Source organism: Mesoplodon densirostris, chromosome 16 (assembly GCF_025265405.1).
Source record: "Mesoplodon densirostris isolate mMesDen1 chromosome 16, mMesDen1 primary haplotype, whole genome shotgun sequence".
NCBI lineage: Eukaryota > Metazoa > Chordata > Mammalia > Artiodactyla > Ziphiidae > Mesoplodon > Mesoplodon densirostris.
In genome coordinates, this window is record NC_082676.1 from 66,167,131 (window position 1) to 66,305,639 (window position 138,509).

The window sequence follows — 138,509 nt, forward strand, 5'->3', positions numbered from 1 at the left end:
GAATCCTGAGGGGGACAGGACGGTGGGCAGTGGGTATGGAGGGGGGATGAGACAGCAATGAGCGGTGGAGGCAAATGGATGAGAACTCAGGCTGTGAGCAACGTGAAGCGTGACCACGGTGGCCTTGGGGATGAAGCTGGAGGGCACAAACGGCCCTAAGCATGTATAAAAATAAGCGGATGTGAGAATGGGGCTCTGCTAGGTGGCCTCTGCCTTTCTCCTTTTGGTGTTCTCTGGTCCTTGTCCCTTGGACATAGCTCTCGTTACGGGACTGCTGACCAGGCCACTGGCACGGTCTGGGACCATGGCAGTAAACTCGGAAATCCCAAACTTGAACTGAGACTTCGGGCTGTGGGCTCCCCCTGCTCCACTTCGCCCACAATAGCATCTGCCTCCTTCTCCCTGGGCTGACATCCTTCTGGCACCTTTGCCCTCAGTGGGGCCGGACCCAGGGTCCACGTGTAGCCCCGCCTGGGCCACCACCCTGCCGGGTGCACCCCAACCCCAGTGCCAAAGCCTGTGGGCACTGCACCCCGAGCTACACAGACTTGTCCACACTGTCACCCAAGACTGGGGTGGACCCTTTCTTCGGTGGGCTCTCAGGGACTGTGAGGTGCAGCCCCCGCCCCTCTTCTGGGGGGTCTCCCGAGGCCACTGGAGGCTCCGTCTGCTGGGGTTCGGGAGGTGCCGTGATGCCTGAGGAAGAAGGTCTGGGTTCTGGGGCGACACCATGGCCACCATCCAAGAACAGGTCCCCCCTGGGGCCCCCCACGTCCAGTGGCTCAAACGCAAAGTTCGGGATGGTCAGGTGTTCCGTGCGGCAGGGGACCTGGACCCGCCGCTCCCCCTTGGCAGCAGTGTCCAACCCTGCATTGTCTGTGGGCTCCAGGGGGTCCCTGTGGGGCACAGCCTCGCAGGATGGGGTTCTCCGCCGCAGGGTGGTGCTACTGCCCTCCGCTGCAGGGGCCCGGGCCGCACCCTCGTCCTCCGCGGGGGGCTCTATGGAGATGCAGGGGGGGCTCATCTTCTTCTTCCTGCGTGCCCCCAGGGCCAGCTCGGGCTCTATGGCCCGGGTCTTCACCTCCCCGGCCTCTGGGCCGCTGTCCCCACAGCCCTGCTCCACGGAGGGCCGCCTCTGCTCGTCCGCCCGGCCCGGCTGGTCCAGGAAGCCCTGGGCATTGACACTGTAGAGCCTGTGCAGGTCTGGCTCACCGCCCACCACCCCGCGGGCAGCAGGTGAGGCCGAGGGGCTGTGGGCAGAGCTGGTGATGTGGCTGACCTCCTCGTCAGCCGGGTCTGGGGCCTCAGCCTCCTCTGCGCCCAGGGTCGGTGGCCGGCTGGAGATGTAGTTCTGTCCAAAAGTGTGCTTGCGGATGCGGATGCTGGTGGGCCGTGGGGAACGGGGCGGGGACCGCAAGGAGGGCCCCAGGGGCGCCTTCCTCAGAGGGGTATTCCCACCAGGCTCTCCCCAGCCTGGGCTGCTGTCCACGGGACCATCGACCTGCCCTTCTAGGGACTCTGTGCAGACTACCTCCTGCAAAGACATGGAGTCATATGGGACCAGCCAGAGCCCAGGCAACAGGGACCCCTCCCCCAACCCCAGGCCAGGATGACCTCGTGACCCCCAAGGCTATGGGCCAGGGTGAGATGGGGCTGCGAGACACTGGTGTGGAAGCACTGTCCCCCAGCCCTAGTGTAGGGGCCCCCACCAACGCTGGTCATGCTGGGGAGGGGCCGTGAGGAGCAAAGGGCTGGAGCCCAAGCTTCCACGGGCAGAATCTGCCATGGGCCTCTGGAGACCCGAAGGGGCACAGAGCCAGGCTGCAGCCACTGCCTGACTCTGGCACCACCAGCTCAGCTTGACACCTCAAGGAGGGAGGAAGGGAGAGGGGCCGAAGTCTCAGGTGAGAGTGGTCTGTGGGCACATCCAGGCCCACAGGAAAGGTTGCTGGGGGGGCCTGAGGGAGAGCGAGGCTGCCGCCTGAGGGGACACGGGTCCCCATGGCCAGGTGCCATCATCACAGGCTCAGGGGACACAGCGCGTACTTCCCCAATGTCCCTGTCGCTCATCCTTCAAATGGGGAGGGAACCCCCAAGGAGCCCCCAGGCCTCAGCTGAGGACCAGAAGTCTCCTCCTACCTGTGTGCAGAGCAGCCGGCTGAGACTAGGGGAGCGGGCTGCACCCAGAGGGGTCAGGGCACGGTGGGTGTCGCCGCCCCTGGCCGGGGAGGACGTGGCCGAAGGGACCTGGAGGGATGGGCAGGACTCCACAGGCAGCAAGTGGGCGGTGACCGGGCCTGGGGCAAGAAGGTGCCTGAAATGTGCATCTGCCGCTGGCCCCACCCCTGCCCCTGCCGGCCCTGGCCGGCCCCGCCCGCCCAGATCCTGGCTGTCTCCGCATGGGGCTGTACCCGAGGTGCCCGAGGCGCCCACGTAGGTCTCCATCTCCACCTCCTGCAGAGGGTGGGGATGAGCGGCCGCAGCGGGCGCCACGGGCCGGAACATGTAGCTGTCGTTGGGCAGTGAAAGCATCCTGGACACAGACACCTTGCGCACGACCAGAAGGTTGGGGGCGTCCGGTGAGGCGCCCGGGCTCGGCGGGGCCGTGGGCCTGGGGCGGGCGGGGGGCCCCTGCGCCATCTCCAGCTCGACCTCCGCGTCCAACTCGGCGTCCTCGCGGGCCTCCTTGTTGCTCTCCTCCAGGTGCTTCATGAGCACGGCCACCACCACGTTGACCAGCACGAACTGGGCCACCAGCACGAAGGTGACGAAGTAGATGGGCGAGATGGCAGGCAGGTAGCTGAGGCAGTGCTTGTCCTCACGGGCACACTCCCGCAGCGTGTCCTGCGGGTGGAGGGCGGCAGGCAGGCTCCCACCTCCGTCTGCAGGGCCTCTCGTGGACTCCCACCACCCCGCCCACCGCGTGGGCTGGTACCTTCATGATCCCATTCCAGTTGTCCCCCGTGGACACGCGGAACAGTGTGAGGAAAGCCATGCCGAAGTTGGAGAAGGTGGCGTGTCTACTCAGGCCCTCGCAGGGGTTGTCCTCACTGCACTCTGCCGGGAGGGACCTGGTCAGCCCGCCTGTCGGGGCCAGTCCGCACACAGGCCCTGCCCTCCCACAGGGAAAGGCATGCTCCTCTGGGATGCAGGGTGGTGGCACAGCTCAGGGGCCCTGGCAGGTGGATGCCTTCAGCACAGGCCCAGCTCTGCATCAGCATGTCCCCCTTCTATTCTGAGGAGTAACAGGGCTGCTCTGGGCATGAGGCGGCCCAGATCCAGGTTGTGGGGCACTAGCTGCTGGGTCTGAGGAGTCCCCTCTGGGCAGACCATGGAACCCACTGAGCCTTCAGTGACACCCAAAGGGGAGGGGGCTCCCACAGGGTCTGGGCTGCCATGAAAGGTCCCCACGGACCCCTGCCGGGACTAGCCAGAGCCTCACGCCTGGGGGTCTGAGGAAATCCTTGGTGACAATTAAGGACTTGCTGCAGCATGTCCCCTGGGGACCAGGTGGAGTTCAGGTCACACCTGTGTGTGGGCATGTACACTCACACTCATGTGCAGCTCTATTCTCCTGGCCTGGGTATGAACACATGTGCGTGTCTGTGTGCACGTCATGTGTCTGCCACAGCACTTTTGCATGTGCCAAGTCACCTCACGGTGAAGGGCTGACAGGAGCAGGGGCCAGGGCCTCAGCTTGGCCAGCACCCGGAGCCATCCGCGGGCTGTGTGCTCATGCGTGATGCTGCGCCTTCTGGGACCCCGTGTCTGGAGTGTGGGCCACGGCGCAGCTGCACTCACCGAGCCTCCCAAACAGCTCCACTCCCAGGGCAGCATAGATAAAAAACAGGAGCATGAAAAGCAGGCCGAGGTTCCCTACCTACATAGGAGAGAAGCAGAATGAGGTCAGTGGGGCGTCAGTCCCACCCCACCCCCTTTACCCAAGACCCGCCCAGCAGGGCATCAAGCTCCTGGGGACTGCCTTGAGCCCTGTTCTTAATCCATCCCGCTTGGCCTCGGAGCTCCTGTGGCCCCCAAGGCCCCTCTGCTGGCCTCCGCCCCTGCTTGGCTCCTCCCGCCCGCCCGGCACCCAGGGCGCTGCCTCCAGCTCCTCTGCTCCCCAGAACCTGGGAGGCCTCCCGAGGGCTCTGGTGGACCCTGTGCAGGGCCTGCCTCCAGCCTCAGGGTCCCCACCGCAAGGTGAAGGCTGAAGCTCTGCAGACAGTGAGGTCTGGCCTGACCCCTGCCCGAGGCTCTTCTGTGAACTTGCCTCCCACCCTCCCAGCGCCTGCTCACGCTCACTCTGGGCTATGGGGGGTGGGGGCGGCGCAGGGGCACCCTCACACGCCTCCCTGACCCTGATGTGGCTGCTCCCCCTCTTCTCCAGCACCTGCTCCGGCCCCCAGAGGCATGGCACTGGGGCGTGGCCAGGCCCGGGTTTCCCATCCTCCACCCCCAACCCCTTCCCGTCACTCCCACAGACACTGGGCAGGCTCCAAGGAGCGCTGAGTATAACTCAGGTCTGAGGAATGCTGCTAAGGGGACCAGTGGGGGCCGGCTGAAGGTGGAGGGCGTGGAGGGCTGGGGGTTTAGTGGGCAGCTGGGGAGGCAGCTGGGTGGATAGAAACATGCTGGGCTGGTGGACAGACAGCTGGCCAGGAGGGCTGGATGCTGGACAGCTGGACACCTGGTAGATGGGTGGACAGACAGCTGTCTGAATGGACAGACAGATGTGTGGGTGTCTGGGTAGCTGGAAGGCTAGTTGAGAGGGCTAGATCCACGGCCAGATGGACATGTGGATGGATGGCTGGTCAGGTGGACTGGCAGAGGGACTGAGTACTGCACAGATGGGGCAATAAGACTTTCAGCTCAAGAGACCACAAAGGATCAGTGTGGTGGCTGTTGGGCACAGGACGCGAGGACGCAGGGCCTGAACTGGCTCCAGAGGAGAGAGGCCTTTGGCCAACACCTGAGCCCTGGGTGTGGTCCTCCAAACTCGACAAGCACACCTTCGCCACAAACTCTGCCCTCTGCCCAAATCCCACTGCGTCCAGAATTGCACTGGGGGATATGGGCATTGGTCATTGGTCTTCCCCAGAAAGACTAGACTGAGGCCCGGAAGGCAGGCAGCACGCCCCTCTCACAGCACAGCCCAGCAGCTCAGTTACTCCTTGCACCCGGCAGGGAGGGGGGTTGGTAACTGCAGTTGCCGCGAGACGGGGCGACCACGTGAACGAGTGCTGACTGACAGTGGGTGAGGCCCTCCCTGCAGCCTTGTCCTCTTGGGGGCGTCTGTGATGCCCACCCTGGGAGCAGGGAAGCCAGACCCAGGCCCAGCCCCCGAGCTGCCGACCTACCTGGGGCAGCGCCTGAACCACTGTGTCCAGCAGGGCCCGCATACCCGTGGCCATCTTGAGCAGCTTCAGCACTAGGGCCGGGAGCCAAGCATTAGCAGGGAGGGTGTGGGGCTGGTCTGGCCCTCCCCTGGCTGGCCAGACCCGGACCACCCGTCCCCCCACTTCCCGTCACCAGCATAACCCACCAGGGTGGGGTGAGGAACGACACGGGGTAGGTGGACACCTGAGCCCTGTCTACCGGCCCTCCTGATAGCCCGGAGACCCTGGTGGGACAGGCGGGTGGCCTACCGCGGGCGATGCGGAGCACACGCATGATGCGGATGATGGTGGGGTTGATGGGCAGCGCCGCGTTCATCTCTATCTCCTCCAGTGTGATGCCCATGATGGACAGCAGGACGATGGCCAGGTCCAGCTGGTTCCACCTGGGTCGGGCGGGCAGGCATGATTCAGTGCTGGCCACTGACTCTTCCCCAGCACTCCCAGCCCTTCAGAGCACCAGGAGTCCCCTCCCTGTCCCCTGGGAATGTCCTGGTGTCACCACAGGGCATCTTGCACCTCTACTCAGCACCGTCACCTCTGCAGGCCTCAGGCCACGGCTCTTTCCTGCCCCTGCTCCACACACCTGTCCTTGAAAAACCTCCGGAACCCAAACGCCACCAGCTTCAGCACGGCCTCAAAGACGAAGACGATGGTGAACACATAATTGCAGTACTTGAGGGCCTCGTCCAGAGACTGGGGACGGAGTGTCAGGCTCCTGAGTGTCAGGCTCCCTGCCCGGCTGCTCCTTCCCACCCATCCTCCTGCCCCCTTGCGGCACTGGACGCCCCCCACCCCACGCCGCCCCCGCACCCGTGCCCTGTCCACCCTGCTCCATCTCTCTCCTCTGCTGACCTGGGCACCTCCTCAGATACGGGACGGGTCTCAGCTATTACTGGATGCAGGTCTGTGCTGGGCTGGGGAGGGCTGCCTGAATTTACCCTCGCAGCATTCTGGGGACAACTCTCAGGTGGGGGAACCTGCCCCTCAGAGCCCAGAGTTCTGGCCCTGCCTGGACCAGAGCCACCCACAGCCCAGGGCAGGGGCCAGCCCACCGGATGGGCTCAGCTTCAGCCAAAGAGTCAGAGGCTCTCTGCTGTTCTAGGAGGAGGGGGCGTCCCCGTCTTTAATGAAATGGTGGCGATGCGATCGGAGGACATCTCCCTCTCTCAGTCTGGCCTTTCCTGGACTGTGAAATCCACAGTCTGGGAAGCTGGACTCGGGGACACTCCCTTAGCCAGCATTTTGGATGGAACTTCTCATGGGGCTGGGGAGGCCCTTGGGGCAGGTGTGCCCTGGGAGTTTCCACTGGTTTTAAAGGAAGGAGGACCCTTTGTTCCAGCCACACATCCATGTACCCCATAAACCCCAGTGAGGGCTCAGGCACTGCTGCAGACCTGGGGCCCCCAGTTCTTAGGGTAGTACCACCTCGCTGAGCAATGGACCCCACTCGCGGCCCTCCCCACTGCAGGCCTGAAGGCAGGGTGGGTGGGGTATCCAGGCAGCGAACCCCACCTTGGGCTGGTTGTAGTGCTCCATGGACATGGTGATGACGTTGACACCGATGATGAAGGTGATGAAGAGGTCCAGATAGTGGCTGGTGCACAGAGAGTGGATGGAGCGACGCGTGGGTGAGTAGTCCGCATAGTAGGGCCGGCGCTGGGCCTCTGTGGGAAAAGGGCGATGGTGAGGGGTTGGGTGGGGTGGGGTGGGAGGGCTGCCTCCCAAGGGCTGGAGGGTAGAGGTGCTGGGGGAGGGCCCAGGCTCAGACGTGGGCCTCAGGGGCAGGTCACCCACCGACCTACTCCACCAAGAGGGCCCCAGCCCCAGGGCAGACCCCAGGAGCGGGCCTGGAAGCTGAGACCCCACCTGTGCCCTGCCGTGGGGCCCTGCCCAAACCCCGCCCTGCCGGGAGCTCCCAAACCGGGACCTGTGTGATCTACTCTCCTGAGCTGGCATCAGGGTTCAGAGACACCTCAGTGATGAAGGGTGGGCAGATGGGAGCTTTCCTGGGGGGCAGGGCAGGGAGGCCTACCACACCCCATCTTCCAGGCTGGGCATGTGCTGCCTTCTGACCCCCAGGCCCAGAGTCCCTCTACTCCCTGTGCTCCAGGAGGCCAGTGGGCAACTGCCTGCTGTCTGGAGTCTGCCTGCTCTCCGGTCCATCTGAGGTTGATGGCCATGACCTGGGTGGCGGGGGGAGGTTGTGTATCTCCCAGCAGTTCTGTCTGCACTAAATGCTCCACCTGCTGTAACTCTTTAGGGCAGATCAGTGCCCACCGAGCTCCCACTGGGTGAGGGTATAGCTGCCACCACTGCATAGGGGACCCACCTCGGCCACAGAACCCCGCGGGCAGGGACCGGGGAGAGCGGGGGCCGACGCGAACCGACCCCTCCCTGGGGCTCGCATGCTCCTTGGTCTGGCATGCGGTCACTAGAAAGCTCGGCTCAGCTCTTGCAGCCAAAGGGGCCAGTGACCAGTTGGGCCAGGCCAGCACTGAGGACATGGAGTAGCCACCAGCCGGTAGGCTTCCCAGAGCGCAGCAGAGAAGCAGTCAGGCATGCAGGCCGGGCGGAGGAACACACACGAGCTTGAAGGCAGCAGCGTGGACACCAGGCAGGCGATCCAGCAACCCTTCCTCCCACTGGCTCCCGGCGCCCACCCCAGCCGTCCTGTGCCCACCCTGCGGTGGACCCCAGTGGGCTTGGCACCCGCCTGCGATGTCCACCCTTCCCTGTGGCAGTGGCAGAGGGATGGAGGTCAGGCCAGTCCACAGCCCTGTGCAGTGGCCGGCAGAAGTGGGGGTTAAGGCATGCAGGGCGGGGGCAGGTACCTGGGTTGGGGAAAGTGCCTGGAAAGACAAGGAGATGGTCTGAGCTGGCCGCGGTGGGCGGGGCCAGGAGACTCCACGGGGTGGGCGGGCAGCTCAGCAGCCCCACCTGGAAGAGGCCCTCTTTGCTCCCCGGCTGGGTGGGGTTTTCTAAGACCCTCTCTCTGTCTTGGATGGCTCTGCTTGCTCCCCACACCGTGGCGTGAAAACTCATGGGGTGAACCTGCCCCTGCGGTAGTCGGGGGTGGGGACTGGGACCTCATCCATCCCCTGTGCCTCCTGGGAAGGGACCCCGCCTCCTGCTGCAGCCATCCTTCTCTGAGGGCAAGCATGCAGAGCCACTCGGTGAGGCCGGAGTTGCGGGTGGGGCAAGGGGACTGGGGCCAGGTAGGGGGCTCCGGGGCCAGGCTGCTGAGCTGCTGCCTGGGTGCTGCCTGCACAGCCCTGCGCCGAGCACGAGGGAGACCCGGGCTTAGGCCAGCAGCAGCCGGGTCTCAGAACCGCCCCTTGGCTGGTCCCCCGGCCCCCAGCCACCCTCCCACAGGCGAAAGGTGGGGGCTCAGGCAGGTGGAAAAGGCTGGGGTGACGCGCAGGTACCGACCCGCCCCCGCCCCCGGGAGCGCCTTACTCCTGCGTTTCCTCTCCAGGCGCCGCTGCCGCTTCTCTTCCCGCCGCCGCGCCTCCTCAGCCTCCTGGTGCTGCCGGCACTTGTGGAAGTTCTCCACCACGACGCCCACGAACATGTTGAGCACAAAGAAGCTGACGATGAGCAGGAAGGAGATGAAGTAGAGCAGCATCCAGGGGTTGTGGTTGGGCACCGGCTGCGGCACAGGAGTGGCACGTGGGTGTCTGCCCACGAGGGCGCCCCTCCCGGGCACGGCCCCTGCCTGCAGGGTAGCTCTGGCCCCCGACGCGGAACTCTCCAGAAGTTCTCAGAGGCCAAAGGCGGCCTCTCGGGGGACATTCCCTGAGATGACCAAAGGACACGGGAAGAAAGGTCTGCTTGGAGGAGCAGGGCTGCCCACCGCCCACCGCACCTGCTGGTCTATGCCCACGGCGTCCAGCCCGTCGTACATGATGTTCACCCAGCCGTCCTTGGACGAGAGCACGAACAGGGACATCAGCGCCTGCAAGGCCAGAGCAACGTGGTTACTTCTGGACGTGGCCTTCTGCCGGGGAGACACCCCAAAGGATCACACCCCCACCACAGCCCCACGCACAGCAGACCCACCCACGACTCGCAGACCCGCCACGCCACTCCCACCTTACAGATAAGGATGAGGTTAGGTGAGGTCACCGCCACCAGGCTCGCCCCCCATCCCGACCACCACCCCACCCCCCAGCCCTGCCCACCTGGCCCAGGTTGTCGAAGTTGTACTTGCGTCGCACCCAGCGGTAGTGCGCAGCCCAGCACTCGGCTTTAGTGGAGATGTTCCTGGTGTCGGTGCCCTCGCAGTAGTAAAACTTCCCCTTGAAGAGCTGACCAGGGCGGGGCAGTCACCCAGAGGGCCAGGGCTTGCACCCCCATGCTCCAGACCCACCCCCACGGGGCCTCCCAGAGCAGCCGGATAGAGAGCAACGTCTCTCTCGCTGCTTGCCTGGGAGTTGGCCCTCCTGGGGCAGCTATGCTGCTGACCACAGACCACCGTCCCACAGACAAGCAGGGCCACGCACCTGCACCCCTAGGATGCCGAAGATGATGAAGAAGGCACAGCAGATGAGGACAATGTTTCCGATGGGCCTGAGTGACGATATCAGAGTCTCCACCACCAGTTTGAGGCCTGGGGCACGGCTGATGACCCTGGACGAGGAGCAGAAGAAACGTGCTGTTGAGCCCACCCAAGGGAGCTGCCACCAGACAGAAGGCCCAGCGCTGCAAAGACCCCACCCCCTGCTGGCCCCAGGCCCTTTCCCTCCCGAGCTCTGCCCCACCCTCTGGCCCCGCCCCATCCAGCCACAGCCCCGCCCATTCGTACCCTTCCCTTCCCCAAACTCCACTCCATCCTTCCCCAGCCCTGCCCCGATCCCTGATTCAGGCCCTGCCCCACGGCCCAGTCTACCTCAGGGGCCGCAGTGTCCGCAGCAGGCGCAGCACACGCAGGATGCCCAGGATCTTGGCACCACCGGCCGACGCCATGGCCACGATGATGTCAACCAGGGACACCAGGACCAGCAGCCCATCCAGTATGTTCCAGCTGCTCTGCAGGTAGGCATGCTCACCAGAGACCAGGCCCAGGGCCACCACCTAGTGGGTGCAGAGGAGGGGCTAGTGGACATATGCGCTGCACATGGGGCCAGGGTGGGGCCACTGTGCAGGGCTGCGAGGCCAGATGGACAGACGCCTGGGCTCCCCTGGACACCCTGTACCTTCACCATCATCTCGGCCACGAAGATCGCCGTGAAGATGTAGTTGGAGACGCTGAGGAAGACGCGCTCCTGCAGGGGACAGGACGATGGGAGGGGCCAGCCGCAACGGTGGTACCCCACCCCTCCCAGGCAAGGAGGGCGCCTCACGGTGCTGCCGGGGTCAATGTCGGGCCTCTCCAGGGCGATCGTGATGCAGTTGAGGAAGATGAAGACCAGGACGACGTGATCGAACATCTTGTGAGCGATGATCTTCTGGCAGGAGATGCGGAACCTGGGGGCCAGGGGTGGGGGTTCAGGGACAGCCCCGGCCAAGCCCTTGCTTCCCGTCCCCAAGGTCCCAGAGGCGGAGCACAGCGCTCACCACGTGGTAGGGACGCAGGGGCCCAGAGGGAGGGGTCAGCTTTCCCAGGTTTCTCCCAGGTGTGCCCCATACCTGTTCTGTGGGGAGAAGAGGTACAGGGCCCAGGGCTCGTGGCTCCGACAGCACTCGGGCTTGTAGGGCTCCAGCACTTTCTGCAGCCGGGAGCAGCAGCTCTGGGGAGGGGGGGGGTCCTCAGGGCCCCTCCCAGCCTGGCCAGCCCCCAGCCTCTCCTGCCTTCAGGCCCAGCCCTGTCCACCCACCCGGACACTGGGTGAGGGATCTATGCTGGGAGTCCAGGGGGTGCCGGTAAGTGGCCATCCTCAGATCCCTGCCCAGGTGGGCCTCCCAGCAGAACTGTCCAGGGCAGCAGAAGTGCCTAGCTGAGAAGGTGGTTCTGCTCTCTCCCCCTCTCCTCCCATGGGGCTCTCATTGGCTGACCGACTCCAGCTCAGAACAAGCCCTCAGCTGGAGGTGGGGCTGACCCTGGGGCGAATCCCACTCCAGAGCTCCCTGTGGATCAGCTGAGGCCACACCAGCCAGATCAGCTCCTGCCCAGCTTGTCCTGCTTCCCTCCCCCGTCCCAAGAGCCTCCCATCAACGCTGCTCCCGAGTCCCCACCTGGGAAACCAGCCCACGACAGGGGGAGGCGAAGGGCTGATGTGATGCCCACCCCCACTCACATCCTCCACGTCATCGTCAAACTCGGCCGGGTCCTCCTTGTGGCTCTCGATGCGCAGGAAGAACTCGCTGGGCAGGGCCAGCCCGTTGCAGTCGTGGAGCTTGGTGGGCAGCAGGGCGGCCGGCCGCAGGGGCCGCAGGTCGAGCGTGCTGCGGTGGTCCAGGGACTCGGTGCGCCGCAGCAGTGTGGCACGTGTGTCTGGCGAGGCTCCCACACCAGGCCTGCTGTCCTCGGCCTCCTCGTCTGTGCTGCCGCTGCCCTTGCCCTCGCCGGACAGCAGCGACTCACGCTCCCCGCACTGGCTCCGGCGCTTGAGGCTAGGTGCGCGGCCCAGGCTGTTCCAGCTGGAGCGCCGGCTGCTCCAGGTGCTGTTGGGGCCCCAGTGGGTGCAGGGCGAGCTGCGGAGGCTGGACTGCGGGGAGGGGACAGGAGTGAGCAGGTCGGACCTCCCCCCACAAGTTACCCCCAAACATCCTGGCCTCAGGAGCACCTGGCACAGGGACCTTTCGCATCCAGTGGCATCACCATTGACACCCATGGGTGACATCTGTACATGGATCATCCCCTTTAACGAGCGGACAGCCCTGCTAAGGAGAGACACTAGCGGCCCCGAACCTTCTGTGGGGCACCTGGGGCACACAGTGGGTCGACAGCTAGCTGGAGAGACAGCCAGCAAGCGTCAAGAGCACCGAGTGGGCCTCCCGGGCCTGCTCGAGGACCAGAGGGTGGGCGAAGCTTATCAGCGGGCCTGGGCCCAGCCACGGACCAGGCATCCTCAGATGCCACTGAGCAGCTGAACTGGATCTCTGGGGAGGGGCCCCACATCAGTTTCTAGTTGGCAGACTCTGGACTTGCAAAGAGAAGCTGGGCGCTGCTTATCCAGGAGATAAACTGGACTGTGGTCCGGGGACTTCACCTTTGCTGCGCCTACCCTCTTTGCCCTTCATCGTTTTCACCTCAGGGGTCCAGCAGGAGCTGAGCTGGAATCCTTGCTCAACAGCCCCTGTCCTCCTCCCAGGGACTCCTAGCAGCTTGGCTGTGATGCATCTTGTTGCTAGATCACTCGGCCCACCCAAGGCTCAGCCCCGCACCTTTTCTGTTACCAACACACGATCGTCCTGCCTTGATGGTTTGCCTGGACTTTCCTCCAGGTTCATATCCCTGTGCTTTCTCTCCACTGTTAGCTTGTCCTGCTCTGCCCACCCGTCCCGGGCCCTTCTGAGAAGCCCAGAAGCCGGCTTTGGCTGTGTCTGCTGGGGGTGGTGTTTTCTGGGTTTGTCTGGAAAGACCCTGTGGGCTCCAGCTCTGCAGGGTGCTGTTGGTCGTGATGCACGGAACCCTCTGCCCGGCTTCCGTCACCTGCTTCACATCCTCAGGTTTCTTTGAATTTTTGTTTTTTTTTTTATTTTTGGCTGGGTTGGGTCTTCATTGCTGCATGCAGTCTTTCTCTAGTTGCGGCGAGCGGGGACTACTCTTCCTTGCGGTGCGCGGGCTTCTCATTGCAGTGGCTTCTCTTGTTGCAGAGTACAGGCTCAGTAGTTGTGGCTCGCAGGCTCTAGAGCGCAGGCTCAGTAGTTGGGGCACACAGGCTTAGTTGCTCTGTGGCTGTGGGATCTTCCTGGACCAAGGCTTGAACCTGTGTCCCCTACATTGGCAGGAGGATTCTTAACCACTGCGCCACCAGGGAAGTCCCACATACTCAGTTTTTTACACCTTTTTTGCCATCCTTCTCTGTTTTCCCCATCTTGTACGCTGTGCGCTTTGCCAGCTTTTATCTATGATTGCAAATTGGAAGATAAACTTCCGGCCTGACAGTCTACTCGTCTGTTCATTCTCCTCCCATAAAAACAGCAGCTTCTGGCTCCAACTTACAGAAAACAAAGCACTCAGGGCCAAGGAATTCCTGGGGTATGACTGGGGCGGGGTGTGCGGGACCCTCACTCATCTCTGGGGAAGGCCTAAGGAACTGGGTGAGTGGAGCCTGAAGGTGCCCTGAGGCCAGGGTGGGGGACCATCCCTACCAGAGACTTCTGGTCCCCCAGCTGGGGGTCCACGGAGCTGCTGCTGCCACGTCGTGAGTCCAGGAGGCCAGGGGCTGCATCCAGGTGTGGGGAGCTCTTGGGGGTGGGCATGGGTGTGGCTGCCGTGCGCATGATGAGGGGAGGGGGCAGGCTGGCCTGGCCCTCCAGGTGCCCGTTGGGGGTCACCGCCAGCGAGTACATCTTCATCTCTGGGTGGGGGGAGGAGGCCGCTTGAGCCTGCAGGGCTCCCAGGAAGGATAATCTGCCCGCCCAGGACCCACCCACAGGAGTCCCAGCTGTGTCCGGACAGACAGGCAGCGCCCCCTCCATCCTGTCCCTGCCCCGCCCCCTCACCCGCATGCGCACCTGTGGCCCTGAGGTCTCTGAACTTGTCCAAGTCCTCCTCCAAGTGGGTGGAGGTCTTGTCTTCATCTGTGTTGGACCTGGTGGCATCGCCCTGTGCCCGAGGAGCACACAGTACACGTGAGGCTCCCCTCAGGTGGAACCCCCCTACAGGAAGGCCAGGCCAGCACGGGGGCGGGTGTGGACAGAAGGGCCCACAGCGGGTGGAGGACGGAGTTCTCTCCATGTTGGTCTGCCCAATGTGCCTGGCTCCCACTGCCTCCCCTGGAAGCCCCTCTCACCTCCGCCTGGAAGCCCTCCACGAGGATGGCCACCAGCAGGTTGAAGAGCACGTAGTTGCCAAAGGTCATGAGGGCCACGAAGTAGAGGGCAGCCCAGGAGGAGGTGGAGGCCATGCCGTTGTAGAGGACAACGTTCCAGTCCTCCTGGGTGAGGATCTGGGGGAAAGGGGTGGCGGGGCAGAGTGGGACCAACATGGGGGCCGAGGGGGTGCCAGGACGGTGGGCCTGGCTGTAGAAATGCTGACAGGCCCTTAGGACAAGAAGGAGCTCTGGACAAGTGAGACCAGGTCCACCACCCCAGGGGCCAGGATCAATGTCCCTGCTGCTGTTCACAGCTCGTCACTCACTGTGGCCTTGGACAGGCCTCAGCCAGCTCTGGGGCTGTTCTGAGCAGGGCTGTGGCTCTCCAGGGACTACCACGTACATGAGGGGACGGCCCCGCCTGGCTTTACCTGGAACACGGTGACGATGGCCCACAGCAGGGAGTCAAAGTTCTTCCTGTCAGGGACTGTGTCTCCAGTGTCTGTTTTCAGGCTGAATTTGCAGCCAAAGAGGTGCATTCCAAGGATGCTAAGGGCGGCAGACAGGGATGTGGTGAGTGCGGGGGAGGGGGCACAGGTTGGGGGATATGGGGGGTGCTGCCCGGTCACCTCCACACCCAGCAGCTGTTCCTCTACACCTCTCCCCGGACCCCCAGCTTTCTGATTTGCAGGGGCCTCCCAAGCGCCCACAGCCGAGCTGTTTCCATTGTATAGGTGGGAAGACCAAGGCCAGGAATAGGAGGGACAACCAGAGGCCACTCTGGCTTCAGGCAGCAGCCAGGACCTGAGGCGCCTGTCTCACCCAGCCTACCTGGGGCTGCCCTCTGCCCTAGCCCCCTCCCCAAGGCCTGAGGCCCCGGGCCAAGCTGACCCACAGCAAGGGCTCAGCAAACAGCAGCTGAAGCAAGAAACTCCAGCCTGGCTGCCCCGCCCCTTCTCTGCCTCCCTCATTCTTGGCTTTTTGCGGGGGGCACAACCCCGATCCATCCATGGGGGACGGTCCCATCACCCCACTCAGCTATGAGCCGTGGGAGCAGAGCCCAGTATGCCGGTGCCTGGCACAGAAGGTGCCCAGTCAGTCCTGTCAAAAGGAACCAGTGACTGAGTTTCTGCTGCCGCTTTGAGGCTCCTGGCACCCCGGGCCCCAAAGCCAGAGCACGGGGCCAGCGTGGTGGGAGGGACCTCTCCTCTGGGGCAGGCATGTGCTCAGTGCCCCAGGCCTTTCCCTCGCAGCCACAGGGGGCAGGATGACCCCCACCGGCCGTGCCCACCTGAAGATGAAGATGAAGAGCATGAGCAGCATGCAGAAAGTGGCCACGTTATCCATGGTCTTCATGAGCACCACCAGCTGGCGCCGCAGTGCGGGCATGAAGCGCACCAGCTTGAGCACCCGCAGCAGCCGGAAGGTCCGCAATACCGACAGCCCGCCGTCTGCCTGTCCGATGATCTCCCACACGCTGTGGGCAGGCCGAGGCTCAGGAGGGCCTTCTCTGGCCGCGCATCCCTGTGCCCACCCTGACCTTGGGATACCCTCTTCCCAGAAGCAGGAACACCAGCCCGGGAGCCACCGTGGCCTCCGCTCAACCCCATTCTGGGAGCAGGTTCAGCGGCATCAAGGCATCGACAGGGCTGAGGGATGGTGGTGACTTCTCTGAGCCTCCTAATCAGCTGCTGTCCTGCTGGCTGCCCGACCCCCAGAAGCTGCCCAATCAGAAGCTTCTCAGTTGAGGGCCTTTCCTGGTCCTACGCCTTTCAAGCTGTGCCTGGCTTGTCTATTCTTGTTAGGGTGGGGGATCCCTTGACCCCTGAGGGCCCTGCTTCCTCCTGGGGAAGGGAATTCCCCCAGATTCTCCAATTCACTTCTGTGTTGATTTTGCTGCAACAGACGCCCCTCAGGCAAGCTGGCCTTCCTCGAAGGTTCTGAGCCCTAAGTGGAGTCCAGCTGCGAGGCCGAAGGGCCACTGAGTGCCCACTCTCTTCCTGCAGGGAACAGCTCCACTAGATTCTATAAACTTTCACCTGAGATGTAGCTGACCTACCTGTGTGTACCCGACAGTGCTTGTGGGGAGGGGCGGGGATCCTGTCCCAAGACATCCCATCCCATGAAATGCTATGCTGCTGGCAGGGCCTCTCCTGCTGGCTGGGGCTCTGCTATGTGTGGGGGGCTGTCGCCTGACACTGGAGCCTCCCCGGCCCCTGTGGGCTCCCAGGAGGTGGGGACCCACCTGATGACCACGATGATGCCATCGAAGATGTTGTAGGGATTCCTGATGTAGCCCAGCGGACCAAAGGCCAGCAGCTTCAGCAGCATCTCCAGGGCAAACATGCTCGTGAACACGATGTTGCTGATCTCCAGGGCGTTGGTCAGCTCATCAGGCTGTGGGCAGCGAAGACATCATCAGGGCCCACCCACGGCTCCCAGTGCCCCTCAGCAGGGGTGGGGGACCACTCCACTGAACTAGGAGCAGGTAAGTCTGCATCAAGGGGCCAAGGGGCTGTGGCAGCATCTCAGAAGGAGCCCAACTGGCTGCTGTCTGGAGGAGAAAACAAGGACCTCAGCGATGTCCCTTCCAGCTGGACCCCAACCTGCCTGGCCCTCCTATCCTGACTGTCCCTGGCCCTCCCCAGGCCCTGCCTGACCTTCCCACCAGCATGTCTGAGAAACAGGGCTCCAGAGACTTCCCCAGACCCCACAAGCACAGGCCATGGGAAAAGGGGCTGGAGCATCTGCCTCAGGGTTCCAGGGTGGGCATGTGGGTGCACGGGGTGCAGGGCACACAGTTGGTGCCTCCCAAGAGCTGCCCTGATCCCTGGTGGCCTTGCACACCCTCCCCTGTCAGCAGAAGGCCCCAGGGGTCCCTCTCTTACTGGGGATGTGTTGGCCGGCCTGTGTGTGTGCACACCTGCCCCAGTGTAAATGCTGGTATGTGTGTGTGCCAGTGTGTGGCCTGTTTGTGTGCACATGTGAGTTTGCATGTACCTGCATGTGCCGTGCATGTGCACAGGGCTTCCCACACGTGCACGTCTGTACACGTGTCCACATCTGCACAGGTAAACCTTGCGTATGTGCGTGTGCACGTGCGTGTGTATATACACGTGTGTGTGCAGAGGCTCTTCCTTGCCGGGGATTCCCTCCAGCCTACTGCTGTCCCTGCCTAAGTCTCACCCTCACAAAGAGAACCTCCCTGCCGGGGCTGCTGGAGGCTAACACTGCTGGCATTTTCCCCGAATTGCTCCAGGATGAAAAAACATAGCTTAAATGACTTGAAAAGCCCAGAGAATGGAAAACGAGGAAGGCAACCTGGTCATTAAAAGTGAACTGGCCTCGGGGCTTCCCTTATGGTGCAGTGGTTAAGAATCCGCCTGCCAATGCAGGGGACATGGGTTCAAGCCCTGGCCCGGGAAGATCCCACACGACGCGGAGCAACTAAGCCCGAGCACAACTACTGGGTCTGCGCTCTAGAGCCCGCGAGCCACAACTACTGGAGCCCGTGTCCCTAGAGCCCATGCTCCACAACAAGAGAAGCCACAACAATGACAATGAGAAGACCGTGCACCACAAGGAAGAGTAGCCCCTGCTCGCCGCAACCAGAGAAAAAAGCCCACATGAAGCAATGAAGACCCAATGCAGCCAAAAAAAAAAAAAAAAAAGTGAACTGGCCTCGGTCCCCAGAGTGGACACCCTCCCCCTGCCGGATCCAGCCGCTGGTCCTCCCTGGCGAGGCCCCAGTCCCGGGCAGGGGCTACTGGGGGGCCAGGCATCACCCATACAATTCCTCCTCTGGGGGCCATTCCATACCACTGGCCTCTCCTGGGCACAGCCAGAAGGTCTGGCTCATGTAAGCGGGGGGCCTCTCTCTGTGAGAGCTGGGCTGTGGGAGTCCCATCCTGAGAAGAACACTGGGTGGCCTGGTGAGCGCCCTCGGCCCCCTGCTGCCTCTGGGATTGTGATTTCAAACCCCCACCCCAGACAGGAGGACCTCCAGGCGGGAGCCACGTTTTCTCCTTTCACCACTCAGCAGAGGCCCAGCCAACGAGAAGCATGAGTGTTTGCCGAGTGGCTAATAAAAACTGCCACAACAGCTGACGTTCAGCTCTAACACCATCCCTGTTCTCCAACCCCCAGAAACCCCTCTGTGGGGCCCTGTAAGAGACTGAAGTCTCGAGGAGACACACGAGGAACGTGCTCCCCGGGAGTCACTCCGAGGGCTGTCCATTCAGGCCCACTTCACCTCTGGAGGGTGCACCGGGCCGCCTACCTGCTCATGGTACTCGATGCCCATGCTCAGCGTGTTGGTGAGGATGGCTACCATGATGCCGCGGTTGAAGTACTTGCTGTCCACGATGCGGCACAGCTTGCCGCTAAAGGAGGCCCAGACGCGGCCCAGCCCTCCCTGCTCGCCTGCCACCGCCCGCCGCTGTGCCCTCCGCCGCGTTCCTCCTGAGCCTGGCGTGTCCGCCGCTGGCGGTGGCTGCATGGGGTCACGGCAGTCCCCGTGCCGCACATCCCGCGTGAATTCGTAGACCCCGTTGCTGTCGGAGTCTCCGCTGTCTGAGTCACTGAACTCCAGCTCGGGGTCCTCCAGGGCGCTGGTGCAGTACGGGCAGCTACTCAGCTCACAGGTCAGCGTGCCCGCCTGGGGGCTGGGCAGGGGGCAGGGCACGCTCAGGCCTGACAGACGGCTGGGGGCCTGGCCCAGTCCTGCAGGGAGAAGGATGTGGGCAGCCTCAGGCCGCTCAGCTGCAGCACCAGGCGCCCGGGACCCACGTGCACAAGCAGGCTGCCATGGGGTGAACGGTGTCTGTGTAGACATGCACATCGTACACATGCACACGCCTGGGCACTCACACCTGGGTATATGTGCACATGTGGGAACATTCATACACACCTAGGCACACACCTGAGCACATGCACAGACACACATGCCCACGCCTGGGCACTCACACCTGAGCACATGCACGCCCTGCACAGGTACTCTCTGTTCACTCAAGGATAAAAAGAGGCAGAGAGGCTCATCCGCCAGGGGGCCACGCCATCCACAGAAATATGACGTGAGCCCCTTTCCAGCAGTCACGTTAAACGGATGACGTGACTGTGAACTTTCCAGGTCACAATGCGCAGCACCATCGTCGCTCGGTGCTGCCTGCCTGGCTGAGTCTCTGGGGCCCAGGTGACTGCACTGGCGGCGGCTTAGACTCCCCACAGCCAGGAGCCCTGCGGGGCCAACCTACCCCAGTGGGCAGTGCAGGACTACAGGCATGTGCATTTTGACACACCCCGGTCGCTGTGTGAGGACACACACACCTCTACCCACTCCAGGCACCCCGAGGGCTACTGCCCGCGCATGCCACCTGGGAGGGCCTCAGTCTGCATGGGACCCCAGTGTCTGGGGTCGCATTGTCCTGCCCGTCCCAGGTGGGTGAGGCCGGCAGCTCAGGTGGGAGGACCGAGTATACTGGGGGGCACCCCGGCCCCTCTCTCCTCGGGCTTTGGGAGCTCTGTGACCTCGGCTTTCCCTTCCCTCTGTCCCAGCCTCAGTCTCCCCACCTAGAAAGGGGGCCGGCCACTCCTCCTGAGAAATGACCAGGCCACGGACAGGTGGTCCCTCTCAGGGCCAGGCGTGGGCAATGGGGCACAGCCCCAGGTTTTTTTTTTGCTAGCTTCAGAATTCTCACTTCCACGTGGCAAACGCTCAGGGCTACAGCGTGGACGGAGGTTGGGGGGGCACCTTCTCCCATCTGAGGTGCCCAGGACCTCCCCCCACTTCTTCCCTTCATCCAGGGCTCCAAGGGAGGAAGACTGAGCTCACGAGGGTTCGCACACAGGCGGGGATGTCCCAGGAGCCCATCCCCCACTCCCCACTGCTCCCCACAGGGTGAGGTCCTTACCGTGCTCCCCGACCAGATGCTGGATCTTCTCGCAGGGGTCGGGGCTGCTCAGGCTCAGTGGGCTGTGCACCCCGGCTCCCAGGGGTCCACCAGGACGCTTCCCCTTGGGCCCGGGGCCACCTTTGCCACTGCCTGCGGCCGAGGGCAGGATGGTGGGGTAGTTCATGGCGCCCAGCCCAGTGGCCAGCTTGAGGCCGGCGGCGGCAGTGGCCACAGCATGTGCCGCCCGGGCCCTCTCCTGTGGCCCCTCCACGTGGCAGTCTGCATGGTACACGCTGTGCACTGACTCAGCGTCGGGGGGCCCACGCCCGGGCGAGGGAGGTGCTCCGGCCCGCACCAGCCTGGTGTCACCACCGCCTGGCTCGGGGCCTGGCCGGCGTGGGCTGCCATGGCTGAAGTGGTAGTGGTGGTGGTGGTGGTGGTGGTGGTGGTACACGAGATGGTGGATGGAGGTGGCGCGCCCTCCCGCCCGCCGTGGCCGCCACCCAGCGCCCTGGCCGTGCGGCACGCCGCTGGGGTCCACCTTCTTGTGCCAGCGGCTCTGCCAACGGGCACAGAGGCGGAGGCCACGGCGCTTCAGCTTGCGGCACACGTGGCCCACGTACCGGAGGAGCTCCTCATAGCAGCTGCCAGGCTCTGAGAAGCTGGCCAGCGTGCTGTCATTGGACAGGTAGCGGGCCCGCTGCTCCCGCATCAGCTGGTTCTCCCGCTGCTTCGTCTCTGAGAACTGCGTGGCGATCACCACTAGGCACAGGTTGATCATGAAGAAGGAACCCACCTGTGGTGGGCGGGAGGCAGTGAGCTCACCGGACGAGTGCCCCAGGGAGGCAGGGAAGCGGGGACACTGGGACCCACTGCCCTGGGCATCAGGATTGGGCAGGGCAGGAGACCAGGACAGCAGCTGTGGTTTCTACACAACAATCAAGCCCCTGATGAGAAAAATACTGAGCCCCACTGTGTGCTGCCCGTTCTAAGGGCCCGGGATATGGCCCCAGGGTAGCCGGCGGCGGCGGGGCACCCTGTGATGGGCATGTCCTTGCTGATCGATGTTGAGCCCCAGCATTTGGGATTGGTGGTGCAGGGTAGGTGCTTCTTGCCTATTTGTGGACAGCTGCAGGACATGTGGGGACACCCGCCTTCCCGTCATCTGTGTGGTTTGTCCCCTCGTCCTTCAGCTCTGTCCCCAGCCACACCCTCCCGCCCGGGTCAGGCCTTCCTCAGCCCCCACAGCTTCACTGTCCTCTGTGGCAGGGTCACTGGGTGACACTCTGCTCTGTTTGTGTTTATGGTCTGAGATAAGTGGGACAGGTGCCTGGTTTAATTCACCGCTGGTCTTTTCAAACCCTGCCCCAGGCACCAGGGGCCACTGAGAGAATCAAGTGAGGGCCACCCCGGGGGCCACAACCCCTGTGGAGGGCCGTGCCTGGGGGAAACACCTATACTGTGGAGAACTGTGTTGAGGGCCCATGTACACTGTGGGGGGACTGTGACCCCAACAGGTGATCCTGACTCTCCTGCAGCCTCCTGATAGGACCTGGCCATGGGAGGGCCTGAGGGGCTGTCTGAGGTCTCTCTCCCCTCCCACCCCCCACAGGCTTCTCTGTCCTCCCAACCCTGCCCACCTCCTCCTGGGGCTGGACAGAGTCTCCCCCCGACTCCACCAAGGGCCCCCACCCACCTGCCCTGGACATGACGGCCCTGGGTCTCTGCTGCCCCCGCCCTGCCCTATAGCTCAGTCAAGTGCAGGGACCCAAGAGGGCCAGCAAAGGCCAAGATGGCGCTGCACCAGGGGCACAAGCAGGATCTCGCTGGACCCCGGGGACAGGACGACGGCTGCTAACAGAGGAGGAGCTTGGGATCTGAGATAGGGCCGTCGCAAAGCGGGGGCCCCCCCACACCCCTTGCCCCATGCGTCCCACTCCACCCCTGCACTTACAATGATGAGCAGGATGAAGTAGATGAAGTTGTAGAAGGAGTGGGCATCCATGACGTAGTACATGATGTCCACCCAGCCCTCCAGCGTGATCACCTGGGGGGGCAGGCGGCTGGACACACGGACGGCCCTGAGAGGGCGGCGGGCCCTCCTCGCCTGCCTGGCACCAGCCCCCAGGCCCCGCATGCTGGGCGCCCAGTGCAGGGGAGACCCAGAGCCCACCTGGAAGATGGCGATCCAGGCATAGCCAATGTTGTCGAAGCTGATGGCCCCGTTGTGTGGGTTGGAGTCGCCTGAGCGGCACACATTGTAGTACTGGTTCCAGTTGATGCAGGTGTGGTGGCCTGTGCCACCTGCGCCCTCGGCCTGAGGCTGCCCATAGGCCTCCCAGCCCAGCGTGCACTCCACGCGCAGCTCGCGGCGGCTGGGGATGTGCGAGCACTTCTGCATGCCGTTGTCCCGGCGAGAGGAGCAGATGAAGGGGTTTTCCTCACCCTCCTCCGGCTGGTAGTATGGCCGCAGGAAGCTGAGGTTGCTGTTCCTGAAGGCACAGAGATGGAGAGACAGAGAGAAACAGACAGACAGACACAGTCAGACAGAGATAGAAACAGACATAAAAACCAAAAGTGACAGAGACAGACCCAGGCCCACCAGTGCTACTGCTGCTCCAGGAAGGGTGTGTCCCTGGGAACAGGGCCTGGAGGGGAGGAGCCTGGAGAGGGAGGAGCCTGTTGGGGGAAGAGCCCATTAGGGGAGGAGCCTCTGGGTGGGGAGGGGAGGGGACTGGAGGGGGATGAGCCTGCTAGAGGAGGAGCCTCTGGGGGCAGGCCCTGGGAAGAGCAGATTAGAGGCATGTCCTGCAGGGTGGGCAGGGCCCCTGCACCTGGCGAAGGTGCTGTCCAGGAAGCAGCGGTTGCGCAGCAGGCCAGCCCAAAGCTGGACACCCACGATGCCGAAGATGAAGAAGACAAAGAAGCAGAGCAGGAGGACGTTCCCGAGCATGGGCAACGTGTCCAGCAGCAGCGTGACCAGGATCCTCATGCCTGCAGGTGGCAGGGCAGCCGGTCAGTGCAGCAGAGCCCTCCTGGGAGCCCTGAGCCCTCTGCCATTCACAGATGGACATCAGCACCTCCGTGGGGGACATGAGCTGGGCCCCCAAAGTCCAGCATGCCCCAAAGGACAAACATCTGCGGTAAGACACCACAGAGGGAAGCAAGGCCGTGGCCTGGAGGGGCTCAGGGCAGGAGGTCCCTGATCCTTGCGAATGCCATATGGGAACACACTGCATCCAGGCAGGCCCCCAGGGTGACCAGACCAGGAGTCCCGTGGCCCCAGGCTCCTGCATGCGAGCAGCAGCCTGGGGGTCTTGCAGCAGATACTGGGTTTGGGAAAAAGCGTTTCTTTCCATTCTCTGTGAGAATCACGTTGAGCAGAGCCCTGCACTGGAGGGGAAGCAGGGGCTATGTGGACCCCAGGGAAGGAAGCGGCTTTTGAGAGGCAGTTTTGAAGCTCTTGTTCCTGGGTACGATGGGCTGCGTGTATGCCGATTATTCGAGGGAGTGGGTCAGCCAAGCCCCATGCACCCCTTGGTCCCGGGCCGGCCCCCCCATCCCAGACCTCAGCGAAGATAAGACTTGTTTCCGGAAACAAGCAAGAGCTGACCTAAGGGTGCAGGCAGAGCCCTGGGCCAGGGGGCTGAGCCAGGGGGCCTCGTGGAGAGCACCCTGGAGCTGCTGGATGGCAGAGGTGGGACCCCTGGAGTCACAGGGGGGAATCACAGCTGGGAGAAGCACTGAAGTTTCAGAAATGGCCGGGAGGAAGATTCATCAGGGACAAAGTAAGCAACACCCTGGCCAGACAGCAACTGGCTCAAAAGGCCACATATGATCCAGGGTCAGAGTGGACCCCAGGCAGCCAGAGTGAGACACAGCCCTGAACATGACCACTGGGGGCTCACTGCGAGGGACACATGGTCCTGTCTGGGGAGGCACCCTGTTTGGGACCAGGGCATGTCCCCAGAGCGAGGCCAAGCTGCTGGCAGCAATTCTGGCCACTTCAGGCATTTGGTCTGAAAAGTGAAGATCTGTGTTGTGAAAGGGGCTGTATTATCACTTCACACACTGAAAGGGGGTCTAGGTGAGTGGACTGAGTGCCTGATGGTGCTGGGCACAGAGCCAAAAACCACGTGTGACACCTCACCTCAACCCACAGCCATCCTCACATTCACAGTCGGGTAAACCGAGGCTCAGAGAGGTACAGTACTTGCCCAGGATCACATAGCATCTGAGCCCTGTCTGATCCCTGAGGGTATAGCCAGGTGGCAAGTAGAAGGAAGGCCCACAGGTCCCACAGCATAAACCTCACCCACCTGCCCTTTGGTGGAGCTGACAGCCCCAGGGGGAGGGAGTGACCCACCCTAGGGGGGCGGTGACTTCTTGGAGGGGCCGCAGGACACACCCTGACCACCCGGACTTCGGTGCTGAGGCCACCAGGACCCAGGCCAGGCAGCCAGAAAGGCTGTGCGCACCTACACGGCACACACAGACCCACATGCACATGTGTGTATACTCACTTTACAGTCACATGGGTACCACCCACACACAGCCCCAGGAAAATTAACGGCTGAATTCGATCACATCCCTGAAGACTTTGAAGACACAGAAACTCCCAAACAGCCCCATGTGGGCAGATGACCTGGGTCCGGACAGACCACATTCCAAATGAGCAGCCACATGACCCCCTGGAAGCTTCTCCACCCTTCCCTGAGCACCAGACCCTTTGGCAGAACTCAGACCTGAGAACCAGGGTGGGCCAGACAAGAGAGCAACCAAGTCCTGCACAGCTCCCGGGCACGACCCCAAATGCTGTGCATGCTGTGCAGATGAGGAGTCTGAGGTTCAGAATGGCCCTTGTCACTCAGCAGCACTGTGGGGAGTCGGGACCCCACACAGCCTGACTGCCCATCACACCCCCACTCAGTCCAGGGTTGCTCTGTCCTCCCCAGAAAAGCAGTGGCAAATCCTTAGGTTCCTATGGCGAGTGGCAGGAGGCCAGCCTCTCCTACCCCGGCACTGGGGTCTGGGCTGGGGCCAGAGCATCCAGATGCCATACAGGCAGTGTGGCCTCCTGGTCTTGTGCCCCAGTGGGTCCTCAAAAGCTCTCATCAGGGCTGGCAGGACACGCCTGTCCCAGGCCCGGGTGTGAGGGTCACTTACTGGGCACACGGTTGATGGCACGAAGGGGCCGCAGCACGCGCACTGTCCGGATGGCCGAGAGGCTCACGTTGTGTCCGTCCAGAGAGTACTCCATCATGCTAGGAGTGGGGCAGAGGGAACGGGGGCTCAGGCGGCCGACAGGTGCTCTAGGGTCAGAGCCAGGCCAGCAAGCACACAGTTCTCTCCAGGGTACCCTGCCAGCTGAGGCCAGGAGGCCCAGGGCAGGTGAGCACATGCCAGAGGCCTGGTCCCCACACCATGCACCCAACCTGGCTGGGCTCCAGGGCAGGGGAAGCATAACCTTAGGTTACCACTAGGGGCTCCTCACCGCTCACAGGCCACTCCGTGCACCCTGTGTCTGTCCTGCTGTCCCTGGTGCTGGCACAGGGAGCCCTGGACAAGTGTCCTGCCCCCGGCACCCCAGACCCAGCTACCCCCAAGACCCAGCACCGCCTGAGTACACCTCCCCATCCCTCTTCCTGGGGGGCCCAGGGGCTGCCGTGGGGTCTGAGGGGGGCAGGGCTCCCAGCCAGGCCTGGCCAGGTGCAGGGGCCGCCCTGGTCTGGTCTGCGGTGGGGCAGGGCCGTACCCCGCCATGACGATGAAGAAGTCCAGCCTGTTCCACGTGTCGCCCAGGTAGCACTTCTGCCCGAATAGCCCGAGGGCGATCATCTTGATGACCATCTCCACCGCGAAGAAGGCGAAGATGAAGTCGTCAAACGCCTGCAGGAGAGGGGCCTGAGAGCTGGGCCTGCGCCCCTCACACCCAGCCCAGGTCACCTGTGGCCAGTCCTGCCCTGCCGGCCCCACCCACCTCCAGGATGCTGCAGCGCTCCGAGCGGCACTCGACGTCTTCGCAGGGCCGGAACATGCCCAGGGTCACGCAGTTGAGCATGATGACCAGCATGCTGACGTGCTCGAACCACGTGGGGCAGGTGCCGAGTTAAGGGTCCATGTGGTAGGTGGGGGAGCCCCAGAACCCACCCCCAGCACCCCCTACAGCTGCCACAGGGTCAGTCCCTCAAAACCCGTGCCCCCGTGCCCAGGCTATCAGCTGGGCAGTGAGGGACAGACCCCCAACACCGGCCTCTGGACACTGTTGCCAACCCCTCATGTACATCAAGACCCTGGATGGAGGTGGGAGGCCAGCCACTGCCCTTCTGCCAGGCTCCCCCAACTCTGATGCCCTAAACTGAGGTCAGCCTCTTGAATTAGCAGTCTCACCAGCACTGTCCAGCTGGGACCCCAAGTACTGCAGACACCTCATGAGGGCAGCCCTGAAGACCCCTCCCCCTGGCCCTACATGAAGCCCTCCGTGACCCCAGCAGACGGAGAATGCCCTGACCACAGTGATGGGCGATGAGAAATGTGGACTTGAGCCCAGCTCAGTGCCTGGGCCCGGAGAACCCGCAGCCCTACTGTGTGCCCAGATGAAGGGGGCCGGGACATGGACGAAGGACAGGTGAGTGAGGACACCCCCCGCCCCAAGTTAGTCCTGGGAGTGGAAGCCGCCTGCCGTGAAGGGTCCTGTCCAGGAGAGTCTTCCCTTTGGCAGGAGAGTATCCAGCCAGGATCTTAGGGCGCCGGGCCAGCAGCCAGTACTGCATCCCCTTGTGCTGTGTGAACCTGGCCACCCTGTGGGGTCGCTGGCCCTCAGGACGAAAAGCCACCCAGGATCCCAGAACGCTCAGCCATTCTGGGAGTGGCCACCAGGTGGCACCATGGCTCCACAGAGGCCATGGCATTACTCTGGCTGTGACCCCCTCAGTGGCCGTCTCCAGGCAGGGGTGCACCCCCATGTTCGCTTCCGTTGGCTCATCAGGAGATCGGGGAGCCCTGTGGTGGGCCGGCCGTGTCATGTATGAGGAAGGGGCCCACACCCCGGGCAGGTGACCCAGGGGCTGCCCGATGGGGGATAGGCTTCGTGGGGGGGGGGGATTCCCGGCTGGGGGACTGGGGCTTCACCCAAACTCCTGGGTGCAGGTAAGTACCCGTCAGATGGGAGGGCCCCGGGGGCATTTCTTGTACTTCACACACCACCCCCACGTCAAGAACCCCCTCCCACCGGGACCCACCCCCACCCCCCAGGGTGGGCTTTCTGTGGGTCTGCCTGCCTGTCCTGCCCTGGGCTGGAGAGAGCAAGGGCGCGAGCAGGAGGCCCCCAGAGGTCTTCCCCGGGCTGGTGCGGGGTGGATGGGGGACTTTCCTTTAAAGAGAGAGAAGTCGGCACTTGGAAAACACCGCATGTCAGCAGACAGCCTGAGAAACCTGGTGTTGAGACCCTGCACCTACCCACTTGGGGCCCACCCCGTCCTGCAGTCCCCACCCTGCCCTGCAGCCCCCACCCCACCTGGCGCTGAGGGGACTGAGGCAGGATGACAGGGACAGGGCATCCACCCTCAGATTCCTCGGCTGCAGCACATACTGGCTGTGTGACCTGGAGCGTTGGTGCCCCTCTGTTTCCCCTGTGTTCCTCCAGCTGGGCAGGGGGATGCGTATCTCATGGATCAACGAGGTGACAAAAGCAGCAGGGCCCTGCTCCCCAAAATGAAGGTCAGCCCCAGGGCCCTGAGTGCCCACTCCATGCTCCACCACATGTGGGCACTGGGCCAGGGGTCCATGCGGCCCCACCCGTGAGGGGCTCTGATGCCAAGGGCACCTGACAAACTGGCAGAGGCTGTGCTGTGACTGGAATCAGGGAAGGACAAGGCCTGGGGAGGTTCAGGGCCTGCATGCTTATTCAGGTGTACAGGCCCCGGGATCAGGGCAGGAAAGCCAGGCCATGTGTGTCCTTCCTTCGCAGGGCCGGCAGCCTGCCCCGCCCAGACCCCTCTCCCCCTGCCTCCCTGCAGGGGCAGGGCCAACAGTTGCCGCTCTGAAGCCCCTGGCCCTTGGCACACTGCACAGTGTGGCACTGGGCCACCAACATAATTACCCGTTCCCACCGAGAGCACCATAATTACACTTAATGGGTTCAGCAGTAACAAGTGCCTTTGCTGTGATTTGGCTGCAGAAAAACAGAAATCAGCGTCCTGCTAAGACAGTGCTGAGGGTTCAACCCCCCAGGCCTGTCTGTGACAGGCGGGCCAGAGACGCGCTCAACGGGAGCTGGCCGAGAGGGGCTGGCAGGGTGGCTCGGCACACAGTCAGGGCCTGTGGGTGCTGCAAAGTCCCCGTGGGTGGGGTGGGGGGAAGAGAGAGCTGCAGCTGAAAGCTGCACCAAACACCCGTAGTGCACCTACTGTGCGCCAGCCCACGGGGCAGCCACAGTCCAGCCCCCCCTGCACAGACTGGGAGCTCTGGTGGCTCGCCCGAGGGGACCAGGCGTGGGTCCCAGGCTGTGTCACGGGATGCTGAGGCCACACGCAGAAGCCAGTCCTAGAGCACCGCAGCTCTCCCGGTGTCCTGACCCGCCGGCTGCAGCCCCTGGGAGCTGCGCACGGCTCCTCTGTCCTTCACTGCTGCAAACAGCACCTCTGGAGGAGGGGCTGCAAGGGTGTCATTGTGTGTCTCCCAAGAGTAGGGGTGTGTTCTCAACACTAGAGCTGTGGATGACATGCCTGAAGGACAAGCACCCCCAGGCCCACCAGCGAGGACGCTGACACAGCAGGGAGCAGGCAGCTCTGGGTCTGGGCGCACGATGGTCAGATGCTCCCCAGACCTGGCTGGGCCCTTGGTCTTGCAGGCACGTGGCCCCCCACCCCCACCCCTGCAGGAAGACAGCACAGAGCAGCCTGGGCCCTCAGTTTGCCCATCCAGGCAGTGGGGGTGTGGGGACTGTCTGCTCCTGGGTCCTGGGACCCTCCTTCCTTGCCCCACTTCTCCGAGCTCTCCCCTGACCCCGAGTGCTTACGCTGGGCCAGCTCCCACCTCCCACATGGCGATCATCCTGCTCCATCCAGGAGCAGCAGGGTCTCCAGCCCAGCCCAGCCCAGCCTGTCTCTGAGCCCTCAGCTCTTCCCATCTTCCACCAGCATAATGCCCCTCATCTCAGACTGATGTCGCAAGCCTGCTGCCCGATTTCTCCCTGGCCCCTGCCCATGCTCACTCTGAGATCACCCTAGACCCCGGAGCTGGAGTTGAACAGAGCTTAGGACCTTGGTTCTCAACGGTGCAGTGCATGTCTGGAGCCCTGAGCTGGTCTGGGCCAGGACCCATGAGACGTTACTTGATAAGGGGCTAGGGGGGCCCAGTCTCCAGCAAGAGCCACAAACTAGGCCCCCCAAAACTTGCAAAGGTAGCCCAGCTTGAGGTCCTGGGCCGGGGTCCTACCTCAATACCTTCCCAAACCACTGACAAGCAAAAACCACCCACCAACCTCGGCTTTCTCCTGACCCCGCTGGCCCCATGGCCCCACCTGCCTCCCCTGCCCTGGAGGCAAGCCCTAGGGGCTCAGAACAACCTCCACAGCCATAGTGACCCCACGCGGCAGGATGGGCACAGGCTCGTGAGGTGGGACACTGTCCATGTGGCTGGGGTGAGAAACCTGGTCAGCACGGCCCAGAAAGTTCCCTATCCATCCTCATGAGCACGCCCCCTTTGGGGTTACTATTCTATGATACACCCCAGCCCCCCTCCCCCACCACCCCAAACACCCTGGGAGGGACGAGCTTCTGGGGTCCTGCTCATCTTTCTGTGCAAAGTGCACACAGGAGAAGCACTTAGAGCCACCCTGCCCAGGGAGGGGCTCCCCACGCACAGGGTCCCACTAGCCCTGCCCAGAGAGCGGATCCACCAGCGGTGGGGGGAGGGCTCCATCAGCCCCACACGTCACAGCCGTTCCCTGGTCACGCCTTTGTGGGCAGCTGAGGACAGGCGGTGCCAACCGGACTCTCATCACAAGGCCACTGACTTCTGGAGGCTTAATTACACAGATGGATTTTCTGGGTTTTAATTCAAAATCCTTTAGGTTCTGAACCAAATTCTACAAATTAGAGTCAATTTCCACTGCGGGTCCAAAGAAGCCAGGCTGATGTGTGGCTGGGAAGAGGCGGCCACGCCAGCACGGCCGGGGGGCTGTGGTGCTGCCTGAGGCCTGGCCATACACAGAGAGGCTGGGGGCATGGGTCTCTCCATGGGACCCCATAGCCAGGAAAGCTCTGCCCGGGTCCAGAGGCTGAAAGAAGGGCAGAGAGCCCACTGACCCAGGTTCCTAGACCACCTTAGGCCTTGACCCATCAGGACCCAGGGATGTCCCCTGGCCTAACAGGCCCCTGGTGTCCAGCCTGGGCAGGGTGGGGTGCGGAGTGACTCTCCCTGGGGCAGCCTGTCCCACACCCAGGCTGGGGACTTGTGAGAAAGTGGTCCCCAGACAGGCGTGGAAATGAGCCCAGAGCCAGGGCTAGAGACCCGATCAGCGGTGGGAGCAGAGGACCGGTCCGTCCAGGGACCCCTCAAATGCCGTGGTCCCACACTCCACCCACAAAGCCCTCCCAGCATTCGGCCGACCTGTCCCAGCATCAGCCTCCTTCCCGTCTCCTCCCTCCCTTCTCCTTTCTGAGGCCTCGGTGGGGCTCAGCAAGGACTGGCCCACCTTCCCACCCCAGCAGCCATGCCCGTGGGCCAGCCTCCCCCAGTCAGTGCAGAGCAGGTGCTGGCTGCGTGGTCTCCCAGACCATGACAGCAACGCACCCCAAACAAATCCGATGCCAGGCCCCGAGGGCCAGGAGGCCAAGAGGGATGGTGGCTGCTGTCCGTGGTGCTGAAGTGGCCACGTCCCAGCAAGCTCAGGGCTGGGAAGAGGCACTCGCCCAGCAGCCAGGGGGCCTGCTCACCCAGGGCCTAGGTTTTGCTGCACACCACTCCAGAGATTCTAGTTCCACGTTCTTTCGTATTCCTGGACTTCCAGATGGTTAAAAGCACACCAAGGGCTGCTTGGAAGATGGCGCTGGCCCGCTTGGAAGACAGCTCGGAAGTGGGGCCACCCCAGAGGGCAGCAGGGCAGACATGGTCATCTCTGCACTATGATGCCGCAAGGTGGGGAGCTGGCGTGCGGGGAGTGTACGTGGAGGCCAGAAGGGGCTCGAGGCCAATCAGCACACATCAGGGGCTGCCAGCACCCCACTGGCAGCCATGCCACCGTCTCTCACCAATGACGGTGGCCTCCAGGGTCCTGGAACAGGGTGGGAGTCCCCAAGGCCTGTGTAGTTTAAGGTGGTGTGACCCAAAGGGTGGGCCTGGATCCCCCAAACCAAATTCTCATTATTACACAGCTGCCCCCAGCCCACCCAGACCTGCTGGCTCAGGGTCTCTGGGGCCCACAGATGGGCCATCTTTCACTCCATGAGTCCGGGGATGAGAACCCGACCCCCAATTATACCACCAGCCACCCCCTCACCCTTTCTTAGCCTGTTTCCCTACCTGTAGAACGGGGGTGACAACAGTTACTTTTCAGATGCTGAGGTTCACCCAGACCCCCTTCTATAAAGTATCCCTCATCCCGTCCCTCATCCTGATGAATGCCACCTCGGCCCCTCCCCCTGCTGGCCCCAGACACGCGGAGGGAGGGGACGTTATGTTTTCCCCATGCTATGGATGCTGAGGATGCAAGCAGGCTCTGTGGGACGAGGGTCAGGACGCTGTCACCAGGATACAGACAGCGGAGCTGGGCGTCCCTCACCAGGAGACACGGCTCCAGGACCCAGAGCCACAAACCAATGGGGAATACGATGGCTCGAGGGCCGCGGGGAGGGGTCTCCAGATGTGGATGAAGTCAGGCCCCCCACGGTCACAGTGGCCCCCAAACAGGGCTGTGTAGGGACGAGGCCTTGACCCCACAGGCCATGCTCCCCCCATGGCCATCGTGAGATCACGCAGAGAAGCAAAGCTCTCAGGAGGATGAGGCGGCCTGAACTGGCTGCTCCCCATAGCAATCTGCTGGGCCAGCTCAGCTCCCTTAGGCCCACCCAACCTGCGACAGTCCACGTGAGCGTCCACGTGCCCAGGCCAGTGAGGCAGCGGAGGAATCCCGGCAGCAGGAAAATGGGAGCCCAGGGAAGGGCGGCCCAGAGCCCCCGACTCCAGACGTCTGGGTCAGCACCTGTGCCCTCCTCACCATGGCCACCCAGGCAGGCCACAGTGGCTTGAGCTGGGACCACCGTGGCAACCCCCTCTCTCCCTGCTGTCTGCCCTATTCCCACAGCAGCCGCCCAAGCTCCGTCCTCCCCCCACTGCCAGGGCCCAGGACACACATACAAAAGAGGTGGCTCTAGGTGATTTCGACCCCTAGCGGACAGGCAGGACCAAGCTGGACACACCACATGGGAGGCCCTCGGGGCTGCTGTGCAGGGGTGGGGAGCCGGAGATGGCTGGGTTTCCAAACCCACCCCGACATCCAGCATCGTGACCTCCTGTGTGGTGTGGATGAGCTGCCCCAATGGACAGGCAGATGTGAGGACCAGTTTGAAGGGTGGACACCAGGCTGGTCCCGGGGCTCCCGACCGGACCTACACCAGACCCGCCTCTAGACACACAGCCCGGGGGGGCAGGCCCTGGTGGGCAAAACCTTCCCTGCCCTGGGGGAGGGGGCCCTGGGGCCGCCCCTTCCCTGCTTCTCTGCGCCCGGGCCTGCGGCACCCTCAGCTGGCATGCCCACGTGGCCCCAGGCTTCATCTCTGGAAGCACTCAACCTTGCGCTTCCAATCTGCTGGAGGAAAAAAGCACATGTTTATTCATGGGGGAGGAAGCGCTGTCTTCCTGCGTCTTGCGGAAGAACCACCTGGACCACTGAGGAGGGGGCATGAGTGCGCCCCACGCCCTAAGACCTTGGCTGAGGCAGAACAACAGCCCCGGGGCCCCGATACCCCACGGGGCCCAAGCCAGCCGCGACAGGGGCTCAGTGGGAGGCAGGGGAGACCCCAGGACCGGCCCCCTCTCGGCACAGCACGGCCCCCACAACTGACCCCTCTGTCCACACGTTCACCAAGAACCGGGCAATTCCCCGGCCCACCGAGGCTGTGGGCCCAGATACCCTGAGGTCCACAGCCCAGGTGCAGGGGGCCCACCACACGCCAGGCAGCAGCGTATGCGATCTCAAGACCAACACGTCGAATGTCTCAATGTGAGGAAGGCGGCAGTGCTGTCCTATCGGCACAAACACGTCCTGCGACGGAGCAGGAAAAGCCTGCAGTGGGGAACAGGGGACCCCAGTTATGGAGAATGCGCCACACAGGAGGCTGCTTTGCAACGTGCACGTCAAGCTCTGCAAAGGTCCAGAAGACTCACTCCAGAGAACGTGGCCCGCTGTGGGTGAGGCAAGATGGGGCCAGGGCAGGGGAGAGGAAGGGGGACGCTGTAGTCGTGCATTGCTGGTGCAGTGACAAAGGTGAGGTGTCAGGAAGTCCAGGCGCTGTGGTCCGTGTGGGCTGTTGGCAGACCACAGCTTCCTGGCTTTGGGGCTGCCCACCCACCCAGAGCAGACACACTTAGCCCCATGCTCACCAGGGCAGCGGGAGACCATGGGCCTCCTGCTCTGCCCCTCAGGCGGTGACCCACATCTCCCAAGGTTGCCACGGAAGGAGACTCACAACAGCCTTCCCTTGCCAGTATCTGAACAGGGAGCTGCGTTTTGTTTTTTTTTTTAATCCGATACACACACCACTAACGAGAAGGGATCCCCTAATCAGCCTCACACTGGCAGGAACCCCACTGAAGGACCGGGGGCACACACCCCAGACCCACGACCGTGGCCCTGTGATGGCCTCCACCCAGGCTGTTCTGAGCACCCCCTAGAGGAGCAGGCAGGATGGTGACGGCTGAGCTGGCCAGCAGGGCCCTCTGTGGACCACCAGCTCATATGGACCTCAGAAGGCTCCTGGCAGGACCTACGGCCACCGTCCAAGTGCAGCTCCCACTCTGGACACCCGGGAGGCTGGGAGATGAGGAGTCACCGTCTGGAAGTTCCTCAGACGGCTAAACCCTAAGTCCCCACACAGTCCAAGTTCACACCCAACAGACCTGAAAACCAGTGATTAACACACATACACACGCATTCACAGCAGCCAAAAGGTGGGGACAACCCCAAGGTCCAAGAGGCAAATGGACAGAGTGTGGTCCATCTGCGCACTGGAGCGTTACTCAGCCACGAAGAGGAGTGAAGTACCGACACCCGTGAAAACACAGATGAGCCTTAAAAACGTGAGCGAGAGACCAGACACAAAGGCCACGTTTTGTATGATTCCGTGTGTATGAAACACCCAGAACTGGCAAATCCCGAGGCAGTGAATCAGTGGGTGCCAGGGGCTGGCAGAAGGTGGGCGGGGGTCCCTTTGAGGTGAGAAAATATTCCAGAATTAGGGAGACGTGATCGGCCATATTGTGAATGTACTAAATGCCCCTGAACCGTTCACTTTATAATGGCTAATTTTATGATATGTGAACTTCATCTTGGGTGATGCTGTTTGAAACGTGCCTCCCATGGGCAGGCCCAAGGGCAGTGCAGCCTGTGGGCTCAGGCAGGGGCTGAGCCTGACCAAGTGAGAGCAGGGATCCTTGGACGTGGGGGGCCCTCTGCCGCCTTCAAAGGCAGGGCAGCAGCTGCACACGTGGTGCCGAGGCCATGACGTTCGGCATCCACCCTGGCTGTCAGCATGGGTATCCCCAGGGCTGGGCCTGGCCCCTCGTGCACCCCCAGGTCCCAGCAGGGCCCAGGGCTCCAGCTCCAGGCCTGCACTCCAGGGCCTCAGCAGATCCCCACCTCTGGGGGTCTCCACCCCTCCCTCTGCAAGTGATGCCCAAACCTCCAGGGATTCAGGCTGGACCCTCAGGCAGGGATCTGCTCCCTGGTCTCAGGGCCCTGGCAGATACCCTGCCTGTGTGGCAGCCTGGGGGCTTCCTGGGAGCCTGGGACTGACCCCCCTCAGCACTGAGAGGGCAGAGGGTGTGGATGGAGGCCTGTGTATACCTGCCTTCCCCCGCCCCGGGGTGGGCTTCGGCCCATTTCCCCACTGCCAGCCTCCACGTGCAGCCAGAGGGTCTAGGCAGAGAGAGACCCCTGAAACCTGAACATTTCTGCCCTGGCCTGGGGGTCTGGTCTCACTTGTGGCACCAGTGCAGCACCCCAGGGCACATGCACCTTCCCCAGAGGCTGGAGACGGTTCTTCCACAAGCACTCTTGGCTAATTAGTTAGCGAAGTAATTCATTAATTAATGTTCCTACTACAGGGATGGGGCCCTGCCAGGGGCAGGATGTTCTCCTGCAGATTTGGGGGTCTCCAGACAGTGGGACAGAACAGGCATCTGGGTACCTGGCACACGTGTGTACACACGTGCACATGTTCACGCACACTGGACGGCAGACAGGGGAGACAGGCCAGCATGGCCAAGACCGGCAGGTTGAAACAAGGGGATCTGGGTGGCAAAGGGGCCCCAACACAGCTGTGCTGCGTCCACCAGGAGCCCCCCAAGTGGACACAGACATCTCTGCAGCTACATGCCTCAGCTGCAGCTTGGTGGGTGAGCCAGGCCAGCTGCCTTCATTCCCTGGAGGATGCCCAGGCCACTACCTGCAGGGACATAGGAGCAGGGCCCCTGCCCCTGAGGGTGTGCTGATCCTCCTGACGTGGAGGGGTCCTGACTCCAGGGCCTGGGGGGGAGCAGGTGTCTGCCCCCAAGGGCTCAGGACAAAGCCAGATGCCAGGGACTCAAGCCCACTGTGCCATCTAGGACCTGTCTCAAGAGTGAGGTGACAAACCCAACAGGGTGTGGGAGTGACTGGTACCCGAGGGACTTCCAGAGCAGGGCCTGAGCATGGCCATCCCAAGGCCAGGAAAGAGCAAGGTGGGTCTCCCAAGGGGCCTCTGAGGGGGAGAGGGAGGGGGCAGCCCAGGACCATGATAGAAGGAAGTTTCCATTTCCCCTGACGCCGTTGCCAAGACAAGCTGTTAACAGCTGAGGGGGACGTGGGCCAGCTTAGGGCTGGCGGGGGCTCCCACAGCCCAGGGACCCCCTCAGTTCAGCTCTCAGTCTCCCCCACCTGCCCACAGGAAGCCACCACAGGGTTTTAATTGGGGGAGGGGGTGGGGTCCAGAGGATCCTGTTAGTGTCTAAGAAGGGGGGAGGGCAGGAGGGGGACCCAAGGGACCAGTGAGGAGCAGGGTGTGTGGCCTCATGGCAGTTGCAGGCAGGGTAATTTGAAGTTAGAAATAAAAGGGGGCCGTCGGCCCCCTCCCTGCCCACAGCAGCTCTGCACATGGAAGGGCCCCAGTCTTCCATGGGCAGCTCCAAGTTGCCCCCTCATCCACACCTGTGGGGACAGATGACTGCCAGTCCCCACAGGCCACTCGTGCCCCTTGGAACCACAGGTCTGCCTGCCTGCCCTAGAACTCCCTGGACGCAGCTCACCCAGCATCGCAACAACAGGATCCGTCCAGGCCACTGTGGGGCACAGTACCCCACTCTCCTCCTACTCCGTCCTGGGGGGCCAGGGGCCTGCCGTGGTCACGCGGGGCAGGGGTCTGGGTCAGGAGCAGACCGTGAGGACCAAGGCGGGCGAGGGTCCCACCTGCAGGCTCTCCTGGCCCCTGTGCCCAGGCAGCATCCGCTGGCCTCCCCCGACTGTCCCTCTGTTCTGACCCCTGCTGCAGGGATCCGGCCTCCCCCCCACCCTGGTCCCCCCACCATGGTCTGGGCCCGCGTGACTCACTAGTTCTACTCAGCCGGGTGGGGAGCGAGGAGAGCCGGCCAAACATGGAGCTGTTTGTTCTCAGCTGAAGCTCGAGGTCACGCGGCGGGGGTGGGGGACTCGGGGCTGGACTGTCCCTGGGAGGGCAACCTCCCCTGGGAAGCTGGGGGGCTGCAAGCCCACTCCCCACAGGAGCCTGCCGCCCACCCCAGTGATGGGAGCTCACCACCCCACGAGTGGCTGGCCGAGGCTGCTGGAACGTTCTTTCTCCTCCTGGACCCAAGTGTGTTCCTGAGAGCTTCTCCCTGTGCCAGCGGCCCTGAGAGGCTTCCGGAGCTGTGCCCAGAGGCTCCTCCGGAAGCCAGCTCTGACCCAGGTCTGCATGGAAACCCTCCCCCAGCCCCCTGGGCACTCAGGCCTGCAGGACGTGACCCAGGTCTCCAGCACCGGGACACTGGGTCTAAATTGCCACGTCATCCTGAGCAGCTTGGGTGCAGAGCCCCCACCCCAACCCCCTGTGAGATTTCTGAGCTAATCCGGGCAAAGCACTGTTCTCACCCTGGTGGTCCGCACCCATGTGCAACGGGAGGGGGAAGGAGGGCGAAGGGACGGTGGACAACCCCTCAACTCCAGTCAGGTAGGGCCAGGGGGCGGGTGCAGCCCACAAAAGCCAGGCCCCAGCAAGAGTGAGCCTGTGCCCCTGGCATGCATGTGCTGGGTGTGTGCATGTCTGTGCTCTGCCTGTTCCTGCGAGCCATACACGGTCCAGGCGTGCATCCGAGCAGGACTGTGCACGTACACACTCACACATCTGTACACCAAACACATAATCACGCACACACACCATCACAAGCATATACACATGCTCTTGCACACACACACACGTGCGCATCTTCCAGGTGGTGGCCCCAAAGGCCTAGCGGTTTTTTTCTCAGGGAGGAAGATCCCCACCCCCAGGACTACAGGACACCTCAGAGCCGAGCACATGCCCACAGCTCCCTAATTGCACCCGATTCTAAAGACCATGCTAATTAGGAAGAGTGCTAACGTCTCTATTCAGCTCTTAATAAAGAGCTGGATTTGGGATTTTTTCAAGGCATAATTAAGTGGAAAAGTGCCCTGTCTCCACCTCCAATCACCATGCCGGCAAGAAGCCCCCGTGTAGGCCATGGAACCTTGTGAAGACCCCGTCAACCACTTGGTGGCAGCATGCACAAGTGCCCTGGGGGCCCAGAGCCCCCCACCCCAGGAATGTTCCTGCCTGAAAGTGAAGCCAACCCCCAGCCCCTATTCTCTCCCTCATTTCCAGCTTTCTTGACGGAGCTCCAGGTCATGGCTCTGGCGTGGTTCCTGCTGGGAGCAGCTGAAGGATCGGGGAACTGTCCCCCCAAGGCTGCCTTTGTCCTGGGATCGAAGGCTGGTGAGGCCTCCTTCCAGCCACACCTCTGCCCATCTTGGTCTCTCTATGGGGGGCTCTGCGCAGCCCATGGACCTTGGAAGGGAAAGGCGTGGGCAGGGGGCACAGAGCCAGGAGGGGCCAGGAGGGGCCCCTCGGGAAGATGACCGCCCGGCTGTAGGGACAGGCTCGTGGGGCCTGCTCTGGGCAGGAATTCTCCAGGCCAGAAATAACTGCCTCAGCGCCACTGCACAGCTGCCCGCGGCCTGAATTAGCGACCCCGGGGGACTGCTCGCTCCTTCCATGGGAACGTGGTCTGGAGTGCCCTGCCCGCCCAGCCGGCAGGCCATCCCCAGAGAGGGGGCCCAGGGTCTGCAGAAAGCTGGCTACAGGAGGCTCCTTCCCACGGGGGAACTGGGGTGAGCGCACCTGGGGCCCCCCTGCTGGGCCCCCACAGCCATCCTCATCCTGGCCTCCCCCTGCTCTGCCCCCCAAGAGCGGGACCCCCGGCAGCTGAGTCCCTCATGCTTCTGCACACTTGGACGGTGACGCCAGTCTGACCCTTTGTGTTAAGACCCAGCTCACACCTGGGGAGCCTGGTGACCGTGTGGACATATATCTCTGCACACGCGGTAGCTGGTCACCCCAACAGCAGGCACCCGGGCAGCTCTGCAGGAGTCGCCAACCCTGTGCCCACACCCCACGCTGGTGGCTCTCTGCAAACCATGAGTGTTGCCCAGCAACCGGGCACTTATTAAGGAGAAGGAAGGCCAGGCCTGGCCTGCCAGGGGCCTGCCTGCTCTCCCACAGCACCTGGTACATGCCGGGTTCACCCAGGCTCCCTGCGCCGAGGGCTGGGTCAGCCAGGGCCTGTTCTGGGGTGGGGGTGGGGTGTGGAACAGGAGAACGGCCCCTCAAGGCTGAGGTCAGGTACCCTGGAGTCCCCCCCGCCCCACCACAGATGGGACCAGACACCTTCGCCACCAGCCCCCGGGCACCTTTCCAAACTTTCTGGTGGTCAAGATCCCCCCAGGATCTTGGGTAAAAATGGATAGAGCTGGGATGCCAGGTGTCCAGCCTCGGCCCTGCCTCTGTTATTAACAGCAGTGACATTTTAAAAAGAGGACCCAAACCCTCAGTAAGTCAATTTCAAAATGAAAGTAACTGGACCTGGGCTCAGTGTCCCAGTACTGCGGTCTCCCCGCATCTCCCAAGGCCGCTGCCCGTCCAGGGCCACCGGGTGCCCCGCTGCTCCCCCTCCGCCCAGCACCTGACCGTGACATTTACACACTACCGCCACCACTGGCATCCTTGGAGATCCTGCCCAAAGTTCAGGGCCGGTGGTCCCCTGCTGTGCAGGGCTGCGGAGTGGGGGTTGGACGGAACAGAGCACAGTCCTGACCATGGGTCAGAGTCACGTTTACCTCAAGTGTGAGGGTCACGTTCTGGCCCAGGTCGCGGTCACCTTCTCCGCCTGGATACCCCCATGGGCCGTTCCCTCTCACTCGAGACCCCTCCTGGCCCCGGCCCCCAGCCCTCCCTGGTGTGAGCTGAATTGTGTCCCCTCCTAATTTATACACTACCCCCAGGACCTCAGAATGTGACTGTTATTTGTAGATGAATCTGTAAAGAAGTGATGAAGGTAAAATGAGATCATTAGGGTGGGTTCTAATGCCATCTGACTATACCTTATAGAAAGAGGAGATTGGGACACAGATACCTACAGAAGGAAGGCCACGTGAGGACACAGGAGACGGCCCTTTACTAGCCTAGAGAGAGGCGCCTCGGGAGAAACCAGCCCTGATCTTGGACGTCCAGCCTCCAAGACTGGAAGGAAATAAACATCTGTTGTTTGAGCTGCCCTGTCTGTGGTGCTTTGTCACAGTCACCCCGTGCAGACAAATACACGAAGTGCCACCACATACTTGGGAGACCCTTCCTGTCCCCTGGTTGGTCCTGCCTCAACCCCTGGCTGGGAGCTCCTGGGCGGGGGGGGCATGGCCATGATGCCCTGTCCCATGAGCTCCATTAGTTGGGTGAAGAGACTTGGCGTAGTGGCTTGGTAGGGGAGGGGGTTTCTGGTTGCCCAGATAGACAGCTGGACCTTGGGGACTACCCTGCTGTGGGGGGCCCTCCCATGTCCCCTCCCAACACCGAAGTTTTCCCAGTGGATAAACCAAGGCTCAGGGCACGTCACCTACCAGGTCACAGAGAACCCAGGCCTGGCCCAGCCCCAGGTCCCAGTGGATACTCAACCCTGTGTCCCTCGTCCCAAGCTCTTGTGTCTTGAATCATCCCCAGACACACAGACTTGGTCCCTGCTTCCCGCTGCCTATGACTGGGGGCCACCTGCCCCACTGAAGACCCCACCCTTGGCCTCCCAGAGCAGCTGGGCCAGCAGTCTCTGGTGTGGCCCCCACCCATCTCCTCCCCACCCCACCCTCAGTGCCAAGGCTGCCTTCCCCTCATCCCACAGGAAGTCCCAGCAGCTTGGGTCACACACACAGAGAGGGCTCCCTGTGCTGCCAGAGGCAGAGGTGGCCAACCGCCGACTCTGCAGGTACAGGCCCCCAGACCCAACAGAGACCCAACCCAGGCAGGCCACGCACAGCTGGGCCCTCAGAGCTTCCAGAAAAGCCACTAGCATGGGCAGGTGGGGTCTGGGGCCGTGGCGTTTCCAAAACATCAGCATGTGCTCAGCCTGGGACCCCCAGGACCCCCACACCCCAAGACAAGGGAGGGAGACATTCGGATGGGGGACGGGATGGCACTGCAAGCTCCATCAGACGCTAATTAGAGCTGTGTGTGTGTGTGTGTGTGTGTGTGTGGCGCGCGCTCAACACCATCAGAGGGGCGGGCCCCAGCACAAACATTTCAAATGCCACAGTATTTGCATTTAATGGGCTGAAATTCTTTAAGCTGAGAACCCAACTGAGCCATTATGTTGGCCAATTTGCAGGGAAGTGGAAAGCACCAAATGGGAGCCCACGAATGGGGCATGCCACTTGACCAGAGGGGCAGCGGCCCAGCCACAGGGGCACCATCCCCTGGACAGCCAACAGGATGTCCCTGAAGCATGGTAGCCCCAGGCCAGGTGTAGACAGAGGACCCAGGGGCACAGCCCAGGCTGTGTGGGGCGGGGATGATGGGGCAATAGAGAGGACCCAGACCCTTTGTGACACAGGCAGTGGGACACACCTGCGTGATGTGACCTCCTGGGTCCAGTCCCAGTAAGTCTGTTGCCTGCAATGCCCATCTACCTTCCTGCCTTGGGAAGACTCCTATCCACCCCTCAAAACCCATGCCGAGGACTCTTCCTCCAGGAAGTTTCCTGAACTAGCCCAAGAGCTCCTCTGCCTCACTCAATCTTCTACTGAGCACCTACTGTGTGTAGGGACTACTCCAGGTCCTTGGACCAAATGAACAGACAGGGGCAGCCTGCCTGGAGCCAGGCAGAGGACAGTGAACAGGTGATGCATTGAGCAGCTACATGTGCCAGCGAGGCGATCCATCTGGGGGCACTCCAGCCCCAGCCCAGGCCTGTGGTGGGAGTGGGTGGGGGATGACAGAGCAGCAGGGACAGGAGTGCCCGGGCAGGCAGAATGGGGGCCAATGGCACCAAGTCACTGAGGCAACCCCTCCTGACCACACTCCTCACCCGCCCCCCACAGCATCGGACAATGAAGAGCAAGGATCCTGTGGGACACCCCCTCCCCACCCCACAACTGGGGCTTCATGGGGTGCGCACACACCTGCTGGGGGATGAGGGGCCCTCCTGGGCCTCCTCAGAGCACACCCTGCTCAGCGCCCCCCAGTTAAGGGCGGCCCCTCAGGAGACCCCTGCACACAGCAGACTTCAAGTGGTAGGTACACCTGTGCACACGGCAGGGGTAGGGCCTTACTCCCAATGGGATCACACACTCAGCAGGACCTCAAATTATAATAACGCGGGGCTTGGATTTAGGTCTGTGCGCACAGTAGGAATTCACGCTCAGTGGATTATGCACACAGTAGGGCCTCACATCAGGTGGGGCTGTGGACAGAAGCTATGCAGACAGTAGGGCCCTTGTTCTCTGAGTCACGAACACAGGGGAGCTTTATCAGGACATGCATGTGTGCAGACATACATGCATGGACCACACGCACAGGAGGCCCTGGTCCCATGCCCTACCTCCCACCACAAGCTGGTGGCTGGGCTGGTGGGGGTGACCACCTTCCACCAACTCCCACCTGCCCAGCAGCCCCCTGAGCGCAGACCTGGGCCCGGGGAGCTCACAGCCGTGCAGCACGCTGATTCGCCCATCCTGGCTCCCCTCCAGCCACCCACATCTGCATCGATCCCTTAATGACTCTATCCATTATGTTGGGAGCAGAATTCTTGGAAACTGGCAGGAAAATGAAACCAACAATGGGGTGCCTCTCCCCTCCCCCGCACAGCAGGGCTATCCACTCTCACGGCTGCCACTGCCACCACACGTCCAGGAAGGGGCTGGTGCCCCTGCTGCGGGAGGCGGCCACAGGTGTGGGTGGGGAGGGGCCATGGGTGCAGTGGGGCGGGGGCCGTGGATGTGGTGGGGGAGGGGCCTGACGTTGCCTCATCTGCAACGCGGGGACCCCAATGGCACCCCCACCAAGAAGAGGACCTTCAGAAGGAGCCTGGAGAATCCTCCCTCAGGTGAGCACTGCTGCCCCGGGCTAGCTGCCCCTGGTGGGGCAGGGGCCCACCCCTCCATCGCTGGTGCCCCCAGGCACGCAGAGCAGAGGATCGGCTGTCCCTGGTTCTTCCATCAGGCCTGGCGGTCAAGAGACCTGCAAAACCCTAAAAACGGCCCTTTTCCGGATGAATTTTTACATTTCAGATACAGACATTTTTCATAAAAGAAAATGCTATGTTATTAACTAATGAGTTTATTATTGTTTTAAATGAATGACTAAACAGCAATTTCTAAATCTCTTCAACTCTAAATTCCAAGAAGATAAACAGCAAGACAGAGCCCCAACGCAGAAACTCCCTGGGGACCTCAATTAATCACAAGGCCCTGGAGTTCGGGGTTTCAAGGTCTGAAGAACAGGGCAGCTGGCACACCCCAGGGTCTGGGTGCCCCACCATGCCAGTGGCTCCCACCCTCTGAAGTATGTCCCCTCCCCACCCCTGCCACCTGTGAGGCCCCCTCAGCCCCCCCCAATAGGGGGCTTCCTTCTGGGCCCACTGGGCCCGCCACCCCCAGGTCCTGAACCCGCTGCCTCTCATGAATTCCCTGTGGTGCCCTGTCCCTCCACAGGCCACCCCTGGGTTCTGACCCGCCCCAGGAACAAACACGCCCCAACACCCACAGGGGACAGAAGCATTTCCGGCCACACAAAGGCCCATTCCCACACCCAGTGTGGGTCAGTGGCCCCACCCCGTGTGCCCCGAGGTCCCCCCTTCCTGCATCTGCCCAAGGCCTGAGCAGGTCACCACAGGGCTGGCTGGGGCCCAGAGTATCCCAGATGTACCCCCACCCGGCCACCCAGGGCTCAGCAGGCCTCTCTTCGGGGAACAAAGCCCACCCTTCCCACAGGTGGACCCTCCCGCAGCAGGGACCCCCACAGCCCACCCTGCCCCCACAAGGCTACATCTGTCTCCGTGGCTACAGGAAGCCCCAGCGAAGGACGCCGGGCGCTTTCATAATAAATCCTTTAATTAGGAAATCCCCGAGCTCCCAGCACGCAGGTCACCTGCTGCTCCCATGTCTCGGGTTCCTGCCATGAGCCGGCGCCACGTGCTGCCTGGGGGAGGTGGACCAGGCCCCACTGCAGGGACAGGGGCTTGGAGGGTGGCCTGGGGGCCCTGGCAGAGCCTGGGGTTGCAGAAGAAGCCCCAGGGGGTGTCCTCCGCACTCCAACACTGAAGGTACGTTTCGGAGCCCCTCCCCCATTTCTGGAAGCTTCCATGAGGCCAAGGATCAGGGGTGTGAGGGTTTGGAATTTGGCAGCTGGCTCTGGATGGGGTGGACCTGGGGCCTGCAGCCAGCAGGTGGGCTGAGGGGGGGCTCGCTGCCTGAAGGGGCAGCTGTGGGGTCTGCAAAGCCTCCAGCAGGCCAGGACTGGCTCCCCCAGCCCAGATGGCCTTTCCAAGAAAAGCTGTCACCAGCCCCCCAGTTTGGACCTCACCCTCATACCCCTCTATGACCTCGTGGACACCTGATGCCCCACACTGGCCCACGCAGCCCCTCAGGCCCCCAGACCCCAGGGTGACCACATGCTGCCTTCTGCAGCATGAGGGGTATGCTCGGCCCAGCGCCCTCCCAGCCGTAAGTTCCCACGAGTAGCAAGCATGTCACAGGCACCCCAAGGCAAGGGGACACCACGGCGACAAAGACGAAATACACAGGCTCACACAGGAGACAAGAGCAGGTGCTTACTGGGGTCCCCCGCCAGCAGAGGGGTCCTGGCCCGGAGCCTGCCAACCCCCTGCCCAGCCCCCTCCACAGAGGATGTGCGGGAGGGACATCAGAAGGGGTCCAAACCCGGTCGGCATGGCAACCAGGAAGCCAGCCTGGCCTTAACCAGATTGTCAAGGCTAGTGAAAGAAATGTATTTTCTAATTAAGTGGGAGAGACGACATTGATCCTGGGGCGGTCGTTAACAAGGTGGGGGGACCTGGAAGGGGGGTGATGCAGGCTTGCTTTCCCCAACCAGGTTCCCCTCCTGTGCCTCCCCCGGTTTCTCCAGTCCCTCTTTTACTCTTTTACGGTAAAACTCAGACAAGGCCACAGCTGAGTCTGCCTGGCCTCAGATTCCTCACTACTCCTAGAGAAAGGCCCAGAAGGCGTGGGGAGGGGGCCGCCCCTCGTGGAGGGCGGGTGGTGCCCAGCTGACGGTGCAGAGATGGCCATCCAGAAAGCCACCAGGGGACTGGCGGGGGGGGGCGGGTCCAGAAGCCAGCCCCCAACCCGTGCCCACCAGGCAGCTGGAGCACATTGGAGGTGGGAGGCGCCTGGGAGGGGTGAGGGGGGGCACTGTCTCTTCGGCCCGGCCTCCAGAGCTCTGCAGATAAACAGTCTAAATTAGGAATTAAAACACTGCTTGCTCCCACCAGCGGGCAGGCCGGCCGTATTTCAAACGTGCAGGAAACACCCCGGCCTCCTCCTGGAGCCCCGAACTTCCCAAAGTGGTTCTGCAGGATTGGGCCACGCAGAGGGGAGCAGGTCAAACACCGCACAACCTGCTCACCCCAGGCCAGGGCCAGGTTGAACAGGCAGGCACAGAGCGGGGGCTGGGACCCCAGCCCACAGCAGAGTCATGCCACCCTGTCCAGGCCTCCTGCGAGCCCCTGAGAAGGAAGCTGGGCACACGGCAGCCATGGGGGACCCCTGCAGCTGTCGATGGGGGGGGTGCGGCTCTGGGAACGTTGAACACCCTCCCCACCGCCCCGACCCTGGCCCCGGGAGAGGCCTTGGCGTGTGCTAGGCATGGAGGTCCACCCTCAAGCACTGCCTGGGGCCCCGTAGAGGGCAGGGCTGCACCCCCCTGCCCCAAGCTCCAGGGCTTGCCTCCCCCAGCTTCCTGCCCACCCGCTCCCAGGGGGACTGCGAGGGGTGGGCCTGCCTGGAACTGGGTGCAGCCCTGGGACAGAGTGCGCTCCGCGGTGGAATTCCAGGCATCAGACATTCAACAGAACTTAGGGGCTCATTCCTGAATTCCAGCCGCCAGGCGTGGGGCCAGACGCTGCCCGCTCCACTGTGGGTCAGCCTGTGGGCCAAGAGGCTGGTCCAGAGGACGCCACCTTCCTGCGGGGGTCCGGAGAGATGACATAGGACCAAGGCCCAGGTGGGAGGAGGTGGCATGTCGGGAGCTGGGAGGGCCAAATAGCAATGAAGCGTGGGGGGTCCCCCGAGAGCCCCTCCCCCTGCACAGTGCCCCCTGCACAGCCACCATCTGGGTCTGCCCGAGGCCGAGAAGATGCTTCCCTGGGGTGTCTGCTGCCACGGGGTCTGCTCCAATCCCTGAACCGACACCCCCACACGGGCCACATGTCTGGGGAACAGTGGCTGAGAGATCTGCCTACTCTAGCAGCATGCAGAGGAAGTCACGGGCCAGTCATGGGGGCACCTCGGGCCCGTGGCCCCCCCCTCCACCCAGCCATAAAGGGCCAGCAGACATGAGCTCGGCCACACCTCAGGCCACAGCTACTGTGAGAGTGACAGAGGGCCTGGGGGGGCTGACCCGCAGAACCCAGATGGCCAGAGTGGACACTGGGCATCTGACCCCAAACACCATCCAGCCTGCCTCTGCCCTGTCCCGCCTTGGGCTGGGAGGGCCCGCAGAGCCCCCTGGAGACCCCCTCCACAGGCTGTTCACCCAATGTCTCTGCTTGGACGCCCCGGCCATGAGGGAGGCACGGCCGCCCAGCCCTCTTGCCTCTGGTCAGCACCTCCACCAACAGGTGAGATGACATTCCTTCCAGAAGGAAACCTGACATTGCCGGAGCAGTTGAACTAAGACCTTGGCGGCCACACAGAGGAATGGGGGCCCCGCACACCCTGGGCACTGCTGGGTAACGAATGGTGTGTGAATGGCTCCGTGCGGGGCCTCGGTCACTCCAGGCATTAACCTGTCTGGCTCGGGGACTCCCGAGGGCAGAGCAGGAGCACGTGATCAGGAGGGGGCTGCTGTGTGACCAGCCCAGGGTGGCTACAAACTCCAGGGGACAACCCTCCAATCCAACAGCTGACCCTCGGCCTGTGGTGTCAGCTCAGGGAGGGGACAGGCTGTGTGTGAGATGACCTGGCAGTGAGCACAAGACACCACTCAAGCTTCGGGGTCTCACCCTCCGCCTGTCCATCCGTCCACCTGCCGCCGCTCACCGGAGGAATTGGAATAATTTCCAGACCCCACCCCACCACCCAGGACCCCATGAGGCTGTAGCCCTGTTCTCAGGGAGGGACCCCAGCCTCCTCTCCTCTCAGAACAAATGTCCCGTGGCCCCTGCCTCCCCTCCACCAGGGCCCCATGGGGCTGTGGCACAGGACAAGCATAGCTCCGTGGGCCTTGTTTCAGGTCTGTGGTTCAGACCCTCACCGGCCAGGTGCTTCAGAGTGGGGTGCTGCCAGGGGCCCCAAGGCTAGCAGCAGAGGGCTAACCAAGAGGTTGTGGCTGGAGGCACCCACGTGGGTCGGGAACCACTTGTCGGGAGGGTGTGGGGGAAGCTCCCCTCTGAAAGAGCTCTGCTCATGCCCCAGGAGGGCTGCCTGGGTTTCAGAAAGACCAGAGAACCCCAGAGATGAAGGCAGGGCCCAGCCAGTGCCTGGGGGCCTCTGGGGAGGTGCTATGGGCAGAGTGGCCTCCCCTGAAAATTCCTATGTTGAAGCCTAGCCCGTAGAACCTCAGAATGTGGCTGTATTTGGAGCTGGGGTCTTTAGAGAGATAAAGTAAAACGAGGTCACTGGGGACTTCCCTGGTGGCGCAGTGGTTAAGAATCCGCCTGCCAATGCAGGTGACACAGGTTCAAGCCCTGGTCCGGGAAGATCCCACATGCCGCAGAGCAACTAAGCCTATGCACCACAACTACTCAGTCTGCACTCTAGAGCCCGCGAGCCACAGCTACTAAGCCTGCGTGCCACAGCTACTGAAGCCCATGTGCTTAGAGCCCATGCTCCACAATGAGAGAAGCCACCGCAATGAGAAGCCCGCTCGCCACAACTAGAGAAAGCCCATGCGCAGCAACGAAGACCCAATGCAGCCAAAATTAAAATAAATTTCTTAAAAAAAAAAGAAAAAAAAAAAAAGACGTCACTGGGCTGGACCCTAATCCAGACCATGTCCTTGTAAGAAAAGATCAGGACCAACACGCATACAAGGTCACCATGTGAGGACACAGGGAGAAGACAGCTACAGGCCAAGGAAACAGGCTTCAGGAGGAACCAGCCCTGCCCACGCCCTGCTCTCGACATCCAGAAACACGTTTGTGTGGTTTAAGCCACCCCGTCTGTGATGCTTTGTCATGGCCACCTGAGCAGGCTAATTCAGAAGGCACGGCTCAGGGTGTCCCAAACGCCCTGGAACAAGGCAGCTCCAGACTAAGGGGGTGAGGGAGGGTGTGCTCAGCAGTTCAAGGGGTTTGGTGCCCCCAGCAGACCCCTGAGCTGGCGTCGGAGGGGCTCTCAGGGTAATCGGGGTCCACAGACATGCTGGGCATCACCCTGACAGGGACCCTGTTCTCACCCCACTGCTATCAGGGCTCTGTGGAGACCACCTCCGCCGGGAAGCCCTCCCCACCTGCAGCTATGGGGGGCGACCAGGGGAAGGGCCACCTGCCTCCTAGCCAGCACCCACTTGGGCAGTTGCAAGGTGCCCAACAGCCATGGGAGAGAGACCCCAAACCCCAAGTCCAATAGCCTCCCCACCCAGGTCGGGGGGGGGGGGGTGGTCCACAGTGCATCCCAGCATGGCTGACCCTGTCCTAGATCCGGGTGCCCAGGGAGACAGAAGGACCACTGAGAGTGGGATCCATGCACTTCCCATCCCCGCGCCAGCACCTGCCACACAGTGGTGCCTCAAATACTTGAGCAGGACGAACAAAACAGGAGGGTCTTTGATGCCCACTGCAGACGCCCACCGCGTGCAGCCCTGGGAATCAGGCTGGCATCCGAGCAGACCAGACCATGTGGACTCCTGGGAGTGGGCTGAGGGTGTGGACAGTCACCGAGGGATCCTTCCCATCACATGACAGGGTGGACTCCACCTTCACCTCCCACCGCACACCCCGGGCTTCTGGTCCATCGCTCGGGTACGGGAGCCCATGCTCCTGCTAGAACGTCCTCCCTTCACCAGGCCTGGGGCAGACAGAGGCATGGGTACTGGCCCTGGGGCCCCAGGCTCCCTGGGAATGAGGCAGCTCCCAGCCACGAGCACTCCACCCGCTGGTCTCCCTGGCATTCAATGAGCACCTACTGGTGCCAGCCCCCCGGGCACCGTACACACGCTGGACCAAGCAAACATCCGACCCTCCATGGCTTCTAACAAAACGCCAAACGCCACGGGCTCTGGCGCCTCCATTAGAATTCTGAGTCTGGGGAACCCTAGGGATGGCCCTTGTTAGGAGGTAGGACGGCGGGCAGCAGGGACACCCTGCAGACAGGCGTCCGAGGCGCTGGGTGGGGGAGCCAAGGGGTCTCTAATCCTGGAGCAGCCCTCAACGTGCTAAATCGCTTTATGTAACTCAGGCCAAGCCGGTAAACCAGGAGCCCAGCTGGGGATTAGTGACAGGCGTTGCCACGGCAACCTGATTAGTCGGAAACATGTCGTCTTTGGGAGCACGGCTTGGGGCTCGCTGCTCTGCAGAGGTAAAAGGAAACCCCAGAGATTCATTAGCAACAGGTTCCCATGGCAACCGCACCAAGCTCATTAATAATTTTTTTTTATTCCTGGTGTGGGTGTTGAAATTCTCCAGAGGGCTGATGGAGGCACGGATGCCGGGCAAACACACACCAGCTACTCCCACCCACAGCCTGGCACCACCCGGCCCAGGGCTCGGCACCACCCCACCCGTGTGCCCGCCTGTGCGCCAGGATGCGCAGTGACTGGCAGGCCACGTGGTTCCGACGGCCCTGCCTGGAAGGTCCATCGAAGGGAGATCCAAATCAGAAGGGCTGCTCAACCCAGGAGGCCACCAAGACCCCTCTTCTGCCCGCCTCCCAGGGGGACACCCCAGGAGCATCTTCGGGAGGTCAGGCGGGCGAGTCCTGCTACTTGGTGGTCTCAGACATGGGCTGGGCGTGGTGTCCGGTGCCGAAAGGCTGCCTTCTTGGGGACTACCGCGAAGGCTGCTGCAGACCCACTGGCTCAGAGACCCAAGTCCAGGGTGCAGAGGGGTAGGAAGTAGGCAATGTTTCGGAAAACGCTTTGGCATCTCAAGCAATCTGATGCGGTTCTACATAACCAGGCAATTCCACTCCTGGGTACATGCCCAACAGAACTTGGACACGACCGCTCACAGCAGCCCCACTCACAGTAGCTGAAAGGTGCAAACAACCACGTCCACCGACGGGTGAACAAGGAGCACAACTTACCACGGCATCAGCCCTAAAAGAAGTGACGCACCATCGCACTACAGCCTGGATGAGTCCTGAGGACACACACTCAGTGAAGGATGCCAGACACACAAGGTCACTTATGTGAGACTCCATTTCTGTGAAACATCCAGAGCAGGCACATCCAGAGACAGAAGGCAGGCCAGTGGGTGCCAGGGGCTGGGGGAGGGGGTTGACTGCTGATGGGGACGGGGTCTCCTTTTGGGGTGATGAAAAAGTTCTAAAATTGACGGTAGTGATAGTTGCACAACTCTGACTAGAACAAAGACCACTGAATGGTGCACTTTATGTGTGTACATCTCAACAAAACTAAAAGAAAGCGGGCGCCTGGGTCAGCCTGCCTTGAGCTCCGAATCCTGGGGGCCATGCAGGAATCCACTCTGACCCTTAGTTTCCTCATCCGTAGACAGAACTCGGTGCTGAAGTCCCCCACCCAGGGCTGAGACAGAGTGAAGGGCTCCCCACGGCAAATGCGGTGGAGCCTCTTCACCACTGTTCCTCTGCCCCAAGGTCAGAGGTGAGCAGGTGCCTGACCTAAAGGCCCCTTCCATTTGCTGCGTGCAGAAACATGACCCAGAGCCCAGCGTGGCCTTCCAGGGTGAGGGACATCCTGGGAAGGACCTGGACACCCCATCCTGGCCACACTGAGTGGCCTGCCCGCCCCGAGTCCTGGTGACACCTGAGTGAGAAAACACACAAACGCGGGGAATCCCTATCACTCAGTCCAGGTTGCTCGGTTTGAATCGGGGGATGGGACACATGGCCTGGTGGCATCTGTGCGACGGCCGAGGAGTGGTTGCAGCATAGGAAGGTGACAATGGGTGACAAGGGGCCCCAAGGCCTGTTCTGAGCCCCTCACGCCCCATGAGGGTGAGGGAAGCAAAAACGTGGCCAGTCACCCACTTGGGAGCCACACCGAGGAAGGGGCAGGTCAAGCCCTGAACCTCAGGAAGGAAGAGAAACCCCAGGAGGCAGGGTGCGGTGCAGACGTCCCCGGGCCCTGGAGCCAGGTTGGGGGTGGCGAGAATACTCTCAGGAGGAGCCCGGCTATCCCAGACACACCCCTTCTCTCTGCCCCGGTGCTCAGGCGCCCCCCTCCCCAACACTGATGCCCAGGAGTCTGCTGGACTGTGAGAAGCGCTGAACAGAGCAGGGGAGGGGAGGTTAAGGCCAGACCCCCTTCCCCGAGGGCACCTGCTTCTGCCCACAGGTCCCTGAGCTGGTTCTGCCCTCCCGTCCTGTTCCAGCGACCCAGATTTCGATGGTAGGTTTTTTAATGGCTCTGGAACAGCAAGGAAAGAATGCCAGGAAGCCCAGCTTCTAAAACGTAAACCCGCGGCCCAGGGATGTGCTTTGTGAAGCTTTGCCCAGGTCCACTGGATGGCCGATCCTGACACTGCTTCTAGCTTCTAGAATATTCCTCAAGACGATGGTGCCCACCCCCTGCCCCTGCCTCCAAGCACTGCGAATGCGGGGCTAGGCAGGGTCCTTCCCAGGAACATGGTGTCTCCACATTTGGCCAGCCTCCTTCTCCCTTAGTCCCACCCCAGATGGCCCGCCCACCTGCTGCAAGCTCTCATGTCTCCCGCTCCCCCCGGGGGCCCACCCTGCACCCCCTGCCCCCTCCACGGTCTGCACCCCTGTGTGGGGCAGCCTTCACGTCCTGGAACCCCCACCGAACCACATGATCCTGAGACCAGCGCCTGGAGGGCACGCCCACAGACCCGGAGCACCGGGCCCGCCATGCCCGAGGCACAGAGCATGCTGGCCAACGCGGCCGGTCACGGGGACGCAGCAGGCCCGTTCCGCGGCCAGAGCCGGGCGGCTGCCCTGCCAGCAGGACCCGGGACATGTCCTCCTCCATCTCGATGAGGCGCTAATGCAGGCTGACTCATCAGACTGCGGCCGCCTGGCGGCTGCTTGAAAGACAAAGGGACGCACGGGGTGAGCTACATGGCACGCACCTGGCTGGGAGAGGCCATCGCCACCCTTGCACCGTCCCACAGGCCCCCAGGCTTGCTCCCAGCCCTGTGGCAGGCGGGGCCACGGCTTCAGAAAGCAGTGGGCACAGGTCAGAGGCTCCGTGGACCCTCCCGGCTTCCCCCTTCTCAGGAGAGCATCTGAGGCACTCCTAGGCCCCGAGACTCTGTCCACATCAGCTGCCCCCCCAACCTGTCTCCTTGCCTCTACGCCACATCCCTGACCCCCACCACCCTTCAGACAGGCACCCCGGGGCCCACCCCCACTGCTCACACCCACCCGCCTCGGCCTGCATGCCCCAGTCCTGGCAGACCATCCCCCAGGCCCGGCCGTAGTCGGCCTCAGCCCTAGCAAGGTCTGGGTCTCATCTGTCTGCGTGTCCACTGCCTCCCCCCACCTGCCACCTCTGCAGCCAAGCACAGCCCCAGAGCCCTGAACATGCCAGAGCGGGTCCCCGGCTGGGAATCTGGCCCATCGCCCTCTGGCCATCCCTGCTGCACCCTGCAGGACGCCCTGGGCCCAGCCAAGGGTCTCGGATCAGAGCCAGGTGAGGCTGGACACGAGGGACTCCCTCTATAGCCGCTGCACTCGAACTACCCCAGGAGCAGCAGGAAAGCCCCCAAAAGCCCCCGACAGCATAGAGTTATTGGCTGAGTGAGGGTCACAGACTCCCGCAGGGACAGGACATCAGCCTCCACCCAGCAGAAAAGCGCCTGAAGGCCCATATCGTGAATGGACACCTCCTCAGGGAAATCCCCCAGCAGGGCAACCCCTCAGGAACCCCAGAGACACAACCGGTTGCTGGAGGTCTGACCAAATGACCAATTTCACGGTTGGTTTTCCCTCCCCCCAGGAGGCCCTTTTCCTCGTGGAGAGGCGGACCCGGGGTGGCTGACGTGGTTTATCCCACCAGCCTGTCCCCACCTCCTGCCTCTCCCTCTGGGGGGACAGCAGGGGGCAAGCCCGGGTGTGCAGCCCAGGTGTGTGAGCTAGGGAGGTGCCCCCGAAACAAAGCACCACAGACCAGGGGGCCTTACACTACAGGAATTCTTCCTGTCACGGTACAGAGGCCAGGAGTCTGAGATGAGCGTATCAGCAGGCTGATCCTTCTGGGGGCTGAGGGGGGGATCCATCCAGGCCTCTCCCGGCCTCTGGTGGCTTCAGGAGCCCTGGGCTTCCTGGGCGTGTGGCTACCTCACCCAGCGTCCACCTCTACCTTCACGCGGCTTCTCCTTGCGTCCGTGTCAGCTCCTCTTAGGAGGAAACCGTCATCAGCTTGAGAGCCCACAGCAGCCCAATCTGACCTCATCCTAACTTGACTGCAGCTGCAAAGACCCCACTTCCACGTGAGGTCACATTCTGAGGTTTGGGTGGACATGAATTGGGCACACTCCAGCCAGTGCACTAGCCTACATGTGCCAGTTTGTGAGGACGATGGGCACACCCACAGCCACACCCTGGACGCTGCACCCCCATCCCTGACACTCTGCCCACCCTAAGTGCCCACCCTGCCTGCTCCGGCTACTCCTGGCCCCCCAACCCCACTGGCCTGGCTGCTCTGCCAGGGCCTGCAATGATGCCCCCAGCATAGGGCAGGGGGCCCCAATGCTGCCGCCCTCACGTCTGTCTTTCTCTGTCCCCTTCAGGGGCTCCCCACGGCCAGAAAGGACCTGACCCCATCCCACCCCCGGGCCAGCACCGAGGGCAGAGCCCGGGGTGTGCATACAGCTCCAGAGGCCTGGCCCGCTCCATGCGGGGCTCAGGGGACGTGGGTGTCCTGACCCACTGACAGGCACCTCCTTATAGTCACAGGAACCACCCAGATCAAGGCCAAGACAGGCAGCGTCTGGCCCCAGACCTCCAGGGGTGCCCAGGTGCGGCTCAGAGGTCACCCTACAGGCGCCAAGTGGGAGACCCGGGCCTGGCACCTGAGAACCTGAGGGGGAAGCTCTGTACATAGGCACTGCCCAAAAGCCGTCGGTGGCCGGAGGAGGCCCAGAGGAGTCCACGAAAGCCCCTCCCCCAAGGAGCCCAGGCCCACCAGCCCAGCTCCTTGGGCAACCTCCTCCCACAGGAGACAGAGGCGCTCAGGCCACGGTCCAGCAGATGGTCCCCAGCTGCCTGACCTCCCCCTGGGCAGGTGTGGATGGGAGTGCCCAGCTGGCACTGACTGCCCACAAACAACCACAATTAGAGGTGTCGAGGGGCACAGGCCTGCCCCTCAAATCAGAAAACCGAGGTCCAGGAGGCAACCCCGTCCACCAAGGCTCCTCGGCTTTGGGGTGGTGGCCCTAGTGGCCCCAGCACTTAGGTACAATGGGGCCCCAGCCTCTAACACCCTGACAGGGCCCAGAGCCCACCGCTGCTTTGCTGCATCAGGCTTCAGGGACACAAATTCAGTCCACCTCAGAAGCTCTACCACCTTCTGGAAAATCCCCCAGCCTCTCCCTCACTCCATTAACGCATCCGACTCTGCACACCCTCTGTGTGGGCTGGGGCTTGGGGACCCCGGGCCACTCTCAGACCTGGGGAGGGGGCTGTGTCCCTGTCAGGCCTCCGGAGCCTCTGCTGCGAGACCCTCTCACCAGCCCGGCTAAACTGGACTAGGCCCTTCACCCCTCAAACCAGGGTGCCCAGCGAACCCTGCTCTGTCAGTGATGAAAAGGAAGAGGTGACATGAGGGAGAAACCAAGGCACATGAGGGGCCACAACCCAGGCTGAGGGAGGGCCACGAGACCCTCTTCCTGTGACCAGGAGACCCCAGAAATCCCAGAGGTCCCAGCCTAACCTCCTGGCGGGGGGAGGGTGGTCACGGACGTCAGGGGCCTTGCCCCCTGAAGAGGCGTCAGGGTGCCCCACCACCACAGTCCTCAGGCCAGCGAGGGCCCGAAACATGACCACCCCCAGCTGGGGGCTCCACCGGGAGCAGGTGGGGAGCAGAGAGAGGCCACTGCGGCCCAGCAAAGGGGCACTGTCCCCGCTGCACCAGTGCCCTGACCTCACCTGGAGGCCAGCTGCGCAGGGGCACTGGCAGAGCCCAGAACAGGGAGAGGACAGTGTGACCAAGCAGGCCGGCCGCTGCCTGCCATGTCTCTTGGCACCGGTGCCAGGTCGGGCTTTGCCCAGTTCCAGGCAGTGGACGCAGCCCATGTCCACCCAAGAAGACTGGCCTGTCTCCCAGGTTCAAGCAGGTCAGGGGGCTGCTGGCCTCCTCCCTGCACTGCCAGCCTGCACGCCAGCCCTGAGCATCACCGCCTGCCCGGCCCACCTCGCCCAGCCGCGAGCATCTCACTAACATCAGCTCCCTACATGCCTGAGAGGTTCAGGCAACCGTGCTGGACGCCGAGGCTGAGGCCTGGCCGGGGCCCCATGCAGGAGGGAGAGCTGACCCCAGACACGGCTGGGGGCACACCTGCACCGGTCGAGACATAGCAGGGGCAGGGGGCCAGTCTCACCCAGGCAGCCCCTGTGGAGGGGGTTCTGGGTCCTCTCTCTGCCAGATCTGCACCCAACTTTGGCAAAGAGAGAAGCTGTGAGTGAGATTGAGGTGGGGGCTGCTCTGGGACATGGCCTTGGTCCTTGTCAGCATCCCACTTAGGAAGAGGGGTACTCCCGAAACCCCTGAAGTCTGCACGCATCCAAGAGCTGCTCAGGGTCATGGAGAGGCAGGATGCTGACACCACGATGCCCCCTGATGGCAACGTCCACAGAGATGGCAATGTCCCCACCGCATGCTCTAACTGAGCACATTCATCAACTGTCCCCACTAATCAGAGCTCAGGGCTCTGCCAGCACCGCCGACACCCTGCTCCTCCCAGCAGCAGAGGAGCAAGCATCCCAGAAGCCGGGGACACTGGGGTCCTCCCACCTGTCTGCTGGGCCACACGGAGCAGCACAGCCTTGCCTCCCCTGGAGGAGTATGTGTGTGTGTGTGCGTGCGCGCGCACACACGCATGTATGTGTGTGTGTGTGTGTCTGTTGGGTGTTCCGTGGGGCCCTCCTTAACAAAATGACAACGAGCCGCTACTCACTATGTGAAGACAACGCAGCCAAGCAGCCCCCATCTGTCATCTGCGGCGGGCGCAAAACTCTGGCTCTGGGGACGGTGCCTGAACTCGCTGCCAACTCGCAAGGGCTGGGCTGCTTCTCTCCAAGACCCGTCCTCCCCAGGCACTCCCCCATCTCCCCCCGGGGAGCTGGGCCCTAAATCACTCCTGTGGCTGCCAGGATGGGTGCCTGAGGCCCACGTGACTCAGAGGTGTTCCCAGTTCTGTCAAAGCTAACCGTTGAGGGGAGGAGAGAGCAACTGGTCTTTTGTGTCACTGAGTTAAATACCCACTTGCAAGAAGAAGAGAAAAGAAAATATTCCTAACTCAGCCGCAACAGCTGCCACCCCTTCCCAGGCGGTCTCTGTGCGGGTGGAGGCGGGGACGCATGTGCAACACTCATAAAAAAGAAGGTAACGTGTTTCCCGCCCGACCTTGACTGCTGGGGCCAACGTCTAGACTCTGGAGCCAGAGACGGGCTGCTTGGACTCATCCGTCGAACGTTTGACAGGCTGGCCCATCCCCCGCGTTCCTTCACATCCTGACTCTGGAACCTCAAGGGAGCCACTGCCTCTGCCTCATCTGCCGCCCCTGGGAAGGCGCGGGGAGCACCCAGACCACCTCTGAGCGCTCCACTGTGCCAGGGAGGGCGCCTGCAGCCTCCTGCAGTCAGGACAGTTTGGGTGGTCAGAATGTGACACCCACTGCATCCACGAGCTTCCTTTGAAGGGGCGCCACTGGCCATGTCCTCACCTCAGGCCGCTGCCCCTGAGATGCCCTCCACCTGCCCTCTCCTGACTTCTCCCCAAACCTGGTCCCAACACAGCCCCTCCCTCACGAGCCCCAACCCCAGGTGGAGGCAGACCCACTCCCTGAGCCTCCAGGCCAGCCCATCACCTGCCCACCATGCTCACAGGCCATTCCTGGTCTCTCTCCCCACGACCCACCCTACCCCTCCTCCCCCTCACCTCACACACCCCCCCCACCTGCTCCAGCTGTAGGGACACATTCTACCCGCCTCAGGGCCTTTGCATGTGCCATTCCTCTGCCTGGGACACCCCTGCTCCACGTCCACCCGCCTCCAGCTCTCCTCCCTCCGCAGATCCCTGTGTCCATCAAGCAGAGTCTCCCTGACTCCCAGCCCCCAACAGCCTCCATCTGGCCCACCCAACCCACCCACCCAAGTACCCCCACCACAATCAGGATAGCCTTGCCGGGCACACGGTAGAAGCTGGCTGAGTCCCAGAGTGGGCCTGCTGGGAGAACCTGGTGGGCCCAGCACAGATCTCAGGACAGGAGAGGCTTGTATAGTGAGGCCACCCCACAGCGAGTGTTTGCAGGAGCCCCCACCTTGCTCTGCACCGCTCTCCCCGCCCCCACAACATTCCCAGGGTCCAGCTGGGCAGGAGATGTGGGGGTGGGGGCCACACTCGGCCTCACCATGCCACACACACAGGGCACTTAATCAGCACTTACTGGCCTCTGCCTACTAATCAGGCCACCAGTAAGCTGGAGGGACACCAACTATCTGCCCAGATCAGGGCTCTGTGGGTGCCTGGTGGGGAATGGCTAGAAGTCCAGGCCGCTGGGGAGGAGGTGCAGGGGGCTCAGCCAGGATGCTTCCTGGGCAGTCTAATGACACTGAACATGACACGGACACAGCCAGGGCCCTCCAGGGCAGACAATTCCCAGCTCACACGAATTCCCCCTTCTACACCCCCCTGCCCCAAGACCTTCCTGTTCCTTCGCATATCCACCCAAACAGCCCAACCCAGCCTCACCTCCTCAGGAAGCCCTCCTGAACACATAAGCCAAGAGGATGACACATCACAGCCCTGCTCTAAACTCAGGGTCCAATGGGAGCTCAGGCCCGTTTCCAGGGACCACAGAAGCAGCCACCCCAGGGACGGGGCTCCTCCCACCCCACCTCCTGCAGGTGCTCAGAGATCCGCCACTCCACTGTTGCCCTCCCCAGTTGTCAGGAAAATGTCCCTCCCCAGGAAGCTCCCCTACTATGGACTCCTCCTATCTCCACTGCTGGGGGTGTCTTTACTTCCACTCTCCTCCCCACCCCAGGGCACAACATAAGCCCTCGGAGCGTGGGGCAGGGGGCAGATCCAGAGACACATGGACACACAGACACACGTACTGCAACTCCTTTCCTTTCCAGTCAGAAGAAGTCGGGGCGGCCTCATCCGCCCCAGAGCCCCGGGGAGCCCAGAGCCCCTTCAGACACATGAGCCTGGCCGGCCTAGGGCCACGAGGCTCCCAGTCTGGGCATCGCGGCCTGGGAACTCCAGGTCCAGAGAAACAAACACACACTAGCGTTAAGGTGGGGCCCAGGAACAGGTACTGGGGGGAGGGGAAGGCTCAGAGGAGGGAGTGCCCCCGGGCCTGTGCCCACACAGTGCTCAGGGGTCATGGCCAGAGGGTCAGGAGGCTGAGAAGGACACAAGACCGTCTGCTCATGTCCAGTCTGTGGGGCCAGAAGGGGCTGTGGGGGGGCAGGTGAGGGCAGATGGTGGCCCACCCTTTTCCACATCAATGCCCTGTGTGTCCTCGCTGAGGCGCCCATGCCCGCCAAGAGCCCAGGTGCAGGCAGCAACCACAGAGCGAGCGGCATGACAGTCTGGGGCATTGATTTTTACAAAATGCCTTCAAGGACCTGGATGCATCAGCCTCACCTCCCTGCCGGGCAGGGCCCAGCCAGACACTCGAACTCCAGCGTCGGGCCAGGCTCACCCAGCTCTGTCCTCCAGCAGCCGTGTGACCTTGTCATGTCCTTTGTCTTCTCTGAAACCTATGCTCAGGGCATTCGGTGCCCATTCCCTGGGACACACCTCCTGGAGGCGTCCACCACCTCCAAGCTCCAAAGTGCCTCCTCGGCCACCTCTTAGTCCCTACACACCCTAACGGGGCCACAGCCAGCCTCTGTGGCTCACGTGGCAACGGCGGCAGGGCCCCCTTCCCAGCCGGCACCCCTGGGAGGCCCCTCCTGGCCTGGGTGCTGGGACGTGGCAGCTGCATCACAGGCAGCGCCAAGTCAGGAACCCCAGGGGAGCCCGGGCAGAACACAACCCAGCCTCTCGGGCTACAACACATAGATCCCACCCACCTTCCTCTATAAATAAACCTGTGTAGGAGAAACAGCACTCGCCCCAAAAGTTCTAACACAATTATGTTTTCAAAAAGCAAACTAAATCATTACTGATAGGTGCTATCCTTGGAAGCTTCTTTGCTGTGGATCGGGTATCCCTTAAGGCAACGACAGAACACATGTGTTCATTTGTGTGGGGGGCCGTCCACGCGGGGGTTCCGGAAAGTCCGAGACTTAAGTAAGGCCTCTTCCTGTGTTCCAACTACCTATCTCATCCCTGTTCAGGGCTGGGCTCGGCGGACCAGCTGGGACTCTGCCAGCGTCCAGGGAGCGAGGAGTTACTTTACGGAGTGTGGGTTCCCAGAGCAAACCCAATTATCCTATTTCCCTCTCCGAGTTTACCCTCCACAGCAGGAAAGGCTCCAGGGAAGGATGGTGGGCGCCGCTAACACGACATCCACCTGCAGGGTGGGAGACCAAGGCCAAGGTGCACACCCTCGGCCCCAGGACAGACAACAGGCAGTCCCTAGAAAACCACAGGCCGCCCTCCAAGCTCCTGCCTCTCTCAAGGCCGCCACTCCCGACTCCCAGGAATCTGAAGCGCTCTGGAAAGCCTTGCTGAGGCCCACGGGCTTCCCCGAGGGGGCCAGTCCCCACCTGTCCAGGCGGGCTGGCTTATTTTAGGCTCTCCCTGCGGCCGAGGCACCCCACTCAACAGATGCAGCATTTCCACAGCCAGGCCAGGGTAAAATGATCCTGGGACCTGAGCTCCTCCACACCCCTGCCAGTCAGAAGGGATGCTCTTCCCTGGCTGAGAGCTCTCCTCCTCCTGCTCTAAGCATCTTCTGCTCCTGGAGTCATGAGAAGCCCAGGGACAGGGACACTGGCAGGTGGCCCAGCCAGTCCCATCCCCCACCCCCCTGGGCCTCACCCCACATGCGTGTGGCATCCCCCACCTCCCCTGCACTAAGTAACACAAACAACCTTGTTAGACGTCCTGAAGGACGTAGCCCGCCAGGAACATCCAGAACACAGGGTCAGGCTGGAAGACTCCCTGGGCCGAGAGGGGACGGAGCAGCCAGACCAGGCAGGGGCTGTCAGGAAAGAGAAAGTGCAGGCCCGCTGGGATCCTTCCCTATCTGGTCTCTGCGTATGCTTGGAAAAGACAGACACGCAGGGAGGGCAGCCTCCGGTCCCAGGGCCTTAGGTCACCCACCCCATCCTCTACCACCTCACCCAGCCAGGCCACCTTCCCGCCAAAATGAGGTGGCCTGGAAATGGCCAGGGTTCTAGAGGGAAGACTAGCCTACAGTCACCCTGAAAGCTCAGCCTGGCAGCTGCTCTGGGGGAGGGGGGGCTGCCAAGCCCACCGAGGGGCTGCGGGACAAAGGCAGGCAGTGGAGCCTGCTGCCACACTGTGGCGGCCCCCGGGCCATCACCCTCTACCCAGGCCACAACGACCCCCTTCACAACCAGGGGGCTAACCTGACTCAGCCCACGTTTGAATTTCAGAAAAGTAAAAAAGATGCGGTTTATTACTTTCCTGATACAAATTCCTCTTCGTGTGTGATGTTTGTACAGTTAGACACACACGATAGGAAAAATATATACATGCATCGCTCATTCTGCCTGTCTCCTCCACACCAGACAAGGGAAGTTCACGTGCAAGGTCTCGCCCTTGTCAGCCTCCTCTCCTCAGCACACCCACCGTGCTGTCACCCAATCCCTCCAGGCCGGGGGGAGGGAATGCCTGGCACCCACAGCCCAGCCACCTGGCAACGAGCTCCACAGGCCAGTGGGAGAACCAGCTGGGACACAGGGCCTGCTGACAGTCCCCAAAGGCCACCTGCTGGGGGCCACCAGACTGCTACCTGCGTCCCAGAAATGCCCCCTACCCGACCCACCTCTGATCTGGAACCTTCTTTAAAAGTCTGTGTCCATCACACTAAGAGTAAAAAGGGGGAGCCCCTTCCTCTCCGGCTAGGGAAGCACCGAGAAAAGCGTCACCAGTGTGCCCGAGTGTGGTGCCAACTGCCTCCCTGCCCCCCACCCCCCAGCTGCGCATGACTTAAATCAACCCCAACACCGAGTTCAGCCTGAAAAGGCGAGTTCACAACCAACGTCACTGCCTCTCTCCACGGAAAAGGACCAGCGAGAGCGCACCGCTTCCCGGCCCCCTAGGGTCTCCTAGGCTCTTCGAAGCGCAAGGAACAGGGTGAAAACTTTGCTCTCTTATTGAGGTCCCGCCGGCCTCCTCCTCCTCGCTAAGATCCTGCCTCAGGCTAGACGCTGTGTAAACCCAGACGAGAGAATTCCCTTCCTGACGAGCACCCATGGGGGCGCACTGAGTTCCGCCCACCCCTCCCTGCCGACCCCTCTCCACTCCAAGCCCGCGGTGGCCTCGCCTCTTCTCTTCCACCCTCTCCGTCCCGAGCTGGCTGTGAAGCGGGAACACCCCATTCGTATCAAGAGTCACCCCCGCCGCCCAGCAAAGCGCGGCCCGGGGCCGCCTCTCTCGGAGGAGCGCTGCTCTCGCGCCCCTGCCCTGCGTCCCCCGCGCACCCAGCCCGCGCTGAGGCCAAAGAGCCCGAGCGTGGGAGGCACACGCGGAGAAGGTCCCGCGCCCCGGACCCCCATGCCCCGGATCCCCGCAACCCCGGCGGCCCGGGAAGGATATGGGTTACAGACCAGCCGGAGACACCAGCTGCGCGGCCGCGTGGTCTGCCCGAGGCAGAAAAAGACGGTGGCCGCCAGTGCCGGGTACGGGACGGGCTGCTCCTCGTCGGCGCTCAGCTCCGCGCCGCGCTCGGCCGCCGGGCTCTGGGGGGGCGACGCACCGGGCCTCGACCCCCGCTCCGCCTCTGGCCCCGGGGCCCCAGAGCTCGCCGGGGGCGCCCCCGCCGCAGGGCCCGGGGCTGGCGCGCCCAGGGGCACTCGGACCTCGTCGGCCGCCTGCACGCTCTCTGTCATGGTAGCGGCGGGTAGCACCTGCGGGGGACAGCCGGTAACCGGGTCCCGAGAACAACACCCTCGCCCGCCTCGGGTGGAGCAGGTCCGCGGAAGCAGCCACGGCCGCCAGAATGTCTTTGTCTTTTCTCATTAGAGACAAATGCGCCCCCCGCCCCCGCCCGCCCCCTCCCTCCGGCGAGGGCTGGGCGGCCCCTCCCCCACCGCCGGGGCGGGGGCAGGCGCCCCAGGGGCTCCCTCGCCGGTTGCCTCAAGTTGAAGAGGGTCCCGGCGCGCAGTGGGGCGCGCGTCCTCGCCGCGTCTCACCTCGCTCCGGCGGCCGGCGGCGTCCCCGCGGGCATCGCCCGGGCGGCGCGGTCACCGCGGACCCGGCACGGCACTCGGCCCCGGCTGGAGCGCCGCAGCCCCCGGCCCGCGCCCCCGGCCCGCGCCCCCGGCCCGCCGGATCCCGCTCCTGCTCCCGCTCCGGCTGGCCCGGCAGCGACGGCGGCGGCGGCCCGGCGCAGAGGGGTCCGCGGGGCGGACGGGCGCGGGGCGCTGGGGGCGCGAACCGGGCGGCGGGGCGGTGAACAAGCCCGGAGCCTGTCCGCACTCGGCGCAGGAAACTTCAGAGTGAGCTGGGGGCTGGGCGGGGGCGGGGCGGGGCCGGGACGGCGCGGGGGGGCGGGGCCGGGCGGGGGGCTCGGGGAGGGGCCGCTCCGCCCAGAGGCGCGCGCGCGCGCGAGCCGCCCCTCCCCCGTCGCGGAGGGCGCCCCGCCCCCCACCCGGGAGGGCGGAGCTGGGCCCGCCCGAGCCCCCCACCGCGCCCCCAACCTCCCACTCCTAGCCCGCGGGGCGCCAGGGGGCGCTGGTGGAGAAGCTTGGCGGGGGCGGGGGAGTGGCGCCGGCGTCTTCCCCGCCCCCAACTGCGGGGGCGGCCGGAGCCGCGGAGGCCGGCCCTCCCCCTCCCCGCCGCAGGGCTCACCCCCTACCCCTCCGCGTCGCGGGCGGGGGTCGGCGAAGGGGCTAGGCTGGCGGGCTTGGGCGGCGCCCTGAGGCCTTGACCGCGGGCGGCGTGCCCCTCCCCCTCCGCATGGGTGTCCTGGGTGTGACCGCGCGTGTGATGTGCTGCTGTATCCGTGGGTGGGATTCTGGGTGCTCGTGCATCCGCATCCCCCCAACAACACGCGCGCGCGCACACAAGCGCACCTACGGCAGCTTCTTTGAACTTGTCCCTCGCCTAACCCCCTCCTGGACCGACAGAGACCTGTGGGACCCTGGGGAAGGGGCCAGACCCTCCCGCAGCCCCCCACTCTCACACTGAGACGAGGGACAGAGCACCTCCGCCTGTGCTCTGGGGTCCCTCCCGGCCCCTTGGCTCCTGAGGATCTGCCGGGCTTTCCACTTGCCCACGACCACAAGTCTGCTGGCTTCGGGTGTGACCTCACTCCTTCCAAGCCTACTCTCAGCGCTGGATAAAGAGCGGGGCGGCTGGTCCACACAGGCCGGATCCTGGGGCCTCAGGCCTCACCAGTTGCTCGGGTGGATGGGTGGGTGGGAGGGCCCACGTGGGGACCCCCAGACCTGGAGAGGCTCTGGCAAGGTCACTGCCAGCCCGGGCTTCACCACCTGCGCGGTGGTACTGCAAAGAGCGCATCCAGAATGGGGTGGACATGCTGTTCGGCGAGAAGGGAAGGCCCCAGGAGGCCCTGTGCCCTCCTCCACCGCTGGGCCCTGGGGTGAGGAAGACAGGAAGGCAGGACCATGGCAGCTCTCATGCAAGACCCAGGCGGTGTCCTGCGCTGGCCCATCACTGCTCAGCAGCACCTCCTCTTGTATATGTGAACTTTTCAAGAAAAGGAAAACATTTACTCTATCTTAATGCTACTACTTAGCGACGGAGGGCCATGATCAGTAATTAAGGCCCTCAAAGAGCAATTAGTGCTCCAGCCACCTAAGAGAGGGACTGGGAGAGCCCTCGGCCTAGGATGGAGCCCTGCAGGGAAGCTTGCAAGAGTGGGATAGACATGAAATCCTCAGCAGGATACTGGGCAGGGATCACCTGGACCTCCTGATCCTTTTCACAATGCCCATCTCATTAAACGTTAGGGTGAAGCTCAAGATTGGTTCTAGCTGGGGAACTGTTAGTGATTTGCTGGACAAAAATTAGTGGGAGGTCGACAGTGTGCCAGGCCCTGCGTGGAATTGGGGAGGCAGTGGCGGTGGCCAGTACAGGCTCTGTCCTTGTCCCTTGGAGCTTCATTCCAGCTGGGAGGCAGCCACAAACAAATTTGTGGCTAGAGGAAGAAAATAGTTAAAAGCTGTGTTAAGTGCCATTCAGAGCTGAGATAGGAGGCAGAGGATCTGTTTGAGGACACGAAAGCAGCTGGAAGAGAAGCAGGGGGTTCTTCCCAGCAGCAAGAGCAGACTCTGCAAAGGCCCTGTGGCAGGCAAGAGAGAGCTGAGGAGCAGGAAGAACCAGAGATAGCCTGAGGTGCCCTGCAGGGGCCCCGCCATGAAGCAGGGTGGTGAGGGCGGGGAGGGCAGGGCAGGGGTTCCCACGGGGCCCCATGGTGCAGGGAATTCCTAAATGTGACAGACTGTCACCCTGCTCTGCGCACTCTGTCCTTTGGACATCTGCGGAAGGGACAGGGCATGGATTTTTTAAATAGGTGTTATTTGTTAAAGACAGCATCTCTAAGCTGACAAAGACTGTAGCCTTCAGGTGTCCCATGGCCCATTTATAGACCGGTGAGGCTGCACAGACACTGGAACGGCATATTATCCACCTGAAGGTCTTGGAAGGAGACCACCTCCCACCACCTCCGGCTCCATCCAGCACATCTGAGAACCTTGTTCTTGAAGGCGTTGAGTCCCCTGGGCTGATACTCACTGACTCTGTGTGGCGTCTGATGGCACCCAGCCCACGTGGCAGGCTCAGCCACGAGGCTGAGGGCGATGCGTCTCAGGCCTGAGTTCTTCAGCCAGAGGGAGACTGCACCGCGCGGGGGACAGCTCACCCTGCAGACGGGAAATGAGGAACAGATCATGGATTGGTATGAGACGGGAAAATAGCATTAGAAACAATGAAGCAGTAATACATTCACATCGCTAGAAAGGAATGTTGGAGAGATGAAGCACAGGACAATTTGGAAATTGGCATTAAAAGTATTTAATTAAACAGAACAGAGTGTTCAGATTTTTTTTTTTAATCCTCCTGGCCTCTGGAAAATTTGGTTCTGCTTTTTGCTATTTCCTTTTTTTTTTTTTTTTTTTAAGGGCAAAGCTTTTTCTTGACAAAGATGGGGGCGGAGGGCAAATGGCCCATTGGTTCAGTCAGCGGCAAGTAGAAACTAGACACCTCCCCAGGAGAGGACTTGTACCCTGGGGGCACATGGCTGCAATGGGGGGGGGTGTTCAGGCTACCTTGGGGGCCCTCCCCCTTGGCAAGCTGGGCCGTGGGGCAGTGGGCAGCACGGTCACCTCCATCAGGACATGTGGGTGCCTGCCCAAGCTCACCACCCCCACCCAGACACTCTGCTCTGTGCCCAGGCACCCCATCCACCCTCAGGCTGGCTGGAGCCCACAAGACCCCTCACATCACATCGGCCCCTTCTCCTGCCTTTCAGGTGGCTTCCTCCTTCTCTCTCCAACTGTCCCCCTCCCCTCCACACATCCCTTTCCATCCAGAAGCCCCCACTGGGTCAAGCCTCCTCAAGATGGCATGACCCACTTCCATCCCACTTCCAGCCTGTCCTGCCCCACTGTGCCTTTGGACCACAGACCCACCAGCCAAAGTCCCCTCCAGGCCCCAGCCCTGGCCCTGCAGTGCCCACTGCTAGGATGCTCCTGCATGGCCCATGCTTAGCCAGTGCCCTCCTGCCAGCAGTGCCCGCTCCAGGGCCTCTCCAACCCCACATAACTCCCCCACAGCACTCACCTCGCGGTGTTCAGGCCAGACTGGGGCTCCCGAGGGCGGCCACGGTGTCATGTTTAATGTGCCTGAGATGCCTGGCAAGTGCCCGTCCCGGAGGTTGGGGGGTGGCCAGGAAACACTGAGCGGGTGCATGAGTGGCAGGAGTGATGACCTGAGCGAAGGCTGACAGAGGTGAGGTGCCTGCTACCCAGCAGGTGAGCATGTCCAGAGGAGTGGAGGCTGAGCCCGGATCCCTCCCAGCCACTGCTGGGGGTTCACACCTCAAAGGCGGGGGCCTGGGGCTTCTGCAGGTGGCCGATCCACCTCAGTCACCCCCCCACCCCGGCCCTTCTGAGCCCACCTTACACCTCTTGGACCTGCCACCATCACCAAGGAGCAGGGCCCAGCTCCCCGCTGCCTGGAAACTGGGCCCAGAGGTGCTTCCCTCGGCATGCGTGGGGCTAGAGGCCAGGCTCTTCAGGGAGTGGCTTTCAGGGCAGGCGGCAGGGCCAGCACAAGCCTGGACCCCTGCCCAGCTGGGACGCCTCCAGTGACAAGCGCCTTACTCCAGATCCATGCCTGCCTGGTCCCGAGCATCCTCGGCTGTCACCCCAGCTCAAGGGGTGACATGCTGGACATGGTACCCCTGCCCCCAGGACGAAGCAGGCGCTAAAGGTGAGGCTTTTCTAAATTCTTACTTGAAACTCACAGCACCGGTTGACACAGGTGTCCAGATGATGCCATTTGTATAATGCACAGTGGTTTCCTTTGCATTTTAGTGTCCTGTCCATTCTTCAAGCTGTTCCTGCAGAATCAGCCCGCTCTGCCCCTGCCAGTCTCCCAGACAAGCCAATCCACTGCCCCCACCCCACCTCCATATGGCCCTGGCTCCTCTGCCTCCTGGGTCCCCACAGGGCAGTACTGGACCAGGGACAAGAAGGAGAAGGTGTCCCAGCCCTCAGGCCTCCCTCTGGTCTCTGGCTGCAGAATGGGCACAGTCCACGCTACTCACAGAAGTCTCCGATTTAGCAGATAAAAATACAGTTTGCCCAGTTAACTCTGAATTTCAGACAAACATGAATAACATTTAGTATAGGTATATCCCATGCAATGGTTGGGATATATTTATACTTAAAACATTTGTTTATATCTGAAATTCAAATTTAACTGGGTGCTTTATATCTTATCTAGTGCCCCTACTTGGGATAGCACAACAGGTCTATGAAGGGCTAGGAGGGAGGGAGGGAGGGGGCTGGGTCCCACCTGAGCCAGGTGCCTGCTGCAGGGCTCTGGGGTGAAATAGCAGGTGCCTGGGGAGGGGGTGTTAAACTGGGGCTGGGGGCACCCTGAGTGTGTATGCCTGCGTGGCCAGCACCCTGCAGGCTGGCCCTCGCTCGCCTGCCTCTCCCCATAGAGGCTCAGAGGGCTCGGTCCCCACCCCCGGCCAGCCAGCTCAGGTTCCCTAGCGTCAGCGTGGGAGGGAAGGGGGACTGCGAAGTGTGGCCTTTGAGCTCCCAGACTTCAAAAGCAGGAGAAAGCGTGGTAGGTCACCCTGGAGCATGGAAGCTTCTAGACCTTCATTCTCCAGCTGCACAACTCCATGGGGCTTTGGACACAAGACCCTCAAGGATGGGAGCAGTGAGTCTCCTTTGCTCAGTGCCTGACATACAGTAGGTGCTAAATGAATGTGTGCTGACTGGATAGCTGCAGGGGTTTGTGCTTACCTTGAACTACAGCCCCCCCACCCAAGTTGTGCTGGGAGGGGTGACCCCCCCCATGGTGGGCAGGGGCCTGGAGACTGCCGGGCGGTAGGCACCCAGGCCCCAGCTCACAAAGGGGGCTGCCCTTTCTCCAAGGACCTCAGATATTGCCTGAAATCTTAACTCAGCAAAAATTTTTTTTAAACAACTTTTTAAAAAAACTATTTATTTATTTATTTTTGGCTGCGTTGTGTCTTCGTTGCTGTGCACGAGCTTTCTCTAGTTATGGCGAGTGGGGGCTACTCTTCGTTTCGGCGCGCAGGCTTCAGTAGTTGGGGCACGTGGGCTCAGTAGTTGTGGCTCGCAGGCTCTAGAGCGCAGGCTCAGTAGTTGTAGCGCACGGGCTTTGTTGCTCCACAGCACGTGGGATCTTCCTGGACCAGGGATTGAACCTGTGTCCCCTGCATTGGCAGGTGGATTATTAACCACTGCGCCACCAGGGAAGTCCCACAGCAACAATTTTTGAAAGTTTTAATATGAAATGCCTAAGCCTTAACAGTACTGAGTGCAGAATCCTTCTGCCTTATTACAGGGAGGCTCAGGGCCTTTCTCGGGCTCTGCAACCACAGGGCCTGGGTTCGAATCACAGCTCTGCCACAAACTGGCTGTGTGGCCTTGGGCAAGTGTCTTGACTTCTCTGAGCCTTAAGTTGCCTCCTCTGGGAAAAAAGACCTGCATCAGGTGAAAAGTGTTATTGAACTGGTAGTTCCTGTCAACAGTTAAACACAGAGTTACCAAGCCACCAGCAATTCCACTCCCAGGTATGTGACCAAGAGAAGTGAAGAACTACATCCAGACACTTCATACGAGAGTTCACAGCAGCAGGATTCACTGCGGCCAAAAGGTGAAGCTACCCAATGTTGACAGACCCTTGGATGAACTGCACGTGGTCGGTGCGTGTAGTGGAGTCCAACTCAGCGACGAAGAGGAGTGAAGCACAGACACAGATGAGTCTTGAAACCATGATACCGAGTGCCAGCAGCCAGACACAAGGTCACGCGGTGCAGGATTCCACAGACGTGGAATGTCCAGACCTGGGAAATCCACAGATTGCCATGGGGTGGAGGGAGGAGAATGTAGCGGAGTGTCCTTTTGGGGTGATGAAAATGTTCCCAAAGTTGACTGAGGTGGTGGCCGCCCCACTCGGAATATCCTGAGAACCCCACCCAATCTGGTAAACCGTGTGGTGTGGGAACCACATCCCGACGAGCTGGGAGTGGGACAGGGAAGGCACAGCACTGGATGAACACCTGTGACTGTGGCCCTGGCCGTTTTTATTGACCCTGAGACGGGGGTAGCGGAGGGAGATGGGCAGTCCTCGGGGGGCTGCCCCGGGATGGAGATGGGCCCGAGGGGACCAGAGCTGGCACCCTTTGGGGTGCCCACCTGTTCCTCAGGGTCCTCAGGCATCGAGGACCCTGGAGGGCCACCTTGCAACATCATGGGGCCAGGGCCGAGGCCTCACAGCTGGCCAGGCAGGGGGTGCACACATGGGAATTCAGCCTCCACCCCAGTAAGTCAAGGCAGCCTCCAGGAACTCCTCTGAGGGGGGTGTCTCAGCCTTGAATCTGGGGGTGCAGCCCCCTCAGGGTGCGGTGGAGTGAGTACAGCCCCTCCAGACTGAGCCGCTGAGTGCCCCCCAACAAGACCGCTCCTGAGGGGGGAGGGACGAGGGCTGACCTGGGGGGAGGAAATGGGGGGCGTTGAGCCGGCCTGGGTGTTTCCAGAGGACCTTGAAGGGGCCATGGGAAAGCGGGAGGCCGGATGCAGATGTCATCCCATCTTCTCCCCTCAAACCCTGTTTTCTCCACAGCCCCCCAGCTCCACCCACCCACTGCCTGCAGGCAGATTCACTCACGGGGTCCCTTCCAAGGTTTGGGACTTTAGCAGAAGGCCCCTGGAAGGTCAAATCTGCTGGCCCAACAGACCCCGAGCTCCTCCTCAGCTGGCCTCCCTGTCTACCTGGCCCTAGCCATTGGTGACTACCCGGGAGGGTCCAGCTCTCCCCTGAGACGCAGACAAGGCCTTCCACTGGGTGGTCTGCATGCCTGCCTCTTCCCTGACCCTCACGCCTCCCACCCCATGTGCCATCACCGGAGCTCAGACCCAGCAGGACAGAGACCCTCGAACTGACAGGTGACCCGGGGGGACAGAGTCGGGGGGGAGCGTGATATCTGAAGGATGCGTGAGCCCAGCCCTGATCTGGGCAGGTGACACGGGGGACAGCCCGTGAAGGGCTTCTGGGGGCCAGGGCTGCCCTGTGCACTGCGGTGGCCCTGACTTTGCACCTGTCCTCTGTTGGAGAGAACCAAATGGAGGTGTCAACCAAGGTGGTCAGTGGTCAGCAGTCAGCGAGACGCAGGGGACCCAGCTAAGAGGGAGGTCCTCTGATTCCTGTCCCCTCTTCACACCGGGTGCCAGTACATTGTTTATCTTTTGGTTAAATGGGTTAAGTTGTCAACTGCCCATATTCAAGCAGCTCCTCCCAAGGGACGCCCCTCCAGTTGTGAGGACAGTGGGGCAGCCTCCCCAGCTGCAGCATCAGGGCACTGCGGTGGCAGATGTGGCGCTGCACCTCGGCCACCACCAGGGCCTGGCAGAGGCGGAGGCCTCAACATCATTAACATAATTTATTGTAAATCATTCCTGCTTTGTTTAATGTTCCTTTGATTCCACTTAATACTACCTTCTCCAGTGCCTGCAGCTGGACATTGCAGGAAATTCACGTTTTCTGAGCAGGGGAGACGCTCCCAACGCAAGACGCTGCCGTGACAACAGGCTGCCAGCCCACCAGGAGCCATGGCCATCTGTGCCTTGACCACCCAGCACGCCCGGCGTCCCTCCCTGGACGGGGGACCCCTGCCTCCCCCGGAAGGAGTTTCAGATTATCCGGTGGTGGAGCGCTAACTCCTGACAAGCCTCAGTCTGGCCGCACACGTCGGGACCCCAGGGCTTCGAGGAGATGGCCTGGGATACATGGAGGCACACAGCATGGCCGCCTAGGCTAAGCTGGCCTGGGCCAGCCCTTCAGATGGGCAGTCAGGGCTCATGGAGCTGAGAAAACATGAGCAGAAGGTGTGAAAAAGGCCCGTTGGGTCCATTCCTGCCCAGAAGTGGAGGCAGGAGGCACCACCGGCCAGGCCACCACCTCCCAGGAGCGGCCTGACCCACCAGGGCCGGGAACTGTCTCCCTGGGCCCCAGGGGCACCTTGAATTCCCCACCATCTCATTCTGAAAATCTGAGTCCTTGAAGCAAAAGTGGGTGGGCTGGCACCCAGAAGGATTCAACCCCAAGTGGAGACTTTGGAAGCTTCTGGCTTCCAGACTGTGGGCCACAGGCCTGGCCAGGCCAGCGCCAACTCCCGGCTAATTCCCGATCATGTCTATAGCCCTCCCCACTTTGCCGCTGATCTGGGGACCCTGCCGTCATGGGCCTAGCCGTGGGGCCTTAGAGACTGTGGGTGGAGATGGAGGCCCAGCCAGGCAGGGCCTCTTGGCCACATCCTGGAGGCTGGGGGAGGACACCTGGAGGCAGGGTGGCCACAGACCTCAGGGCGAGAGGACAGAGGAGGTCCAGAGTGGCCCTCTGGGCCCAGCGGGCAGCGTCCTCCTCTCTGTGTCCCCATCTGTCCATGGTAGCGTTGGCCCCTCTCCCCTCCCCAACTCAAAAGGAAGGGGGATTGTCCAGCACTGGATGAGCACCTGTGACCGTGGAGGGGGAGGAGATGCCCAACTCCAGAGCCTGTGCTTGGGGTGGCGGGTCCCCAGAATTCCCTGGGGGGCTCCTGAGTAGATGCAATCTGGTGGCCATCCAGCTCGCCTGGGTCCCTGGAGGTGGCCTGCAACCCCCAAATTAGTCTTGTTCTACCCCAAAGAAATGGGGCCACTCAGACCGTGCGGGGTTAGGGTCTGTCTGCCGGGAAGTGCATTTGTGCAGGTGGGTGGGCCAGGCGGGAGCAGCGGGGGAGGCTGCGGGGCTGCAGGTGAAGGGCAGGCAGTGCTGGGAGGCAGAGGGAGGACACAACCTGCATGGGGGCAGGGCCCGGCGTGGCCATCCGAGGGGCTTGGTGCAGCCCCAGGATATACCAGGACCCCGACGGGGACAAGGTTTCTCCTGAAGGACCCAGGAAGTCACCCAGCCCGTAGAGACCCAGCCTGGGGCATTTGGGGTCTCCCTCACAAGCAGCAGCAGGGCCAGGCCTGACTGAGCCTCTGGGCCCCGGCACCGACCCCCTGCAACATGGAGTCCTGGCTGGTGAGTCTGGGGGCTGCCCACTGCAGCACTGGTCCTTCTTCCCTGCCTCCAGTTCCCTATTGCACGGTGTTGAAGCACGAAGAGACACAGCCTTTCTCCTGAGGCCTTCGAGGCTCTGAGCCCCCAGGCCTCCAGCCCCTGCTGGGGTGGGTCCTGTCTCCCCATCACTGGAGGGGTGACCCTCACAGCCAGTTCTCTGAGGGGCGTTTCCCAGGCCACGTTCCAGGCGCGGCCGGAAGCTGGGGAAGGGTGGGGCCAATGGCTCAGTGTTCCTGGCTCCTGGACCAACCCTGCAGTCTCTGAGGCCACGGCCACACTAGCAGACCCATGCCAGGCCCCACTGTGGCCCCCAAGTGCCATCTTGTCACCAGCATGCTCAGGGTACAGCATGAAGGGTGAGAGGGCAGCCCCGGCTTGTCAAGGCTCAGAGAGTGCCAGGCAGTGCCAGCCTTCTGGGGAGTGTGGCTGGGGGAGCAGCAACCCCGTGGGAGCCACTGTAGGGCTGGGGCACAGGATGGCCGGGAGATAAGGTCCCTCAGAGTTACCAGCCTCCAGCAGCCTCGAAGCCACCTGCCTCCCAACCAGTCAGAGAGACTGGCACCCAGAGAGGAGGGGCCTATCCACGAGGGCGAGGGGCATTCTCACAGCACCAGCCCTTGGGCTTGCCTCCTTCACCCCCTCCAGATATGAGCTGCCCCTCAGCACCTGCCAATAGCTGTGCCAGCCTTGGAGGGTAACCAGGAAAGACCCCCACCCAGAACCTGTTCCCAGCCTGCCCAGTCATTCTGAGTGTCTCACCCACCAGGGTCTGTTGCCAGCTGCAATGTCATATTCCCAGTGGAAATGGGCACTCCAAGGAGCTGTCCTCACCCCCCAGCGAAGCCAGCATTGATGGTCAGTCATCAACACTTTCGTATGAATTAGTGTGTCAGGCCGTGAAGTGGTGGCTCAGAGGCTAGGGATGAGGAAGAGGTGCTGGAGAAGCTGGCCTGGTTGAGGGGACAGGGTGAGGAGGAGGCTGTCAAGGTGTGAGGTCAGCCCAAGACTGAGGTCCAAGCAAGCATGTGTTCCTTCTCCATGTACCCAGGACCTTTGGTGAAGGACTGAGCAGGGGGTGGGGTGAGGACGGCTCCAGGTCTCTGGCTGGGATGGGCAGCACTGGAGCAGAAGGGGCGTGCTGAGTGGATGAGGCAGCCTCGGAGTTTAAAGGGCCTGAGAATAAATCATATAAAATGACAGGTTCTGCCTGAGAGATGGGTTTGCTCCTGGGCAGCTGGACTTTCCATGGGCATCCGGGCCTTAGTCCTGCTGGGCCCCCACGGGATCGGGTAGATTGAACCCCGGAGTCATCCGCTGAGGGGCGAGAGAGGGCGGTGTTTGTCCACATGCTCCTGTCACCACCTTTGGGTGCCCGGGTCTTCTGGCCCCTCCCTGAATTGCTGGGTGTCGCCCTTGCTCAGCCAAGTCTTCCTGGGTTCTTTTGCCTGTTTCTTGAGCACCTACTGTGCTCCAGGTGTGACTGCCCCAGCACTGGGAGCCTCTGAGTGCACACCTCAACGCTGTTAGACCCTACACTGTGCCCCCTCCACGCCCAGGGCTTCGGGAGGTGGGTGTCAGACCCCTGCTGTCCTCTCCAACACACAGTAGTAGGTGCTCAGCTGGCAGCTCCATGAGCCCAGGGGAGGAGGAGGGATGGAAAGGCTGCTGCAGCGTCAGGGGCTCCCTCCTGTGGGCCCTGATGTAGGTCTGAGCGATGACTCCAGCTGGCCTTTCAATCACCCTCAGGCTTCAGACAGCAAGGAGAGAACCCAGGCTTTTTTCCTTCCCGTGTTTATTAGCAAATCATCTTCTAACTGTTGTCAGAGCAGGTGAAGGTAAAAGAAAACAGCATCATTTGCCATTGTAACAAGTGTGTTCTGGCAGTGGCTGTGATAAGGCAGACGTCATTGAGCTGGCATGGGCCCTCGCTTGGCTGGCCGCCATGGCCTGGGGGTACACACGAGCCTCGTTGATCTCGTCCACACCTCTGCCGGGCGCCAAGCAGCCTGCGGGGCATGCAGGGTGGGCCCTGCTAAATTAATCCAACCCAACCCCCACTGGCCACCAGCCTGCAGGACTCACGGATGCCTCATCCTCTCCTGGAGGGACGGACTCACGGTGAATGTGTGGAGCATTGGAAAGCCTTTCCCCTGAAGTTCCAGTGTTGGGTTAAGCATTGCCCCACTTGGGCTCTTCTTTTCAAAGACCACATCCTTCTGGGAGGGGCTGTGTCATGAGCTGTAGCAACCATTGACATTTTAGTGTGAATTAGTCTCTCAAATCCTTTCCCCATCACACCAACAGTGATGAGAGGGGTGATGAGGGTGGGGAAGGGCATAGAGGTGCTGCTGGGGTGAGAGACAGTTGGGGCCGAGCAGTCTGGGGATTGGGCAGCCCCAGTCCCAGAGGAGACCCACTTTAGCGCAGAAGCAGGGCCTGTTTCAGGGTCACAGGATGGGTCTGCAGAGCCAGGCAGGATCAGGCCTCCTGGGGATGCTTTTAGGGGATGAGGGCTTGGGGGCAGCAGGGGTGGGCTGGGACGCACAGGGGTTCAGTTGGGGACTTGAGCCAAGTGCTCCCAGGGGAGGGGGCTCCAGGGGCCTCTCCATGTGAAGTGGAGGTTCCCCTGAGCTGAGAGCAGCCTACCACCTGGGCCTTGGGGAGGGACGCCCGCACACCTGGACTCATGCTGGGGTGTAGCAGGGGGTGGGGGCGAGTCTGAGACTGAGCTTTGGACCCGTGCTGGCAGCTCAGCCCCTCGGGGTCCCTCTCTGGTCCCCGAGCCTCTGTGAAAGACCTCCACAGGCTGGGCCTTGGGACAGGGCCCTGGACACTGGAGGCCCCCAGGCTAGTCCAGGAGGGTTTGTGTGCGGGCCGGAGGCAATGACCGCACGGCCTCTCCAAGCACCCCGCCCAAGTGGCAGGAGCCTCGTCCAGCTCTTGCCCTCTCGCCTGGCCAGAAAGCAGCTGCAGGAGATGGGGATTCTGTCCCGCAGATGCCGATGCTTTAATGTCCCTGGATTTATAGCGTGTTCTGTGGCTTCATTACCGAGATAAGATGGAGCCCATCACTGTCAGGCTCCACTCGGGATGGGATGTGCAGCTGCCCTGCAGACCAGCACTGATGCTGTGCATCCTGCACAGGCGGCAAGAGGGCCCCTGGGCCTTAGGGCAGCTGCCAGGGCCTGCTGGTCACCTGCTAAGTATCCTCCCACTGGGGCCAGAATAGCAGACATTTTGTCCACCTGACCAAGGCATCTGTGAAAACCCCACAGTGGACCTCACAGTCGATGGTGAAAGGCTGGAAGCTTTTCCCCTCAGATCAGGGATGAGATGACCACGCCCGCTCTGCCCACTGCTCTTCAACACTGGAGGCCTAGCCTGGATTTTTGTGTTTTTGTTTCTTTGGTGTGCTGCGTGGCATGTGGGATCTTAGTTCCCCTACCAGGGATCGAACTCATATCCCCCGCAGTGGAGGCACGGAGTCTTAACCACTGGTCCGCCAGGGAAGTCCCCCTAGGCCGTTTAATTAGGCCAGAACAAGAAATAGAAGCCTGAAAGTTTGGGAAGGAAAGAGTAAAACCGTTTACACAGACATCAGGACTGTCTGGAAATCCTGCAGAATCTGCCCCAAATCAGCCAGAACCAATATGGAGCTTAGCAAGAGCACAGAACCACATACAAAAGTGTGGATTGGCACCAAACAGCAAAGTAACGTTAGAAGCACTTCCATTTAAAATATCACAAAACAGGGACTTCCGCAGTAGTCCAGTGGTTAAGACTCCGTGCTTCCACTGCAGGGGGCATGGGTTCGATCCCTGGTCAGGGAACTAAGATCCCACGTGCCACTCAGCGCGGCCACAAAAATAAGTAATCAAATAAGTAAATAAATAAATAAAATATCACAAAACATAAAACATGTAAAAATCAATTTAACAAAAGATGTGCAGACCTCTGGAGTGAACTGAGTAGCAGAAACTTGCTGCTAGAGGATCCAGACCTCAACAGGCAGAGATACAGATTTCCGTCCACAATCAGGGGCCAGGAGCCTTGGTGTCACCAAGCTGTCACCCCTCCCACGTTGCCCTGTGAGATTTGGGACAACCCCAAACAAAACCCCAAGGCTTTTTTTGTAACAATTAACCAGCTGAATCCAAGATACACATGGAAATGCAGAGAGCATAGAAGAGCTAAAATAACCTTGAGAAAAAAGAGCAGAGTTGGAGGACTCACACTCAACTAACCATGATCTGCAGGGAAGCTTCGGTGATCAATGTCACATGGACGCCACGACAATGTCACATGGATGCCAGGGGATGTGCAGAACTGAGGGCAGACGTGGCCTTGACGGAGCCAGGGGGTCGGGGGGGGGTTCAGTGGGAGAAAGGAAGTTTCTCCAAAACTTGTGCCAGGAAAACTGGCAAACGCAGCAGGAAAATGACCCCCGGACACACGAGACAATTTGAAACAAAGCATAGACCCCGCATGAAAACTAAAACTATGACCGTCCATAGAAATTCTGGGTGAATATCTCTGCACCTTTGATGTGGACAAATATTTCTCAAAGAAAACACAAAAACATAACCATAGAAGAAAAAGTTGATACATCGACCTTCATCAACTAAAACCAGCCCATCAGGGACTTCCCTGGCGGTCCAGTGGTTAAGACTCTGTGCTTCCAGTGCAGAGGGAGGGGGTTCGATCCCTGGTGGGGGAACTAAGTAAGATCCCATATGCCACGTGACCATAAATAAATAAATAAATAAATAACTGCCCATCGAAAGAAACTCAAAGGAAGATACAGACTGGGAGTGGGCATTCACAGTGTGGGTCCACAGGAAAGGCTCACATCCAGGATGGATAAAGAAACACCAACATTCACATTAAAATGATAACCCAATTTGGAAATGGTCAAAAGGCTGCAATAGACACTTCACCAAGGAAGACATGCAGATGGCAGAGAAGCTCATGAAGAGAAGCCCAGCATCACTAGTCACTGGGTAGACGCAGACCCAACCCGCAAGCCACAGGAGAGACCCTCACCTGTCAGGTGGGCTGCAGTGGGGGCCCACTGTACCAAGTGTCAGCCGGAGCTCTCACACTGCTGGCACGATTCAAAAGTGGTGTGACCACTTTGGGGAAGAACGTGGCCATTTCTTAAAAAGTTAAATGGACTCACACATGCAGTCTGGTCTTTCTGTGGCTGGGTATTTACCCAGGAGAGACGAAGAAAGTGTTCAGTCTTACAAAGACTTGTCTGAAGGTTCACGGCAGCTTCCTTGTAATCCCCCGTCCCAGTTGGCTCAGGCTGCCAGAACAAAATACCAGGAACTGGGGGGTTTACAAACAGCAGACATTTTTCTCCCACTGTCTGGAGGCTGGGAGTCCAGGATCACAGCGCCTGCAGGTTCTGTTGTGTCCTTCTTCCTGCTGTGCCCTCACAGGGTGGAGGAGGCAAGGGAGCTCTGCAAGGTCTGGTTTATAAGGACACTAACCCACCCTCCTGACCTGATCACCTCCTGAACACCCCACCTCATAACACCATCACCTGGGGGTCAGGTGTAAACGTGTGAATTCTGGAGGGACACAAATATTCAGACCCCAAATTCAAGTCCCACACTGGAAACTACCCAAACGCCCTCACGGGGGGAACTCCAGAGCACGAGGATGCAGCAGGGAGGGGTGAGTAAATGCAGATGGAGCCCAGAGCAGGGATGCTGAGGGAAAGAAGACAGACAGAAAGGGGACACACTCTACACACCATCCTGTTCACGCAAGTCCAACTGCAGTGACAGAGCCAGGTGGTGGGAGGGGGAGGGGGAGGGCTTGCGACTTCTGGGGAGATTGGCATTTCTGCTGTCTTGATTGTGGTGATGGTTTCACAGGCTTCCCGCGTGTGTCAAACTTCAAACGTGGGCAGCTCATTGCACGTGAATCACACCTCACAAGAGCGCTTGAAAACATCTGTGCTCAGAGATAATGACACCCCACCTTCAGTGAATTGAACACTTTGTATCAGTGCATTTCCTCTAGGTCTCGTTGTTCTCAGTCGTGAAGAGGCTCCCAGAGAGAGAATCACACGTGCTGGAGGAGAGAGGGGGAAGGCAGCCCCATTACGGGCCTGAGCACCAGGCCGCAGGTCCTGATGGGGCGGAGGTTCCCACCGAACAGGATTCCCAGAGAGATTTTGATTTCAGGCCACACACATCCTCTCTCACTCATGCTCTTATCTTTTCCTTCCCCTCTGATCGATCCTGCACCTGAGGCAGAGGAAGCAACATCTCAGCCCTGAGGAAGGAAGCAAAGGGCTCAGGGACTTGGGATCCTCTGCCCTGGGGCCCTGCAGCCTCTAGCATGTGCTTCCTTCCATGGCCAGGGGAGGGTTGGGTGCGGCCCTCCTGGAGGACGGGGGTGGTGGGCGAAGGTGCCCAGGGGCCCTGAGCAGTGGGTTTCCTCCTCCAAAGGCAGCCGGGGAAGGTCCGAGGGAAGGGCTGTCGTGAGGGGCAGGCGGGAGGCCCCTTCTCAGCCCCCACCTCCCGAAGGCCTCCCGAAGGCCCCCTCTAGCAGAGTCCCATGTGTCCATCTCAGCAGGCTGACCTTGCCTTCAGGGGCGGACACCCCTCCAACCTGAGGTCAGATGAACCTGACGCCCCACTCCGTGCAGGGCCGGGTTCAAGACCCGACTCTGTCCCTGGGGCCCACATCACCAGGGCCGAGGGGCTGACCTCTGGGAGCCTCAGTTTTCCCTCTGAAAGTGGGAATACTGGTCACTCCCCCACAGGGCCCTGTGACCGTGCGCGGTCTCTACACGGGAAATGCTGGGTGAGTGCCCAAAACAGCGGTGTTCGTGCTCACCAAGGGGTCTCTGTTCTAGAAGAGCCCAGTGTGAGTGTCTGGGGGCCATGGTAACATACCATCACAAACCAGGGGGCTTAAAACAACGGGCATCTATTCTCACGGTCTGGGCTGGAGATCCAGCATCGAGGTGTTGCAGGGCCACGCTCCCTCGAAGATGTGGGGGGGAGGCCCTGTCCTGCTGCCTGCAGCTCCTGGAGGTGCCAGCATCCTTGGTGTCCTTTGGCTTGTGGCTTCATCACCCCCATCTCTGGCTCTTTGTCACCCAGCCGACTCCCCACGTGTGTCTGTCTCATCTCCCCCTCTCTTACCTTATAAAGAACTGGATTTAGGGCTTACCTGGATAATCCAGGATCATCTCATTTCAAGATCCTTAATTACATCTGCAAAGACTCTTCTTCCAAATGAGGTCCCACTCACAGGTTAAGGGATTAAGGTGGGGCCATGTCTTTGGGGGGCAGCATTTGTCCCACGACACAGCCAGGTGGGGGGCAGGTCATGGGGCTCTCTCCGAGGTCCCTACCCGCATGACAGCCCATCACCTGACCACTGAAAGAACCCCCAGCGTCCACCACCTACTCCCCTCCGCGTTCAGCCCTCCTTTGCTCGGTCACCCTTGGAGACCTGGCCCCATTCTGACTCATGCACAAGCCTCGTTGTGGCCTTGGGGAAGGCCTGGGCTGTCCCAGGCATCCCCGGGAAATGCCCTCCACTGTCACATGGGTCTCCTTTGTTGCAGCTTTTTTGCAGCTTTATCAAGCAGCCGCTGCAGCCGCCTGGCCAGTCATCTCCCGGTGGTGCCAGACCCGGCCTCCTCTCTCTCTTTTCTTTCTCCTCATCTGGAACGTGGACAGTCTGTGTCTAAGAGCCCCGCTGGGAGGAGGACAAAGCCTGCTCTGTGTCCCCAGAGCCCACAGTGGCCACTGGGTACCTGTTTGAAGTCGTGGACTCTGCCTCCCTGTGGGTCTTCAGGGGAGCTGGGGTCTGGCCACGGGGCACCAGGCTCTCCAGGCATATACAGGATGGACCAGGGGTGTCCCGGGCAGCAGCAGTGAGGAGAAAAATGTAACCTGAAAATCCCAACCAATGACACCGAGAAATGCTGCATAAACCACAATGGACTTTAAGGGCTACTTTAAGGGCTTAGCTGGGCTCACCAGGAAAGAAAGGGGATAATAAATGAAGGGGGTGTCGTGGTCGCTTGGGCGGCTGTAACAGAATGCCATACTGGGAGGCTTATAAACAGGAGAAATTTATGTCTCATAGTTCTGGAGCCTGGATGTCCAGGACCACATGCCAACGTGGTCGGATTGCTGACAGCCAACCTCTCTCTGTGTCCTTAGGGGGCGGAGGGGCTCTGTGGGGTCTTGTCTGTAAGGACACTAATCCCACTGTGTGGCTCCACCCTCACAACCTGGTCACCTCCCGAAGGCCCCATCTCCTGACACCATCACCTGGGGGTCAGGTTTCCACACATGGATCTAGAGGGACACAGACACTCAGACCACAGCTGAGGGTTCGAAGAACCAGGTGATGAGCCCGGAATCTGCATCCACGGTCTGAGTTAGGGGCTGGAGCAGCATGAGTTCCTGTCTCCTAACCAGGGTGTTTGGTGCTGACTGCTATGAGGAGACAAGGCTTTGCATCCAGGCGAGGCAGGATTGGAATTGGGGTCCCAGGAGGCTGGAAAGATGCAGGCACAGGCATTGTCTGTGTCCGCCTGGCCCCTGGCCGGGAGAGAGAGGTGTGTCCCGGAACTCGTAACCACAGGCTGGCTTCACACAGGCCCTGCTGGTCTAGAAATCCTCCAGCCAAGGCATGACATAAAAGCCGGCGAGCGACACCCCAGGCCCTTGGACCATATGCTGTCAACACCTCTGAAAGGATAACCCTCCAACCAGGTCCTGCTGGGGCTCAGCTCACAAGGAAACCAGCACCATGAGCTCAAAAGCATGAGCTGGGGAATCCCCTGGAGGTCCAGTGGTTAGGACTCCGTGCTTCCACTGCAGGGGGCATGGGTTCAATCCCTGGTCAGGGAACTAAAATCCCACATGCCTTGCAGTGCGGCCAAAAAATAAATTAATTAATTAAAGCGAAACAAAACAAAACATGAGCTTACACAATGTCAGAGACAAGCACCAGCAAGAGGGTGTCAAAGAGTGTGAAAAACGCAAAAGAAGGAGCCAATACCCAAGGGAAAAATGAGACATCATGGGAAAGGGGAGTGGAACTTGGAGATGTGAAGACGACCTTTGAGAGTACCAAGTGCACGGCAGGGTGGACGGCAAACTGGGCGAAGCTGCGGAGAGAATTAGTGAATTGGAAGAGAAAGGTTTGGGGACAACCCTGAGTGCCCCACAGAGGGGCCGAAAGACAGAATAAATGAAAGAGAGGTCAGGAGACCAGGGGTGGGTGACCAGGGCTGCATCTGCCTTCTCACCCCCACCCCCCGCCGTCTTTTTACTGGAACCAGCCTCACCCAGGAGTACACATGTTGTGAGTCAAATAGTTGACAAAGACACTTGGGCCCATGAAGTCTAAAATACTTCTGATCCCTGCCCTAGAAGGAGCTCCAGAGGAGAGCGAAAAGAAAGGAGGGAGACGCAAGCTTGAAAGGTTACAGGTGAGACTTCTCCAAAACTGATGAAAGCTAAGAAGCCTCAGATTCCAAAGACGCAAACATGGGTAAATATGATAAATAGGAGCAAATTCCCACCGAGGCTGGGCCAGGTGGGGCTGCAGGACCCAGGTGAAGACAGGGTCCTGGTGAAAGTAGAGAGGGGGGTTTGGTGATTCATGGAACGGCCAGAAGACCAACAGCAGACCCTGGAGACGATGGAACAGCATCCCCAAGGTTTGGAGGGAGGAGGGGCTGGAGAGACTCTGCGTGTGGCCACCAGTCAGTGAAGACGTGAAGACACTTCAGACAAACCTGGACTGAAAGGGTTTCTACTCCCTGACTCCTGCTGGAGGGACTGCTGAGGGAGAGGGAAGATGCTCATGACAGTTACGAAGAAAACAATAAGAAATGTTATTCAAAGATATAAAAGAAGATCTAAAAAACTGGAGAACTATGATGTCCGTGGATGGGAATACTCAATATGGCAGAGATGGTAATTCTCCCAAAATTAACCTATAAACTCAAGGTAACTTCCATCAATAACCCAACACCTGAAGCCACATGATGCATGTGTGTGTTTAATCTCCAAGGAGTGTCCAGGGTTAGCACTGTTATTTTCTGAACTTTCTAGCAGTTTGGAAATATCTCACAATTTGTTTTTGTTTTGTTTTTTTGGCCACTCCACGTGGCATGCGGGATCTTAGTTCCCTGACCAGGGATCAAACCCTTGCCCCCTGCAGTGGACGCACAGAGTCCTAACCACCGGACTGCCAGGGAAGTCTCAGTATCTCACAATTTGAAACTGGTTTTAAACAGAGGTTGGTTTTGGCTCCCAGGGTCTCCCTTCCAGATGGGATTCCCCCATGCCCCACCTCCTGGGAATGTTTCCATCCACTTCCAGCTGTGGCCAGGAAAGCAGGAGAGTCACACGGGTTTGATGATCCCTGCTCCTGGAGCTCAGGGCTGATGCTTGCTTCGGGCTGTAGAGAAACCTTCTCTGGTGTCCCAGGCTCCTTGGGAGCTGAGGGAGCCAGGGAGGAGCACCAGCTCCTGTCCCTGGTGGGTGCTGGGTGGCACTGCTGGGCCGGGACAGCGTCTGTGGGGCCAACGGCCGCCCTCGCCACGAGGCCCTCGCCCCCCAACACCCCAGGCCAACCCGGGCACCAGGAGGCAGAGCGCCAGGGGGCAGCACAGCCACAGCCCAGAATCGATGTGATTATTACTGGGGCTTGGAAGAGGTTTAATATTTAACAGGATTAAATATTTAAAAAGGATGAGTTGACAGGGAGCGCGGTAGCCCCGGGAGACGGCGAGGACAGGTCCTAAAGATGGGGGCAGGCCTCAGACACCCAGGCCCGCCTTCCAGGTAAACAGCAGGAGCTCAAGAGGTTCCCTTCAGAGGGGATGATTTGGTCCCAGCTCTCAGGGCTGACTGGAGGAGGTTCGTGCTGGCCACTGGCTGGGTGAGCAGAAGACGTCTCCAGCCCCCTCTGTGGAGCCCTGTTTATTGAGTGCCAACTGTGCCAAGCAGGGCTGGGGGTTGGGACTGCCTTGCAAACGCTCCTGTGACTGTGAGACACTGCCTCCTCCGGGAAGCCCACCTGGACTGGGCCAATTCCCACACACTGTCACCCCCTGCACGGGCCCCTGCACCCTGCCATTTGTAAGGATCCCAAATGCTGCAGGGTCAGTGGTACCTCTAGCGCCGTGCGTGCAGTGGGTGCTCAGTGCCGTCCTTGACTGAGCGGCTCCCAGCCTGCGGCACGGGGGACCTAGCCGGGGGACATGGCTGCGAGGGAGGCCCAGCCCAGCTCCCCACCGCCGCCAGCTCTCTTGGGGCAGTGCCAGTTAGGGCTTCCCCTCTGGGGTCCCAGTGACCCACCGGAGTCTGTGACATGAGGGGGAGGGGGTGGGGGCAGGGGTAGGGGGTGCAGTGGGGCCAGACTTGGTTCACGTCTGGCGCTGTCCAGCCGGGGAGGCTGCCTGGGGGTGGGCGGCTGGAGGGACAGTCACAGGGAGCAGGGTGAGGAGGACACAGGGCGTGTGACTCTCCTGGGGCTGCCAGATGGCCTGAAATAACGGAAGCTCATCCTCCCAGTCTGGAGGCCAGAGTCCTAGATCAAGGAGGCCCCAGGGGCTCTTCCTGCCCCTCCCAGCTTCCTTAGCTGGGAGCTGCGTCACTCCAGCCTCTGCCCCCGTCACCACATGGCCTCCCCGTGTGTCTGACTCTCTAAATCTCCTCTCTTGTAAGGACACCAGCCGTGGGACTAGGGTACCCCCAATGACCTCATCTGCAAAGACCCTATTTCCAAATAAGGTCCCATTTGCAGGTACTGGGGGTTAGGACCTGGACTTATCTTTTGGGGCACACAATTCAACCCACTACCCAGGGTCCCCTGTACTGAGGTGGGGGCCTGACGGTGTGTGGCCCTAGTCCCTCGATGCGGATTGGCAGGTGTGGCCAAGGACGTGGGCAGAGGTTCCTTACTCGGAGTCCACGGAGGGAGCTGAGACCGGGGAGGGTGTGGGCTTGTGCCAGGGAGAGCCGGGACCTTCAGTGACCAGAGATGTCGGTCTGTGCCGGCCACTCCGCCCCCAGAGGCTGAGAACTACCCGCTCCGTTCAATCTTCCTTCTGAACTGGAAGGTTTGGTCTTTATCCCCCAAGAAAGCACTGGTGCAGCCGGAGCGGTTGTTCTGGAATTTCCAGGTGGCACCCTCCTCCCCGAACCCCACCTCCTGACTCCCCCAAAAGGTGTCAGTGAGCTGAGCACTGGGATGGACTGGACAGCGGATGACGCTTGGGCAGAGCTCCTAGACCTTCAGTCTCCAGGCCCCACTGTCCCCGCATGGTCGGCAGGAGGCAGTTGTCCAGTTGCAGGGCCCAGGGTCCCCCCACAGGGCTCTCAGAGGAGTCCTCACCCCACGAGGCCTCAGCGACTCCAAGGGGGCCAACAAGACCTTGCGGCCCCCTGCACCTGCGGGCCTGTGGGCGGCTGCACACGTTGCGGCCGGTGTGCAGGAGGAACAAGGTTGGAGGGGCGCCAGGTGTCTGGCTCAGCCCCCGCCCCTGTCAGCTCCCTCCCGCCCTTGGGGGCAGCTTCCCACATGTAGCACCCCACGTGGCCGGGCCGACCAGAGTCTGTGGAATGTCAAGGCCACGCAGAGGAAGTGAGCAGGGCGGCCAGCCCCTTGTGATGTCTTGCAGACCCTGGGAACCGGGAGAGACAGAGCCCACACCGCAGGCCAGGATGACAGCCGCTTTCCAGGTGGACCCAGAGCTTCCTGAGGCCATGCAGGTCTGGGGCTGGACCCGAGGGCATGAACAGGGCTGAAGGAGACACAGAGCAGGGAGGGGGAGGCCCAGAAGGAGCTTGGATCCTCACAGGGGGCAGGGGGCACTCGTGAGCAGGCAGTCCCACCTCACGTCTGGTCTGGAGACACGTGCAAACCTGGCTCAACCCTCCTCTGGCCACTGGGAGCGGGTGTGGGCTCAGGCCTAAGGCCTGGCAGGGACGCTGTCTGGGCACTCTGCCTCATGGCTATGCGACTTGCCCCCTGAGCCTCCATTTCCTCATCTGTAAAATGGGTTGGAGAATCGTGCTTGCCGCAGCGTGGTCACAGGGCTATAAAATTAACAAACAAAGCACTAAGGCTGGGCCCTGGTTATCTGTCAGGGTTTCCTGCCAGAGGGAGACAGACACACAGACAGATGGAAGCAGGACAGAGCCCAGGAGGAGCGGAGGCCTGTTGGGAGGTGGCAGCCAGGCCAGGAGAAGGCTGTGACCCAGATTCCCCCGCCCTGCTGCTCTCAGGCAGGATACTCAGTTTGCTCACCTCCCGCCCCCCTGCCACTCTGCACCCTGACTCTGTGCTTTAGACCCTCATTCTGGGCTCTGCCCTGCTCTGCAGGCCCCCCGCCCGCGGTGGCAGTGGGGCCCTGGGCCCTGTGGTTCAAAGGGGGCAACACTGTTGGGGTGGCAGGCAAGTCAGGGGTCAGGGGTCAGGGGTCATGGAGAAGGACCTGGGAACGGAGCCACCCCCCTTACAGATGTCAAGTGGGGAGGGGGCACTGGGGCTGCAAGGAAGGTTGTGGAGGGGGCACGGGAAGAAAAGACGCTGCCTGCCTCACATCACCCCGGGTGAAGGGGGCCCCCCCATGCCCAGGGGCCCCAGAGCCCATGAGATGCCGTGTAGCGGGGAGCAGGTTGGAGGCGGAGACCAGGCGGTGACGCCGCTCCTGGGCCAGCTCTGTGTGAAGGCCGTGGAGACAGAGGTGGGGGGTGGGGGTGGGGGACAAGGGCCTCTTTGCTCCCCCAGAAAAGGTCTTCAAGCTTCACGCGCAAAGTTGTTTGTCTACTTGGCGGTGACTGGAGTGTAACAGATGTTGAGACCTGGAAGGGGCCAAGCAAGGGGCTTAATTAGCAGCCTCTTCTTAGTTTCAGGAAATCTCTTTTGTAGCTCTGATAAATGGGTGACCGTAGAAGCAGCATATAGCCTCACTGTTCCCTCATGGTTCACATTAGCAAACTGACCTGCTGGGACTTCCCTGGCAGTCCAGTGGTTAAGACTCTGCGCTTCCACTGCAAGGGGAGCAGGTTCAATCCTTGGTCGGGGAACTAAAACCTCACGTGCCCTGCACATCGAGGCTCAGCCCCCCAAAAAAAATTGAAAAAAAAAAACTGACCTGCTGCTGGTCAGTCTTTCTAGCAACAATGTCCTTCCTCATTCTGGCCACCAGAACAAACTCCTATTCAGTCTTCAAAACCCCATGAGATCTGTACTCTTAAATTTTGAGCTTTTCACAGCATGCAGTTATTCCTCAATAGAGGTAAAGATCTCGGAAAAATTAGTGAGGTAGGAAGTGCCTTCTGTTTCCCTCTCTGGGAGTTGAGGTTGAGTGGGAAGGTGTGGACAGTGTGGGCCCCTGGAAGAAACCTGTTGGGTTGACCATGAGCCACCACTCCTCCTTCTGAGAGAGATGGCTGGGGGAGGCATTATTGTCACCACAGGCGTCCCCACCAAGAGGAGCTGGAGGGGGTCCTGCTTTCCTGTTGGACTGCTGCTCCCAGGGTCCTGGGCCGAGTCCTGAGTTCTGTCTGTGTCCCGAGGGACCGTGGGGACTCTGGCCTGGCCTTGGGGTCAGCTCCTGCCCCCTCTCCCCTCAAGGCCTCGCTGTGTCCATCTCTGCCGCCATGGCCATCCTGGGAGTGGCCTGGAGGTGTGGTCTCCACGGAAACATCCATGACGACCAGTCGTGGGTGGCTGCGGAAGGCCTCCTGACGCCATCCAGAGGCAGAAAGTCGGCCAGAAAGAGGCCACGTGGGGACCTGGTGCCAGAGTTTGGGGGCATTGGCTGGCAGGCTGCAGGGCAGGTGGGGGAGGCCTGGGCTGGGGGCTGAAGCTGGCAGGCAGAGCTTGGCTCCCTCCTAATGCAGCCCCTTGGCCCCCACATCAGCCTGGTGGTCCCGCAGTGCCTGGGTGCACCCCGCTCAGGTGGCTCCAGAGGGCAGCAGTGACAGCCCAGCAGGAGGGTCCAGCCTGGGAATGGGCTGCTCTGCCCCACCCCGTTCCCCCCACCGATACCCCCCCACCCCGCCCCCGCCCGCTGCCAGCCAGCTGGGCCTGGGGAGTGTCCCAATCACGTGCTCCACCTGGCTGCATGTCCAGACACCACAGAGTTCAAACACCTGGCAAGCAGCAAGCAGGCCACGCACAGATCAGTTCCCTCCACAGCCCAGGGCTGAGCCGGCGGAGGCACTCTGAAACTGCGTACAGAGCAGCATGAGTTTAGGGAGGCCCACACCTCACTTCGTGCGATCCCTGTGCCCCGGCCCCGCACTCTGGGGTAACAGCATGAGTGATGAGCAGCACCAGCCCTGTGGACCCCCTGTGTCGCTCCATGCATCCCACCTGAGTGCCCATCACCCAGTGATGAGGTGGAGACCCCACCTCTGACTCCTCAGCCGCCCCCAGACAGCCTGATGGGGTTGGGAGGCCCAGGGGAAAGAGTGTGCTTGCCCAGGGGCCTCCAACGTTGGGGGTCCAGAGAGCGGAGATGGCTCTAGAGGCTCCTGGAAGTCAGAAGTGTGCTGGGGAGGGGGAGCTCTCACCTGGATAAATGGACCCCATGAGATGTGGAGGGGGCCCCACCCCTCCTCCCAGAGGGGCAACTGAGGCTGACAAAGGCCAAAGTCTCGTCTGGCATCTCGGAGCCCAAGGTGGAGCCTCCTGGTGACCTGACCCCAGCCCCGACCCTGGGTTCTCCCAAGGAGGGTGCCTGGCCAGCTGTGACTGCTGTAGGCTCCAGGGACCGAAGACCCTCTGCCCACACAGTTCATATAAACAAACTGTGCCTCCGGTCTGTGGGGGTGGACTGTCCAGTGCCCCAGGGAGTGGGCAAAGCTGGCCTCTGAGGCAGATGGCTAGACTGGCTCAGCTAGAGTCTGGTGGACAGTGGGGCAAGAGGAGAACTTGAGCTTCTCAGGGGCTGAACAGAGACCCCCGGCTACGGCGCCCTGAATCACTCCTTTATTCCACGAGCACACAATGAGCGCCCGTGTGTGCCAGGCACTGCCCGACTGCCAGGGAGCATGGTGATGAGGACAGACAGGGTCCTGGGGACAAGGCAGAAAAGCAGAATCGAGCAAGGCAGGATTTTGTGGGTAAGGAAACGGAGGCTCAGGGGCCAGAAGAGCTCCCAGCTCTGGGTGGGGCTAGCCTCGGCTCCTTGAGGTTCGTTGGGACCCCCAGGCTCTCAGGAGGGGCCCACACTGGAGGGGGCTGCCGGTCCCCAGGTGCTTCTGCCCACTCCACTGGTCACACTGGTCTGTCTTGGCCAGATGACCCTGCCAGAGGCTGTTCACAAGTGGGCAGGCGTGGGGACCCACAGACGGCAGCTCAGCACCGCCTGGACTTCAGGGCCAAGACAAGGAGGGAGAGAGGCTGCCGGGGTGGGGGTGGGGCTGTGCATGGCCCTCGTGCCTGAATGGGTGCGAGCAGGGATGAGCACCCACCCCACCCTTCCCCTCCAGGACCCAGAGGCCAGCACACTGCCTGAACACTGCTGGCCGGAAGCCCGCTGAGGGCAGAGGTCAGCCCTGCGCAGTGGGTCTGGGGGCACAGAGGCCCGAGCCTGCTGGGGCCCCCCAGCTCCCCCCGTTCTGTCTCCTCACATCCCATGTCTGCCAGCAGAGCCACCCTGAGCCCGCACTGCTGTGCTGTGTGTTGTGCGTTCCAGCCCCTCCCCACACGGTCAGGGCAGCACAGGGAGGGGCACAGGGAGGGGCTGCGTGTGGATTAATCCGAAGACCCTCAGGCATGTGGGCTCTGCAGGTGAGGACTCGGGGATGACACAGAGGTTCCGCACCAAAAACCACACTGTTTTCTCCAGAGGAGAGACCAGGGGAGTCTGAGGCAAGTTTAAGTGTCAAAATCTGCAAGCAGGTGTGGACTTTTGTTGTCCTGGCCCAGGGCGGGGGGTGGGGTGGGGTGGGGTGGGGGTACCTGCTGAGTGAGATGAGGCAGGAAAGTCTGCTTCCTTCCCACTCAGGACCTGCCAAGAGATTCATCTCAGAAAAGCGGAACTACTGGGCTCGGCAGCTCCAGCCCTGCTGGCAGCCCCTGAGGGATGGATGGGGACAAAGGCACAGACCCCACCAGCAGGGCCCTTCCCAGGGCTGTCAGGAGAGGGAGGCTCCTGGAAATTCCACACACCCCCCTCCCTGTGCTGAGCGCCCGGAGCCCTCAGGGCGGCTGCATGAGCCCCGCCCCTGCCTGGAGCACCTTCTCAGGTGCCGCAGAGAGGATGGGACAGGAGGGCCCAGGCTGGCCTCCCTCCCGGCCCAGTGGAAAAGGCGGGGGACCCCTGGGAGGGCGCCAGGCCCATTCAGGCACTCTCCACAATCTCCGCAGGACCTGAGGTGTCCTGCACAGCTAAGCCTAAAGAGCCCCTCAACCTCGTCCAGAGCTCAGACATCAGAGGAGAGATAAACAACACACGGGGAGGTGCATGTCTCCGACACAGTGGGTCAGTGGGGATCGGGCGGGAGCAGCCTGGGCCCAGCCCTGCTCCCTGATCCTCCATCCCCCAGAACAACCGGTGTGGCCCCAGATTAGAGGGCCAGCCGGGCCCCTCCTTGCTGTGGGGACACAGACTTGGCCAGGATGCTGGGAGGCCCTGGGACCGTGAGGGAAGAGCTGGTGTCTGTGGTCAGCCTGCCTCCAGGTAGACAGCAGCAAAACCCCCAGGCCTCTGTCGGAGTGGGGGCTGCAGGGAGGGGAAGCCCCAGGCCCTGGGGATGGGGGTGGCTTGAGGGCCGCCCAAGGGCTCGGCTGGGCACCCGGGGGCTGGGGAGGCCCTGCAGAGAGCAAATGGCATAAAGGGGTGGGGAGAGGGCTCCTTTGTTCCCAGAGCCTGGGATGCGTGAGACACGGTGGGCCTGGATCCCAGTCCCCACTCTGGCCCAGCGTGTGACTTCGGGTGACGCAGGGCATGAGGGCTCCATCTCCAGGTGTGATGGGGCTGGGGGGGGCCTCACCCTCTCACTCTGAAGATGTCACTGGCTCTAATTGGGAGCATCATACCCTACCAGGTAAGCTCAGATCACACTTCACATGTGAGGGGTGGGGCACATTACCTGCCGGCCTAAAATTGCGTTTCCACTTCTCAAAAAAGCCAGTCTGGCCTCCGACTGGGGCCAAGCAGCTTGAGACCTTGGCCCAGCACCGCCACTTGGCCTCCATCTCCTGGTCTGAGGCCACCCCAGACGCCTGAGCGCCAGGGATCACCCGGAGGCTTAAGGACGTCCCAGGCACTCCTGGTGGTTGGGGCCCCATTTTCTCTTCCTTTTCCGGGGATTGGGCATCAGACATTGAGCATGGAGGGTGGACCAGCAGATGCCCCCATCGACCAGGACCCCTCCCCACAGGGCCTGCAGCCCAGAGCCCTGCCGGGTGACAGGGGAGAGGCTGTCTGGCTCATCTGCAGAGAGGCCAACCCCGGCTGAGACACCGGGATGTCCACCCACCATCCCCTCCCTCATACTGGTCTAGCTGGAGGTGCTGAAGGAGGCAGGACCAGCCTGTGTGGGCGTGGGGGCGCGGCGCTGGCAGTGGGGTTGCCACGCAACTGCCACATGCATCTGGTTGTGTCTAGGCTCCGTGGGGTGGAGGAGCCCCAGGTTCCAGTAGCCGTGCTTAGCCACTTGCTAAGGTGGCAGGACAGGACCATGTCCCAGATGCCCTGGGTCCCTGGAGAGAACACCCCATGCCCCCAGTCCTGCTCTCAGGAGAGGGTCCCAGAAGTTCTCCAAGCAGCTTAGAGCTGCAGGCTGGGAAGCTGTGACAGTGGAACTCAGGCCTGAGGCCTTGCTGCAGTCCCCTCTGCCTGGCTGAAGTGAGGGACAGTCCCTACCCGGGGCCCAACCGCTCCTGGTGGCCCTCAGCAGCAAGTGTCACACCAGCAGAACCTCTCCAGCATGGTGCTCTGAGCTTGATTCCACAGCCAGTGGGGGACCAGGGAGTGGTCCCCAGGCTCCTGAAGCCCCGGTTTTCCCATAAGTGCAATAGGTGTCCTTGTGGCCTGGTTGTACCCTGAGGATTTGAGGTGACCAGAGACAGCCCCTCCCTGGAGGCCCAGCACTGCCCTGGGGCACTGACTACTTGCCAGGCTTCCTGGGGGGTGAGGGCTGAGGGCAGTGGGGGTCTCCATCCAGGCTTGGGGACAGCAGGACATGGACACTGCCTGCCAAGGTTCCAGCCTGGTCCACCTCAGTCCACTCCTTGTGGCCAAACCCCAGCACCTGGCCAGGTGAACTGGACAGTCCACCCTGCTGGGTGTCGGTTTTCCAGCACCTTCTGTGGTCCTGTTCCATCCCGCACCTGGGTCTCCTGCCAACCCAGGGTGGGGTGAGGGTGGGGGTGGTCCCTGCTGGCACATGGGAAACGTTGCGGGCTGGATGAGGGAGGAGGCTAGCCTTGTAGGAGGGTTCCACTGGCTGTGACCCTATCCATCCGTGGGCGCCACCGAGGAGGACCACCCTCCACCCTTCAGGCAACACAGAGCCTTGGTCTCCCCACCCATCATACAGGCCCCACCCCCTCTAAGCAGTTTGGAGGTGCCCTGATATGTGCCCCTGGGAAGCTCCCCAGGTCCTGGGCTGTCTGTGCTTGGCCGCACACCTGGATTACCTCTTCCTTCCACGTCCACATCCTCACACAGACCAGGGCATCCCTGATCTGAGGGTGTCCCCCCAGCAGGCGCTGAGCGCTCAGGCATCCCAGCCAAGGAGTGAGGCAAGCAGGTCCACTGGGGCCTGGCTGCAGGCTCTCCCCTGCTTGCATTCAGTATCCCGCCCAACCCAACGGTGGGTCTGCCCCAGGCCATACAAGCCCGAGGCCCTCCTGTAGGCCTGGGAGCTTCAAGGAGAGGCAGGAATCAGGAAGTGCCAGAGGGCGCAGATGTCAGTGTGTGTATGTGGGGGGCTTTGAAGGGGGAAGTGACGTGATGACCCCCTTTGCCCTGGGGCTTCTAGGTCAGGGCCCTGGGGGGTAGGGGATCTCCGTGACCCACCCCATGCTGGACCTCGTTAACAGGTGGCCGCCTCTGAGGTCCATGTGGGGGTCTCTGCATCATGGGGACTCTCAGGTCTTAAGGATTGTCCAGGCACCGATGAGGTGTCGCTCAGTGGGGGTCAGACAGCTGAGTCGACAAACTCTCCCTCCAAGGGTCCTGGAGGCACAGCCCTCCTCACACTGGCTCAGGGCGGCCGGGTACTAGGGCACCTGGACACCCCAGGCCTTGGTCTGTCTAGAGGCTGGCAGCTCACCTGAGCCTCCCTGAGGGGTCCTGGGTTTTCCGAGGCCCAAGGACTCACATCTCCTGGGAGGAAGGTCCCTCCCCAGCCTGTGAAGTCGCAGCCCAAACTGGCAGATGGATGTGGGCTCAGCAGGTGGGGCCACCACAAACATGCAGATTTACACACGTGAGTCAGACAGACCTTCTGTTTGTTGAGCATAAAACGCGTACATGAGATTTCTAAGTGCAGCCCTCCCTCCAGCCTCTGGACTGGGGAGGCTCACAGCCCCTACTGTCCCTCTGTGTAAGGCCCGACTGCCATGGGTTTATTATTCCTTGGACAAACGCTGGGCTTGTCCAAGGCCCTGGGAGCAGACTGGGTACACCAGAGACCAGATACTGTGGGGCCCTGGAAAAGCTGGTGGGGGGAACCCTGGGACTGACACCCCGACAGCCAGGCCTCTCTGAGGGGCATTCAGAGGGAGACAGGGCCAAGCTGCATGTCCCCATCCCTCTTGCATCCAGGTCTGCTCCCCATTTGGTGGCTCTGCTCACACAGGCCTCTGGGAAGCCCCTGCAGAACCCCCTGCACCTGAGAGCTGGGCCAGCCCTTGCCCCTGGGGTGGAAGATTCAGGGTTTCCATCCAGGCTGAGTCACTCTGCTGAGCCCACCCTGGAAAACATGGGGCAGCCCAAGCCTCTAACCTGATGGAGGAGGTTAACCTGACACACACCCCCATGTTCAGCGTAAACCAGCCCCAGCATCAGGCCACCTCACACACCTGTTGGTCCAGCAAGAGCTGCCCACAAGCCTGGGAACCCTGTTTTCTCTCTCAGATGGGCACTCTGCCCCATCAGTGCCTTCCTGGTACCCACCTGCCTGTGTGTGGTTGCACGCCACACTCTGAAGCAGTGTGTTTTAGTGTTTCATTGACCTGGCAGTGCGGAATCTCGAGGCAGAGGCCATGGAACCCCTCTCCTCAGCTCCACGCAGACCCCGGAGTCTCCGCCTGTCACTGGCACCTCATGAGGAAGGCGCCTGTTGTGGGGGCTCTGAGGCCTTTGATGCCTCCAGGAGAATGGGAGTGGCTTGCAGACAGGCAGGCAGGGCTGTGGGCCATGGTGGTCATGGGACACAGCCAAGCTCTCCCTACTCCCAACTCCACAACTCTGTCCTTCCAGAAACGATTTCCCAGCCACCAAGTCTCTGGAACCTTCTGGAGTGTTCCAGGCTGAGCTCGGGGGGACAGACAGCTCGGGGCCGAGGTGGGGCCGCTAAACCCTGACTCTCCCTATTGATCCAGGACAATTTCCGGATGGCAAACCCCATTAGGTCCTCATGCACCATTAAACACTTTAAAAATAACAACTTATCACTGATGCCGAGGCCAAAGTTCAGGGCAGGATGCTGTGCAGCTAACGGTGAGGGCGCCACTCTGGATGTGGGGATGGGGATGTTGTGAATCTGGTCACCCCCAGCTGGGGGGGGATCTTGTCTCCCCGGGTAGTTGGGAGAGGCATACCTTCTGCTTGGGAGCTCAAGTCCACTCAGGGCCCAGGAAGCTTTGCTCTAGCCAATCCCACCCCCCACCTCATGGGCCCCAGGCACCCGGGATGCCCAGTAAGCAGAGTGTGCTCCTTGCTCAAAGGTGGGGGGCCTGGCTCAGCCCCCACCCCCTCACGCCATTCCCAAGGCCTGGTGAGCAATTCTCCACCAAGACCAGGAGGCCCCGTCGCCATAGAAACAGACCACGTTCCCAGAGTAAACCACCGCCATCTGTGTCCCTCTCTGGCCAGGGCTGGGAGTGGGTGGGGACAGGTGGCCTCTCCCACTGGATCTGTTAATGAGACAAATAAGGTCAGGTCTCCGCTCGCATGGCCTCCCTGTGCCAGCTTCCCATTATGCAGGAATCAATCCTCCCCCTGACCCCAACTCCCCTGTCCCCCTGACGCGCCATGCTGGCGCCAGCCCCCAGCTGGCCAGCAACATGCTGAGCCCAAGCCCATCCCGGGCTCAAAACCTGAATTAGCCACAAGCCAAGGAACACCAGGAGCCCCCAGAAGCTGGGAGAGGTGGGAAGGATCCTCCCCTGGAGCCTGCGGAGTGAGTACGGCTCCGAGACACCTTGCCTTAGAACTTTTGGCCTCCAGACTGCGAGGGAATGAATTTCTGGGTTAAGCCCCCAGGCTGTGGTCCTTTTTTAGGAGAGCCCTGGGAAGCTAACATTCTACCTTAAATAATGGTTATCATGGTACTCTCCAAAATGGACAGTTAATGTCTCATGTAAAATATGAACAATGCATCTTTACATCTTTTGGTGCTCTTCTTGGTTTGTAATATACAAAGTAAACCTTGTATACTCAAGACAGCCCCCCCGGTTCCCCCAGGACTGCAATGCCAGCTCTCCGGGAAGCAGTGATGCTCAGGTGCCTCCGGCCAGGGTCTCCCTCTATCTGTGACACCGTGCTGGCCTGTCAGCTGGCCACGGGGTGGCCAGGGCTTGGCCAGCTGGGCCAGGCTGGGCTGGTGGCTCGCCCAACCCACTCCAGGGCGGAGCTCGTGCTGGCTAGTGTCCGTCCAGCCAGCGGTGGCCCCTCTGGCAGTGGTCACGATGTCACCTGGAGGAGGGACACCGGCTCAGCCTGGTGGGGTCCCTCCACTTAGTCAGCCCGTATACTCATGGGGCCACTCGCTGTTGGAGGCAGAGGTGTGGGCAGACGTGGAGGCCCAGCTGGAGGCCCAGCTGGATGCTCAGGAGGAGCTGGGGCTGCCTGAGAGCTTACTGGAGGAGGGGTCCCAAGGCCGGTCCTGAGGATGGAGAGAGATGGGAGGAAGAGCAGCCTGGGGGAGACGTGGGGGCAGGATGACCTGGGCTCTGAGGACCCACGAGGTCGGCCTGACCAGCAGAGGGGCTGGGGCTGGGGGCTGGCAGGGGCCATTGTGGCGGGGGTGCGAGACAGGGCACACAAAACCCACCAGGAAGGAACTTTCTGTAAATCAGGAGTAAATGGTGTTTGTGAGGATGAGGCGCCAGCTCCCTTACAGAGGCAGGGTCCCCAGAGCACCCTTCCCGCTCTTCTCAGGAAAGCAAGATTTACAATAATGCAAAGTGCATTAGTGCGGCGGGGGCGGGAGGGGGTCTGGTCCCACCGGCTGGCGGCTGGGCTTCCTCACTGGCCTTTGTGTTGGCAGCGGGGCTGCGGTCGGTCGATGCCTTGGCTGACGGCTATTTAGAGCTGCCCAGGGTTGTGAGGGAGGGGCGGTGCTAACGGGGGGCTGGGAGCAGGCAGAGGCTGCCCCCCACACCCCGTGCCAGTGCGCCCTCCCTCCGTGGGCCTGCCTGATTCAGGGGGAGGTCTTCCCCCCTCCTCGGCGGCCACATCTGACCTTACCTTACCCACAAAGAAGACCCCAAGTCCCAGGAACCTCCTTGCCCTTCTTGGGGGACCCAGAGGGTGGACATTAGCTGGCTTCGTGGTCATCAGGCGCCAAGGTGCAAGGCAGGCAGAGATCGGGTCTCTGATGGGCTGGTGGGGTCAGGCCAGTCCAATCCCTCGCTAACTCCCAGAGCTCCGGGCAAACCCTGGGTGCTCACAGGGTCTTAGAAAACCAGCAGGATTCACTGCCATTGGCGGGCAAGCATCACCAAGTGCAGGGGGAGCCCCACCTGGATTCCATTGCCCACCTACCTCCCAGAGGTTCCCGGGCTGAGCAGACTCGGGCCTGTGGGGAGACCAGAGACGGAGGGCTCCGGCCTTGGCCAGGCCCACTTCAGGGCGTCCTCTTGGCCTCCGACGGGCTCAGGGCCTGGGACGGGGGCCTCCCTGTGATCCCCATGGCCCCTGAGCTGTGGCCCTCCAGGATGGTCTCCAGGATGGAGGCCTGAACGGTCCCCCCCATCTCTGGGAGCACCTAGAGTTCAGAGGGCAGCAACTGAGCCCCTGCTTCCTGGGGTCCCTGTCACTGTTGGGACACTGTGTCTGCACTGACCTCTGGAGCCCCAGCTGGCCAGCCCAGGCCGGAGATCCGTGTCCCAGCTTGCCTCAGCCTGCCTGCCTGGGAAGGAACAACACCCAGGGAGCTAAATTTACACCTGAGGCTGCTTCCCACAGCCCCAGAGATCAGGAATCAAGGAGCTGAAGCAGGGAGGCGCACATTACCTGGGGACCGTGCCTCCCACCCTGGCCCCCGAGCTTGGAAAACCAGGCAGGGCTGGGCGCCGTCGGTGGAGGGAGCACATGAGCCCAGAGCAGGGCAGCGGGTGCAGGGCTGGGGGGCTTTGTGGGAAGGATGGGGGTGCCAGTGCGGGGAGGCCGGGGAGTGAAAGGTCGGCAGGATGGGAAGGGTTGCAGCTGACCCCTTGGCCAGGCCCTGTGGTGACCCTGCCCTTCTCCAAGCACTTAACCGGCCGCTTGCTCCTTCTTGGAGACTCTGAGTGGCCCTGGTTCTCAGCTAAGTGGCTCCACACCATGTCCACCACTCCTGTGAGGGCCTTTGGGGCTTGGTGTGCCGTCCAGCTGACGTCCTCTGTCTATTTTCAGGTCCTCTTTGAGCTAAGTGCTGGGTGGAGCTGGGCCTCCCGCCGCGGCCCTCGAGGGGTTACACTGGGGCTGTTTGCATCCTTTCTGGGGCCATTGGGCTCCTGGCGCCGCCTCGGGCCTGACATCCCTTCAGATGCACTTGGGATGCCCTTGGCCAAGGACGCTGGGCTGAGGGGGGCGCGGGCACCGTCTCCTCTTTCTTGCTGGAAAGGTGCTGTCTTGGAGAGAAGAGAACCCTTTCTCTCAGGATCTCCCACAGGAAAAGCAATGCCCCTTCCGGGGTAGGGTCTCCCCGCCTCTGTGCAGTGGGGCCCAGGGCTGGCTTCTACCCACCGGATGCCAGTGGCACCCCTTCCCCTGGCGTTGTGACAACCAAAAATGCTTCTAGACGTTGCCAAGGGTCCCCCAGGGCAGAGTCACCCCCAGCTGACAGCTGCTGCTGCAGGGGGAGCATGAGGTGGTCCCACGGGGCTTGACCACAGAAAGGTGATGTGAGGGTCCCTCGGGGTCCCCTGTGTAGGGATGTTTGGGGCCTGGGGACCCCCCAGTCACACTGCATGTGGGACCCTGACTCCTTTTGTCTGACGGGGGACATAGTGCAGCCCAGCCCAATAGGCATCGGGCCCAGACCCCACTGCCAGCGCCTCGGGGTTACAGGAGGAGTGTCAGACTTCACCCACCTCCCTAATGGGTCCCAGAATCCCCCAGCACCGAGAAGACAGGAGCCCAGGCCTGCAGCCTGCCACGTAGAGGGCTAGACACCTCATTGTAGTTACCCCACACCCAGAGAAGCAGACCATGGCTCCATTTTGCAGACGAGGCACAGAGAGCTTAGGGGTTTGCCAGAAGTCACACAGCGCTCAGGCAGGATGAGGGTTCACCTGGGAGGCCTGACTTCAAGGCAGCTCTGTGACCTTGACCAGAGCCTCCAGAGGGGCCGGAGGAGAGGGAGGGGTGGGCGGGAGGCAGGGGTTGGGTGGAAAGTATGCATTCTGCACCGGTCCTCTGTGTCTGCCCTCCAAATGACCCCTGGGCTCTTATCTGGAGCCTGCACACCCCTAATCGGCTCGATTGCCGACAGAGGCATTTGCAGATGCTGCTGCTGGAGACCCTTAACATCAGAAGCGGCTCCCTCGCCGACACTCCACTGGGACGGCCCAAGGTCGCTGGGGCCACAACTTGCGGGGGTGCGGAGAACTGGGGGTGGGGAGTGTGGCTGCCTCAGGGGGCTGGCCAGGAGGGGCGGAGGGGCCAGGGGCAGGCCAGCTGAGGTCAGGGTGGGGGGGCAGGCATCCCTGCTGCAGCCCGGGCTCCCCCATGCAGTGGGGGAAAGGGGGCCCCCCACTGACGCCCCTTCCAGGCCCGGTTCCCCGGATCTCAGGGTCTGCAGCTTAGGGCTAGCCCAGGATGTGTTACTGCTGTGTGGCCCCAGGCCGCCCCAGGACCCCATACATCTTTCTTCCTGGGGCTGCAGAGGCATAAGATGGGGAGGGGGGTGTGAGCAGCCTGAGACCTGCAGAACGTCAGGGCGTCTGGGACAGCCAGCGCCGAGGCCCGAGACACAGGGCTCAGACAGGGTTCGGGCCCGAACACTAACAGCGTCAAAATGGCCCTTCTGTCCCCCAGATGGGGCCTGACCTTACCAATACCCCGAAAGGCCTCAGCCCAGCCCCAAGCTGCCTGGACCCCTCCTTGGGCCAGCCCCACTGCCCATCGCCCCGTCCATCCTCGCTCCCAGGAAAAGGCCTGCGAGTCCTGCTATTCCTGTTACAGAGGCAGCAAGGGGCTCCCGCAAAGTCCCCCAGTTTGTGGGGGTCTCGGCAGACCCTGGACCTGCTCACGACCCAACGTCCAACACCCCCGCTGCCTCCACCATGACGCCACATCGGCCACCCCAGGACCAGGGCCTCCAGGACGGGGATGCGACCATTGCTGGTCAGTCCAGTCACTTCCATGGGGGTCTGCTGGGCCCAGCCTGGCTAAGGGGTGACCGGGCAAAGGCGCCAGAGCCTGCAGTCCTTCTGAGGCCAGCAGAGCCCGCCGGTAGTGGACACCAGCCTGGGGTTGAGGTGCCTGGACACAGGGCAGGCAGTGCAGGCAGTAGGCGGGCAGGCACTGCCCCCCCAGGCTCCCTGCCTGGCCCACCGGCTTCCACCTGTTCAGCCTGTAGGAGGCTACGAAGTTAGGGACCATCCTAAGACCCTCCCTTCTGACCCCACTGCAAGCCCAGAGGTCCCCAAGACCACCCTGATGTTCCATGATTCTCCAGAAGGGCACACAGCCCCATGATGCTCCCGGGCACGGTTTGCCTTGGGGACAGAGCGCTGGTGGGCATGGGCCAGGGTGTAGGCCCCGGGGGGCAGGGTCCAGGCACCAGACACCAGACCCCTTGGTGTCACCCCCACGGTGCCAGCACACCTTCCCCCCTGGCATGGACTGTGAGGGCACACAGGCAGTGCCAGCTGGGGGTGCTCCCCGAGCCGTGTCCAGGGATTTTACTGGGGATGTGGCAAGGTGGGGGAGCCCCGTGGGTGGGCAGGCAGGAGAGCCCTGCGGGAGCCTCTCCAAGACTGTGCAGCTTGAGTGCTGCATCTGAGGCCACGTCCCAGCACCCCAGTGCTGCCTGGGGTCTGAGAGTCAGGAGATACCCTGACCTCACTAAGCCTCAGTTTCCTCGCCCATAAAAGGGCTGGTTGGGAGGTAGGTTAAATCCTGCCCTGCCCATGGCAGGAGCACATGTGTGTCCACTCCAGCTGGGTGTTGGGGCCCAGGTGATGGAGCTTCTATGGGTTCTGAAAGGCTCACCAGTAATGATGGGGTGGTGAAGGGGAACGCGGGTGCAGGGGGCCTGTGACCCCTGCATGTGCCTTGTGGCCACTGAGCTCCAGGGCTGGGTGGGGGCTGGGCTGGGCACCCTCTGCCCACCCTCCCACCCTCAGCCCAGGCGTAAGCGGCCTCGAGACGTCAGCCTGTTCCTGGCCCTGCAAAATCTCTCCTAAATCCTGTATTTAATTTTGTTCTCTGGGAAATTGTAGGAGGTTTTGGAGATAAAGCTAAGCTGATAAATCAGGGATTTGGCCGTTCTTGCAAAAATCTTGGACTGGGAGGTGGGAGGCAGGCCGGAGTCCCCCCTCGGAGCACCCACAGGGCCCCCCTCAACAGGACTGAAGAGAGTCTACAGCTGGGTCATCAGTCTCCCCAGGGTGATGGGCATGAAGGACACCAGGGTGAGCACGACACACATGAGGGTCAGACCCCAAAGAACACCCCCAAGGCGCTGTTAGAAGGTGGTTCCATGCACTTCAAGAGCTTGAGGGGCTGAATTACGTGGGGGAGGGGAGTTGCTGATGCTCAGCCATCCCTTGAACCCTCTTCTCAAAGTTGTGCTTCCAAAGACCCTTCCCCCGAGGGGTGTGGTGTCAGTCCCTGCCCTCGCTGGCTGCTCTGCCCTGGGCATGCCCCACTTAGCCAACACTGCCACCCCTGAATAGTCTCTCAACTTCCCACACATATTGTGGCCAGTGTAGAGTGGAGTAGTAGGATGATAACCTCCCTCATTTGGGAATATATACCTTTTTTAATGTGACCCTGAATGACATTTGGTTTCTCAGCCTTGAAACCTATTGGCTGATGTCCACCAGGGGCCTCAGAAATCCTGGTGGGTAGGGCAGTTCTTGTCTGGTTTGCTCATTATTATTGGATTTGTCTTTTTAATGGGAGTGGTGTTCAGCCCGCGGCAGGTGATGGCTCGAACCCAAGAGTGTGCTCTGTATTGTGAGCTGCCCACTTGGCCCCCTTGTCCTCCCTTTGCCTCTCACCTCTCCCTTGCGTACACCTCGAGCTGGTTTCTTGCATTTCCTTAGCTGGGTCTGAGTTCCTTTTACTCCAACAAAGGTTTGTGAATGCTGGGATGTGTTGCTGTCTCCGGACTACTGAAGGCAGAGGAAGGAGGAGGCCTGAGCCAGTTCTGAGACTGCAGGAGGCAATCAGGGCAGACTTCCTGGGGGAGGGGTGAATTAGCAGGAAGGGGGTTGGAGAGCATTCCAGGATGGGTGTGGATGTGGGGAGGGTGGGTGTGCTGAAGCCTGGGATGACCCAGGTCCTGGCTGGGCCAGGTTTTGCAGTAGTGACAGAGGTCTGGTCATCTTGGTGGCTTCCCACAGCAAAGGTATTTCAGGTCCCTGGTGGGCCATCCAGGGCCTGCCCCATGCCATCCTCACTCAGGGACACATCATCAGCCACCTAGCAGGGGCAGGGCAGGTGGAGAATCGGCGCCAGCTCTTTAATGCTCTGCCCATGAGTGACTTGGGTCACTTCTGCTCCCCTGTCATTGACCAGAGTGGGGCCCAGGGCTTCACCTAGCTTCAGGGGGCTGCTGGGGGCCCCCTGTGCACAGATGCGGGGCCACAGGCTGCTGCTGAACAGAGGATGCCGGGCACTCGGGGTCTGGCTCCAGCCAGGAGAAGAAAACCCCTGCTGTCCAGGTGGGTGCACTGGGCCCACCCCTAACCTCAGAGCCTGCAGGTTCCCCCACTGAGAAGCAGTGCCAGGGGGGGCATGCCCTGGAGTAACAGACATCTGGGGTGGAACCCAGCCTTTGGCCCCTGAAGTCAGAGAGTGCGAGAAGCCTGGCGGCCCCAGGAGGAAACCTTTCTGGAAAGAGACATGATTTAAAATCTGCCTTGAAATTCCTGCCGTGAACTTTCTCCTAACATTGCCTCTGGAGATAGAAGTGAAGTGACCCATGGCAGCCGAGCCTGGACAGCGGCAAGTCTGCTGCCCAGGGGCTGTCCCTGGACCCTCTGCTCTTGAGCAGCTACAGACCCCCATTCCCAGAAGGCTGAGGAATTAAAAGCAGGGCAGGGGCCAGCTGTCCAGAGAGGCCCCAGCAGCTGCCCTGGGAGAAGGTTCTAGAGTTGTCCAGTCCAGATGGATGCCAGCTGTGTGGCCTTGCCAGAGCGACTGCTCCTCTCTGGGCCTTGGTCTCCTCATCTGTAAACGGGACCCAGCAGCACTCAGGGTGACTGTCCAGCAGATGCTGGGGCGGGGCCACCGGAGGCCACAGGAGTGGGGGTCAGCAGGAACAGGCCGGCATAAGCGAGAGTGGGGTGTGCGGCTCTGGACCCCATGGCTCCCCCAAAATTCCACCAGCCAGCATGCTCGAGGGACATTCCTCAGAGCCCAAGGGTGGGAGTCCCGGGTCTCGGTGGGCCACGTGCTCCTGCAGAGGACAAGGTGGAGTGGACAGACAGGGACAGAGCCCAAGGACTGGGGACACTGGCTGTCCAGAGCCCCCGAGAGAGACACGGAGCCGGTGGGCCCGGCTCAGCTCCTTCCTGCAGCGTCTGCCCCAAGGCCTCCCTCAACAGAGCGAGGTGCTGCATCCGAGGCTGGTCCCCTTCTCCCCAGGGGCAAGGCACACGTGCACAGGACAGGGTGCAAGCTGCCCAAGTGTCGTGTGTCAGGGGCGTTGGAAGGAGACACCTGGTGGGGATGGTGACTCTGTGAGCTGCTTGGCGTCCCCCAGCTGTCCCCGATCCCTCTGCCATTCTGCGGGGTGGGCGGATGGAGTCCAGGCCCACTGGACAGTGGATGGAGGACCCCAGGAACTCATCTCTCGTGGGAGCCCATGGAGACCAGGGCAAGTCGTCCCTTTGTGCCGCCTCCTCCTCGGGATGGCCAGGGCCTTTCCCAGCTGCCTGGCCTCTGTCCAGCTCCTGTGGGCTGACTCCAGGTCCTGCTCCCTTGCCTGCTCTGTGCTGGCATCCTTGCAGTGGGCAGTGTGAACTCTCCCAGGCTTCACGTACAGCCTACCCATTCCGGTTCCAGGCTTCTCCCTTGCAACCTGACACATGGCTGCTTGAACTCCTCCACGGATGGGGAGGTCACTCTGTGGGAAGCACAACCTGGCAGCACCATGCTATGATTAAGTCACCCCACGTCTCAGGGCCCTCTGTTTCATGGACACATCTCAGGCATTGCTCATCTGTGTCCAGGTCCCAGACACTCGTGTCCTTGGAATTGAATCTTCCTTGTGGCTCCACCGGCCTAATTGTTGGATACACTGCTTCTTTCCACTTTGTTCTGATTATAAATTTCACTGCTGTGCAGCTTGGTACAAGTGACTTTTTTCTTTTTTTAAAAGATTCCCCCTTATTTGCAATTCTTTCCTAGGACTGGACTTCAAGGGCTGGAGTTGACGTGTCGGGTGGAGTGGCTCTCGGCATCACCTGCCAAACTGCTCCCAGAAAAGCTGACCCAGCTGGCTGGGCCCACAGGACAGACAAGTGTGGGTTTCTCCGCAGCCCGGCCTGCACTGGGTTTCAAACTGCTGCCGTTTCCCCTGGTTCGATGGGGTTGTGTTGGTGGCGGGAAGTCCTTCAGGTTTCTATTATTTTCAAGTGGCGTCTGGGTAATAAAAACAATAACACACTCCAAAGGATGGAAAGCAGTGTTCAAATAAAAACCTGATGCCCACGTTCACAGCAGCACTTTTGACAAAAGCTGAAAGGTGGAAACAAACCAAAGGTCCACCAGCTGAAGATGATAAACACAATGAGATAGAGCCACGTGGTGGAGTATTACTCAGCCATGAAAAGAAGTGAAGCACTGACACAGGCTACAACCTGGATGCACCTTGAAAACAGCTTGTGCAGCAAAAGGAGCCAGATGCCAAAGGACAAATATCTATGATTCCATTTACCGGAAACATCCAGAACAGGGAAATCCACAGAGACAGACGACGACTGGGAGTTGCTGGGGGCTGGGGGAAGGGGGCGGGGAGTGAGTGCTAATGGGGACAGGGCTTCCATCTGGGGTGACAAAAAAGTTCTGGAACTGGATGAAGGTGGTTCTTGCACAGCCTTGTGAATGCATTAAATGCTACCAACTTGTACACTTTAAAATGGTAAACATGGTAAATTTTCTGTTATGTGTGTTATACGCAATAAAGAAGCAGTGACAGGACTAACAAACGCTCCTTCGGGGCCTGCTCTGTGCCAGGCACGGTTCTTACCTCCAGCGGTGGCTCGTTACTGCGATTTACAGATGGGGACAGGCTCTCCCGGGTCACCTCACTGGCGGGCACCCATCCGCCCCTCGTTCCTTACATCCCTGCAGCTCTGTCCTGCTCCCCTTCCTTAGGCAGAAGTTTCTTTGTAAAGCCACTTCAGTAAGTATTCGCCTGTCTGTCCTGCACCCAGTGATTCCTCCTCTTCCGTCAAGAGCCAGACATCCACATGCCTCCTGCAGTTGGGTTCTACACGCTATCTCGTCCATTCTGGAGTTTTAAAGCTTCTTCTAAAACCTGTTTAGGAGGGCTTCCCTGGTGGCGCAGTGGTTGAGAGTCCGCCTGCCGATGCAGGGGACACGGGTTCGTGCCCCAGTCCGGGAAGATCCCACATGCCGCGGAGCAGCTAGGCCCATGAGCCATGGCCGCTGAGCCTGCGCATCTGGAGCCTGTGCTCCGCAACGGGAGAGGCCACAGCAGTGAGAGGCCCACGTACCGCAAAAAAAAAAAAACCTGTTTAGGAGAACAGGAGACAAGATGGCAGAGTAGAAGGACCTGAGCTCCTCTCATGATCACACCAAAATCACAACTAACTGCTGAACAACCATCAATCAAAAAGGCTGGAACCTACCAAAAAAAGATATTGTACATCCAAAGACAAAGAAGAAACCACAACGAGATGAGATGGTAGTGAAACACGAGGGAAAGGGGCATGGCACAACCCTTTATGAATGACATAGCCATTGTGGTTATGACTATAAACCGGTTAGAACCGATTAGGCCCAAGTTGGCAGAAGATTCGACCTCCAGTAGACCTTGAGCCTCATTATATGATCATTGTAATACATTAGCTAAATGACACGCCCACAGGTGCCAGGACAATTCTGAGGCTGACCATCAAAGGCCAAAAAGTGGGCGGTGGCCCAGTTCCTGGAAATCCCCACCCCTTCCCAGTTGGAATAATCCTCACAGTTATTAGCCTAGGAAACTACCCAGCCCATAAAAACTAACCACACTGTATTTTCGGGCCTCTCGCCTTATGACATGGCCCCCACTCTGTCTGCGGAGTGTGTTTCTCTCAGGGCCGGCGGCTCTCCTTCCAAGAGGAACCCATGCTCTGGGGCTGCTCTCGCCTTTTGAGACAGACCACATTCTGTCTATGGAATGTGTATCTCTATAAATAAATCCACTTCTTACCTATCACTTTGCCTCTCGCTGAATTTCTTCTGTGCTGAGACCTAAAGAACCTGAGCTTCATTAAGTCCTGAGACCAGGTGTGTGTCAATTAAAAGACAGTGGTTTGAGTCCCAGCCTGTGGGTTCAAGTCCCAGTCTGGGTTTTGGCTGGGTTCAAATCCCAAGTGAGTTGTATGGTTTCAGTAGGAGGGGGCACTCACCATATAATCAAGTCCCATACCTGCCAGGTGGGTGACCCATAAACTGGAGAATAATTATATAGCAGAAGTTCTCCCACAGGAGTGAGAGTTCTAAGCTCCCCATCAGGCTCCCCAGCCTGGGGGTCTGGCATCCGGAGAAGGAGCCCCCCAGAGCATTTGACTCTGAAGGCCAGCGGGGCTTGATCGCAGGAGCTCCACAGGACTGGAGGGTGCACACACTCTTGGAGGGCACACACAAGGTCTCCTGCACCAGGACCCAGGCAGTGACTCCACAGGAGCCTGGGATGGACCTACCTGCAGGTCTTGGAGGGTCTCCTGGGGAGGTGGGGGGCGGCTGTGGCTCTCTCTGGGGTCATAAAAACTGGTGACGGAAATGTCCGGGAGTGTTAAACTCTCGCTGGAGGCAGATCTCTTGCTTGGGTCATTAGCACCAAGACCTGGCCCCACCCAACAGCCTGTAGGCTCCGGAGCTGCAACACCTCAGGCCAAACACCAACAGGGTGAGAACACAACCCCACCCATCAGCAGACTGGCTGCCTAAGACTTCCTGAGCCCAGAGCCACCTCTAGACACGACGCTTGACCTGCCCTACCCACCAGCTCCTCCCACCAGTGGGCAGGCACAGGGCCCTCCCCGGAGGAAGTCGGCATAAGCCTCTACACCAGCCTCACCCACCTGGGGGCAGAATCCAGAAGCAAGAAAGCTAGAATCCGGCAGCTTGCAGACCAAATCCACAAACACAGCCCAGAACCTACCCTGGGACCAGCTGGCCCCTGGCCCTTGGGTGATGAGAGGGGGCATGCACTGCGGGGGCACACAGGACATCCCCTATGGAGGGCCAGTTCTCCAAGGTCGAGAGACATAACTAACCTTCCACATACATAAAAATAAAACCCGTTTAACTCAGACATGTGTGCAGTTAGTTCCGGAGAGCAGGGGTCCTGAGTGGCGGTGAAAGTTGAGGGCACGGTGTCCACCTCCCAGCCCCCTGCTGCTCGACAACCATCAGCTCCTTGCCGGCCCGCCCTGGGTGGGTACCCAGGACCACCTCTTTCTGGGCCCTCCCAGCCTTCTCTTCCACCTGTGGCCACCTCTCCAAGCAGACGGCCACAGACCTCACCCAGGAAGGACCTGAGGGTGGGAACAAGGCCAGGGGGTGAGGCCACGCAAACGAGGGGACAGCCGTGCCAGGAGCTGCACACACGCCTCCCTCCATCCTCACATACCACAAGGGAGAGAATCCCCGAATCCCCGTTTCACAGATGGGGAAACAGAGGCATGATCCCATGATGGCTCCCAGCCACGCAGCCTCTGGGTGACCAGGCCCCGGCCACCTGCAGCTGCCACATGTAGCGCCCACCTCCGGGTGGATGAACTGCGTCCCATGTGTGATGTCCTCCCTGGTGAGGCGTGGGCAGGACAGCGCTCGTGGCCCTCAGCTCCTCCTCCCCCCACCACCCAGGGCCGGGCCGGGGAGCCGAGCCAAGTGAGTCCTCAGCTTGTCAGACTCCCTCTTGTCTGCCCGGCTGCCTGGTTGAGGGATGTGGCACGGAGCCCACCTAGGCCAGGGTCCAGGCCTCTGGCTACAGCCTCGCTCCCACCTGCCTGCCTGCCCACACTCAAGTCCTGTCTGCTTGTCCGATCCTGCAGCACCAGTGCCTCTGCCGGGCCTCACAACCCCCAGGGAAGGGGCTCCACAGCCGCCTTGGGGGTCAGACCACCCTCATGCCCCCCCAACAGCCTTGGGGATGCCTGCCCCCATCTGGACTGTGTGCCCTTCAAGCCTCAGCCAAGGGGACTCTTCCTCCAGGAAGCTCTCCTGAGCCCCCTCCCCCTCCCCCTTGGCCTCCTGTCCACACTCTGGGCTGCTGGGGCCCCCATGGGGCCCCTCCCTGCTCCATGGCTTCCCCGGCATCCACTGTGACTGTGGCCAAGGCCGGGCTCAGGGCTGTCTGAACCACTCCAAATCCTCCATTATTAAAATGTTCCACTGGGGGCTTCCTTGGTGGCGCAGTGGTTGAGAGTCCGCCTGCCGATGCAAGGGACACGGGTTCGTGCCCCGGTCCGGGAGGATCCCACATGCCGCGGAGCGGCTGGGCCCGTGAGCCATGGCCGCTGAGCCTGCGTGTCCAGAGCCTGTGCTCCGCAATGGGAGAGGCCACAACAGTGAGAGGCCCGCGTACCGCAAAAAAAAAAAAAGTTCCACTGGCCCCAGGAGAGACAGGTGAGGACACATCTCCTGCCTGTGCCTGGCAGGTGGTCTGCTGGTGGCCAGAGGCTCCTTGAGCTGTCATTTCAGGTGGGAGAGTGGGGAGGGCGTGGTGGGGGGTGTGGTCTGAGGAGGCCAGATGGCTGAGTCTCTGCCCCTGGCATCTGAGTTACCTTGGGCCCATCACGGCTACCTGGGCCTCTCAGGGTGAGCTGCAGGCTGTGAAGCTGAGCAGAAGTGACAGGCTCCTGTCTCCCCATCTGGCAACTTCCAGGCTGGACCGCGAGTGAGCAGGGGCCTTGGGCCAGGGGCAAGCTGGGCTGGATCCAGCAGGAGGAGCCCTTCTCACCAGGCTCATCCACTACTGGTGCCCACAGGGGTCCCCAGGGACGGTGACATGGAATGGGTCAGAGCCGTTCCAGAGTGACCCTGCTGTAGGCCATGTGTGGGGACGGGACCCCAGGCCTGGGGCAGGGCGGTGTGTCTCCTGGGCTGCCCTGCGTCCTGGTTACCCTTCTGCACAGCTGGGGTCTGTGCTCTGCAGCCACCTCCGGGCTGTGCTGCAGGATGCCCACTGGGAGCTCGGGGCGCGGGCCAGGGCAGCCTCTGGACCGTCCTCCAGGTGGGCCCTCTCCCTCCTAATCGTCCTTGTCACAGGGACGCCTGTGATGGAGCTGTAGCCCTGGCCCCCATCCCCTGCCGGAGGCCCATCTGTGGCCCAGGTGAACTTGGCCCTGTCCTCCCCGTGTTCGGGTCCCGACCCGGCGGCTCAGTTGAGGCGGAGCGCCCTCCATGGCCCCCAGCTGACTGAAAACCCACCCCCAGCTGCTAGGGGCTCAGCTGACCCACCCAACTCTGAGTCCATAAAAGGGGGCACTGGGGTCAGAAGGTCCAGCCAGGGGGTGCAGCGGGCCCAAATCGGGGACCCTGGACATGCCCCCTCCTGAGAGGGGCTTCCCCCAAGATGCCGCGCCGCATCCTCTCTGAGCTGCTCCCCCTGCTGGGTCCTGGGGCAAATGCCGGCGGCCTGTGTGCCAAGTCTGCCTGCTGCCTCCCAGGTGTGCTGCTGGGGCCGTGGCTCAGTGTCCCCTCTGCACAGAGGGAGAGTAGCTGCTGGGCCCCCGAGGATGCCGGTGCAGGCCTGCCGGCGAGCTCTCAGGAAGGGGTGTCATTACCCCGCCATCCTCTCCCTCCTCATACGCCTCTTCTTGTCTCAGTTTATCCAGAATGATCAGGCCCAGGCCTGGGAAGGGTTTGTTAAAGGGGCCGACCCCAAGGGAGGAGCACGCTGAGGGGCGCCCTCCAGAGCTGCCCTGGGAGGAGGGGAGTGTCCCATCCCTGGGGCGCGCAAGCAGTCTGGAGGGGAGCGTTGGGGCCTCAGGGCTTTGTTGACCCCACCGCAGCCTCTGAGCCACTGCCTGAATGCTGCTGGGGAGAAGGGTGCTGGGCAGTCCCGGCATGTCCCGAGACTCAATTTTCCCGACGCTAATGCAATTTGGAAACAAATAAATTTAATAAATCAATGCACCCGCCTCTGCGTCCTGACACGTGGCTGTACCCACCTGCCTGCACTGACCTTGCAGGTCACCTCAGCCCCTGCAATGGGGGATTCACCCCCAGAGACCCTGCAAGGCTGGGTCGGGGAGGGGTGCTGTGTGGGGGTGGGAAGGGGCCAAGGGGGACACTTGTCACTCCCAGCACCGGGCACCAGGCCAGCCATTTCCTGGCCTCCACTCAGGCCATGCCCACAGCAGCTCCATGCAGAGGCCAGTGTAACTTCACTCCCTGAATGGGGAAACTGAGGCTCGGGGTGCTGGGGCAGGGGGGGGCCTCCTGTCCAGCCACATGGTAAAGTGCAGGGCCTGAGTCGTCCCAGAGGTCTTCATCCCATGAGCGCCACTCGCCTCTGGACTAAAGGCTGGAGACCGTGGGATCTACTGCTGTCCAGGGTCAGGGCCAGGTTGGCCCAGAGCCCCGCCTTGGGGACCATGTCCTGTCACAGGGACAGTTAGACTGGGACCCCCACATGCGAAGAGGGCCCCCTGCTGGCCCACCCGCCACACCCCAGGGTCGTGCAATGTCAGGGAGCTCGGTTCCAGTCCTATGTGTTCTGGCCGGTTCCCTGGGTTGGACCCCGGGCAGGCCCATCCTGTTCTGGCCACAGGGGAAAGATGGTGTGTGAAGAGCAGGTTCTAAGTCAAAGGTGGACAGTGGTCCCTCCCGTGGTTCCCCCCCACCAGCAGGCCCTGTGTATCCACTGCCACCTGGGAAACTAAGCACAGAGCAGCTCAAGGTGGTTCCTCAGGCCATCAGCCCCGACGATGGGCTCTGAGGTGGGGGAGGTCTTGGGCTGCTGTCTCCAAAGCCTACAGTTTTGAAACACCTGCTGTGTGCCAGGGGGTACAAATGTCACCCGTCAAGTGAGGGGTGCCAGTGCCAAGGGTCAGGGCCCTGGGAGGAGGGCATGGGTGCCCAGGCCAAGGGCAAGCTCAGGTTGGTGCATCTGAGGTGCTCCGGGGGCTTGTGTGGCCCAAGTGGGGGATGGGGCAGCAGTGAGAGAGGGGGAGGGGCAGGGACCACGGGACTGTGCTGGGGGGGGCGGGGTGTGGATGTCCTGTTACGAACACTGGTGGGTCCATGGGATGGGTCAGAGTGCGAGGTGCCAGAGGTCATCCAGGCCACAGCGTTGCCGGCTGGGTTGACTCAGGAGAACTCCAGGAGCCGCTGCCCTGCCAGCTGCACAGTATTTCAGGCCAATGGCGCCCTCTGCTGGCCATATTGGGCATAGCCCTGACACAGGCTCCCAGCCCAGGATGGGGAACTTAGAGATGTTCACCCCTCCCCGCGGACCAGCAGACACACACCAGGCTCTGGGTGGCCTTGGGGACACTGTTCCCAGGACAGGACCTACCTACAGTGTGGGGAAGATTTGGGCATCTTATTCAAGGTACCCACTGGAGGCTGAATTCAACTCCCCATCAGAGACACCTGTGTGCCCAGAGGGACAGCCCCACTGGAACCAGTAAGACGCAGGAGACAAGAGCCTGGCCTCAGGTGTGGTCCAGGTGCAGTTCCTCCAGGCAGGTGCCAGACGTGGCCAGGACAGGTGGGGCTGGGGCCTGCCTGGCCCTTTAAGAGGGCCGCGGGGCAGGGGGAGGGGATCCCTGTTGCCTAGCAACAGGAGGGCTTGGCGTGTACCTGTCTCCAAGACCAGAAGCCATGTCCTGCTTGGGGACAGAGTGGCCGGAGCTGCCCTGCTGACCGTGCTGAGCGGCCCTCCTCCCTCTCCCCCCCACCCCGTGCCCGGGCGCACCATGGCGCACACAGATATACTTCTGACCAAGGAGCCCGCCCCGCAAACGGTGCCAGCATGCCAGCTACCCCGCAAGCTGTACGACGTGGCCCGAAACACAGGCACCCACACGTCCTCGGGCCTGGCCACCGCTGGCTTCCGCACGGCCAAGTACCTGGTGGATGAGTGGTTCCAGAACTGCTATGCCCGCTACCACCAGGCCTTCGCCGACCTCGACCAGTCGGAGCGGCAGCGCCATGAGAGCCAGCAGCTGGTGGCCGAGACTGAGGCGCTGGCGCAGCGCACGCAGCAGGACTCCACGAAGAAGGTGGGCGAGCGCCTGCAGGACATGCACTGCTGGAAGTCGGAGCTGCAGCGCCAGGTGGAAGAGCTGGTCGCAGAGACTGACCTGCTGCTGGCCCAGAAGCAGCGGCTGGAGCGCACCCTGGATGCCATGGCCGTGCCCTTCTCCATAGCCACCGACAACCTGCAGTGCCGGGAGTGCCGCCAGCACCCCGACCTTGTGCGTGACTGCGTGGAGATGGAGTTGCTGAAGGTTCGGCCCCTCCCAGCCCCCAGAACTGCAGACCGGGCCGCCCCACCTCTCCCCAGGAAGCATGACCTACCCTGGGCTGAGAGTGGGCACCCGTGTGCCCCCACGACATGGCTGGCAGAGGCCTTGGTGCCCATGTACCACGTGGCTGCACAGAGGCACAGGGAGCCTGCTCCCCTCAGCACACGCAGGGACACACAAGCACATGCCCAGGCGCAGAGAAGGTGGCTCTGCTTGTAGGTGGGGGACCAGAACCGACTGGGGGCGCCCCGGCTGGGGGCAGGGGCAGGGCTCAGACCGCCCAGGGGGGAGGTGCCGTCTCTGGTCCCAGGAGGGTGCCAGGTCTGGCCTTCCCACAGTCTGGTCCTTATAGTGGGTGCTGGGCAAGGCCTTGCTCCCTGCAAGGTGGGCCCAGCCAGGACATGCTGGGTTGGAGGCACTGTGGCCTGGGGGCAGGTCCCAGCATGGGGGTTGAGCATGGTTGGGGGAAGGGGCTGGACTTTCGTGCTTACCCACTCACCCTAGCCCCGGGTCCAGGGTTCCTGCTCTGCCCCCTGCCCCATTATGGCTCCCATGTGGGGGCGAGGCAGGGCCCAGGCCGTGGCAGCATTCATACCTGGAATGTGTACTGGGACATTTGTCTGAGGCTGAGACAGGTAGAGGCCACTGAGGCAGGGGGGGGCCTGGCCAGATCCCCATAAGCCCTGATGCCCCTCCACACATCCCTGAAAACCAGGAAGGGCCTGAGCTGAGCCCCAGGAGTGGCTAACTGAGGTTGGGATGTGGTTGGGTCATGGTGGTGCCTGCACCCACTGTGCAGTCCCTCAGTCACCCCTGGGTCCTGGCACCTGCTGAAGAGCCCCTTTGGTCACCCTGGGTCATGCAAATTAAACCTGACCCTGAGTTCCCAGAGGCAGAGCCCCCCATGCCCCGCCCCCCATGCCCGTGTTGGAAATACAGCCTCAGACCAGTGTGCAGGCGTGGACGGGATAAAGGTGGGGTGGGGGCCACATGCATCCCACAAAGAGCCCTTTCCCCTCCGAACCTGGCAGGACCTGTCCTTGGGGAAGCCCCCAAAGTATCAGGGAGTCGCCCAGCCCAGGCCCCTGATGCTGGCAGGGAAGAGCCTCACCTGCGAACAGGCTGTAGGCCACAGGCACTCATGAGATATGGGGGAGACAGCCAGCCATCCCAGGTGCCTGGGGACCCCCTGAACACCCCAAGCTCAGGCCAGAATCTTGAGTACCTCCTCCTGGCCCCAGGCCCATCCTCTGTCCCCCCAACACCGCACCCTCACACTCATTCACTCAAGAACCTCCCAAGGCTCTGGGAGTGAACCCTCTGCCCTGAGCCAGGTCCCCTGCCCAGCAGTACATGGACAACAAAGGGGCCAGGACAGGGAGATGGACCCACGGGTCAGAACTGGGCACATAGGGTTTAGAGCCCAACAGAGGAGAAAATTCAAATCAGGGGGAAAGAGTTTTTCCTGCCCAGAAAATGAAACTGTCAGGGTAGCAGGAGGAAACACAGGGTTTCCCCTTGTGTCCTTTGTCTGGGTAAGGCCTCTCTGAGCCCAAGGCCCCAAGGGGCAGCCCCAGGGGGGCTCCTGGTCCCCAGTGGCCGGGGTCCTCAAAGGCTGTCGCCAGGCTGTCCAGGGGCCAGTGGGCAGGCTAGTGGGCAGGCTGGTGCCCTCAGTGTCTTGGGCAGGCTGCAGGGGTAGCCCCAGAGCCCAGGGGGTGCTAAGTGCCCAGCAAGTGAGAACCACTTCTGGGTGATCCTCCCCACAGCCCATAGAAGCCCCCAGAAGAAAAGACCCACTGCACCACCCCAAACAGCCCAGAATAAATCCGGCAAGAAAGCCAGGCTCATCTCCCATTTCCATGAAAGAAGCTGGGGCCCAAGACCACCAGCAGAGGTCAGGTGCTGGCAGAGCCCCCAGTTCCACTGGGGGTCACCCCAAATCTCAGCTCCTCCTAGAGGTTTGAGAGGCTGCCTGTGGGCCCCACCAGCCTGGCTGTCATCAGACTCTCACCAGGGACGGGGGTCTTCTTCCCCAGGAGGCAGACCTCATCCGGAACATTCAGGAGCTCCTGAAAAGGACCATGATGCAGGTCGTGAACCAGATTCGGTGGGTCTGGGTGGCCTCTAGGGCTGCCCTCGGGATGTCCCCCTACCCCTCAGGCTAGCTATGGGCAGGAAGTTGGGGTGACCCGGCCCTGAGGCTCAGAGAATTGAGGGATTGTCCCCAGTCATAGCCAGGAGCAAGGGGCTGGGTGGAAGCACTGGGCAGGTGGGGGTGGCAGATTCCTGCATGGCCAAGGGGCCTGGGCATCCAGAACCCAGGCCAGCATCCCAGAGCCCACCCTGCCGCTTGGGGGGCTTACCCGGCCCTGCGCCCAGGTGGGCCCAGCTCCCTACCCGCACAGACGGCAGGCCCTGCCCGCTCTCCCCAGGATGAATCACGAGCACAAGGAAACGTGCGAGATGGACTGGTCCGACAAAGTGGAGGCCTGCGACATCGATGAGGCCTGCTGCCGCTACCACAACCAGAGCACCGACTTGCAGTTCTACCCGCACTCCGCCAAGTTTGAGGAGAGGTGGGGTCTTCCGCAGGGGCTGTGCACAAACGCCCCGTCCCCACCTGCGAGATCCCACCTGGGCTCCTAGTCCATCCGCTGGGGGTCCTTTGCGCAGCTCTTCTGCTCCTGGGGATGGGCAGGCGAGCGCGGCCTCCGCCCAAGTGCCCGGCACACACGGTTCACCACAAGGGCTGGGGTTTGCGAGGGAGGCAGTACCCAGGGTGGGGGGCCGCCTGAGGCAGGGCGGCTGACTGCAGCTCCGCATAAGGCCGGCAGGGGGCGCTGGGCCACCACCCATTGCAAAACAGCCCCGGGGTGGCGCAGGGCCCAGGGACGTAGGAGGCACTGGAGAGCGGGAACCACCGGGGGACGCAGGAAGCACGGAAGACACGGAGTGGGGAGCTGGGGGCGCGGGGCTAGTGGGGCGGAGCTGGGGGAGCAGGAGGCCCGGGGAGCGCGTGGGGAGGCGCTCCGGGTGGCGCGTGGGGCGGGGCGAGGAGTGGCGCTAGGACTGGGGCGCCACTCCCCAGTCCACTTTATGCTGGGGCGCAGGGGACATCGGGCGCGGCAGGCGCGGGGAGGCCCTGGTGCAAACCGGAGCCATTGGCAGGTGCCCCCACCGACCGCGGTGCCCGCCCACTCCCTGCCCGCAGTGCCTCCACGCCCGAGACCTGGGCCAAGTTCACGCAGGAAAACCTGTACCGCGCCGAGCGCGAACGCCTGGCCTCAGTCAACTTGCGGAAGCTCGTCGACTGCATCCTGCAGGACACATCCGAGGACTTGCGGCTGCAGTGCGACGCCGTGAACCTGGCCTTCGGGCGGCGCTGTGAAGAGCTGGAGGACGCGCGCCACAAGCTGGAGCACCACCTGCGCAAGGTGGGGCCGCCCCGGCCACGCCCATCCCACATCAGACCACGCCCACCGCAGACCACGCCCACTCCTCAGCCAGGCCACTCCCAGCCCACGACCTGACCTCGCCCAGGGCATCCTCTAGGGCTGGACATGCCCTGGTAACCACAGAGAAAGACCAGGCCCAGACCGGGTAACCCAGACCACCCCTCCCCCACTGGCCACTATGCCTTTGTCACGACTTGGCCTGGCTCCTGCCCCTCCTTGGCCCTGCCCATCTTGAGGGACCCCTGAGGCAGGGCCTCCACTCCTCCCTGGGCCCTCATGAAGCTGATGAGAAACCAAGTGACATTTGGGGGTGGTGGCATTGTCACTGGAGTGACTGACCAGGGGGGGCTGCAAGCAGGAGCAAGGAGGGTGGAAGGAGGTGGGGCCTGGCTGCCTAGTGGGGTGTCCCTGGTGCTGGCCCCTGGCCTGGCAGGGCTCTGACCCTAAGCTCTCAGGGTGACCTTTGCTGCCTTTGTCTCTCAAGCTCCAGACCAGGGTCGGGGGCTGGTGACCACAGGGCTGGGGGCTCTCAGGCCAGAGCTGCTGTGCCACAAGCTTTGCTGTCCTCACCGTCCCCAGGCCTCTGGGTGCCCATGGGAGGGCCGAGGTGGCCGTGCACATCCTCCCTGCCTCCACTCCTCCCCCAGAGCCAGCGGAGAGAGCCGCCTGCTCGACGTGGCACAGGGCTTGGGGTGCGGTGGGGGAGACCCACAGGGACTGTCCTGTGTGCAGACACTGCGGGAGATCACGGACCAGGAGCACAATGTCGCAGCGCTGAAGCAGGCCGTCAGGGACAAGGAGGCGCCTCTGAAAGTGGCCCAGACCCGCTTGTACCAGCGTTCCCACCGGCCCAACGTGGAGCTGTGCCGAGACGCTGTCCAGTTCAGGTGCCTGTAGCTGCTGGGGCTGTCCTGGGCTGGGCCAACCACCATAGGGCGCCGTCCACCCGCCTCCGGGCTTTCCTCAGCCTCTGGGGCCCCCTTGAACCCCTCCCCCCACACCCGCACACAGCCCTGCAGATGTGAAGAGGAAAGACATTGGGCCCCACACAAGCACAACACACACACACACACACACACACACACACACACACACACACACACGGTTCCCACGTCCCCAATCCTGCCCCAGCATGACTGGATGCTATGCGTCCCTTGGGGGACACTGTGCCAGGCACCTAGTGCCAGGGGCGGCCACACTCCCTGCTTCACCCTGGTGAGGAATCTCAGGGTCTGGGAGGCAGAGCTCCCCGGGCCACACGGCCGCCCTGACCATCCTGCTCGTGGCCGTCCACACCTCCAATGTCACGGTGGACACACATCCCCGGCTTGAGGCGTAAGTGGGGTCACATCTTCTGTTTTCTAACTTATTGAGCTCGCAGTCGCCTTGTAAGCAGAAGTGCCCCTGCCTTGGGCATCCCTCCTTCCCTGTCCCTCAACTCCTTCAGAAAACTGGGGCCTCACTCGCCTCCAGGGGCGCCCATCTCACTTCCAGATGCCAGGAATATAGGAATAGTGTCCTGGCCCGGCCCTCCCAGTGTGGCTAATGGGTTTCCCTCTGGGCCTTTTGGGGGCCCTTCTATGGCCAAATGTCTTGACCAAGACCCCCAACAAGGGCCCCCAGCCTTTGACCTTGGGCCTCGCTCTCCCCACCCAGAAGGCCAGGTGTCCCAGGGCAGCCCCAACTCACCCCTTCCTCCCACCCCCGCAGGCTGGTGAGCGAGGTAGAGGAGCTGAACCTGTCCCTGGCGGCTCTGAGGGAGAAGCTTCTGGAAGCAGAGCAGTCCCTGCGCAACCTGGAGGACACGCGCATGAGCCTGGAGAAGGACATTGCTGTCAAGACAAACAGCCTCTTCATCGACCGCCAGAAGTGCATGGCCCACCGCACCCGCTACCCCACAGTCCTCCAGCTGGCCGGCTACCAGTAACCGGGCGGGCACCCCGGCAGGTGCAGGGACCCGTCTCCCCCTCAAATAAAGAGCATGTTAGCTTTCTACTCAGAGAGTGTACCTGGACAGGTGAGCTTTGCCTGTGGACCCCACGTTTCAGCCATGGGGGGCCAGGGGTCTCCTGCTTGGGGCACCCCCAGTCACCACCTGGGGAGAGGGGTCAGCCAAGAACCGTCGAGGCCCCCCCTCATTGCTCACTGCTGACCACACGGGGCACAGCCAAAGCATCGACAGTTTCTCTGCCCACCTGGGCCACCTGCTGGATGCTTCAGAGGGAGTGTCACCTCCTGTCACCACTTGTCACAGGCTCTGGTGGCCGCAGTGATAACTGAAGCCCCGCTCCTTTTCCTCCATGTGCCTTGGACGCTGTCACCGGAGGCCAGCCGGCACTCCCCTCATTAGTGGGCCGTGAGCCTGGAGCAGCGGTGTCAGAACACGCTGCTGGCACAGCTCTCCCCTGAGGGACTTGGCCCCCGGGCTGTGAGGGGCCACGCAGGGCAGGGCCTGGGGCAGTGACCGCCGGGGGAACTGTGGGAGCTCTCCCTGCCACCCCACCCAGCACAGGGTGAGCACCAGACCCTGAGCTGGGGGTGGAGGGTCAGGGCTGGAGGGGCCTCCACCCCCAGCACCTTGGTCACCTCTGTGGCCAAGCTCCTCGTCCAGCCCCCTCCTTAGCCAGTAAGTTTGTCAGGCCGGGCTGTGGGCGGATGCGTGAGGGCCACAGAGCCCTGCTGCCCACCTGGCCCCACACCCTGTGTCCATGGCTCTGGGCAGAACTGGCACAGCATCAGGGGCTCCCCCCAAGCAGGGCCAGGTGCTCTCACGGTGGCCATGAGGCCCTCTCACTGTGCCCCCTGGGGACGAGCACCAGGCTACTGGCCCCTCGCCCATGGCAGCTCATCAACAGGACTCGGGAAGTGTCCATTAAGAGGCTGGGAGATAATAACTCGGCCGCATGTACGCCAGCCACTCAGACCCCCATTACCGCCTGAGGCCGAGGCGGGCTGGCTGTGTAGCGCAGCGTCCCCATCAGCGGCTACGAGGGCCTCCTTGTCCCCGCGCCCCACCCCTGCTGGGTGGCTGCTAATGGGGAGCTAAGTGGAGGTGCTGTGCGAAGGTCATTATCTCCAAAGCTGGGAGGGCGCGCGGGCACAGCCCCAGGGGGCCGGGCACTCATTACCTGCAATTGTCTTATGACCACCCGTGAGGCTGGAAATTTTGTCCCCTTGTAGAGACAAATGACCAGGCCCTGGAGCTGATGGGTAGCTCTGGGGGAGCCAGAGCTGGGGAGTCTGGAGGGTGGCCAGACGGCTACACCCACCTGCAGGGATTCAGCCCCTGCAGGAGTGGGGAGCGGGGAGTCATAGGGGGGGACATCAGGGCCCTGAGGGTGGCTGAAGCCCGCGGCATTTCCATCCACCACAGAGGACACTCTGGCCACTCTGAGTCCACTGGTGCCCATTTAACAGGTTGGGAAACTGAGGTCAGACGCAGGGAGCAGCAGAGCTTGGGCATCTGTCCTTCTCTGGGAGCCCCAGGAGCCCCAGAGACAAAAGTGGGGCAGGCAGAGAGGAGCTTCTGCAGGTTGACTGAGGCCAGTCAGCAGCTCCCGCCGGAGCCTGGACTAACCCAGCCCTGGGTGACGCTTACAGAAAGCCCTCCGTCCAGGGCACCCACATCCAGATTCCAGCAGTGGTTGCTGACAAGGCGTGGGAGGCCGGCGAGCCCCACTGGAGTGTGCACTGGCATCTCAAGGAGGCTGGGGGAGATCTGGGAACCGGCTCCAGCCGGCACGACCTCCCGACCACAGCCCTCACCGGCTCTGCTCCCCTTCAGCCTGGCACAAGAAGCCCCTCAGTCTTGCCCTCTACCCTCATCCTTGCCCCCTCCCTGGTCATCAGTGAAGAGTTCCAACATGGGGAGCCTGAGGGGAGAGCCAGACCCTGGGCTGTGCCTGCATCTGCAGAGGCGAGAGAGCCAGCCCCAGCTGCCCACGGCCTGTCTTCCGGCACAGCGGCCACAGCTCCCCAGGCCACATCTGTGCCTCCCTCTGCCAGGCAGCCTGGCTTGGTGGTGGTGGTGGGGTGCTTCCCAGGGAGTCACATGTCCCCATGCTCAGAGGCTGAGGCGCCAGGCCCTGCCCCTGGACCTAGCATCCAGCTGCTCAGGCCCAGAGCAAGCATGAGGCCAGGCCCTGGTGTGGGCGTAGCCCACGCCTGCCACTGCCCGGGGGGCCCTGTGAGTCATTCCTGCCAGGGGGTTGGCATCACAGGGACACAACTCTTATCCACTGAAAGGCTGGGCTAATGCCGAGGGCCCCCAACACGGTGTCATGGCAGGCCTCTTGCCCCACTGGGCACCGTGACCCTGGGAGGGTGCAGCAGGAGGTGGAGGCAGACACAATGGGCCTGGCCCGACGTTTCTCTCCCATGCTTCACCCAAAAGGTTCAGCCCTCCTGTCCCAGCCAGAGACAGGAGGGCATCATCGTCACCAGGTGGGCTCAGCACAGGCATGGTGGTCTGTCTCCCCTGACTTTGGCCTCCAGCCTCCTCACCAGCCTCCCTGACTCCTCTCTAAGTCACTGCACCCCAGACAGAGGATGGCTGCCAGCTCATGGTTTCACCCCCAACCCCCCAGTCCCAGACACCCCAGGCCCTCAGAGCCACGCTGTGGCCCATGGGCTGTCAGGAGGATACTGGAGCTCCCATGGCAGGGCTGCACTGACGTTGCGGCAGGTGGCAGGCTGGGCAGTGGGTGGCAGGGCCCCGTGAGCCTCCTGCCCGGGAGCTCTGAAGCTGACCTGAGGCCTGTTGGTCTTGGATGGCCCAGAGGGAAGCCATGGGCACCTGGGGTGGGCATGAAAGAGCTCTTTCATGGGCCACTGGGCAGAGATGCTGGAGACGCCAGGCAGGCAGCAGCACCCGATCGTGAAATGGTAACAGAGAGGGTGGGGTTGGGTGGGGGTCTTCACAGCCATCCTGAGCAGGGCTAGGTGGCCAGGATGCCCGGGACCCCAGACCTCTGGGGGAACAAGGTAAGGGCCCCAGTAACACAGGCCTGTCTGTGGAGCGGGCTCCCCAGGAGATACCCACTCCTGTAAGGTTCCTCCACAGGAGGAATTCAGGAGGGTCTTGCAGAGTCCAATGGGGCTAGGGGGGTGGGGGAGGATCTGCTAGGCTCTGAGGGGGAGGTGGTGGAGAGGAGGGCTCCCACCTGCCAGGGAAGCTCAGCCTGGGAGTGGGTCTCAGACCTACTATATAAGAAGAAGGACCTCACCCTGGGCTGCAGTCCCCGAGGGCTTCCTGGAAGAGGTAGCCTGAGTCTTTGCTCAGCATGGCTAGAGTACAGGGAAGAGTGAGGACCCTGACCTCACACGCCTGCCCTTGCAGGAGACCAACACTGGCTGAGCCTCTCATACGTACATGGGGAAACCAGGGCAGGCAGGGCCCACTTGCCAGGGAAACTGAGGCCCAAATGATGTGGAGCTCACCCAGGGCCCCCCAGCAGCTGCTGGTTGAGCTGGAAAGTGGAGCCTCCACCTGGCATGGATGAGCCAGGTGTCAGACAGGGTCTCTCGAAGGAGAGGAGGTGGAGGTAAGAGGCCTAGGACTGGTAGGGCTTAAAGACCATCTTACCCACAGATGGGTGGGGGCCACATGGGGGCCAGGGGGCACCCTGAAGGCTGGACGGAGGCCACACTGAGGTTGGATTTGGTTACCAACTTCCCAGAGCTCTCCTCCTTCAAAACCCAGTTCAGACACTTCCTCTGGCAGCTACTGGACCCCCATCATCCCCGCTGTCCTAGCCGTCCCCGTGTGACCATCTGCACAGGCCTCAGAACTGCCAGGACCTCAGGGTGTGGCTTCTTTCTCATTGCCCCGTGGAGGGCGGGTTAGCACCCACCTAACAGATGAGACTGAGGCTCGCAGTGGTGAGGTCAGTTGCAAGGCCGCGTGGCCAGAGACTCTGACCCTTGAAACCTTGACCAGGGGCTTCCCCTTACCACCACCCCTGCAGGTGAGAACGGTGAAGTGGGGGTCAGAGGCTGCTCCAGCAGGAGCAGGAAGGAGGGCCCACCTGGCTCCCGGGGCCTCCGTGGCCACAAGGGCCAGAAGGGGCAGGTGGGGCCGCCGGGCACCCTGTGCCAGCATGTCTACGTGGCCTTCTCGGTGGGCCGGCCAGAGGGGCTGCACAGCACCGATGCCCTCCAGGCTGTGCCCTTCGACACGGAGCTGGTGAACCTGGACGGTGCCTTCGACCTGGCCTCCGGCCGCTTCCTCTGTGCTGTGCCCGGCGTCTACTTCCTGAGCCTCGACGTGCACACCTGGAATTACAAGGAGATGTACCTGCACATCACGTGCAACCGGCGGGCCATAGCCGTGCTGTATGCGCAGCCCAGCGAGCGCAGCATGATGCAGACACAGAGCCTGCTGCTGGCGCTGGCTGCGGGTGACGCTGTCTGGGTGCGCATGTTCCAGAGGGATGGCGACAACGCCATCTACAGTGAGCGCGGTGACCTCTACATCACCTTCAGCGGCCACCTGGTCAAGCCGGACGCTGAGCTCTAGCAGCCCCCACGCCACATCCAGCCCTCAACTGCAGTCATTCCCGGAGCCCCGCAGCCCAGGACTGATGCCAGCTGAGATGGAGCACCAACTGCGTGCAGACGCTGAGCTGAGCACAGGGGTGTGGCAGGAGCAGGACAGACCCGGGCCTGCCCTGCTGGAGATGACACAGACGAAGGTTTCACACCAAGACATTCAGGATGCAGACCCTTGTTCTGGGTGGGTGGTGGGTGGGGGATGGGGGGTGGGCCGGAGCACCTCCACACGCGATGGCGTTTGCTCCCCTGGTCGAGCTACCTATTCTGCATATAAAGGCTGTGCCAGGAACCACTGCCATGGAGAGCTTTACAAAGCACCTATTGGGTGCCGGGCTGGTTGCTAGGGAGGCTGCAGGGTAGCGGGGGAAGGGGGTCAAGTGCAGATGCCGGCCCTCCTGGAGCCAACTCTAGCCGGAAGCATGATGGATTCCAGGGTGTTCGAGGGCAGCAGAGGCCACAAGACAGGATGAAATGGAGCAGGTTAGGGTGCTGGCCTGGCCGGGACGGGTCTCATCCTTGGTGAACATGCCACCAGCCCTGGTGGGCTGATTTTCTGGGGCTCAGCATCCCCTTGTCTGTCTGGAATGGGCTGGAAGGGGGAGGAAGCTCATACCTGGATGTGCACCTGAGCCTGGGGAGCCCCAGACCCCCACGGTGTCACCTCCTACTTAGGTGTGCTGATGCTGGGCCTGGCGGCAACGGGAAGTGACCAGGCTGGCCTCGTCCCTGCGGCCGGGTGTGGATGGAGTTTGGCCATGCTTACTCCACAGGAAGCCCCTGTCCACCCCACGGTCGGAGCCACCAGGCTACCCCACCCTCGAGTCCACTCCGAATCTTTCCTTTCCTGCCATGTGTCCTCCGGCCACTCTGGGACCTTCTGTCCAGCCCCTGTGGCCCCATTACCTGCCGCCTCCCCTCTGGCCCTCCCCTGGCATCCCCTCCTGCAGCTGCTCCCTTCCGAATGAGGATTCTGGGCCAGTGAGGCTGCTGGGGCCCTGGCAAGAGCAGCGTCTGGAATCACCAGAGCCTGGCGAGCTGACTGAGGTCCCAGGCCATGCAGAGGTGGCTGGAGCTGCAGGCTGGCCGGGCTGAGCTGGCCAGGGCCTTCCAGGTGCTGGACAGGCATGGGGGTTTCCACCTCAGGGTCTCGGGCCCACAGAACACCGGCCTGGCTGATCCTGTCTCCTCATCACGTCCTACCCCGGCCCCCACTCCTTCCCACCAGGAGCCCAAAGCATCCTGAGATGGATCTCTGACTGGCTGGGGGCCCCACATCCACCTGGCCCTGGCAGATCCTCTCCAGATCATCATTGGCTGATGGGGGAGGTGGGGAGGGGGTGGGGGCCCACTCGTCCTTTTCACAAACAGGCACTTCCTTGTCCCCAGGGAGGGGACACAGCTGGGAACACAGTGACCCTCCCCTGCCACCACAGAACTCAGTTATCCCTCAGGAACATCAACCCTGAGTGAGACTGGAGCCAGGAACGTCCCACACCCACCCGTGAACAGCAGAGCCCACCCTCCCAAACACACAGGCCAGGACAGGCCACGCCCTTGACAGGTAGGGAAACTGAGGTCTGGCAAGGGGGTGTAGACCCCCAAGCCTGTGTGGGCTGGGAGCTGGTCCCCTCCATGGACTGGGCTGTCTCCCCTAGTATGGCCTGGGACAGAGGGGGAGGCAGGAGATGGGTCCCCACTGGGGAGGGGCTGCTGGGACTCCCTGTCTGCAGGGGGAGGGGGCTTTTTTCTTTAACATCTTTATTGGAGTATAATTGCTTTACAACAGTGTGTTAGTTTCTGTTTTATAACAAAGTGAATCAGCTATACATATACATATATCCCCATATCTCCTCCCTCTTGCATCTCCCTCCCACCCTCCCTATCCCACCCCTCTAGGAGGTCACAAAGCACCGAGCTGATCTCCCTGTGCTATGCGGCTGCTTCTCACTAGCTATCTATTTTACATTTGGTAGTATATATAAGTCCATGCCACTCTCTCACTTTGTCCCAGCTTACCCTTCCCCCTCCGTGTCCTCAAGTCCATTCTCTATGTCTGCATCTTTATTCCTATCCTGCCCCTAGGTTCTTCAGAACCTTTTTTTTTTTTTTTTAGATTCTATGTATATGTGTTAGCATACAGTATTTGTTTTTCTCTTTCTGACTTACTTCACTCTGTATGACAGACTCTAGATCCATCCACCTCACTACAAATAACTCAATTTCATTTCTTTCTATGGCTGAGTAATATCCCATTGTATATATGTGTCACATCTTCTTTATCCATTCATCTGTGGATGGACACTTAGGTTGCTTCCATGTCCTGGCTATTGTAAATAGAGCTGCAATGAACATTGTGGTACCTGTTTTTGAATTATGGTTTTCTCAGGGTATATGCCCAGTAGTGGGACTGCTGTGTCGTATAGTAGTTCTATTTTTTTTGTAAGGAACCTCCATACTGTTCTCCATAGTGGCTGTATCAATTTACATTTCCACCAACAGTGCAAGAGGGTTTCCTTTTCTCCACACCCTCTCCAGCAGTTATTGTTTGTAGAGTTTTTGATGATGGCCATTCTGACTGGTGTGAGGTGATACCTCATTGTAGTTTGGATTTGCATTTCTCTAATGATTAGTGATGTTGAGCATCCTTTCATGTGTTTGTTGGCAATCTGTATATCTTCTTTGGAGAAATGTCTATTTAGGTCTTCTGCCCATTTTTGGATTGGGTTTTTTGTTTTTTTGATATTGAGCTGCATGAGCGGCTTGTAAATTTTGAAGATTAATCCTTTGTCAGTTGCTTCATTGGCAAATATTTTCTCCCATTATGAGGGTTATCTTTTGGTCTTGTTTATGGTTTCCTTTGCTGTGCAAAAGCTTTTAAGTTTCATTAGGTCCCATTTGTTTACTTTTGTTTTTATTTCCATTTCTCTTGGAGGTGGGTCAAAAAGGATTTTGCTGTGATTTATGTCATAGAGTGTTCTGCCTATGTTTTCCTCTAAGAGTTTGATAGTTTCTGGCCTTACATTTAGGTCTTTAATCCATTTTGAGCTTATTTTTGTGTATGGTGTTAGGGAGTGTTCTAATCTCATACTTTTACATGTAGCTGTCCCGTTTTCCCAGCACCACTTATCGAAGAGGCTGTCTTTTCTCCACTGTACATTCCTGCCTCCTTTATCAAAGGTAAGGTGACCATATGTGCGTGGGTTTATCTCTGGACTTTCTATCCTGTTCCATTGATCTATATTTCTGTTTTTGTGCCAGTACCATACTGTCTTGATTACTGTAGCTTTGTAGTATAGTCTGAAGTCAGGGAGCCCGATTCCTCCAGCTCCGTTTTTCGTTCTCAAGAGTGCTTTGGCTATTCGGGGTCTTTTGTGTTTCCATACAAATTGTGAAATTTTTTGTTCTGGTTCTGTGAAAAATGCCATTGGTAGTTTGATAGGGATTGCATTGAATCTGTAGATTGCTTTCGGTAGTATAGTCATTTTCACAATGTTGATTTTTCCAATCCAAGAACATGGTATATCTCTCCATCTGTTTGTATCATCTTTAGTTTCTTTCATCAGAGTCTTATAGTTTTCTGCATACAGGTCTTTTGTCTCCTTAGGTAGGTTTATTCCTAGGTATTTTATTCTTTTTGTTGCAAAGGTAAATGGGAATGTTTCCTTGACTTCTCTTTCAGATTTTTCATCACTAGTGTATAGGAATGCCAGAGATTTCTGTGCATTAATTTTGTATCCTGCTACTTTACCAAATTCACTGATTAGCTCTAGTAGTTTTCTGGTAGCATCTTTAGGATTCTCTATGTATAGTATCATGTCATCTGCAAACAGCGACAGCTTTACTTCTTTTCCGACTTGGATTCCTTTTATTTCTTTTTCTTCTCTAATTGCTGTGGCTAAAACTTCCAAAACTATGTTGAATAATAGTGGTGAGAGTGGATACCCTTGTCTTGTTCCTGATCTTAGAGGAAATGGTTTCAGTTTTTCACCACTGAGAATGATGTTGGCTGTGGATTTGTCATATATAGCCTTTATTATGTTGAGGTAAGTTGGGAGGGGGCTTTCTGTCAGCAGCCCACCCCAGGGCCTGGGCCTGCAGCCTCCCTTGAGGGCTGTGACGGTCCCACCGAGGCTGGATCTTGGCCAGCTCTGGACCAGGATAGGGGATCCTGGCGTCCCAGGTATGAGACCCTCGCATTCCACTTGCAGACCCTACAGCTCCATGAGGAAGCTGAGACTCAGAGGCGTGGGTCCCTGAGCTCAGGCCTGGGCAGGGCAGGCCTGTGACTCCAGACCCCAAGCACAGGCAGGGGTCTGTACCACAAGATGCATAGCATCAGGGTCTCAAAGGGATTCCTGCTCCCAGGAGCCCCAAGGCCCGACTAGGCCCAGCTGTGGCACATGGCAGGTGGCAGCAAGACTCTGGGGGGCTTGTTACAGCCAAGGGGTTGGGAGTTGGAGTAGGACATTCTGACTGGTGAGGCCCTGGCCCCACTAGAGACTAGAGGGTGCTGGGTGGGACTTCGGGAAGCCAGAGGGAAGGCCGGGACCCCTCCCCCACATCCACATCCTGGGACCTGGCCCCTCCCGGGATGCTGAGTTGGGCTGAGAAGCCTCAGGCCGCACTTTGGCCCTTTGGCCTGTGTCCTTTTATGGCTGGAATAGCTGGACACGCCCAAGGTGCTTGGCAACCATCAGGGCATCAGGAGCCACTTCGGAGCGCTAATGGGGGCCGTGGTGGCTGGGAAGGTTCCACTGTAGAGATAAAGGTGCCCGAAGAGGAGTGCGGGGGGTTGGAAGGACCCCAGCGTCCCTCTCTCCTCCCAGGTCCTGGACTCCCCTGCCACCCTGACAGGGACCCAGACACACTGCGTGCTGCAGGCCAACCTGGCTGGGCAGGGCCAGGAGAGCAGCCCCTGTCCAGCAGCTCCAGAAAAAGCCTGGGCTCTTTCTGGCTCCTTGTGTGGCCTCAGCTCCCCTGTCTGGCATCAGGGTGCAGAGCCCTCCATGCTGCACTGGGCCCTGAGGGTGCAGGGCCGGGGTGGGCATTCCCGTGAAGGCTTCAGACCCCATGGCTGCTCAGCCTCCCTCTCACTCTGTCCATGGTGCCTGGAAGGGAGGTGCTGGGGCAGCTTGGCTGAGCCTCCCGGGACAGACCCTGCTCCCAGCTGCTGACCCAGGAGAGCAGAGCAGGTCAGGCAAGAGGGTGTCTGACCACCTCCAAATCCAAGGCCACCCCCCATGCTCAGAGAACCAGGGGCGGGGTGGGGGCTCCCCTTAGTGTGGCTGAGAACCCCTCGGAGGCAGCCGGCCAGAGCCTCAGAGCACAGGGATGTGCCAGGGGACACTGTGGGTGGGTCCAGGGCAAGGCGGTGGTGCCTGCATCCCCCCAGCCCAGGTTTATTTAAAAACAGCAACTGAGAACAGGGTGGGATGAGGTGACGTTGTTATCTCTGCAAAGTGATGAGCGGCCCGAGACTCAGAAATCCGCGTGCCCAGGCTGCTGCCCTGACCGCTTAGGAGATGAGAAGGGAAATGGCCACAATCAGAGCAGCAGCCTCTAGGCACCCTCTGCGGGGCCTCGGTGGAATCAGGACTGGCCTGCTGCAGGAGAAGAAAGCTGGAAAAGACTAGAATACAGGGCAGCCTGAGAGACGGATCCTGCGGGAGCCAGTTTCCCATATCAGTTTATCCATTTGGTGGAATTCCAACAAAACAGCCATTTTTAAAACTTGGGTGAAATTCATATACCATAAAATTTACCATTTTGAAGTGAACAATACAGTGGCATTTAGTACATTCACAATGTCGTGCAACCCACATCTCTATCTGGTTCCAGATGTTTTCATCACCCCACAGAAGTCCCGAACCCGCGAGCTGGCACTCCCACCCCCGCCCCCAGCCCCTGCTTTCTGTCTATGGATTTGCCGCTTCTGGACATTTTGTGTAAGTGGAATCACAAACTCTGTGGCCTCTTGTGTCCGTCCGTGTTGTAGTGTGTGCTGGCACCTCACCCCCTGCCACGGCTGAGGGGTACCCCACTGTGCGGACGGACCACGGTTTGCCTGTTCACCTGTTGATAAACATTCAGGTTGTTCCCACCGTTTGGCTATTGTGGGCAGTGCTATGGTGAATATCTGTGTATAAAACCCATTTTCTAACTTTGTAAAATAGTGTTGAAGGGCGCTTGGAGGAATGGGTAGGCAGGAACCAGCTCAGTTCTGTGTGCTCTCTTGGACATGGAAACAGATTTGGAAGATATGGTGATGAGTGCAGTGACCACCAGGCAGACAACAGGAACCTCCAGAGGCCAGTCACCCAGGAGGCAAGAGCCCGAGGTACCAGCGGGGTTGGGATGAGGGGGCGTTTGCGTTCAAGGGTCACCTCATGGACTAAAGCAGATATCAGTGAAGTAAAGAGTTGTCAGCAATACAACCATTAAAACTATGTGGGACACACACAATGCACAACAGCCAAAAAGTGGGAACATCTAGGTTATCTATCGATGATGAACCGATAAAGTGTTGTTGGTCCCTCCATATACGTTTTATGGAGTGTGTATTGTACCACAACTAAAAAATACGTGGGAATATTTAGCTAATTTCTGGATGGGAAAGACATCTCATTTTTTTTTTAAAGGAGGAATTTCCCAAGCAGAAGAGGGATAGGTTTGATTTTGTAAAAATAGAAAATATTGTTCTACATCAGTCCCGAAGCCAAAACTCACGACGCTAGGAAGTGCTCCTGCCTTGGGGAGAGCAAGGGTGGGGTTCCTGCCTTCTAACGAGCCCCCAGATGGATGGAGAAATCTTGAGAGGAGAGAGGAGATTCATCCTTGAAGGAAGGAGTGCTCCTTCTATACCGACCACCAAGGGCATCGCGTCCAGGTATTGTTTCCAAGCTGCCTGATCACCACCATCATCTGTGTCCCTCAGGGAACCCGTGGGCAGGGCCTCATGGGCCCCAGCAGGGTGGCTCCAGAGGACACATGGGCAGACAGGTCCACTGTCCAGAGGGCTGAGAAGGCCGCAGCCATGGGTCAGGAGAAGGAAACCTCAGCAGTGCAGCTCATGGGAGCCTTGGTCCCCTCCCCTTTGCATCAGCAGCTTCCAGATCCTGCCTGGTCCCAGGCACCACTCAGCATGGTCCCTGGGGGCTCAGCTAGGAGGGAGGGTGGGACCCAGGCTCCAGTGTGGGGAGAGGTTGGGGGACTCTGGAAGCTGACCCTCATCCTAGGGCCGCCCTCTCAGACCTGATGACCACAAGAGCAAGGACCCCTACGGACCAGGCCACTTTTCAGGTGCCCAGCAATGGGAGCCTGGCAGCGTGTGGGAAGGGGGAGGGGAGAGGGTAGGCACTCAGTCCCCAGAACGGCAGCTGTCTTCGGCAGGAGGGCCGTGGGTCTCCTTGTCCTGATAGCCCCATCCCCCACCCCCCAGGTGGTAAAACTACCCGCCCACCCCTCTGCAAAACGTCCTTTAATTAAACCCTCCTCAAACTGCCCAAATGGAGGGGACACCTGTTTCCTGGGGGGCTGGGGGGAGGGTGAGACAAGTGGGGGGCACAGGGAGCCACTCAGGGTGGGAGCAGAAGGGAATCATGGCCAGTCCCCACTGCCCAGCGGTCAGGTTCCTCCATCTGGAGAGCCGGCCCCTGTGGATGGCACCGGGAGGACCATGCCCCTCCCCCTCCTGGGGCGCCCCGGTCCCTACACCCACAGGCCCGGTGCCCTATACCCGGCAGCCACGGTCAGCTGTCTGTGCAGATGTCACGGAAGGGAGTGGCTGAGAAAGGGCCTCAACGCCCCTCCCCAGAGGCAGGGGCCAGGGGAGGGAGGTTTGCTCGGGCGGAGACCCTGCTGCCCCCAGTGTGGGGACCCACACAGATGGAGCCCCCAGACCCCCATCAGTGCGGATACGACAAATGCATAGCTGTCACCACCACGTCCAGATATGCATCCTGAGGGCGTGGGGAGGGGGTGGGCCTGGGACAGGGAGGAGCAAGGGCCCTGGAGAGGGGTGAGAGCTCAGGGAGGGAAGGACGGAGACGGGGACCCCAGTCAGGTTCCTGGACAGTCACTGGACCTTCAAGGTAAGGACCCCAACTGGACAGAGCCGCCATCACTCAATCATCAATCAATTATCACATCAATCACTCAGTTATTCATTCAGCAAACACACTTCAGGTTCATGGTGGCCAGACCAGCCCTCAGGAGCCAGGATGGCATGGGCCAGTGTGTACCGGACAGCAGCGGAGGGAAGGCAACACTGTAGAGCTGGGATCCCCCATCAGCCAGGATGGAGGGGGGTCATGGACCCAGCAGTCTCTCCAGGTCCTCAGCCCACCCAGTCCTTGAAGTCCAGGGTTCTGCTGGGGCCCTGACAGGTGACCAGCCAAGACCCTATTCTCAACATCGATCACCTCCCGGACACCCCCAAAGGGTGTCCCAGCTCTCAGCCCCCAGATTCCTGTAGGAAGTTCTTCCTGGTGTCTACCCATGGTCTGCCCTCCTCCTGTCCCAAAATGCACAAGAGGGTGGGCCCTTCCTGACCCTTCCTCGGGGCCCTATGCAGGGCACCCCTCGCTCAGCCCTCAGGGTGGGCCAGCCTTGGTCTCCCTCACTGTGGGGCTACAATACCAGCTCTGCCTGTGGGGGCTGCACCTCCACCACCCACCCCTCCCCCCTGCACCCCCCCTGCCTGGCAAACAGCCCCCCCCATCCCGATCCCAGAGGAGGCCTCAACCTGCCCCGCAGGCCGGATTTCCTGAGTAAGGTCACTCTGGGAGCCACTGGAGCCCAGTGGCCAATAAAACCCATCGATGCGGAGAGAGAGACAGTAAAGCCGGTCACCTCCCGAGGGCATTTGCTCTCCCCGCACCCCGCCCCACTCAGGGCCTGTGGACCCGGGACCTGCAAGCAGTGTGGTGGCTCTGTGGTCCCCGCAGCTGTGCCCAGCCTGTGCTGGGTGCAGAGGGCAGTGGCCAGTCCAAGCTGCATCCCCAGGCCCACTGTGCCATGTCCATGGCTCCCTGGGCCCACGTTTCTCCTGGAACACTCCTGTCCCCGCTTCCCTACAGGCTCTCAGGGGTGCCTAGTCCTCACTTCCTCCCATTCGGTGTCCCACCCTGGCCTGGGGCTTCAGGGACTGTCCACCCTGGCCAGTCCTGGTCACCAGCTCCCACCCAGACCCAGGGTCCATGGGCTGCCTGGAATCAGCTCCTCCACCCACTGGGTCCATCAGGCTCTGGGCACACATACAGGCACACACATGTCTACACATGCACTCACACACAGCCGCACACACTCACAAGCAGACACACGCATACACACCCACACGTTCACACATATATACACACAGGCACATGCACGCACAGAAGCACATACACACACACACTCACACACAGGCACACATGCACACATACTCACACCCCTCACACCCCTCACAGGCAGGACTGGTCCGGTTGCTGCTGTTGTCTGCAGTCCCCAAACGGGCACTCTTGGCTGGCGCTACCCTGGGGAGGGAGCTCAAGATGCCAAATCAATTGGGAGAAATTGACCTGGGCAGATATTTCTGAGCCATCTGCTTGCCCCCAAAATTCTTCTGAGTGGATGCACTTTGCATCCGAACCCAGGGGTGGTGGGGAGTGGTTGGTTGAACGACCCTGTTTCTCCCAGGCACCCACCCCTCCCTGGGATGCTGGTCCCCCTAGGGCCGGGCAGGGGTGGCTTTAGTCACCAGCTCCCTGTGAGTCCAATGCCAGGCTTTGTGGCCCCCACCCCCAAGATGGAGCCCAGGAGTGGCAGAGACTCAGCCTGGGGCTCAGGAGGCAGCCGCATTCCCACTTGACCAGGGACAGGGGCAGGGGCCCCAAACGAGCCACCCACTCCCTGTACCCACCAGCCATGGAAGAATCAGATGCATCCCCTGCATCCTCCAGGGCCAAATCCTAACCCTGCCACCCCCAGGAGGCAAGCCAGGGCAGCCCCAGCCCTGTCGCTCCTTTTAGCCGGCTTGTGTACACCTTCCCCTGCCTTATCATCTAAGTGTTCCGCTGCCCACTTCCAGCTGGGTGTTTGCCTATCCCCATCCCAGCCGAGTATGATCCACTTGCTCTGATTTGCACTGGCTTCAATCGGCTCCAGGGACAATATTTGCTCTGGGAAAGAGTCAAACATTTATTCTCTAATTTATTCAGGGAGCGGTTGTCAAACACAAGCGCCCTCATTATGTGATCTCATTTCCAGGGCTTGGCCTCTGTCTGGGGTCCGTGCCGAGGCCCAGGTAGCGCTGACCCAGGCTTTCCCCTGCCCAGCACGGCTCTGCCTGCTCCCCGTGCCCTCCTGGGGTCGGCATCCTGCTCTGGGCCAACTGAGGACAACTGAGTTGGGGGCGGCACTGGGCAGGGCTGTCTCAGGTGGGGGCCTGCAGGTAAGTGACCCCCACATTCTGGTTCTTCTCCTTCCAGCCTCACAAAGAGGCCCAGGCACCAGGGACCCCAAGGCCTTTCCCAGCGAGGCTGCCAGGGCATCTTCTCTGGAACCCGTTTTCGGGCCTGGGGTGTGGGAGGAGTGCATTCTTGGGAGTGGAGAGGACAGGAAGCCGAATTCCTCCAGGGCCTGGCATCTGCATACGCCCCACTCGGCCTGGCCTCTCCAGTCTGCTATTTGCCTTGGGAGGCCGCTCCCCCCACTGCTGTCTGGCTATTTCTCCTCTTCTGCTCCAGTCCCCACCCTTCTCTGGGAAGGAAAGCAGAAGAGGTGGCAGTGGGTTCCTGTACCCTCACCTGCCCCCCCCACACCCAGGACGGCCTCTCCTGGGGTCCCCTCCCACGGCTTCTGCGCTCACAGCTTGCTAGTCTGCATGAGCCCGTTGGCCTCGCAGCTGCGTGCGGGCAGCATGGCCTCCTGCAGCCGGCTGCTCTGGCCCGGCCGCGGCTCCGTGGCATCCGCCTCCTCAGTGCCGTAGCTCTTGCGGAGGCACAGAACCTTCCGGAAGCTCTGGCGGAAGTTGTCAGAGAGGAAGCCGTAGAGCAAGGGGTTGGCGCAGCTGTTGGCATAGGACAGCACGACCACAAAGAAGTAGGCGCCAGCGGAGGCGGGCTCCTCGGGCAGCACAAAGGCCAGGTTGACGATGTTGACGATGAAGAAGGGCAGCCAGCAGCCCACGAACACCAGCACCACCACCACCACCATGCGGGTCACCTTGCGCTCTGAGCGCCGCCGCGTGGAGCCCACGCGCATGCCCGACGCCTTCAGCTTCACCACGATGAGCAGATAACACAGGCAGATGACCAGCAGCGGCCCAAAGAAGCCAAGCACGGACGTGTAGATGATGAAGATGGCGCCCCACAGGCCCACAGGCTCCGGCCAGCTGAGGTTGCAGGTGTTCCACCCCTCCTGGATGTCTGCAAACACCACCAGCGGTAGTGACATGACCAGAGAAAAGGCCCAGACCGCGGCGCTGGCCAGCTTGGCCACCCGAGGGCGGCGCCAGCGGGCGGAGCGGATGGGGTGGACCACGGCCAGGTAGCGGTCCACGCTCATGACGGTCAGGCAGAAGATGCTGGTGAACTGGTTGATGCCGTCCAGCGTCATGACCAGGCGGCAGAGCACGGGGCCGAAGGGCCAGTAGGAGATGGCGTTCTGCGTGGCCACGAAGGGCAGCCCCAGCATGAGGAGCACGTCGGCCACGGCCAGGTTGAGGATGTAGATGTTGGTGACCGTCTTCATCTTGGCGTGGCGCAGTACCACGTAGATGACCAGCGCGTTGCCGCCCAGCCCCACTGTGCACACCAGCAGGTAGAGCACGGGCACCACCACCGCCCGGGCGCCCAGTGAGGGCACCAGCCCCGCCAGAGTCCCATTCTCGCCGCCGCTGCCTGTGGCTGCCGAGGAGGCATTCCAGCTGGTCAGTGGGGAGGCTGGGAACAGAGGCTCCATCGTGGCTGCCGCGGGCAGGGCAGGGTGAGCGGGAGCGCCGGGCGCATCCACTGCAAGAGAATGAAGGACACGGAGCGACTGACCAGGAGGGTGTCTCCCCTGAGCCCAGCCCCACTGGCCCAGGAGGCGCAGGATTACCCCATGGCGCCAGGTAAACACGATTACTCATGTTCAACTGGGCCGGGAATCACATTAAGCAAATTGTTCGGAAAACAAGCCCAGAGAGGAAGGAGCAGCAGGACAGCTGCCGTGGGGGCAACGGGCAGACAGCCCTGTGAGCCCAGACGCCGTCTGTAGATACCATGATGGCTCCCAGAGACCTGACCGTCCCTCTCCACCCCAATGCCCCCCTTCCCGGCTCACCCATGGCCACTCTCGAGTCTGTGGCTGGCACCGTCTCGCTGAGGCCTCGTGGAGTCCTGGGGGTGGCACTGATACACCCAACTCGCAGATAAGGGACTAAGGACGGTGGGAGTCACCTCCCTGGGGACTCGGACAGGTAGAGAGGGGTCGGGGAGGGATAAGGAGGCTGAAACATCGGCTGGGTACCACAAGCCCAGGCCAGCCAGAAGTGCAGTGACACCGGCCAGGCCCGCTCTCCTGGGTGACCCCAAAGCTGGACTCTGGGTTGCCTCCTGGAACCATCGGAGGGTGCCGGGCCTTCCGTGTGGTTGAAAAACCAGAACTCAGGCTGCAGAGGCTCTGTCAGCGTCCAACTGGTGAGCCACGTCCGTGTCACCCTAGCAAAGCCCCAGCCGCATGGTCAAGAGGAGCTGGTTTCCCTGCTCCCAACAGCTACCCGCCACAGCACGGATGTCACTGGGCCAAGGAGACGACCAGAGACATAGATGCACATACTCTCGGGCGGGTCCATCTCCCCCAGCCCAAGGACAGCAAGTCTGAAGCCCCAGGCAGAGGGCACCGAGCAGGAAGGGGTATATGAGGATCCCACACCATGAACAAGCAAACACACGACAGGCAGAGATGAATTATAGCCTGAGCCACTGGCCAGGAGGAAATGCACGTGTGCGTGTGTGGCGGGGGAACGATATGGGGAGGGTGGATGGAGGGAAGGCTTCAGGGGTGATGGGGTTTTGTAGAGAAAGAGCCAAGGCAAAGATGGGGAAATGGCATCTGCAGGTCAAGGTGACGGGCACACGTGTATCTATTATATCATTTTTGTACTTTTCTCTATGTTTAAATTGTTCATAAAAACGGTGATTCTCAGGAGAAAATAAATACCTCCACTGATGAGACGGAGAGGAGGAAGGGAAGATGGGGACTGACACCTCCGGCAGGGGATGTGGGGCTAGCAGGGAGTCTAAGTGCCCCCAGGGGACCCAGACAAGGGACTGAGCGGGGCTGGAAAGGGCCGTAATGACAAAAGCCAGGGTCAGCTGACCCCCAGCGCCCGCAAGTCACCTCAGCACAGAGGGTGTTCCCAGTGGCCGCCAGGCCCGGACTGGGGACCCCAGGGCTGGGGAGGGCAACTGAAATCTTGTAGACAAGGGGGCAGAATAAACAACTCTGACAACGACAGGGAAAAACCCTCTGCTCCCGATGGGCGGACACACCCGGATGCTAACAGACACTGGGAAACGCGACCCAGAAAATCAACAGTGAGAAGGTGGATCAGTGGATTCGTTTCAGGTGAAATAAAAGTAAATGACTGAACAAGTGTGCTTAAGATATGTTTAAAAATGTTTAGAATCCTCTAGGTATGGATAAAAATATTCTGAAATGAATTTGGCTTCTGTCTAAGGAGTAAAATGAACAAGTGTCTATTTTTGAAAATTACAACTCTTGGGTGTGAAAAAAATCATCATTTGGACAAAAAAAAGCCCCACAAAAGTCTGGACACAGATGAAGAGAGAATGGGGGAATCGGAAGAGGGGCTGAAGGACTCCCTCAGAGCAGGTGCAGATGTGGGGGTGCAGAGGCACATGCAGAACTGACTCAGGGCAAGAGTCCTGCTCAAAAGGGAAACCCGGTCCCGAACAGGATAAAGAAAAAATGCAGCAGCGTCAGAGGCAACCTACAGAGCTTCGAGGATGAAGAGAAAACCCTGAAGAACGCAGACGGGCTGGCTGGACGGAAACCCAGAGCAGTGCGGGTTAGGACAACAGGTTCCGTAAGCGGAGATGGGGGGTGGGGGGTGGGGATCTGGGGGAGTGGGGGGAGAGAGAAACGCTGTTTCCTCTGGAATCCCCAACCAGAAGAGGCTTCCGGCTGGCCTGAAGGGGAAAGAGATCTTTCTCTGTGTGTTGCTGAATTTGCTGGTCCAGGTGCTGAGCACACCTGCTGTATATCATGACCTGATATGAGGTGTGTGACAAAAATTCTGTTAAAAAAAAAGGCCAAGGTAGGCTGCCAAGGGATGACGCATTTCAAGACAAAGCTGGCGGCGGGTGGGGTGGGGGGGCACTTGCCCGGTGGTCCAGTGGTTAAGACTCTGCACTTCCACTGCAGGGGGTGCAGGTTTGATCCCTGGTTGGGGAACTAAGATCCCACATGCCGCGAGACGTGGCCTAAATAAATAAATAAATAAATAATACAAAGCTTGGGGGGTCCCTTGGGCTGTGCTCTGGGTTGGGGGCAGGGGTGAGTGGGGCTGGCGCCCAGTTGGCAGGAGGGACACCCCGGACACTCCGAGACTGGACACCTGCAGGCTTGCTCTCGTGGGTGGGAATTGACCTGTTGATCTCTGTTCCCCAGGGCCCGGCACAGAGGGGCCCCCTCACATTTTAAAAAGAAATTAAATGTAAAATAATGTTTAAAGCTCCCTTGAGGTGCTAATGGGGAATGAATTCTAGAAGGACGCTGGTCTGGAGACAGCCAGGTGGATTGTGTGGGCATCAGGGTGGAGAGTCCTGGGGGCTACACCCTCTCCCCAAAGATATCCAAAGCAGAGGCTTTCTGGGGGCTGGGTGGAGAAGGAGCTCGGACGCACCTGAACGTGACTTTGATTCTAAATCAGATGAGCACCTTGTCTTCAGGCAGCGGCCAGGTGTCCCTGCTGCCCAGAACCCAGAGGGTGCTGAGCAGACTGCCAGGCCCCTGCATCCCCCCAGATACCCCAACGCCTGAGTTAAACTTCAGAGCAGTGAAGAACAAAATTGGGTTGATCGTGCCGCTCCTGCCTCTTGGAACATAATTCTGCAGGAGCCATCGTTCAGAGAAAGCAATCTTCTTAGTCATGGAAATCACACGCTCCTGGGGAACTTATCCCTCCAGCCCTTCCCCTCTGCGGGTAAGGGATTCGGGGTGGGGAGTAGCTGAGGAACGACCACGGGCCAACACTGGGGCTTTCTGACCCAGAGGCCCCCACCAGGAAGGGACCACCTGCCCACTGCTGTGGCACAGGGAATAGAGCCCACCCCCTACCCCAGCCCATCCCTACACACTGGCCAAGGGGTCTTAGGTAAGTCACACCACTTCTCTGAGCCCTGGCTCCCTGTAATAGGTGATACCTACAAAGCCACTGAGCAGAGGAAGTGAGTCCGGGCACACAGTGGCACTCAATAGCTGCTGAGATGCCCGACACATAGTAGCGCTCAATAGCCGCTCCCGCTCACGTGCCCCAAACAGCCCAGCACCTCCTCCCCAGCACCAGGAGCCCTGGGCTCTGTGGAGAATGTGCCAGAGCCTCCCCGGGGAGCCTGGGAGGGGACCTCGGTGCTCAAGTGTTCCATGCCCTGGGGGAGGATCAGCGTGGTCCAATCCCTTCTAGGCTCACCCAGTGTGAGGTCAGCAGGAAGGAGCCGGCCCTGCAGCCCAGGGGCAGCTGTGGAAGCCACCGAGATCGAGGTTTGCCGGTCCTGGGGCCTCACTTGTGCAGGGTGGGGGCAAATGGGCGGAGGATGTCGTGGCTAAGAGGACAGGCCTCAGCACCACCCAAGGGCCCCCACCCAGGCCTGCCTCCCCTGGGACAGCCTGGATCATGGGTGCAGCCGATGGCAACCCCCACTCCTGTCCCTCCCTTGAAACACGCTCCATCTGTCCTTAAGGCTGCCTTGGTCTGGGGTATCCCTTCTCCATGAGGGGGAAACTGAGGCGGGTGAGGGTGGGCTCCATGCAGCAACAGGGAGGCCAGGCTTGTAGAGCCCCCTCCTCAGGGTCTCTGCAGGGTCTGCATGCCCTGCAAGAAGTTTCCAAAGCCACATTCTGCCCCCAGCGCACTTTCTCAGAACTCCCGGTCACTATTTCACTGGGAACCAATGGTGGGTCATTGTTATCGGTGCCAGCGACCACGTCTGCCCGGGAGGCTCCCCGTCCTCCCCTCGAGTGGCCGCTGTCCCCAGGAACCTGTTCTCTTCAAAAGAGGCTCAGCAGCAGCCAGGACTGCCTCACACTTTGCGCAGCAGGGGCTCTCCCACTCACTTTCTCCCCAGAACCCCAGGCTGGCAGGAGGGGCAGGGACAAGGCAAGTGGGCAGGTGAGGGCCCCACCTGGACCCTGGGTGGGGAGATAGCACACAGGTGAACTTCCAGGCCGCGTGCTCCCTTCTGGAGAGGGTGGCCCCCAGAGCACAGGTGCCAAGCCCTGGACACGCCAGGGTTCCATCCCCAGCCGCCAGGGCCCCGACCCCTCTACTCCCCAGTCCAGGGTGAAGCACACCGGGAACCCCAGGACCAGGCACCTTGTGCTCTGCAAGGCAGGGCCCTGGAGCTGGCCCGACACTGCCTGCACTCTTCCCATAGCTCACGGACCACCGCCTCCCCTCTGCCAGCACCCCCCACCCAGGGGCCCCCCGCGGCTCCTGCGC

At 61.1% G+C, this 138,509-nt stretch overlaps 4 protein-coding genes across 4 annotated transcripts; 2 read left to right on the forward strand and 2 right to left on the reverse strand.

Annotated features, from left to right (window-relative positions):
- Positions 1–538: 538 nt before the first annotated feature.
- On the reverse strand, positions 539–62,557 carry CACNA1H (calcium voltage-gated channel subunit alpha1 H). The gene is made up of 34 exons (XM_060078949.1): positions 62,265–62,557; positions 26,189–26,300; positions 25,964–26,097; positions 25,375–25,472; positions 23,043–23,202; positions 22,382–22,700; positions 22,163–22,255; positions 20,227–21,004; positions 18,597–19,039; positions 16,563–16,714; positions 15,609–15,794; positions 14,749–14,866; positions 14,297–14,452; positions 14,019–14,109; positions 13,653–13,861; positions 11,633–12,043; positions 11,025–11,125; positions 10,739–10,862; positions 10,592–10,660; positions 10,285–10,469; positions 9,899–10,025; positions 9,578–9,703; positions 9,262–9,351; positions 8,853–9,045; positions 8,228–8,245; positions 6,909–7,060; positions 5,980–6,089; positions 5,646–5,779; positions 5,358–5,428; positions 3,802–3,880; positions 2,936–3,057; positions 2,412–2,844; positions 2,140–2,297; positions 539–1,534 (listed from the first exon to the last, which is right to left on the reverse strand). Exons 1-34 carry the CDS (start codon positions 62,555–62,557, stop codon positions 539–541), a joined length of 7,041 nt encoding a protein of 2,346 aa, XP_059934932.1.
- A 48,688-nt stretch (positions 62,558–111,245) lies between these two features.
- On the forward strand, positions 111,246–117,179 carry TEKT4 (tektin 4). Its single transcript, XM_060078887.1, has 6 exons — positions 111,246–111,779; positions 113,834–113,904; positions 114,230–114,373; positions 115,009–115,231; positions 115,985–116,139; positions 116,963–117,179. Exons 1-6 carry the CDS (start codon positions 111,246–111,248, stop codon positions 117,177–117,179), a joined length of 1,344 nt encoding a protein of 447 aa, XP_059934870.1.
- Positions 117,180–119,381: 2,202 nt separating this feature from the next.
- On the forward strand, positions 119,382–121,769 carry C1QTNF8 (C1q and TNF related 8). Its single transcript, XM_060079252.1, has 4 exons — positions 119,382–119,438; positions 119,646–119,695; positions 120,591–120,619; positions 121,219–121,769. Exons 1-4 carry the CDS (start codon positions 119,382–119,384, stop codon positions 121,767–121,769), a joined length of 687 nt encoding a protein of 228 aa, XP_059935235.1.
- Positions 121,770–132,646: 10,877 nt separating this feature from the next.
- SSTR5 (somatostatin receptor 5) lies at positions 132,647–133,744 on the reverse strand. Its single transcript, XM_060078433.1, has one exon. The coding sequence runs from the start codon at positions 133,742–133,744 to the stop codon at positions 132,647–132,649; it is 1,098 nt and encodes a 365-aa protein (XP_059934416.1).
- Between the last annotated feature and the right edge of the window lie 4,765 nt (positions 133,745–138,509).

Coding starts and splice junctions, on each gene's coding strand:
- C1QTNF8 (XM_060079252.1), top strand. CDS start 119,382: ATGAGGCCAGGCCCTGGTGTGGGCGTAGCCCACGCCTGCCACTGCCCG. Junction 119,696..120,590: donor GAGGGCATCATCGTCACCAG/GTGGGCTCAGCA, acceptor CTGCCCTTGCAG/GAGACCAACACTGGCTGAGC. Junction 120,620..121,218: donor ACTGGCTGAGCCTCTCATAC/GTACATGGGGAA, acceptor CCACCCCTGCAG/GTGAGAACGGTGAAGTGGGG.
- CACNA1H (XM_060078949.1), bottom strand. CDS start 62,557: ATGACAGAGAGCGTGCAGGCGGCCGACGAGGTCCGAGTGCCCCTGGGC. Junction 21,005..22,162: donor ACTTCATCCTGCTCATCATT/GTAAGTGCAGGG, acceptor CGCCCACCACAG/GTGGGTTCCTTCTTCATGAT. Junction 14,110..14,296: donor TGGAGGGCTTCCAGGCGGAG/GTGAGAGGGGCT, acceptor CCTCGGGCACAG/GGCGATGCCACCAGGTCCAA.
- TEKT4 (XM_060078887.1), top strand. CDS start 111,246: ATGGCGCACACAGATATACTTCTGACCAAGGAGCCCGCCCCGCAAACG. Junction 111,780..113,833: donor TGGAGATGGAGTTGCTGAAG/GTTCGGCCCCTC, acceptor CTTCTTCCCCAG/GAGGCAGACCTCATCCGGAA. Junction 115,232..115,984: donor TGGAGCACCACCTGCGCAAG/GTGGGGCCGCCC, acceptor TCCTGTGTGCAG/ACACTGCGGGAGATCACGGA.
- SSTR5 (XM_060078433.1), bottom strand. CDS start 133,744: ATGGAGCCTCTGTTCCCAGCCTCCCCACTGACCAGCTGGAATGCCTCC.